Source organism: Asterias rubens, chromosome 15 (genome assembly GCF_902459465.1).
Source record: "Asterias rubens chromosome 15, eAstRub1.3, whole genome shotgun sequence".
NCBI classification, from domain to species: Eukaryota; Metazoa; Echinodermata; class Asteroidea; order Forcipulatida; family Asteriidae; genus Asterias; species Asterias rubens.
This window is the reverse complement of record NC_047076.1, coordinates 10,908,241-11,052,419: the sequence shown is the minus strand read 5'-3', so window position 1 is coordinate 11,052,419 and position 144,179 is coordinate 10,908,241. Positions and strand designations below refer to the sequence as shown.

Below are 144,179 nucleotides of genomic sequence, written 5' to 3'. Positions count from 1 at the left end.
ACACTTGTACACGGCACTCAATATTGATGTATGTTGAACCCTAGCAATAAGAAAACCACTCGCTTCGTGTCAAGTTTTTACTTAGAATCGTCGAAAACCGGCAGTACAAACCGACAAACACAACTGCTGAATAGTTGCCAACTTCCCAGACACCTTTTTGATCAAGGGAAAGGGTTTATTTTGAAGTCAAGTCGTTTAACGACACAACCGCAGCAAATATATCAGCACGCATGTACGAGCACATGTTGTAAATCTTGGGATGGGAATATTGCTTTTAGTGCAAATGAAAGAAATGAGAGTTGTTTTGAGGTGAGGCATTTACTGTGTGATTTACAGCTTAATCTGATTCGAGGACCGAAAATTACAGGAAGTGATATATATTGGAAATATCTGCAAGCCGTTTCAGTTTTTATTACTCTGTATTTTGCCTGTTTTCGCTGGAGTGATTATCGGTCGTACATCTGTAGAGATGCGATTTAAGACTCTATGAAGTGTTTTTGAGCACGGATCCATTTCCTCCTTAATTAAGCGAGCTGGCAAAAGCCAAGTACGTCTTTTTCTTATCGCAATGATTATTTATTACCTTGGCCGACTTTGGGTTTAATGAAAAGCATCATTGGTTGTTCAAAACATATTTACAATGAACGCGCTAATTAATGTACCAAAACATAAACAAGTCGCGTGAATATACATTGTTATAACATTATCTTTAAAGGCAGTGGACACTATTGGCAATTGTCAAAGACAAGCCGTCACAGTTGGTGTATCTCAACGTATGCATAAATTAACAAACCTGTAAGAGTTTGAGCTCAATCGGTCATCGAAGTTGCGAGATAATCATGAAAGAAAAATAACCACTGTCACACGAAGTTGTGTGCTTTTAGATGGTTGATTTCGAGACCTCAAGTTCTAAATCTGAGGTCTCGAAATCAAATTCGTGGAAAATTACTACTTTCTCGAAAACTATGGCACTTCAGAGGGAGCCGTTTCTCACAATGTTTTATACCATCAACCTCTCCCCATTACGTGTTACCAAGTAAGTTTTTATGCCAATACTTATTTTGAGTGTCGCGGCCGAGTGGTTAAGAGCATCGAATTCAAGTTCTAGTGCTAAGTCACCGGAGTGTGGGTTCGAATCCCGGCCGTGACACTTGTGTCCTTGCGCGAGATACGTTACTATAATTGCTTCTCCTCACCCAGGGGTATAAATGGGTACCTGCGAGGGTAGAGGTTGACATTGTGAATGAAAAAGCTTTCGGAGCGCCACGGCAGCTCGGGGCTGTATACTCCCAATTGGGAGCTGGGACATATTAAAGGGATGTTATTGGCCCTATGACCAGGGCACTAATGTAAAGCGCATTGATACGGTTTATTGTGAAATGCGCTATATAAGAACTGGTTATTATTATTTTGAGTAATTACCAATAGTGTCCACTGCCTTTAAGGTGATATCTGGATCTGGATCTAGATCAATATTCTCAACATCCAAATTAGAGCCAAGAGAGAAGATAATAATGATGAAGACAATTTCAGTTTAGGGTGTGAGAGGAAAACCCCAGATAATTGTTCCTGGGAAAAACCGACACAGCCAAGTAGGGACTGGAAACCCAACCCACAAAGTACTCCCACTGGGATTCGAACCGGGGTCCCAGAGGTGGAAGGCGAGGCAAGATACTCGGTACACCAACCTGATCCGCCACACTTTGACTAAACGACCTTTGCGAGTCTAATTTCGCAGCCTTGGCCCTCTTGCGTCTTCTATAAATGAAAGTAAACTGATGATTGGTTTGTATAATTACTGCGTTTATTACATGTTTACTGTATTTTCTCTTGGGCAGCTTTAACCGTATGGATTTGAATAGGAGACTTTCCAACGCTAGGCGGAAGCAGACATACCGGGTAAATTTCCATTGTTTACGTAGTTCTGAACATGCGCATAATTCTGAGAACAATAGATTTACCCGGTAAGTCTGCTGCCCTCTATCGTCCCAGAAAGTCTCCCATTGGTTTTCTTTTAATTGTTCAGCGCCCAGGCTGGAGCATGTTTACATGGATAGGCGCTATATAAATTAACATTATTAGTATTATTTGTATTATTATTATGTGCGCATGGGAGACTTTGAGCATCCATTATCAAACAGTTTAATTCGGTTTTCAGGCTAGAAATTGGTGACAGGAAGTCATAATAACTAGAACCGTCGGCAGTGTAAATGATCACATAACTGCTGTATCAAATGTACTTGAAGCTCTATGAAATTGGGGCCAGAATATCGGTTCGTCTGGTATAAATTTGGTTACATTCAAACAATAAACGAAATCAAGTGCATGACCACGAGCATTGAACCACATAATTGGAGATGGGCATGTAACCTAGCAAGGAGGTATGACAACTAGTACAACAGAGCAATTCTTGGCAAGACAGTAGAGTGAAAGAGGCTAGACAGAAACCCAAAACGGCTGCCCCAAACACAGAAGTATAGGTGCAAACACATTGTGCTATAGCGATCATTAAATAAAATATTAGTAACGTCTAAAACCAACACAACCTATCTCAGCACACAAATTCGATTGCCTACTCCCAGTGAATGAATTCTATATTTTTGTTTACTGAGCAGCATTTGTATGGGAGTCCAAGAAAAGTCATTGAGATTTCACTAATTCAGCAGGTGTTACGTATCCACATATTGCGTGTTTTCGTCAAGATGTGACTATTTGATAAGAGAGCAGCATTCAACGAGCCTGTACCTAATAAGTAAATTACAATCGTTGGAGAGTTTTCATATTACAACTGGAATTAACCTTAATCATACAAATCCCTATCGGACATCCGGACACAGCAAAACATGGCATCTATATTGATATAAATGTTGTTGCTCACTTAATTGCAAAAAGTAATACACATCACGTCACCTGGAGGACTGTACTGCCCTATGGCAAAAGTAAAGTCCTTCGATTTGGACTATCTTATTTTGTTACTTTCGCTTTCGCAATCAGTTACTCCTTGGGAAAAGGACACATGATTGACAAAACCGACAGACCTGGGGCCAATTTCATAGAGCTGCTTAGTAAGCACGAAAATAGCTCGATTGAAACAAACAAATCAACAAACCTAATGAAAAGTCAGTTTTACCAATATATGTCAACTTAGAACCCCACAAAGACGTGTTCACAAAGTGACATCGCTGTAGTCAAATCAACTGGTTTGACAACAAGACGTCTTTGAACGGAATTCTAGGCAAACCAGATTAATGTTTACCGAACAAAAAGTGTACCGAATGCGTTTACAAACCCTACCATGAGTTATCAATTTCTTACTTTCTAATGAACAAACATGCTTTAATATTCAACTGATACTTCAAGGTGATTTTGTTTTCAAATGTCAATGCGGGTCAAACAGCCCACCTCTTTGCTCTATTCGCTTTCCTCTCCCAGACTGATTATTTCTTTGATTATGACAAATTCATAAACTTGGATCCTAGCTATTGTTGAAACCTAATCAGAACGGAACCCCTTTGGGGGATACGACATACCCTATGGAACCCTATCCCCAAAGTTATAACACGCTGCTGTAGTGACGTATGTCTAATATGTTGTAAGGCCAAATAGCAGCAACAAAATGTTTAGCATCCCCCCATTTGGAAAAAAAGAAAGGATACTTTTCTTTTAGATGGCCGCCAGACACATTTTTTTTAATACATTGCGTTTGTATTTTTCTTTTAACTGATTTGTTTTTGCTGAGATCTTTAAAATTGTATAAGTTTATTTCTTAAACAAAAACAATCCATAATGTTCTGGAAAAGAAAGTCCCTAAAAAAAAATTTAAAAAGCGTTTAAAAAGGAATTTGGAACCGTACCATGTTTTTATTTCTATTTGGCCAGACCAGGTTCTGACGATCTAAAACACCTTGGTGTGGGAATGCTTGCAGGATGCTCACGGGGTAAGAATGATTACCAAGCATGGACCACATCTTATCAGATTCGTATAATTTTCCATCAATATATATTCTAGTTTTCAAGTAAAAGAGTGTGGCATATTGGTAAAGGCTGTGCTAATGCTAAGGAAACACATCAGTGCCGTATGTGCGGCACCTAAATGTAGCCCGAGCCCTAAATGTAGCCTGACCTAAATGTAGCCCCAAACATGTACCTAAATAGTCCGGGCTACATTTAGGTACATGTTTGGGGCTACATTTAGGTCCGGGCTACATTTAGGTCATGTTTGGGGCTACATTTAGGTTTTCACAGGTTTGTTATTTCATGCGTATGTTGAGATACACCAAGTGAGAAGACTGGTCTTGAACAATTACCAATAGTGAGGAGGCTTTAAAGACAGTGGACACTATTGGTAATTGTCAAAGACTAGCCTTCACAGTTGGTGTATCTCAACATATGCATAAAATAACAAACCTTCGAAAATTTGAGCTCAATCGGTCATCGAACTTGCGAGATAATAATGAAAACAAAAAACACCCATGTCACACGAAGTTGTGTGCGTTTAGATGGTTGATTTCGAGACCTCAAGTTCTAAATCTGAGGTCTCGAAATCAAATTCGTGGAAAATTACTTCTTTCTCGAAAACTATGGCACTTCAGAGGGAGCCGTTTCTCACGATGTTTTATACCACTCCCCATTACTCTTCACCAAGAAAGGTTTTATGTTAATAATTATTTTTAGTAATTACCAATAGTGTAAAAGACTTCAATTTAGACCGATGTGTTTTATTGGGCATCTGCAAGCACACGAATTTGTCCAACAAGGGTGTGTTTTTATTTCAGTTTTTTTTACAAGAATAAATCTAAAATTAGTGATTATTTACACACGATTAGTAAACATATATCTTCCCCTTTATGTATGCTGATACTAATTGGTACAGAACAGAAATACAATCAAAGACAATAGAGAAAGAAGGAGAAAGAAGGATGGAGAAAAACAAACGATAAACTATGCATTAATTTTGTGCACAAAATGCACAGCTGTTTCGTCAATAACATTATTTCAAATTTCTCAACCAAATTTGAAATTGTTTGTGTACTCAAAGCAGTTTGCCCCAAACTACGAAGGTTTTCATGTTGGTAGATCAATCGTCATGCTTCATTAAGAACTCTACTCGGTACGAAGATGTTTCTTGCCAGGGTGCATCCGGTTCTCTCAGGAGATAGTAGGCCTATACCTCTAGTCAGATTATCAATTTCACCACGGTGCTAGATTGTAGAAAGCAAGGCGAGATATTTCCTAAGGTAGGTTTCTGGCGTTGTTTTCTGATCAAAATGAGAAGTGACGGCCATACATAAAATAGGTTAAAGTGAGAGTGCACTTCATAAAACCTAATTATGTTTAGAAAACACCGCATGCTTTGGTGCTATACAGGAAACTGAATGCATGTTCACCGAATGTTATGATGAAAATGACCAGGTATAAAGATCGAAACGTTAGTGTTTTTTTTATAATCACTAGTATGTTTTAACTAACTAATACGAGCTATCTGATATAACTTAAATAGAAATATGTTTCTGAAAAAAACCGTTGGTTTCAAACAAACGGTTCTTTTCAGAATCACCCGAAGTCATTAAAGGTAAAATTTCAAATCCTACTTATATACGTGTATAGCAAATTAACAAAATACAATGTTCTCACTTGGTGTATCCCAACATATGCATCAAATAATAAATCAGTAAAAACTTGGGACTCAGTTGGTCATCGAAGTTGCGAGAGAATGATCCAAGAAAAAACACCCATGTCACACAAAGTAAGTTGTGTGCTTTCAGATGCATTATAAAAGGCTTCACGCCTAAAGTCTTGTTTTGAGTGAAAATCATGCTTTTCTGAAAAGCTACATCACTTCAGAAGGAGCCGTGTCTCACAATGTTTTATACTATCAACAACTCTCCATTGCTCGTTCACCAAGAAAGTTTTTATGCTGACAATTATTTTGAGTACTTCCCAATAGTGTACAGTGTCACTTTGTATAGAGAGCATATGTGTATTATACAACCAAATGTCATAACATTGTGTACTCAGTGTCTGACATAATATAGTGACATTTGCAGCGATCTCATTAGACTTGCATCAGGCAAGGCAAGGTGTTACGTTAATATTCTATTGCTGCTATTTTTCTTCCGGGGTCAACTCTTTAATGAAATGACTTAATGTACCTCTAGGGATTTTATTTCATTCCTTAAAATCTTCAACTGTGTAATACCGAACACCTCCGCAGAGCACCGGTTATGCCGTCATTTTGTGTCTCCCTCAAAACAAGAGTGACGTTTTAAAGGCACACTGCAGGACATCTTTGGTTTGGCAAAGACCAGCATACTCACTTTGTGTATCAAAACAGAAGGCATAAAATAACACACCTGTTGAAATCCGGACTAGTTGCAAGAGAATGGTGAACGAATCGTGAAATTAGAAACACAATTGTTGCACAAATTTGTGTGCTTTCAGATAACTCACAGTAGCTTCATGCCTCCAATTTGGTTTTATCATACAGATTGGAAAACAAACCTACCTTCACAGTTGTCAGTCGTTTGTCACACTGTGTTATAATATCAACAGTTCTCCATAGCTCATTACCAAGTAAGTTTCTATGGTATTTATTTTGTATAGTAAACTTTAATAGTGTCCAGTGCCTTTATGCCAATTAGTTCACACCTCACGCGATGACGTCGTAAGACAATTTAGTGCTTCTAAATGAAGCCCATCTCACCGCTGTCGATTTTGTGTGTTGTATTACGACTATGAGACCGTTGTATCCAATACACTTGCCATATGAGGGGGGGGGGGGGGGCACAACCAAATCAACAATCACCCACGGTGGGGATGGAATACAATACATTCAATATTTGTAAGCCATTGGTTACTAATGTCAGGTTGGTAAATGGATGCAAAACGATGCAAGTATAGTATTTGTATAAAAACATAACTCTACCTACACGTGCTTTCGTCGTATAGCAACGACTACTTCATCAGATGCAAGTTCAAGCCAAGAACCAAAAGAGTATCTGCATGTGAAAACACGAATGGTGTTTATTTTATAAACCATAGTTTCGGCAGGGCACTTTAATAATTTTTGTCGGGTTGGCAAGGGGAATTCTAAAATCTACTTTACTTACAATTTACTGGTTTGGTACTTTTTGGGGGTGGGGTGCGCATTTGTTTTGATAACAACTTGGCTATTTGTTCCAATTCTTGTATACATGTTTGCAGTTTTAGTACCAGTTAAATTGACTTAATTCAATTCAATAAACAAATTATTTCCACATTTACAAATGGAGGCATCATCCTTAAAGTTGAGGCTTGCGACGAATGTGCTAACTCAAAACAAAACAGGATAAACATCACTTAAAATTGAAGACGAAAGAAATAACAACTGTTACAGTTCCACTAACCTAACAGTAACTCCTTCCATACCGATGCATACATGTTTACGATCCTTTAATTGCCTCGTTGATCTAGTTCTGTACAATAAGGCCTTTCTAGATGGCCTTTCTTTTGTTGAAATTTTACACAACAGTGACACTGCTTTCTCATTTTTCAAGTGGAAAACCTTGACTTTAACGAGTGCAATACTAACGCGTTGTTACACGGCTAGGTTGTACTTACGTCATTCAAACGCAGTTGTGATTTTAATAAAATTCCGTCTAATCATTCCTTCATTAATTTTCTTTACACACAAAATTATTGACAGCACAAAGCTGAATTATGTTGTTTTACAAGCAAACTGGTGGTTCAAAATTAAGCATAAAGGCAAATTAGCATAGCAACACCGCAGTAGGCATACATAAATACATTCTTTTAAACATGACAATAAAGAGGAACATGAATTCGACCCCTTGCAAAGGCACGACTTGTCTGCCTGTTTTGGAATTGTTCATTTATTACAAAAAAAAGTATGTTAAAGACAACCCTCCACCCCCACCACGAACAAATGGGGCCAAAGGAGACAACGGTATCCAATAATGGCCCATGCCGTTTTCCTCAGAACAAATTGCCGCGCGGTTTATTTCCTTTTCACACATGGTGATACAGTGGTTGTACCACTTAGCGAAAACACAGCAACGATATCATAACTGATTCATATGAGCCATGCATACATTTATGAATAGCATATAGATACTAGTTATAGTATGCATGCTGTTTGGCTTCTGAAAACCATAACAAACAGTCAGACACACAAAGACAAGATAACAACGTCACCATATAAAATATTGAACTCACCAGAGGACTTGTCCGTGATTTCGCCATCTTCGCTCCTCGTCTGTAGGCCTGAAGGGTGCAAAGAAACATTCCAAAGTTATCCAACGAAATTTTAAAAGGTCCTCCACTGCCTGAACATGTGGGTGCACCCCAACTTGTCAGATGTCCCTCACCAAAACCTGCGACTTAGGGCTCGCCCAGTGGGTTCTGATAGTGGGTTTCGGTCATGAGATGACCACTGTCTGGTCAAATCCTGGCCTAACCAATGTCCACCTATAGTCCAGTCCAAAAAAAGAGTCAATATTTGAACTTTGGATTTGCGGCGACTATAACGAGCACCGACCAGAACCGGGGTAAGGTCATCAATGTGCACACGTAGCTTTACTGTGATATCATTTCGGAATCTAACCACCAACTGAAGCTTTGTGTATAATATCCCACTGCATAGGTCTGCATAAAATTGCGCAAGGTGTGCGCAGTGATTGAAATGATAACAGTGCGCGAGAATACAACCACTCCACCTGGCCATAGAGTAAGACTGGCTGATGCAGCTCTCAGGCAACACTTTTTCAGATCCAACTGACAGTTGTTACCTCGTCTTTGATTAACTAACGATTGATCAGCTAGTCTTGGCTCAATACTCTCGGTGTGATAGCAGTCTATGGTGAGAGTGCGCCTTACAATGATAGTAACAGGAGTGTCTTAAACAAAGACTATCGACTAGCATACACATGTGGCTTCTATGTTCTCCCAAATGAGCAGGGGGATCGTTACAATGCGTTGACAGCGTAAGTTCACGAGATGTTACAGTCAGGACGTTACAGGCACTGTATACGTACCGTTAGGTATCACATTCAATCTATAGATCTTTAACATTACAGGTGAAGCCCCTAAAATAAACGTTATTTATGCATTCAATAGGCACAGTGACACGCTTGGTCACGCCTCGCTTTGCCATTAAAAACATTAACATTTTGGATTAAAAGTTAATGGACATCTTCGGTAGTCGTCAAAGACAGGTCTTCTCACTTGGTGTATCCAAGCACATGCAAAATAAAGTCAAATTTGTGAAAATGTTGACTCAATTGGCCGTCGAAGTTGCAAAGAGAACATCATGAACGAAACAAGAACACCCTCGTTGCTTGCACAGATATGTGTGTTTTCAGCTGCATAATAATTTTCCAGGCCTGACGTCTTTTAATAATATTTGAGTGAGCCATTATCCTATATTGCTCAAGGATTACATTACTTCAGAGGAAGCCGTTTCTCACAATGTTTTATACTAACTACAACTCTCCATTGCTTGTTGCCAAGTTACAGCTATTATGTTAACAACTATTTTGAGCAACTACTAATAGTGTCCAGTGCCTTTGGTCATAGGCACAGTGGTGACATCACTTGGCCTCTGAGCTCCACCACTATGTCAAATTAAACATTGGATTAATTCAACTGAAAAACACCCATAGTCATCTTAAAGTCATTGGACCCTTTCGGTTCAGAAAAAAAGAAAAACAAGTTCACAGATTTACAAATAACTTACAGGGTTTACAGAAGGCAATGGTGAAAGACTTCTCTCAGACTTGTTTACCGAAAAGGGTCCAATGGCTTTAAGCCGTAGCTCGTTGATATCATTTTGATCTCATAAACTTCGAAGAGCAAATATTGGTTATATTTACACAAAACAGCCGTAATGATATGTAATTTATGTACAATTCCGACATGTGCAAGGTTGACATAAGCATTGAGTTAGTGTCTTGGATTTGCATAACTTTGAGGGCCTTGTCACACGCGGTATTTTACAGGCAAGGAGTTACAGGCAAGCACTGAAGAGAATCCAATCACATTTGAATATTCACATATTTCACGATTTGGATCGTCAGACAATGCTCGAACAAAAATATACTCATGTGTTACCAAAGTGGCCTTGTAGATTGCCCTGCAGTTGGTTGCCTCCTATTACTCGTGTTGTAAGGTCCTAGCAATAGTCATTTTAGTTTTATCAATATAAACCGATGTGTGTTTAGCACTGTACATGTACACTCAGTACTTTCCCAAGTTTTGAGAAAAGAAATCACAGGCATATTACTCAGGTGTGATTCGAGCCCACGACCTTTGCTAATCTGGAGCAGTGCCATACCAAATAGACCACCGAGATCGCCCAGTAGCAGCTAGAGGCAGTTCGAATCCTATATTTACCAGCGGGAACGGAAAACATTTAATTATGTTAAACTAGCATCGGGGACACAAACAAATCACTCTGTTTTACACATAAATTATACACCGACGATGTGTATTAAATAGCACTGTAACTGATGTGTGTCAATAACAACCAATGACAAATGACCTATCTAAAATATATAACAACAGACCCCTCGCATCACTAGATATTATATACATTTCAGGCTACGCACCAAGCTAATTGATACCCCCTTTTAATTGCAAGGACACACACATCTCCAAGTGACAACCAAACACATCACGTTGCGATCAGAAACATTTTGTCTCAGTGGCAACTAAACATATGGGGCAAGGACGTATACCTAATGAACTTAACATGGACGAGGTGTGGATGGTAAAGTGGTTAAGCAACAATTAAGTCTCGTGATTTAAAGGCATTGGACACCTTTGGTCAGTGTCAAAGACCAATTTTCTCACTTGGTGTATCACAACGTATGCATAATTCAACAAATATGTGAAAATTTGTCATCGAAATTGCAAGAAAATGATGAAAGAAAAAACACCCTTGTTTCACAAATTTGTTTGCTTTCAGATGCTTAATAAAAAACTCAAGGTCTAGAGTATTTAAAAATAATATGTGAGTGTGAAAAATACCTATTTCTCAAAAACTACGATACTTCAGAGGGAGCGATTTCTCAAAATGTTATATATCCCTACGTACAGCTACGTTTTTTTATGCTAACAATTACTTTGAGTAATTGCCAAAAGTGCTTATGCCTTTATAAGGGTCAGAGTTTGATAATGACTCTAAAATAAAAGTAAAAACATACGTGGTAAGAAGTACAGTGGTAAGAAGTACACCCCCCTCCACCCCAGAATGTGTATTCCTCTTAGGGATTATTCTTCCCGCGTGGACCTATTTACTTCGGATCTTCGGCGATATCTTAAAAAGGCAACCACCTTGTGAGATGAAGTTTGTATGGGTTGGGTTTATAAGATAAAAACAATCGAAGGTTTAAAAACCAATAGCATACCGACCCTTTTATTGAATTGCTAAAATACAATCTGCTGAGATTAATAGTCATATATTCTGCTACTTTGCTATTCATGCGTGTCGTGCCTGACAGGAAATCCTTATACATTATTCGTAAGGCTAGAGTCTGTTCTTTTTGAAATAGGAACAAAATACAGGAAACGCTGCATCGATGCAAGACAGTTTAGGACAACCTTTATTTAGAAAGCGCACAACCATCCAAAGCAGTGTAAACTTTTTGTAACTGTCAAGGACTAATCTCACTTTGTAATTTGGATTTTGATACACGTGGATTTTCGGCTACAATATCAAAAAAACTGCTACCACCTTTCGAAGTGAGATTTGCAAATGTTTGAGTTATTATGTTTGTTTATTAACTACGGAATAAAACAATGAGACGGTTTCGAAAACCAAAGATACTCTCTTAATGTAAAAGAGTGAAGAAGCACTCTTTGAAGAGCCATGTGAAGGACAACTCTTTTTAGAGTGGTCTTCAATTCTTTTAGATCGAAGTTTGCATCTTTTTGAGTGATTTTTTACTCAGTTCCGGAGTGAAACCCCTCTAAAAGAACCATATGAGGGACAACTCATTTCATTTCATTTCATTTCATTTTATTTGCCAGCAAACATGAAAAAACACAAACATGTATTCAAAAATTGCACATCAAAGATTTACAAGAAAAAGCAATACAATGGTTATAAAAAGAGAACAGCAAAAAAAAAAAAAAAAAAAAAAAAAAAAAAAAAACACTAGCAAATTACTGAGAAACCTGGCCTCGACGCGGGCAGATATAAGGATTGTGTAGGAAACACCTATAGCGATAGCGACAAAAGTCACTTTCAAAGTGGCTGACCTTTTGGTTCGAGACAATAACGAGTATTAACAAGACGCACCCTCCACAGGAGGAATACGTATTACCCACCAGCCAAGCCAGGCAACTCATATAATAAAAGACAAGCAAGAAAAAACATTAATGTATTCAAAATGCTTTAAAATGCTTTTTGATTCCTCTAACAAAACCAGGAAGGCTAGTTAAAAGTTGGTCCCTAACATGGGAGGGTAAACTGTGAAGTAGACAGGAAATCTGTTAAAAACAGTAAATTTAAAAGCAATTTAAGAGTGTCAGAATGGCGAGCATTAATTGTACACCCTATATAGACACTTGGCAACATAGGCAATGGCAAAGTAATTATATATATTCTCCAAAGAGGTAAGCCCAAGCCTTTGAAGGCGTTCATTGTAAGGCAATTCGCCTCTAGGTGCAGGCAGACACTCGTAATGTAAAGAGTGGTGTTTTTCACTATTATACATTTAGAGAGTATGCTTTCCCTGTCATCGTCATAATTTAGGGGTCGCAATCGAGATTCCATGCACAACGTCACGCCAGAGGTGTTTATCCCTCATTATGTTTGGAAGGTCCACGCTGTGCGGCACCTAAATGTAGCCCGATCCCTAAATGTAGCCTGACCTAAATGTAGCCCCAAACATGTACCTATAGGTCAGGCTACATTTAGAGCTCGGGCTACATTTATGGGCCGCACACACGGCAGTCTCCAATATAACACGTCAGGGATGACCTTGACGTTCACCCATTTCTTGTCTTTCCCAATCACGTTGGTGACAATTGTTTTGAAGACTATGCAACTTTTGTGTTTATCAGGTGGGAAAATAGTGTCAGAAGAAGAAACAAAAATCCGTAGGCCGAGAACAAAGCCCAGGTTTTAATAAGTATTAATATCGATTTTGGAGACTGGGGGTACCATACTTTGTTTTATGCATGCGTTTTCCGTTGTGTTACGCCAAATTCATGGATGCAGTTATTCAAGATACGCATCGAATGAATACAGCGAAGGACAAAGCATACATTAAAAGGAACACTGTATTCAAATCGCAAAAAAAAAGAGTTGTTCATGTAGTGTGCTGTGGTAGTGTAATTATTGAAATGTGGTCACAGAATATGATTTGCTTCTTTAGTAAGACTTGAAACTTGCAACAATATATGGAAAGGTTTGCGGTAACACAATGTAATGACTATCTCGAAAGGAGTTTAGGGTGGTTCTGAAAAGAACCGTTCGTTTCAACTCGAAGTTTCGATCAGTATGCTCTGATCGTCTTCTGGAGAAAGCTGGACTCTGATGCTGCATGCTGCTTAAGTACTGTGCATGCGGATTTGCTTTTTGGAATGCTAACAGGGAACTTACGGTTAACCATTTTGGTCAGTCATACATTTTGTTTAACAGAATAGCGGACTGTGTTAGGTACTGAATATACACAAAACAAATAAATTTCAAGGGATATTCGTGTGAATCTAAAATTTCTACTTTAAAGACCCTGGACACCTTTGGTTATTGTGAAAGACCAGTCTTCTCACTTGGTGTTGCTCAGCATATGCATAAAATAACTAACCTGTGAAAATTTGAGCTCAACTGGTCATCGAAGTTGCCAGAGAATAATGGAAAAAAAAAATCCCTCAGCTGAGGTCTCGAAATCAATTCAAATATTTTAGTGTGAAATTACTTCTTTCTCGAAAACAACTTTACTTCAGACGGAGCCGTTTATCACAATGTTTTACACTATCAACCTCTCCCCATTACTAGTTACCAAGTAAGGTTTTATGCTAACAATGGTTTTGGGTAATTACCAATGTTGTCAAGTGCCTTCAAAGTGGGGTTCTGGCAGTTTCCAATACAGTATTACTGCAGCATGCACCAACATGAATTAGAAGTAGGTCAACTTCGCAGGTCACGAATGACTATTATGTCGCAAACACAACAAAACAAGCTCATCGGTAATTTATGTGAAACTGAAACGGTTAAAAACATACATTTTCTTCCTAAATAAATATCAAATCCACAGAAGGGGCTCTCAATATGTAGTTTACATTACACACTGAAAAGCGAAAATACCTTAGTATGAGGGGCGAGTTTGATGGAGTTAGGCAAACAGAAAAAGTCTCCGGTTTCTGAGACTGTGTGCTTATCACCTAGACCTCGAGTCTTAGTGTTTACTTATACTTTCTGTTATTTGCAGAGAAAGTGTTTGCTATTCAGATTTAACTGTAGCTGCAGCGATATGGGTTTAGATGGGGAAAGGATGATCGTCTTACGTTTGTTTGCATCTGTGTGGGTAATATCTCTGATTGTTGGATGTGTTAGAATAATTATCAACATTGACAATACTTAATCACAATTTCACGGAAAGTATATAAGTAAAATTGTATTTTGATTATTTACTCTGTGCATACAAATTTCTTTCACACAACATGTATCTACCTATATCGAATGATATCGTCTTCTATTAAAATCCAAAGTGTTCGATACACAGAGCTATAGTACAATACGTTCAGAATAAGAGTTAAAGAGTTCGAGACCTCATATTTAATACTTTAGGTCTCGAAATCAACCATCTAAACGCACACAACTTCGTGTGACAAGGGTGTTTTTTCTTTCATTATTATCTTGCAACTTCGATGACCGATTGAGCTCAAATTTTCACAGGTTAGTTATTTTTAGGCATATGTTAAGATACACCTACTGTGGAGGCTAGTCTTTGACAATTACCAATAGTGTCCACTGCCTTTAATCAAACTTCAGCATTAACTGCTTCTGGACAGACTGCTTCGTACCAAAAAGGCACTCATCAGCAGCTATCTATTTACATAATATCAAACGAAATCGTCTTCTAAAACAAGCCACGGTGCTCAGAAAAAGACCTAATCTAATTTTGGCATATCTCTCTTCTGGACAGACTGTTTCGTAACAGAGTAACATAGTTTTTGAGAAAGAAGTAGTTTTCCACTTGATTTTGAGACCTCAGAAATCAATTTTGAGGTCTCGAAATCAAGCATCCGAAAGCACACAACTTCGTGTGACAAGGTTTTTTTTCCTTCCAAGTTACTCATCAACAGCTATATATAACACACATATCAAATGATATCATCATCTATCACAATTCACATTACTTGATACATCTCTGTAGAGCTATTTATATTCAGAACAAGAGCTAATCAAACCTTGGCATACATCTGCAAATGGGGGATGCACTAGTATGCCATCAAAGACAATGAGCATATCCAACATTTTCTATCAAAAATCCATGTTCATTACTAGTTCATGAATGTTTCTCCCACGCATGCAGCGTTGTGAGGGGACGCATGCTACAAAATAAAGTGTGACTATAGCCCATTAACTTATTGAGCGTTGTACCAAATCTCATATTATTGTCATTAATCATTATTGAGAAAGCTCTTAATTATGGATAACCTTCCTTCAAATCTGCTGGAGCTATCAGGAGGAACCCATGTGTAACGCTAGGGAAAACGATATATAGGCTTACCATTAGTTTTGTATATGGGTAAATGTATAATGCACAGCATGGACAGCACACCTTAAAGGAATCGGACACGTTTGGTAATTGTCAGAGACCAGTTTTCTCACTAGGTGCATCCCAACATATGCATACAAATAAACCTGTGAAAACATTTCCTCAATTGGTCATTGAAGTTGCAAGAAAATAATGAAAGAAAAAACACATGTTTGCATTACTTTGTGACCTTTCAGATGCATATAAAAAGCTTCAGATGAGGTATTTAATTATTTAAGTGTGAAATTTCCTCTTTCTCAAAAACTACTTTACTTCAAAGGGAGTCGTTTCTCACTATGTGTTATCTACCATCAGCTCTCCCTTGCTCGCTTACCATTTTATGTTTTTATGCTAACAATTATTTGGAGTAATTGCCAATAGTGTCCAGTCCCTTTAAGACACATTAGAAAAATATGTGCGTCCCCCATAGGAGTTATACTGTGATTCGGTGCAGAATCAAATGCTCTAATTTCATTCGTGCGGGGACGATTTAATGATACTGATTACATTCCGGTAATGGGAGACATGAATGGGAAATGTAAAGTCTGTAGAAAATAATGTAGAACCTTCAAGGAATGACATGGAATAATAACCGATGAGCTACATAATGTACCCGTCAAAACGCATACAATCAACCAGAATCAAAACAATCTTTCCGCGTTTGTCCTGTTTAATTTTTTCTTGAGGGGAACTGTCAGACTAAGAAGTAGGACAAATTGTGTGAGATCGCAGAAGAATGTCATGTTGTCAGAAAAATTGTAGTGGGCTTACGATTTTGTTATAAATAATGATCAAATTTTAACATCTCTAGTTTTCAAGGCATCAATCACTACACATCATGCCTGAGCTTTGACAGAGCCCCAAGCCCCCATCCCTGTACAAAAAGAAGCTAAATAAAATACAACATACAAACCGATTACATAGCAATTGGGTGATGGCCACGCAATCGTTCTTCATCTCGTCGCATGTTCTACTTTTCAAGTGACCAACTGTGTTACGTTTCGTGAGATCTGAAAGCACTCTTGAATGAGCAATATACTTTCCCGTACATTTGGTAAACCACTCATATTGCTGCAAGAGCATATATAGATCTTTATTCCATCAGCAAACGGTAAGAACAAGAAAGTCAGGATGCCAAACAAGTACTGAAAGTAGGATTTGAAACTTTGCATGGTGGAAATACGATATAGAAAGGTTTGCGGTAACACCATGTAATGACTATCTCTAATGAGTTGGGGTGGTTCTGAAAATTACCTTTGGTTTCAACCCGACGTCTTCTGGAGAAAGCAGAAGACGATCAGAAGCTTTCTCCAGAAGACGATCAGAGCATACTGATCGAAACGTCGAGTTGAAACCAACGGTTCCTTTCAGAACAACCCCAACCCATAGTCCAATGTTCTGTTTCATTTCCTTTGTCACATAAGTGGAAATACTGAAATTAATAACTGTACTACGGAATATTTCACACTTCAACAAAAGGAAATATTAATGCGTTATACATTATTCACTTCGGGTGTATGTATTCACCCTTTTATGTATCCGTTTCCCATCGATTATTCTGGGCACCCGCTGGTCAACAAAGTGCAAATATTCTTCTTCTTTTTTTGTTTCTTTCATGATCACCATAAACAACATTACATATGGATAAGTGCAGGCTTTGTTGAAAGCATTTGCTCCGGGACGTACACCCTGCAGGTCCTTTTCCCTTTAGTTTTTGGTCAAGAAGGTTTCATTCAAATAACCGGAAACAGGTGAGTTTCTACGGTATTGATTTACTTGAATTGCGCGCCACCGTCAAGTTGGTTCAAGTTGGTTTAGATGCCAACGTGGTGATGATAGTGTGCGTGTGGGTGTTTATTCTGGCCAGAACTGTACCAATACAAGTGAAGATTCAGCGTATGTGTGACTGTGTCCACTTCACCTACTGTAAAAACTGTGGTTAAATTTAGATATAACCGCAGGCCACAAGGTAATACCGATTGGGGCATAGTGAATTAGACTCTTACATTGAAGCAGGCTGAATGTACAGATAAAGCCCACTTGAATCAAAGAGGTGGGGCGAGCCTCTTTGAAGTATGTGAATTCATACGCGGTCACAATGTACACTCGACAGGTACAGTAATGGGTTAGAGTATCAATGCATCACCCTATTATACAGGGTCTCTGGAGATATCGATAGCTATTTCGAGAGGTGTGAACGGGTTCCTGTCGGTATTCCAGTTAATGGCAGTCTCCAGTTTTGCCCTCTCCTGATTCGAGTTCAACCAACCCACTTTAAAGCCACTGGACACTACGGTATTTAATCAAACTAATAATTAGCATATTAACAAACAAGAATTGGTAGACGAGCAATGGAGAGCTATTTTTAGGATTACATATTGTGAGAAACGGCTCCCTCTGAAGTAGTTTTGGAGATAGATGTAATTTCTTGCTTGAATTTTGAAAACTTCGGACCTGAAGCCTTTTTAAGGTATCCAATAATTTGTGCAAGGGTGTTTTTTGTCCTTTCATTAATCCCTTGCCACTTCGATAAACATTTATTTGGGGTATAAATTTTCACAGATTTGGTTATTATATTATGGCTGACCACGGGCAATAACCAAACGTTTCATGGCCCTTTATACACACAAATTCTATTTCATCGGCAAATGGGTCATCATCTGGTTTTGCTTTTGTTTTAATGTTTTCTAATGTGTGATTTTTAAACAGCCATTAAATGATGATCTAAAATATATAGATATTACAGTTTTCTAATAGCTGGAGTCAATAGGAAATAGACATGTTTTTTTTCTACAGAACGCTTCTAGCAAAATTTTGTGAAAAACCCGGGGTCAAACAAACCTGCGCGACAAAGGAATCGTAACGTCAGTGGCGGCTATTTGGCGTGGAAAATAGCGCCCTCAGTTTGCCAAAGCTGGAGAACTGTGTTCACACCAAATTAGGGGAATATCGTCACTGGCGTCAAGAGGTCATTATAATAGATAAACCGTTTTTGACTCTCGGCTGAAAAAGCCGCACGGCCGAGTGCATTTTTACTCGAGTTGTTCGTAACTAAATGCAAATTTTGAGAATAAAATGGTTATTAACCGGTATCTACGATGTCTATTTTGCCATAAAAAGGTAATAGGTGAAATATTGAGATCATCCTTTATTGGCTCTTGAAGTGTTTGAGTGCAATCTCCTTTTTATATTACATAACTATATATTTCTCAAGATGGGTTTAGTTGTACATATCTCTATAATGACAGTTGTTATACTTTTGTAAACTACAAAGACTAAACAAAGAAAAAATTAATTAATGTGCGGATACAGGTATTTGACAAATACCAATATTGATGCAAAATGTTAATTCACTACGAGAATCTGCTCACTAATTATGGAGATATCATTGTTAAAAGACACGGCCTGTACGCAGCATACACAATGACACTCTGCACTAGTAACGAACCAAGCATCAATTAGTTATTGACCCCGAGAGGGATTAGTTTTCTCCGCAAATTATTCATCAATTGGGTGTTTGCTTTTTAATGTATTCACTTCATGATAAATATACAAGCTTTTTACACGATGTTTTACACGATTAACTGCCATAATATATCAGTAGCAGAAAATTGTCTAATTCTACACGATACACCAAAAAACGCGGCTGGGAGGAGAAAATAATAATATGGTTCCATTTTCATTGCACTGTATACTAGCAATCATTACTGTTTTTGATACAGGGAACACGACAAAGATGATGGCAACAAAATGTCTGTACCACGGCAAACATATTGTGTGATTGGGGAAACAAAAGTACTGTTTTTCTTTGACACAAACCAAACGTGGTGTCAAGGGGTTGATTTCACAACGAGAATACTCGTCCTAACTTAGGACTGGCCTTAAGTTGTTAATATCTCCTAGGACTAGTTCTTAGTTGGGACTATCTTTGTGAAATCGACCCAAGTGATGTTAAAACAATATTCTATTGAATATGTAAACCAATTTCTTTCTCGTAACAAACTCTACCGTGTATCAATTCAATGTTGGTTTGATCTAAGACAAAATTCCACGAACTTTCCCCTATCTGCCCTTTATACCAATCACAAGCACCGAACAGTAACTGGAATTTTACGAATGGGAGTCAATTTGTCAAAACAAGGTGTCACTGCAGCAGTTTGTGCAGTGAGTTTCGCTTATTCATGTGTATTACCTTTAAGTTGTATTTAATATGTACCCATTTTGCAGTGCATGACCTTTAAGCCAAGTAGCCCAGTGACAGTGCATTAAGGTCATCCTGTGTATGCTAATGGGGTCAACGTCCCCCATAGCCCCACACAGAGTACATGGGGTGTGTTATGTTACATGCAGCCCATGCAGCCCATGCTTGCCCAATCCCACAGCATTCCATTGTGCAGCCTTTTTACATTACATGTGGTTATTTTTAACATGATAGTTCCAGCTTTTCAGAAGTATTTCTCAAGTTCTCTATAATTTCATCCAGTGTAGAAAGCCCAATTCGGTAAGCATATTTTTCTCTTTATATTCTGCAACAGTTTGACTTACAGTTTACAAGGCAAAATCAGAGTTTTTAGACAAAGTTTTGCAGTCTGTTTCAACACTTTATTATGATCTTGTTCTTGACAAAGTTTACATTTGTACACTTTTCTATTGTTAAATGCCAGTTCATGTATTTCCATGTATCTTATTATTGTTTATGTTTGGCATTAAATTACAGATTGTATCTTGACCATTGCAACACAAGCTTCAGTTTGACAAGTGTCTTCATTTGCTTCAGTTATGTTGTTTGGTTATGAATACTCAATCCTTTGGACTCTAGAGACTTTAAAAGTATGACGAAACTCCTTGGTGTTTAAGTAAATGCCAAGGCAGCCACACAAGGGGATTGTCAATTCAATACCAGCCTCGTGCATTCTTTGTAATGATTCTCAAAAACCAGTACTCTCAATCATTGGTGTATCCGAGCGTATAAACAGTATAACAAAATCTGTGAAAATCTTGACTCAATTGGTCATCGAAGTTGCAGAAGAATAATGAAATAACAAATACCTTTGTTGCCCATTTTAATGTGCTTTTAGATGCCTTACAAAAAAGGCTTGAGGCATGAAGTATTTTATGTTTAAGTGATAAATAACTTTCTACTCAAAAGTATGTTACTTCAGAGGGAGCCGTTTCTCACAATGTTGTTTACTATCAACAGCTCTCCATTACTCATGACAATGGAGTAATTACAAAAAGTGTTCAGTGCCTTTATCCGTAATCAAATTCTTTCCACTTCAAACCGGGTTCGCACAACAGTCGTGGACTCTGCCAAACTTTACCGTGGACTCTGCCAAACTTTACCAGTGATGACAAAAACATGCATCCCCTTTCTGTTTTTATTGGCGAATCTGAGCCAGTCACAATGTAAAGTTGTTTGTTGTGTTTTCAATGTGAGACAGTAAGCGCAATATCTCACCACCTGGACTATATATCCACAATTAATCGCAATATTGCCGTAGAGGTATGCAAGTGGTTCGGTGACTCATTACTGTTGTATCTATCATCAAACTCCAATGAATCTTGGCCCGGTTTAAGATCGACTCTGTCTAGTGTGTATTTTTATCTGAAGGGGAGTGGAATAACTCGAGACGAGGAAAGAAAGTGGACTTAAAGGCCCTGGAAAAAAATGGTATTTACTCAACATTTATTGTTGGCAAACTCCAGTGAATCATGGCCCGGTTTTAGCTCGACTCTTTCTAGTGTGTACTTTTGACAGAGGAGTGGATTAACTGGAGATGATGGAAGAAAGTGGACCTAAAGGCTCTGTACTGGACGACATTGGTAGTTAATGTAGAATAATTGTTAGCATAACAACTTACTTGGCAACGAGCAACTTACTTGGAACGAACAACTGAGAGCTGTTGATATTTTAAAACATTGTTTTAAATTGTGAATAAACTTGTTTTTTTTTTAGAAAGAGGTTAATGTGCCACTCAAATAGTAAAATACTTCAGACCTAAAACCCCTTCATTAGGCAACTAAAAGCACCCCAAATTGCGAAACAAGGGTGCTTTATTCTATTCTCAACTTCGAAGACCAATGAGTTAACATTTTCACAGGTTTGTTATTTCATGCATATTATGTTGGGATAAACAAGTAAGAAATACTGCTCTTTAACAGCTATCAAACGTGTCCAGGGGTTGATTTCACAAAGAGTTAGGTCTCGTTTAAACTTAGGACTAGTCCTAGGAGATGTTACAAATATATGGCTAGTCCTCAATATAATACTATAGACGATGTGACCTGTGACATCATAATGTTTACAAAAGAGCCACGGAGCCTGGACTTCCTGCTGGCATGGTTTGTACACAGCTCAATGGAAGGAAACATAAAATTATATATTACAGAGATCGCACTGTCTAATTCTTATCAATTTTTGATATGATGAAAGGGGGGCACATCTCAAATCTTGACCAGCTTTTACTTTCACAACTCTTGGTTTTATGTGGAAACTATGACACAAAATGTCAACTTTCCCATAGGACCAGTGTAGTATCTTGCCTGCCAGAATCCTGATCGAATGTGCAAGGTCACACTAATTGTTAACAAGGTTCACATGGTCTATAGTCTTTTAACTCCTTGTGAAATGTTATTCAGTGCCTCTAAGATGCTAGGGCTCCCATATGTCTGTATTCAAAGGCGACATCGGTTGATACAGAGGTCTTACGACTATTGGTCGTGACGCACATCCTTGTTCGCAACACTAACCCGTAAAAGTCTCTGTTGATAAACGTGGCTCTTTCTGAAACAGCATCATTGGAAAACCATTAACATTTTTAAAGGGTCTTAGTAATTTTTTTTTAACGCAAAACACAACAGTTAACATATTGACATTAAACTTACAAGGTTAAAAGCTCCTAATTATAGAAAGCTTCCCCTAAAATAATTACTGGCTCACATGAGGTGCTGTAGTTTTTGAGATGTGAAGTAAAACAATTTCATTAACACTATTTTCTTCTCAGAGAGACGAACATTATTTTAGTAGTACAGCGGATTGACGCGATTTGGTTTGTATTTGTTTTCCTTAAAAACTTGAGAACTGATGAAGCTGAAACTTCTACAGGTAAGTAATTTTATATACGTCTTCATTCACAGTGAGTACGGATTCATGTTATGGTCATAAACTTGTTATTATGAAAGGTATCAACAGGTTTTAATTATTGACTTATTTAAGTGTAATATGATTGGTTAATTAATTTATTCGTTTTTAATTATTAGTTGTTTTTTATTTTGTATTTTTAATGTTAATACAAATTATTTCATTTCATTTAATCTATTATTATAATATATATATATATATTTTTTTTTTCCAAGTGTGCAAAGAAAAAAAAGATATTAGAAAAACAAATCATGGTAAACAATTTTCGGCTCCATTTCATTTGTTGTGCCTATATACTAACATGATGATTATTACACCTATGTTTTGTCTCGCGGAGATTAATCAATAATCATCAACAAATAAATTCAACTGTTGATCAATGTTTTGACCCATTGACCTCATTCCCTCCTCCACCCTCGGTTATGACCCAAACAAGCACTTGTCCGCACACGAACTTCTCTTACCAAACCGGAAACTTTGAAGTGGGTGAACTCACATCGCGGACACTTCGTTTTTTTTCTCTTAGTTTCTCAATCCTCATCTCTTTTTATTTTTTTTCTTCACCCAAAGCCAAAACACACAAGGTCCAGCCTTCTCGTCTTCTCTTACTGACTGAAAATGCCCGGAGGACAAAAAAATCGTCTTTCCATTCCCGTCCTGCCGGACCACGCGCATCTTCGATTCACTGGGAAACATCCGATAACCACTTTAATGAATGTGGATAGACGAAATCTGCACTGAGAAACCTCTTCAGTTTGGAGCGGTCTCTCGGCTTAAGTCTCACGAAGAGGAGATAATTATGGGCGCTCTGCCGAGCACATGTCTTGGACACCTATATTTGTGCAGATAAAGCAGCCTCTTATACGAGAGCTATTGCTTTTTTTGTAGGCACTGCAACTGCTCAGGATTACAGGTGATATGTTTTTATTAAATTTGAAGGTAACCGAAGGCTTTAACCGAGCTCTGCTCAGGCCAACATAGTAGTTCAACCCTGTACGGGCTTTCGTCTTTAAATCTATTTCCATTCGTTATTGGTGAATTACGGATAAATTGTATTTAATCAACTTTAATAAGATGTTTTGAGTCAATCTCTTTAAGATTACTTAGGGGTGATTTTCACTGAAGTAAAACTTATGGACGTTGCTAGGGTCATCTGACTTAGCAGCCAATAACTAAAGTAGACTGGTGAGGGATAAACTGATTGGGGGGGGGGGCATGGGCGCGATTTTCTTTTCAGTCCTCTCACGCAAACACAACTCGTACACAACTGGCGTTCAGGTTGTGGGGTACTGCATTGTTCAATGTTCAAGCTATTGTCCCTTTTCTAAATAACTCCATTGGGGTCATTATCGAGATTTCCTTATGGGGTCTATTACTCACATTGATGTGACCTTTTGGGGTCCATATCGTTATCGCCGTATGGGGTCCACACTCATATTGAGATTACCCTTTGGGTCATTGTTCATACTAAGATTGCCTTGTGGGGTCCTTTATTCATATTGAGATTGTCTGTTGGGGCAAATTATTCATATTGAGATTGCCTTGTGGGGTCCATTATTCATACTGAAGTTGCCTGGGGTCCATTATTCATATTAAGAGTACCTGTTGGGTTCATTATTCATATTGAGAGTGCCATAATGGAATGGTCCAGTCTTGGATATCAATGACTTCCAGTCCACTAGGGCATTGCACTTTGTACAACAACAAAAAAGGTTAAATAAAGAACACGTGCCATGACTTAGTGAACCAGCCCTCTCTGGAGGTTTGTTTTGAAACTCAAAAAAGGGGAAGAAAATATGCAAACAATTAGATGACAATGATAACTGCGTTGTCGCTACTTTTGAAAATAACATGAAATATTGTCAATAACAGTGTAGGAATCTTCTATAGGAAGGTTTATGGTGACGGTAAAAAGTCAATAGTATATTCTTCTCCCATAGATCGCTTGGAACTGACTTGCATGTAAATTGACGGTTAAAGTCGATAGTATATTCTTCTCCCATAGATCGCTTGGAACTGACTTGCATGTAAATTGACGGTTAAAGTCAATAGTATGTTCTTCTCATAGATTGCTTGGAACTGACTTGCATGTAAATTGTCTCAAGGGACACGGGATGAAAATGACAAAGTACACATACTCAGTAAGCAGCATACCCGAATGAACATCGGAATTCCGCATTCATGCTCAGCTGACCCCTGCATCAGGCTGTCCTCTCACAAGAGGTTTCACCAGATCCCAGACAGTTTATAAACACAGGCAGCGCCCATCTGTCTTCAAACCGAGTTCATGAATTTCTCCCTGATACCAAATTCTCAACCTCTTCCCCAATCATCTAATTCGATCCTTGCTCTATCATGAGAAAAAAATCCATCTCAGGAAATTGAATCTACGAAGAAATGCGTAATCCCTTGTGTTTGCCCCTTCAGTATTCCGTTCGCCTGTGTTACCAGCTTGCCCGCCCGCAAGAATTCAATTTAGGACCCGGTGAGAGTGCCGTCAAAGAAGGGGGAAGAGCGGGGGTTATGTCTTAGAGAAGAATCGTCATCGAAGAAGAAAGGAACTGTTTTTACACTGTTCGATGACCTTTCCGTTTGGAGCATCAGGGGCATTACTTTTGTGTCTGGTCCGATGTTTAGTTCTTTATCTGGAGCCTTGATAGTAGAGATCTAGAGCGACATACGGCGGGAGTTAAAGGCACTGGACACATTTGGTATTTGGAAAAGTCAGACCAGTGCATCCCATTATGCTTAAAACTTATAACGGTAAGAATTAACAATTTTTGAGCGAGTTATTTAAACTAAACTTCCAGTTACTGTGTTTGATTAACAACAAGCTTGTGTGACAACATTACAAAATTATCATAAAATATCTTATACAGAGCCAGAATCCGGCTAAAAAAGGCGATTCACTCAAACACTACTCAAAGTAGGACATTTTAAATCAATGCACAATGCACAAATCAAACTTAACTGAAGAAATACATTATTTAACAATTACCCATTCACTCGCGCATTTCATTCATAATATTATTGTTGGCTAACGAATGTTTGTATTTAGCGCAATTTACAATACCACATTAGTACCCTGGTTATTGGTCAAATAACACTCCTTTAATCTTTCTCAGCCACCAATCGATGTTGAAAAGGGGGTGGGTGTATTGCATATGTATAATTGTAGTGAAGTTTTGCCCGTCCGAAGTTTACTGTGGTCATACAGTGTTGATTCAAGTGGGATTCGCCTTAAGACAAAATGGTGTAACTTACACTCGATTTGAAATTTACCGATACTCATGTAAGCAGCGAGTAATTGTAGACACGTTGCGCCGTGTTACGAGCCGCTAGTACGGCCAACCAAGACCAACGATTGAGAAGCTTTACTGGGATCGATACGACATCGACCCCGCACGTGTTGCTTACAGTTTTTATAAATGTGGGTAGACTACAGGGAAGGGCGTAACGTATTGGTTAAGACTGCGGGATACCTGAGGTAGATGTATATAAAGTAGCCACCGTGGGACTGTAATTGTAAATTGGATGACATTAATGTTTCCCGGCCATTTTAGGAACAAAATACGTGTCCAGTTTAAATGTCGAGTTAAAGGTATGCTTATCGTTTGGTTACTGTCAATATGATGCTGGTTTATATGCAAAGTTATACAGTCACTAGAACGTTAAGAATAAGGAGTAAATCAAAAGAACTGCATTCAAGTTTGCCGATTTTGTTTGTTCAAACGATGTCCAATTTAAACTTTGAGTTAAAGCTATGATACCGTTTTCAATTTCTTCAACAGAGTGCCAACTTAAAGGGACGAAAAGAAAACAAAGTTAACGGCCTACTTTTCGACCCCAGCTGGCAGAGTCTATCTGGGAAAGCTACATGACAACCCAACAAACATGAACCGGTATTAAGTGAAACCGGTATTAAGGGTCCCTTTGGTTTGCAAGAGAATGCACAAAAAACAAACAGACTTTTTGGAAAAAGCTTTTGTTGGGGGGCACATGAACTCTCAAGTAAAAGGTGTAAGCCTACTAACTGCACTCAACAGCCACACAACAAGATACATGGATCTGCTTGAACTTTCCCAGTGTTATTAAGACAAAAATACAAATTCTTATTCAGAACCATGGCCTATTCGAGGTGTGTGAAACACTTATATGCATAGTCAACACTGGATAATGAAAACAACATCGTTGAGACGTGTTCTTTGGAAACGTAAGTCAAATTTTAATCAAATTCTAACAAGGTTGTGGTTCAAAGCTCTGATTCAGAATCATGACCTACGAGTTATATGAAATACTTCATAAAATAAAAACTGAAAAATAAAAACAGCATAATTATAGTTGAGACGTGTTCTTGGAAAACGTAAGTCAAATTTTGGTCAACATCTCAGGAGGCTGTGCTTAAAAATTCTGATTCCGAATCATGACCTACGAGTTATATGAAATACTTTATTTATACATATTCGAAACCGGAGAATGAAAACAACATGTGAGACGTGTATTTGGGAAACGTAAGTCAAGTTTGGATCAAAATTTCACGAGGTTGTGTTTGATGAAAACATGAACAGGTTGTGCTCAATCATAAAACCTGAACATCATCCTTGTAATATTTGCAATAGGCAGTGAACAAAGTTTTAGTTGTCCCGTTTAGCGAATATTATTGCCAGAAGGGATTTAAGGCCGAGAAAAACAAATTATGACGAAAGAGGTAGAAAACAGAGTGACGGTCTCGTGAATATTATGTAGGTCCTCAAACATGTTATACTAAATATGAGGACCAGATAAAACTGCAGTGTACATATTTTGCTCAACTATGACATGTGGGTTGTTGACTTCCAACTTGAAGTATTTTGGACGATATATGCCACAAATAATTTGTCCCATTTGCCGAGGGTGTGGGATAGTTTTTCAAGATAAATGCTCGGACGTTTGCAAAGTTAATGTTTTTTTTTTTTTCTTTTTCTTTTTTCTTATGGAACTAATCAGAATAATGTTGTGAATCTTCAAACAATCTATACAGCAGAAAATATTTAAGAGCCAGATAAAAAGGGGGTAGAGTGACATGTTTAGTTCAACTGTGACCTGAGGGTAAGTGGACTTCCAACTCGAAGTACTTTTGATAACCTACGCCTGGAAAAAGGTCCTAGTTTTGCCAAGGGTATGAGGCTCTTTTTTTTTTTTCAAGAGTGACGTTCGGCCGTCAAGTGCTACGATTTGAGACAAGATAAAAGGAGTACGTACCTCCAGTGTGCACATATTTTGCCCTACTGTGACCTAGGGTGGTTGATCCAGGCCCAAGTAATTTTTGCCTGTTTGCCGAGGGGTGTAGTTTTTTTTTCAAGAGGGATGTTCGGAAGTTTGCAAAGTTACACGAGTGTTTTTGTAGAGCCAAGTCAAGAGGGGTACGGTGTACATATTTTGCCCAACTGTGGCTTGGGGTGGTTGATCTAGGCCTACAGCAGTTTTGTTTCTTCACATTTGCCGATGGATGTAGGGCAGTTTTTGCAAGAGGGATGTTCGGACGTTTGCAAAGGTTATGCAAGTGTATGTATAATGGGTGTTTATCTTGGGATGTGAATAACTCGAAGAGCATTATTAGCATATTGAGACAACCCAAACTATTTAAGATGCAGTGGACAATGTTCTCGTAACGACACACAGTGAGACTTAAATGTCAAATATAGCTTTGGTCATTTTGAAAAGTTCGTTTGTTTTAATCATACCTGTTTTTGAATACTCTTCTATATATCCAAACTTCCTTTAAAGAGAACTCAAAATTACATTATGAACAGCTATTGTGCCTCTCACCAAGTACGTTATGGTCATTAATATTTAGAGTTAGTACCAAAGGTTACCCCTTTAATACGTATTTCTACAGTATTTTCAACAGTCACAGTGCTTCTTAACGGGTAAGGTTTGATGGTCATTGATCTGTAAGGGAAATAAGAGAGGTCCTCCTTATTATATGTTTATAAATATTGAGCAGTTTGGACTGTATGCTATGAGTTAATTTAATAGGAGTGCGCCCTGAACGGAATGTGGGGGGGGGGGGGGGGGGGGGAGGGCTTCTTAGATCGAAAGACATGGGATAATGTGAAGGCGCCCATACCATGGCTGGGTGCACTTGAGGTTGCTGCACAGTTTGGATTATAATGCTCTTGCTCTTGTAATCTGAGCCAATCTATAAAGCTTTTCACTCTAGGGAGGTATAAGCAGATTGATAAGGCCACGAGAGAGGATTTCATATTTGTTTGGAAGACGCAGGGGAAGGACTCGAAATAAAGTGTTGCTCTGCGGGTAACAAGTGTATTCAAAACAAAGAAATAGCAAAATCAGTATTGCATGATTTCTTTGTTAATGAATTATTAAATGCAACAATTTAAGGTACTGGACATGTTTGGTTATTCTAAAAATGCATATTATAAAACAAAACTTAACGGTATTACATAACGTGTATTGACGAAAATAAGTGGTTTAATAGCATTTTACCATCATAAGGTTCAGTATATTTCCTGCAAGGAATGTGGAGAAACGTACTGCAGTATGAAACATATTCCTTTATAGCACCATGTAATGGTTCACAAGGTGTTGTTGCCCTATGAGCTGCCGATCAGACCTGGAACAACGGGGCGAACCCGTTGTTCTTTTTTTTCACTCAACACACGGAACCTACGGCTTAACGACCCATCCGAAGGACGAAGCAACCGTGGTTAATAAGTTACTTGCTTTTTTTAAGGACACAAGTGTCACGACCTTGACCCAAACCCATACTCTGCTGATTAAAAACACAAGAGCTTAGATCTTGAAAGACACGCCATTACTCGCAACGATTCTTCTGGAACAGACAACATCATAATGGATGAGAGGTAATAGTAAACTTCGGTCATCAAAACAGAAAAAAAGAGAAACAATATTTCGCTAGTAAATGCCTCTTGTAAAGTCAGTTTATATTCTAATGTGTAAAACCCTTCCATAATCTGGCTTAACACATCAGAGACGGTGAACAACCGGCAGGCATGACTGCATACAATAAAGCACCGAATTATGAATCACCGCAAAACATGTATCTCCTCATCACAGCTCGCTGATCTCCAATAAACAAACTGGACACTAATGGTAATTACTCAAAAAAATCATTCACATAAAAACTTACTTGGTTACGAGAAATGGGGAGCTGTTTAGAGTATAACTCATTGTTAGAATTGGCTCCTTCTGAAGTTGCGTTGTTTTTGAGGAAGAGGTATTTCTCACTCAAGTAATAAGTTACTTCATCTGAATCGTTTTTATTATACATCTAAAAGCACAAGTAACGCAACAAGGGTGTCTTTTCTTTAATTATTTTCTTGCATATTCGATGACCAATTGAGCCCAAATAATCACAGGTTTGTTTCTTCATGCATATGTTGGGATACACCGAGCGAAAATACTGGTCTTTGACAATTACCAAACGTGTCCAGTGCCTTTAACTCACACCAACATCACTGCACAGAAAGCAGTGTCCATTACTTGCATGTTCTCACTCTACAGCCCCTAATCAGTGGCGCTGCAAGGGCAAATAGGAAACACGCTTTTGAATTGGTTTCAATTTAATTGATATGCAAACACTCAAACGAACTGCATACTCCTGATTTGAGAACGGAACTTCACCGTGCTTCGACAGATCTCCAATCTAAACACATTACTTCTGGAAAGGGCCTTCCAAATGTCACCCTGTGTTGAGATTGTTTTTGAGAAGATGAGCCGATCTTCTCAACATCTCCTTGTATTTGGTCTTCGTATGAGTCATTATTTAATAGGGTAGTAAAATATTTAAAATACATCTAGTTGTTTGTATTCGTAAGAGAAGTGTAACTTATAGCAATAATATCGATGAGTGGTGTTCCTATCCCAGCCTTGACGCGCAAGCTTTAACTCATCACCTGACACTACGCATGGAATCAAACTCTTTAAAGCTGCCAAGTCCCCATCAAGTCGCTTTTCATCTCATAACCAAATACGCTATCTTCGCTCCTATTGAGATCAATTTCTGCTTACCACTCATAGGATCCTTAGCATGGCATCAAAACAATGGAATAATATCCCCGCTAAGCAACTAATCCAATTTAAGAAGATCTTGAAAACCTCCCGTAAAGCTAACATATTATTTTTCTTGTTCCTATATTGTTTGCAATATGTATCGCCTTTTTTTCTGAGGAAATTAGGTTGCATGTTATGTATGGTTATTTTGTGTAAACGCTGCAACGTGTACTATAATCGTTTAGGCCGTTACTTCACGGGGACAACGGAGGCGATTGCCTCATGCCCTTTGGTCATTGTCTTGGTGCTCTTGACATGCCCCAGTAGAAATTTACATTTCCTCAAAGGGTGCCCTTGCGAAGGAGAAAGTGCATTGGTGCACGCTCTTCGAAAATGAAACAACCCTGCCTGAGAGTATGTATTGGTAGCCGCGCCTTTTTTTTACACCTCAAACTAGGATTGCGCCCACTACCCCATCACATAATCAGACTCTTTATAATCAAAATAATAATAATTTATGTTACTCAACAATTATCTGTACCCGATCTAATGTGCTGCATTTCTGATGATACTTTATACAAGTGTCTTACGCCTTGAATGAGTGTGTTTACTCTGGACAGTTTATGAGTCACATGCCCAGAAGATAAGTGCGACCGAAGCTGTTGAAGACACTTTGATGCAAACTATCGGCAACCTTTCAAAAGACCAGGATCCCCCAAGGGACGAATTAAAGGATGAGACGTGGCATTAGTTCAAAAACAACAGTGCGGATCACACATCTACACGTATCGTTGCGCATCCAAGCGGAACCGTTCATTACACTGATTTCACAGTAATGTATCCATATTATTTTAGGTCACAAAATCTTAGTTTGAAACAAGACACGATGTAAGTTCTTGTTTGTCCTTCAACGAGAAAATGTACATTATTTTTTAGAAAATACCATGTACTATTGTGTCAAATTAAAATCATCGTGATTTTAACAATATGAATTTGAAGGTTGAAGACAGACAATACTACTACATCGGGATTTGAACCAACGACCTCCGGAGGCATTTGTGGCATTACCAATCACTGATTTGTCAAATGTTAACATTATAAAGTATCAACCGCACATACATCGAGGTCTATAATAGGAATGCATTAGTCAAAGAAGGAAACTTACACACTATAAAGCTTTAACATAATGCACACATACATAACACATTTAACACCAGGATGTAATTACAAAGTGTTTTGTAGTTTGAGCAGCCCGCGCTTCTCAAGATGAAGAATATATAAACTACGAACATCTGAACAGTATTCGTTTTACCATTGGTCACGGACGTTATACTAGAGAGATGTTGAAGAGTAAAGTCAAGGTTAGCAGACACTGAGACACTTGTCAAGACGTTTCGAGTGAATCATAATGTAATGTCACTTAGGGTAGGATAAAGTGTAAAAATGTGTTCTTAATTTGGTTGTTTATACACGATCATAAACACCTGGGAGGATGGGAGGGTGGGTAATGGGTGTTTAAACGCTACACAGTGTGGATCTGAGAATAAACAGGTCCACATGAGTTAGGGACTGAAAACGCTTGGCGCAGGTGAACTTACACGCAGTGTTATTTTAAAGTGTTGGCATTTGGTTTCTTTACAGCCACTATATAAACCTCTGGTAATTGTCAAAGACCAGTATTCTCACTTGGTGTATCCGAACAAAATAAAAAAATATGCATAAAGTAATGAACATTTTTGCTAAAATATTATTGGTCATCGAATTCGCCAGAGAATATTAAAAGAAAAAAACACCCTTGTTACATTACTTTGTATGCTTTCAGATGCATTATAAAAGACCTCAGCTGAAGTATTTTATTATCTGAGTGAGAAATACACCTATATTGCAGGAACTTCACTGGCTACCCATTCGACAACGACTTCAATTCAAAATTCTACTTATTGCATTTAAATCCCAGTTTGGCTTGACTCCGTCTTATATTGCAAATCTCCTTGTACCTTATGCCCCCTCTCGCACTCTTCGTTCTTCTGCTAAGTCCCTTTTAACTATTCCTAGAACTTCCTCATCATATGGCGATCGTTCCTTTTCCGCTTGCGCTCCTAAACTTTGGAACGCTTTACCTAATAACATCAGGCGCTGTAGTTCTCTTCCATTGTTTAAACACTTGCTTAAAACTCATTTATTTAAATCTTCTTAATACACTTAGCTCGTTACATGTCTTGACAGTAGATTATTCATTGTATAATGTTGTATTATGTTCTACATTTCTTTTTTGTTGTATGTATTGTTTTTTGTTCTGCGCCTCGGAATAGGGTCTTGTACACTATAAATGCATTATTATTATTATTATTATTATTATTATTATTATTATTATTATTATTATTATTATTATTATTATTATTATTATTATTATTATTATTATTATTATTATTATTATTATTATTATTATTATTATATATTATTATTATTATATTTATTATTATTATTATTATTATTATTATTATTATTATTATTATTATATTATTATTATTATTATTATTATTATTATTATTATTATTATTATTATTATTATTATTATTATTATTATTATTATATTATTATTATTATTATTATTATTATTATTATTATTATTATTATTATTATTATTATTATTATTATTATTATTATTATTATTATTATTATTATTATTATTATTATTATTATTATTATTATTATTATTATTATTATTATTATTATTATTATTATTATTATATTATTATTATTATTATTATTATTATTATTATTATTATTATTATTATTATAAATTACCTCTTAATCAAAAACTAGCGAGCCGTTTGACAATGTGTTGTACTATCAACAGCTCTCCATTGCTGTTAATACCAATGAAGTTTTTCTTCTACCAATTACTTTGAGTAGCGTCCAGTGCCACACTGACTTCAACACAGAGCTGTGTGGGTTGAATGGGTGGGTGGGCCTCATGGCCAAATTCAACCATTGAAACAGATTTCGATTCAAATGTCATGGGAAAAATTGAAGATAACATTTTACACCCTGATTTGTTAACTATGATATAATGCGGCTGGCTCGATGCAGTTGTCAAGCACACTGTTTGCAAAGACTCAACCACCCACCATACATCTTAACCCACACAGCAAAGGTATGTCAACAAGTCCCTTGAGTAAACTACTGTATGCTTGCAGCAAAGATTATCATTCAGTAATTTGTTAAGTTAAACTATGTAAATCATTAACATTTATATCTTCTTTTTAAGTTGCATTTTATCTCGTGAGGCTAACTGTAGTTCAGAGTGTATAGATACAGAATGATTTGTAAACAAAGTAACAGCAAGACTGTTTACTCAAGCCAAACATGCTGGACAGTTTCTCAGTCATCTTCGATTTCAAGACTGTTTACAGATTTAATGAAGTGTCTCCGACAACTGAGACTTGCTGTTGATGTATGTGTTGATATGAGAATAAACTTAACAAAAGTAATTACATTATTTCAGTAAAGAAGCAAATTATCAGCGATGACTAACTGTCAAAGCCACACAGGCTGGAGAAAGTGTCTCAGACATCTTCGATTTCAAGAATGGATTGCTGTAACTTTTAATGGATTTTTGATTAATTACGGTTTTGTTTGTTTTCTTATGGATTAATTTTCATGATTTATAATTTTAATTATAATTAATTGTTATGCACTCTCAAACAGGCTGGTCATGGAGAGCACGCGCAATAATAAATTCAATCATTATTATTTATTTATTATTTATAAACATAAACGAGTAAAACGAAAAAAAAAAATGAAAAAAAAAATAAAAAAAAACTATATAACAGTTCTGATCGGATTTCCGGTTATTTTGACGAATAATATTTGGTATCCGTAACTGCAAAACTATGGTGTTAAATTGATTCTCCGGGATAAATAACACCATAGTAATGGGGATAATACCACCATGTTGATGTTGACGCATATAGATACAAGGAAGAATCAATTGTCCATTTTGTGCATCGTGTGGTGTCAATTCTAACACCTCGTATTGTGCAGTGTTTAATATAAAAGCGAAACAAACTGGTTACCACTACATTCATAGCCATTGCGTTTGCATTAGTTGATACATTGAACCGTTGTCAATGAAAAAGGGAACAAAAACAGCCAAATATTTAGATTGTCTCTATCGATTTCCTGATTTCACCCTCCCCTCCCCCTCATCAATTTGACACCATGCCAACTGACATCATGAGTCATGTTTAAATGAACAGACAGAACTACTTTAATCCACCTGCACAGTCATTAAATCTTGAAAGGTGACACCATTATCGCCAAGATGTCAGATCGAGGCGTTTATGCGGCACATCAAAACGTAATTAAAGGCACTTGGCACGTTTTTTAAGTGTAAAATACTAGTATTTTCACTTGACATATCCTAACATATGCATAAAGCAACAAGCCTGTGAATATTTGGACTCAATTGGTCATGGAAGTTGTAAGAGAATAATGAAGAACAAAATAATTCAGTGATAAATTACCTCTTTCTCAACAACCACGTTTACTTTAAAGATAGGGATCTCACAATGTGTTATGCTGTCAACGGCTCTCCGTTTCTCGTTTCCAAGTAAGATTTTTATGCTAATTAAAATTTTGATTAATTACCAGTGTCCAGTGCATTTAAAAAACCGATGTGCATGTAATGTGGTACATTATAGTTTGATTGTCAAAGTACACGGTTTGTGCTTCGTTTCATCCCCGTAAGGTCCCCCGCAACATTCAAGTGCCAAAACAGGCGTTTAAAGACACTAGGCACCGGTGGTAATTGTCAAAGACAAGTCTTCTCACTTGGTGTATCTCAACATATGCATACAATTATAATAACAAACCTGTGAACATTTGAGCTCAATTGGTCGTCGAAGTTGTAAAAAAACAATGACAGAAAAACACCCTTGCCACATGGAGTTGAATGCGTTCAGATGCTTGATTTCGAGACCTCAAATTCTAAACTTGAGGTATCGAAATCAAATTCGTGGAAAATTACTTCTTTCTCGTAAACTACGTCACTCCAGAGGGAACCGTTTCTCACACTGTCTTATACTAACAACAGCTCCCCTATACTCGTTACCAAGTAAGGTTTTATGCTAATAATTATTTTAAGTAATTACCAAAAGTGTCCACTTCCTTTAAAGAACTTTGTAAAGATGCATAGCTCTAATGTATTCAATAATCGCTACAGGATTGAGAATACAAAATATGCGGCTCTCTGAAAGCAATATTCCTTTAGAAATATAAAGGTTTATTGCTCAGTGAAGGCAGTGCTGAACCTAAGGTTCACTCCAAGGCACTAGACAATATTTGTAAAAACTCCAAATAATGTTTAGTAGAGAAACAATGAGTATTGGGGAGCTTTCGATAGTACAGAACATTATGCGAAACAGTTCCCATTGAAGTTACGTAGTAGTAGTAGTTGACAAAAAATACATCAAAAAGAATACTGGTCTTTGGCAATTACCAAACGTGTCCAATGCCTTTAAGAAACACCGTATCTACTTGTCGCAGTTGCTTATTGATACGTAGCCCGGTTTGACGAGCCCGGGGATTTATGCTTGTGTGAATGAATCAGCGTTATTTTGATGTGAGCTGCGTAGCGAGAAGCCAAGTTAAACAACATATTTTGGAGATAAAAAACAAGATACAAGATAAAAATAAATCGTCAGCGGGAATTAAAGGAAAACCTGAAGTTCAAGTTCACGCGTTGGACGTCCCTATCATAAGGATTAACCGAATGCTAGTGGTTCTTATTTGGGAACAAAATCAGTGATGTGTTAACACAATTTAACACATATCTATAGAAATGTTTGGTTCCATTTTAACTATTTAGTATAACTATAGGGCCTAGTTACACCGTAACTCATAAAACACAATTATTTTGTCTGAACTTGATTCCAAATACTGAATGATAAAATATGTTGTAAAGATACCGTACATACATTTACTTTTTCAACATTCAACATGTGGGTGTGTGTGTGTGTGTAATATTGATATCCAATAGTTCCCATCGGGGCAACGAATATTCAATCACTTATTCATCGAGTCAGTTCAGTTATGTCCAAATTGAATCAGCCAATAAGAATTACATAACCACGCAGATGAAAATATTTTCAAAATTTACGATAGAACTGCAAAGGTCTTGGTAAGGAAAGCCACCCGAGTATAGCATGCCTGTGATTTCTGTTTTCGACATAACTCGCGAAAGTGACGACCATCCCAGTGCTTATACACATCGATGTGTACTGGGTAAAAACTTAATTTGTATTTATTATTCCTGCTGAAATGTTCATTATTAAATTGTTCATAAACCCAATAAATCAGTGTTCATATTAGTGTGCGCAGCGGCGTTATCTGCTATTGCTGTCTGCTCACGCTATACGCTTGGTTGTCTCTCGATCATGTGTCCGACGATGGCCAGAGATCTTGAATATCGATTGGCTATGCCTTTCCAATCAGTCACTTATCTTCACGTCTAACTTAAAGAGGCAATGGGGTGGATTTCACGAAGAGCTGATACTAGTCTTATCTCGAGTTAGGACAAGTAACTTGTTTCAAGTTAAGACTTGCCTTAGTTTTTTTTTCATAGCACCAAATGAGTCACATGACTATCTTTGCAAAATCGACCCGGACATAAAATTGGTAATTGCCACAGACCAGTATTTTCACTTGGTGTATCACATTGAAACTACAAATCTTCTAAAGTTTTGATTCAATTGATCATCAAAGTTGCAGGAAATTAACCACCCTTGTTGCACATGTTTGTGTGCTGTCATATATGCCTATAATTAGTAATAAAAGGCTTCATAAAGTTTTTTGAAATGTTAGTGGGGATATACCTCTTTCTCAAATAAACGTGTATCACAATTATGTTTACCAGGTACGTTTCTATGCTAACACCAACAGTGTCCAGTGCCTTTAAGTCAGTGTGTAAGGCAAGCACACAGTCTCATGCACATTCCTGTCAGAAAGATAAGAACTTTTTTAAGAACTTATTATCTTTGATCTACTTGACTTTTAAAAAAGTCAAGTATATCAACGGGGTTTGTTATTCTTCTGGCTAACAAATCCAATGATCTTAGAATAAAGTTATTATCTCTATTCTTGCATGATTTAGCTGTATTAAAGGTCATTGTCAGAATAGATAGTTATTAATCAAGCATCATTGATTAGATAAAGTGATTACGATATATACACAAATGACAAAGTTCTGTAAAAACATGTCCGTCAGAAATATTCGAATAAACTGTATCCGAAATATAAACATACTGCAGCAGCTGATTCAGGTGCTTCAGTTCTCAGAACCCGACACTTATTGATACGTAGCCCGGTTTGACGAGCCCGGGGATTTATGCTTGTGTGAATGAATCAGCGTCAGACCTTGAAAATTAAAACTTTCTGCAAATCCATAATACCTTTATAAAACACCTTAACCCCATCGTAATGTTGGCTTTATTCGAGTTTACTTCTCAGAGCGGACATTAAATCTTGAATAAACAGTCACCAATTATTTACATTACAAATATTGCTTTTATATCAATTACTAACGTGGTGGGTAATCGATATCTTAGGGCGGCAGATTATTGTAATTAAAGAGAAAGCTTTAGTGTTAAAACATCTTCAAAACAACAATCCCTCCGAATGCATAAATTATGTCCGTCTAACAAATCAAAACCTGCCGTCGATTTCACAAAACTCTTCCTAACTTAATTAAGACTAAACTTTGGACTTAGGACGAGTCCCAACCCTGCACTGTATCATGCAGAACTTAAGATTAATCCTAAGTTAGGACGAGTTACTCGAGATAAGACGATTCCTAACTCTTTGTGAAATCGACCGCTGGAGTAATAATTATTGAAAAACGAATACACTGGAACAAAATAGTGTGTTTAAAATGACACCAAGGTATTGTCTTATATGGATACCGAAACAGAATAAAATGTTTATCATAGGGTGTTAAAATAACACACATATCTGCCATCACAATAGTGTTGTGTTTAACCTTTGCCATTTATTTCTAAGCAGTGTTTTTTGGGAATAAATACAGATTTAAAACGCCGTCTTGTTTTAACGATCTCCTTTTCGAGGGAACGAAATAAATTGTAAAAAAAAAAAAAAAAAAAAAAAAAACGTCCCTTTACGGTCTTCGTAGTCAGTCAACATATCCAACATATCCAACATATCCAACAATACCCACCTGTTCACACAACCAACCCAAATCGTGACAAATACTCCTGGACAGAGGGCGCCCCACTGGATGGCAGCACCTCCACCACACTTGTTGAGTTGTTGAATATTTTTCTATGTTTCAACTGTCTCTTCATTACCAATTGTTTACCAGTTGAAAAGTTGCTGGTCTGGATTCCACTGGACTTTTATGAATTTGTTAGTTGCTGATTTGTTTGAGATATTGGAGTCGACAATTTCGAATATTTTCAAATTTCTTCTGGACTCTGCTGACAGACCTTTCCAACCGTCCACAACCACATTGCTTGGATCCCTGACCTGGTCATCCAGCCTCATCAATCTTGTTGCTAATGACATACACCATCTGGAAGTGTGTCTGCTGACCTTGGAGGATGGCTGCCCTATGTCTACTCATTACCCTGCTGCTTTCCAAGGGGCTGATTTATCAGCCTGGTTATGATCCCACAGTGCCAGTGCTGGCTGGACCCACTGTAACACTACACCTTGGTGGGTCACTACAGTTAAAACACTAACGCTTTCTTGGAACTCGTATACGTTACCATGGTAACACTGTTGCAACTTTTCAATTAGAACTTCTAGTTGCTGGTGATATTAATCCAAACCCTGGCCCAGATTTGACAGAAGGACGACATTCACCTGATGTTGTTAGTACAACTTGCAACAACAATATAATAGCTTATAACCGTAATCAACTCCTGGCACTTAATAATCTCTCCCATCATGCAGCTGCTTCACCATTACCCTTCACTTTGTTGAATCGTCGCCTGAACTCGCTTCATATCAAATCATCATCATACCGTCCCAAATATCGTGGTAAGCGAGGTGGCCGTCGCAAAAAGTGGCAGATCAATGAATGTAATGATTTGAGCCAACATTTGAATCCAATCACAGTCATCTCGTCTCCCCGTCACTCTCCAAAAAAAAAGCAAGGCACCTAGATCAGCTGACATTAGTAAGTTGCGGCTTATACCAAGGCAAGATGCATCCAAGAAAAAGTTATTAATTTGAAGTTGTAAATGGGTTACTACATCGAGCCAAGTAAACGCCTGTCTTGCCCAGTAGTGTATCAGATGCGGTCTTGGCTGATAGTTTTTCTCGCTATTTCAGTAACAAAATTCTTAATATTCGTAGTATTTTCCCTGTATCAACTAGCTCTACTATGTCGCAAACTAACCATTTCCCTGTGTGTGCTCAGGTATCAAATATTTCCCAGTTTGCATCCGCTACTGTTTGAGGTCAAGAAGTTGATAAGAAGTTCTCCTTCTTTATCATGTGAACTGGACCCCATACCTACTGATCTTTTGTAAAAGTGTATTGATGTTGCAGCACCTCTTATTACTACTATTGTGAACAAGTCTTTTGAGCAGGGTAGTTTCCCAGACAGTCTTAAGACAGCTTACATTCGTCCCCTTATCAAGAAGCCAGGTTTAGATGTTGAGACTTTGTCTAACTACCGACCGGTGTCTAATTTGAAGTTTATTGGCAAGACCATCGAGCGCATTGTTGCATCCAGATTGAATACTGTTATCTCTGACTCTGGCCTTGCTGATAAATTTTAGTCAGCATACAGGTGCAAGCATAGCACTGAATCGGCACTCTTGCGAGTGCAAAATCACATTCTATGTGCTATGGATAACGGCTATGTGACTGCCCTGATTCTGCTTGATTTGAGTGCGGCTTTTGACACTGTGGATCACACTATTTTGCTCAAGAGACTTCGTGATATTATTGGTTTACAAGGTAATGCCCTTAAATGGTGCCAATCCTATTTGCAAAACAGACCACAACATGTTCGCATTGGCAATTCCACATCGGATCCAGTTGTTCATGATTTTTCGGTCCCTCAGGGGTCGGTTCTTGGACCGCTGTGGTTTACAGTTTACACCTACCCAGTTCATAGCAGCATCATGAAACACAATCTAAATTATCATGTATATGCTGATGACACTCAGTTATATTTCTCTTTTAAACCATCACAAATTTCTGCTGATGAGAGCATTAATCGTATTGAAACATGTGTTTCTGAAATTCGTGTTTGGATGCAGGACAACTTCCTTAAGCTAAATGAACACAAGACAGAATTTCTTATTCTCGGTTCACGGCAACAACTTTCTAAAATGACTATTCCCCACATTAATATTGGTGACTCCGAAGTCACCGCTGTTGCAAAAGCTCGCAATCTTGGTGTTATATTCGACTCTTCCATGACACTTAGTTCACATATTTCTAGTATTTCACGCTCTACAACATTTCATATCCGTAATATAGGCAAAGTCAGGAAATATTTGACACAAAATGCAACTGAGCAGATAGTCCACTCTGTTGTAGTTTCTAGACTGGATATGTGCAATTCACTTCTATATGGCCGTCCTTGTACTCAAATTTAACGTATTCAAAACTATGCTGCTCGTGTTATTACCTTAACTAAAAAGTCCTGCCATATAACGCCGATTTTAAAAGAATTACACTGGTTACCAGTTAGGATTAAGTATAAACTTTTGCTTTTCGTGTATAAATCGCTCACCAGTAATGCCCATGCATATATTGATGATCTTCTCAGCTCATACAATCCTCCTCGAAAACTCCGGTCTTATAATTCTAGCCTCCTTCTTGAGCCCATTTTCAAACATTCATGGGGAGACCGATCTTTTTTACATGCTGCCCCTAGTCTATGGAACAAACTGCCTGCACTAGTAAAATCATCCGTTTCTTTGACCCAATTTAAAAAACAACTGAAAACACATCTCTTCAAACAGGCATTTGATTCAATGGTTTAATTATTGTTATTTGTGTTACCTTTTAGGTGTTTCTTGAATATTGCATTTGTATTATTGTATTATATACCACATGTTCTAGATTTCTCTCAACCTAGGTTTACATTTTAACTTGTGTTGTTGTTATTGTATATTAATTAATGCTATTGTTTGTATTTTAGCGCCATGAGCACTTCTGTGGATTTGTGCGCTTTATAAGTTTTCATTATTATTATTATTCAACCAAGCACTGGCCTTAAGGTAACGCCTTGGGCTTCTCCGTATAGCACTTTACCCGGCTTTATTTTATAAAGAACACCACAATCCCCGCTCTTAAAATGCTTCATGTCTGTTTCATCCGAAGCTCGAAATATGATTAAAGGAGAGTTGGCATGACAATATTACACTAGTCTTTGCCATGACATACAAAATCAATTTACGTAAAAAGAAAAGGGTGAAAACCTAGTGTGTTGTCACTTCTTGCAGAAGCGTTTGCATTGTATTCAACATTGCTGTTCAGATTGTATACGTTTGAATAATTCATCTCGTTATATCCCATAAACCCGCGTTTGTTATTTTTCTTGTATACATTTACGTGAACAAAACCTCTCTTTAAATTTGTATAATATTCTTTAGCTAGTATTTTGGTTATAAGTTTGGATTTTGCCTGTAACGATAGGCCTACCCGTTTGTGTGCGAGTAACCAAAACGAGTCCGCAGTATGACGTCACAGTGATGTTTTTCTTCTGAGGCGCAAAAGTGTTCTTCGTGGAACTCTCTTGCAAACCCTAACTCTGATCAACAAAATTGCTGATTGAGGTCCACCCTTGTTTATGTAATCTGTGTGCTCTGTGTAACCTTCCTACAACATAATAATAATAATAATAATAATGCTTATTCCGTCCAAGTGTATCTTTAACCACCCCGAACCATGCTTGTCCTACCCAATATTTCCTCTAGCTTTGCAGGGGGGAAACGCAAACACATTCCCTAGCTCTGTGTGCTATATAACATACAAACAACACTGTCCAGGGACCTACACAAAACAGCCCACCTCCTTTGATTAAAAAAAGACAGGACTGGGAACCACAGACGTGACAAAAACGAACCTTTAATCATATCTGATTTAAAGGGCATCGTGACGTCAGGGCTGGTGAAGTCTTCACGCACATAACGCACATGTTGCACAGCCCGCAGTCATGGATTTATACGAATACACTAATTGACAACATATACAAAATGTCCACAGTGTTTTCGAGTAAAACCAAACAAATATTCTCTATCTCTGATACAAATTTCCATCTATTAAAACATTGCGGTATACCGCTGCAAAAATATAGGAGTTGCTACCGGACAATATCCGTATTAGCTAAAGTTTTCACATGTGACTCTTATTGTTTCTGTATCTTTCTTAATCATTGCTCATAAATCATCGAGATTCTACATCGATGTACAGACACAACACGTTAAAGACCCTTTCACACTACATCTATCAGCAAGGGTCCCTTGCTTAAACTGTAGCATGGTTGTAAAATTTTACAAAATGTACCTCATGTGAAAGGACTAAATGTTGTTCTACTGTTCAAGTTCTCCTGCAAAGTCTCGTCAACAGTTGTTACATTTTACAACCATGCTAAAATTAACCAAGGGACCCCAGTCAAAGTTCCGTCATGTGAACAACACTTTAGACAACTTCGACTTGCCGTTTGCGTACAGAATTGTTTTCTTTCATCCAGGGATATAGAGTGTCATCACAACTCTATCACTGATTGCACTGGGTTCAATTTCAAATTAAGGAAATTAGAAATACCGTAAACAGTGACGGCGTACGCAGTTTGATCTTAATTGGCTGCTAGTCACAAATCACGTCAGTCTGACTTGGAGTAATAGCCCAAGCGACAGTCGAAGGCTATCAATATTTCAGCGTCGAAACCCATTTAAGAGTTTTCGCGTGATCACTTCTTTGCCTTCCTCAATTTGCAATCGAGTACATTATAGTCCGTTGCTCATCCGTGTACGTTTTTAATTGTTGATGCAAAACGAAAAAGGCAAAACGAAAATACAGACCTGACCGAAACTGGGCCCTTCCAGCGCGACTGTATAATAATCACGGCTAGTGATGACTTTAAAACTGCAAGTTCGTATTCGTTTAAAGTTGCCCGTGATTAAGTAAACTACAACGTTACCAACAAAGAGACAATGATGAAAACAACATCAACGACAACGAGACAATGCAACAACAACAATAACGACGACGACGACGACGACGACGACAACAACAACAACGACAACAACAACAACAGCAGCAACAGCAGCTCGAGAAACATCAAAATCAACAACATCAACAGCAGCAGCAGTTACAACAACAAAGACAACAACACCAACAACAAACAGCAAGAACAAAAAAAACAAAACAACAACAACAACACCAACAACAACAGCAAGAACAACAACAACAGCAAGAAAACAACAACAGCAGCAACAACAGCAACAACAACAACTACGTCATAATCTTCAAGAAATTACACATACACACAACTGTTTAGATCTGAAATCTAACGGGATCCCTTTATCTTTTACGAGACAATTTTAATCAAAACATACTATGTAAAGGGTTGGTTTCGATAAGTCTCGCATTGAACCTGACGAGGCAAGTCATTTACTTATCTAAACATTAAGGATCCGACACTATATTATGAAGTATAAATTATGTTTCCCCAATGACACTTTCCAAATAATGCCTACGAGAGAAGGGGGTATTGTTCTAAAACCATCGTGTACTATCAAATGTACGTGTGTTGGATGTGTTCTGACTCTGCGGAAAAACGGAATAAATGAATAAACAATCAAATGAAACCGAGGCAGTTTAAGCGTTCCTTCCGGGAGACTTCACGTGATATAAAGTGACGTTGCAACATGAATGAATAAAACAAACGCGCCAGGTGTTCGAGTCCCAATGAAACAAAGTATCAAGTGGAAATAAATAATTAAAAGAAAAGTCTAAGTTTGGCTGTTATAGCTTATAGTCCGCCATTGCCTTGTGGTGTTCCTCCAAAAAACTTTCACTTTACATAACTTAAAGGGTATGATGTACTTTTTCCTAACAAAAAACAAAATGTCCACAGATTTACATTAAACTTACACAGTTTCAAGATTATGATAGTATGAGGCCTCCCGTGAAGTTTTACTTACTGAGGTGCTGTAGTTTTTGAGAAATTAGTAAAAGTAATAATTTTCTTCTCAGTTTTAGCATGTAAAAACGTATTAACCAGTTTTGGTATAATATCATAACTGGTTAAGGGGATTTTACATGCTAAAACAATTTTGGTCTCATGAGACCAAAATTATTTCGTGACTTGTTTTACTCATTTATCAAAAACTACACAACCTTAGTTAGTAATATTTGAAGGGAAGCTTTCCACTATAATTATTATCAAACCCTGAAAGTTTAATGTAAATCTGTGGACATTATGAAAAAGTACCCGAATCCTTAACGTGTCCATACTTAAATCCAACTTGTCTATCCTTGTTTTATGAAACTTTGTCTTTAAAAAATTATTGTTTACAATAACGTAATGATCGTAATAAAACGTAATTATCATTAACATAATTTTTGAGGGAAAATTGTTGGCACAATTAGAAACTATTAAACAACTACACAGAGTTCCTTATACCAGTAATGCATAACAACTGGAAGTTAAGCAAAATTTAAATGAGCACATAATATTTCATCCATTGGAAACCTGTGGCATCATATTTCGGCTGGTGTCCTTTTGAACGTTGTTCATGTAGTTCAAGTCCTTTGCAAAGGTAAATTACAATAATTATGTTCACCCTTTTTAGCTAATTCAGATCTAGTCTCTATTTATTGTAAAAGTAAATTAAGAGACGAGTCGAGGAAGACGACGAAGAAGATGAATGAGGAAATAAGAGGGAAACAAATAATAAGAAAAAGAAATGGACGAAGAAGACATACGAGGAAATTAAAACGACAACGAGGAGTGCATCCTCCTTCAGCCTGAACATACCGGGGCAGGGAGACGGGATTGAAATATCAGGACGGGCAGGGTCGATAGCCTTTCCCTTATCGTATCAAAGGCTGTACTTGGAGTAGTTTTTAATGAGAAATCTGAGATTGGAAATCCGGAAATATTGAAACTCCCTTTAATAAATCTCAATGGTTGTTAAATTCGTGCATGAATAGTTTATATTAAATGTATTATTTTTATTTCTATAAATTGATATTATTCAATTTCATTTTTTTTTATATTTACATTGGTACTATTTTAAACCATTCAATCCATGGCTGATCGCGAAGCTTTTGAGGGTCGTGCTTTGGAATTTATTTCGTCTTTAAAACGAATCCCTAAATTTCATGTACAAGAAAGAGACCTTGAACATGTAATATTATAATGAAGTTATCGAATAGTTTCAGTAGGAATGTCCATTAAAATTTTTCCAAATGCGCATCTTTACTATAAGAATGAAGTTGTCATTGAGCAAAACCAATGCATGTGTTACCAATAATTTGTGCGATGACATGGTTACAGCCGCGAAAACGCTGCATTCACGATAAACAGGGGCCTGTTCAAGAATGTTTTTACAAACGGTTTCCTCTTTAAAAAAAAATCCAGTAAAAATTTCCAGTATGCGTGTTCTCTGCATTATTATCATTAATATTTCCGATCAGTGTGTATCCGTGTTGTTTACCATTAAAACAACCGTATCAAACACTCCTAATAGCAACAACGCATAAGTGGTTAAGAAATTGGTAATTAATTTTAATTAAGACATGCGGCTAGCTATGGAACTACAATTTAATCACACTGTTTGATAACAACGTGCACATCTCCCCCGAGTATAGAGTCAGCAAACGGGAAAAGATAACAATTTCGATTCTCTACTGTACACCAAAAGTAAGTGATTAGTATCGAACACTACTGGTCTGACAGATTTCAGCAAGCGAAGGCTGGTGACCTTAGACTTGTTATAGTCTTTTCCCTCACGACATTTAATAATTAATACGAGAATTCCCCCGAAGAGTATTGAATCTTATGCCACGCGTCTTCGTGTGAAGCAGAGCGTATCTGGGTAGCCTGAGTATTTATCGTTGAGCCCACGTCAATGATCACCTTTGAACTTCGCGTCATTTCACATGCCCTTTACGGGTCTGGAGATTTGCAGTTAAATCCGATTTACACACAAAAAAAACAATGTCATTTCATCGCGGGTAAGGCAGGGGACCAGTCTGAGAACTACGTAAACAATGTAAATATACCCGCTAGTCTGCTGCCAACAAAGTCTCCCATTCCAGGGCCCAAATTCATAAAGCTTATTCACAAAAATCTTGCTAAGTAAAAAAAAAGTACTGCTTAACATAAACAGGTTACCAACCAAACTGAACACCAAACTACAGTGCCCCACTCAATGTTTGCTAAGCAAAGAAATTTGCCAAGCATTTTGTTGTTGTTGCTAAAATAGCTTTATGAAATCGGGCCCTGACAAACCAATAGAAACGGAACGCAACATTAATTCACAACTTAACACGACTCAGACCACTCTCATCGTAATAAAAATTTTGTTACACCTTTAACAAGCTGACAGAACACACTTTATGTAACGATCAGAGCACATTATTACAATAATCATACATCTTTCAGCTGTTACACGGTTCGGATTCATTACAGCACGATATCCGATAAACTTCACAGAGCGATTGAAAAGTGTCGAGTATCGAAATTTTCATCATGTGTCCAGATCAAAGAACGGCTCACACATCTTCCTGTATTGTACTCACTGAGGATACCCCGTATCGCAAGAGGATACTCGGATACCCTACCCAGGGTATCATGACGTCATTGAAAATGTCTTAAAATATTAGGTCAAACTACTTTCGGGTTAAAACAGACTCGCGTGTGGTCGTCCTTACGGATCAAGTCGGTCTTAACCACACTGAGTTTAAAGTGTGCATTGTTATGAAACTCCAAGTTACAATGTACAATATTTCTCCAGAAGACGATCAGAGCATACTGATCGAAACGTCGAGTTGAAACCAACGGTTCTTTTCAGAACCACACAACTCGTTAGAGATAGTCATTGCATGGTGTTACCGCAAACCTTTTCATATCAAATTGTTAGGAAAGTACATTTTTGCAATGAAATTTATGAAAGTATAAAATGAATGTAACATCAACAAAGAAAAACTAAGAATAAGACATACCCTACGTTTCTGGTTCAAAAAAATGACGAGGGATAAGTGAGAGTAGAGAATTGCGCATCAAGGCTGGTGCGCTTGTATCAGAATTTCATCCACAGATTTCCATCCACGGCATATACGCATTTCAAATATATTTAGTAAGTGACAACCTTTATTGACATCCGTTTGCAATTTCTGCTTAATTAAAACAGGCTTCATCATCAATCGTTTAAACTGAACTGCCTATCTCACTAATTGTATCCGACGTTTTAATGCTGACAATACTCTTTAATCTATTTTGTTTTTGGAGGTTTTGTATTTTAGTTAACTCTTTACCATAAAAATATATAAGAACAGTGTAGTGTGCAAAGCATTAGGGGCAAACATAGCTTAGGCTTCCGAGAGCTGTTTCAACAAGTTATATTATTTTTGAAAATACAATAATCAGTTTAAAAATTCTCGCTACACTCTACCGATGCATCCATCTAAGAAAATGTTGAAGGTTATGGTTCATTCCGAGCCAATTACTGTTGAAGATGCTAAGCACCATCAGACACATTCACATTCCCAAATAAATAATCAAATTGTCGAGGAAATTAAAGTTTCATATAAACAAAGTGCGCTCTTAGTATCCACTTAATGTTATTTACCCAGCGTCTCGGCAAGTGCATTGCAAATCTGGCAAGCGGTATTAGGGCAGTAGTCTAATTGGGTATTATAAGATTTCCTGATCCAATTTCAATCTTCACAAAAGGTTGTTACTTTCTAATATTGGTAAACTCCCGGGTAAAATGACCCATTTAATTTCTGGGTCCGTGTAGCCAGGAAATTGTGTAAAAACTTCCCCCTTACACGGGTCAAACTGACTTTGTTCCGTGTCCAATGGAGGCTTGCCTATTTCATTTCTGTGTCCGGCAGACCCAGAATTTGTGTCAAAATAATACCACAAAAGGGGTCAAACTGAACCAGTTTGGGGTCAAAGGGGGCTTCACCCACTGGGAGACTTTCTGGAACGATAGGTGGCAGTAGACTTACCAGGCAAATCCATTGTTCTCGTAATTATGCGCATGTTAAGAACTACGATAAGTCTGCTGCCACCTAGCGTTGGAAAGTCTCCCATTCATGAATGTGAGTGAGACCAGGAATGAGACCAGGAATCTTTTAATATCACCCAGAAATTGGTCAAACTGACGAACAGCTCAAGCCAAAAACCAAATGTTTGACCAGCGTCAGGCTGACCCATGAACGGGTCAGGGCCAAAGACCCGGAACACTCCGGTTCAATACTGGCCTGATTGTTGCCCCTCTTCAAGAGTGTACCTACAATAATACTGATATAACATGATAATTAGCAATTTTACGGTATTTGTTCTTGTTTTATATTAACTTGATACCTTTGATAAAAGTGTATTGGTAAATGTGAATACTTGGTCAAACCTTCACACAGGTTGATATAGTTTGTGATACATTATACAAAGAAATGCAATGTCATACCCTTTAGATACCCCTTGATACCTTTGATTGAAGTCAAAAGAAATGTATTGGTAAATTGTAAACACTAACTTGATCAAACCTTCACACATATGTGTGATAGTCTGTGATTAAGACCAACTACAGATATTCAGGAATAATGTCAGATGTTTGGATGTGTGTTTGGGCTGTGTTCATCTCGTTGCACGTTAACCAACCAGCGTGTATTGACAACAACATTTCATGTTGTGTTTGCTCCTTCCTGCAGCATCTCTTTATTTTCATTCTCAACTCCATCCTTGTTGACATGTCTACTGGTAGTCATACGGTTATAAATTGTTACCTGGGGAAAGGGGCGGTTTGATGATGCCAATTCGTAAAAAAAAAAATGTGCCTGAATAAGAATTGCCAGGTGATTAGAGACAGTGACAAATGAATTGTAGTCGACTAAATATGACACATCATTTCATCGAAGTGCATGCCCCCTTTTAAATATTACAAAGATGTACGTACATTTTGTGTTTTATACATCATCAAGGGTTTAACCGGGAGGCATTTGGAAATACATTACTTCGTTTAACTGTGCTCTGTACTGTGATCTAATCGGTTCTGACTCGAACCTTTTGAACTAAATCTAAAACGAAAGGCTTCCAAAGTGATGTTGACAACGTGCGGATGTCTATAAGGTGGTTGGTGTGACCGCCCACAGGCAACAGTGGTCGTTTGACCAGCCGTGGTGGCCGATACAGCAGTGCCCAATTTCATAGAGCTGCTTAAGCACAAAATAGCTTAGCACTATAACAAATATGCTTACCATAATGAGGTTACCAGCCAAATTATCAAGTTGTATTTTTGTAAAATCGTGACTGGTGTCCTGCTTAACTGGCTCAAAATGTGACATACATTGCCCTAGATGGCACCGTTTTACTGTTTGAAAACGTCACCAACAAAAACACCAAAAGGGCAGTGATCTAGTTTTCTCAATTCTTGAGATGGCAGTATAGCAACACACAGATGATGACTTCATATCATTTTTACGAGTATAAGAGCGCGGTTCTTAGAAATGAAGAGGTTTTTAACATGTTTTACAAACAGGATTAATCTTAACTGCAAGTTGTTGTTTCTTTTTTTTTTGCAGCTGAAAAAAATTCAATAATTAAAAATATGTATTGAATAAAAAAAAACAAGAACAAAAATTTACGACGTATACCTCTATTTCTGATGCTATCTTTTCATGCGTAGCAATTTGCCAAAACACCTTGTTTTCTTTTCCGCAAACACATCTCCAAAAAGCCCGTTAGTTGTTAACAGAAAAAAAAATCGCTTTGTTGAATTCAATATCTGGTTTGGCCATACCGATTTCCCCAAAGATTATAAGAACGCTGTCGAAAAGGCTTTTTACAATGCCGACTGACACGTTCAAATATTCATCAAGTTTTCTTTGTGCCTAAAGTACTATTTCAGTACCGGTTTTTCGAGAATTTAGTGAAAATTCGAAAACACTTTGAGCTGGATGAAGATTTTCTTCTTCATTTCCCTCGAGGGATCTCGAGCCCTGTGATACTTATTACACCGTTATGAGCAGCTTGTGTGGAACATCATCTCCATACATTATGCAAGCTAACTCTAACACAGTGCTCGACGTACCTTGGTCTACCTAAACCCTTCGGCAAAACCGAGCAGTAATGGACAGTGACAATAGACCAGCAGGAAAGTATCGTATTGTTCATTTCAGTTTGACATCGAAGGGATCACTGTCCGATGGGGATCTCAGTTTCGAGGCAGTCCAGAAGATGAAACTTTTTTCTGGGAGAGTTGAGTTGCCGCCGGCGGTCTCAAGTTGGAGAAAATGGTAAGACATCGAAACAAGCACCACATAGAGGGCGCTGTGGTGTGAAGATTGATCTTAATCGGTGAGTACGACCGTGGGGTACTGCACGTGATTCATTTAGAATTTTAGAGTCTATACATGTTTGCTTCTTTCCTTCAAAACTTCAAGATCAGCAGCTTTATTCGGAAAACTTGACACAATTCATAAGTACATCGTGAGTCCACTCGTGCAACATTTATTGTATGATTGGTGTTGAACTAGACCTGATTAATAATGTTCTTACATGCACACGCCCTTGGGAGGATTTCCTTTAGTTCAACTTGGACCCCACAGACGAATTCTTCAGAAAATGGAATACTAGAACAATTAGAAGTAGGACCCACAAATCCTACCCCGTAAGTCTGAGTTCCAGACTGGACATATAAATACAGTTTAATTTTATTTCATTTCATCTAAATTATTATGTATGTGAAGCCAAGAGCTCTCCAGGAAAAACGAACTTTGTGTAACAAACACTGACCCAATGAAAAGAAGAAAATAAAGTGTGGTGAAACATACAGCATCAACCTAAACGCTCATTGCGAAATAGTTTTTAAATCAGGGACAGGATTGACAAAATGTGTGAGAATCCAACTGCAAATGAGCACTCTAGGCTAGATGGTTTCGTTTAATGTTTTTGTTACACTCGTGGTCAATGGCAAAATTACAGTCAAAATTACAATTTTTACTTAGGATGGGAGGCCACCGGTCGGAGTTTTGTATGTAAGCTCATCTTGAAGATGTATGAGAGTATAGGATAATTACACTGAAGCGATACAGTAAGCCCCCATGGGATTCCTTAACGACTTTCATTATCACCTGATACAATCTACGATAGCTCACATACGTCCTTAGAAAAGGTGAGAAGAACATTTAAAGGAGAGCGATTACAGATGCATTTGAGTGGCTTATAATCTCCCCACAGTGCAATCGGTTTTGGCTGATGAGATCGGTAACCTTTATACGGGGTTGGGGCGCCAATGTTCTGGGTTGTAACTGGGGCGTGTTGATATGCCCGCTAAGGTCGACAATTGGCATGACTAGTTGGACTTTTGACCAAGTCTAAAAGTATGGAAGCGTAATGCCGCCACATGAATAAAACAAAAAAATCCTATATTATGTACGTACACGATTAGTCAACATGTTCGTGTACGTACATGATCACTGATCAAGTACGTACACAATGAGTCCAATATAGTGGCGGGGTTAAATGTACTCGTCAAGAATGGTTCTTAGATAAGTTGAACAGAAGACCAAAAACACCCCTGGGTCTCTCCCTGTATGGTTCCGATGTTGACCTGATGCATATGCTCAAGCTCAAACACAATTTTGAAAACTCACCCGGCGGTCAGAATTGACCCCGGTTACGGTTCCGGTTCGAATGAGGCTGACTCCTTATGGGGTCAACAATATATATTGTTATACCTCTGTGCAAATTGTGAAGTTTGATTGGTCGAGAACCAATCATGTGACGCGCAACAAAAACGCATGTTTACATGGCTCGCGACGCGCCGGGTAACATGAAAAGTGATGTACACCGGGTGTTCATCACCTTGATCGTTCCCAGCGTTGGTCGATTTCGCGCTGTGTACGAAACAACCGCGGGTTCGAGGAAGTTGTTTCTCGTTCGTCTGCTTATTAAACAATGAATAGTCCGGCGTAATAATGTTTGAAGATGACAACAAAACTTCGAGAAGAGGAATAACAATTATACAAAGGTATAACAAAACAATTGTTGCACGTTGTGACTGGGGTCCATGGGTTTTGTACACCCTCGAGGGAAAATGGCACCCTCGGCTTCGCCTCGGGTTCCATTTTCCCCCTCGGCTTCGCCTCGGGTTCCATTTTTCCCCTCGGGTGTACAAAACGCCATGGACCCCGTCACATCGTGCAACAATTTGTATACTGAATCCGTGTATATCAAACATTAGGAGCTCTTTTCATGTCTGGTTCCCATGTTGAGCCAATGTGAATTCTCACGCTCAAACACACATATAAAAATTCATTAAACAACTATCACAAGTAACCATTCCTGTACATGGTCATGGGCAAGTGTGTACCTATTATAAGGCACACTAATTTACGTTTTGAATTTCGCTATTTACCTTTTAATCAAAAGGCATTAATCAGTTTTTAAAAAACTATGGATATTCGGCTACTTTATTTGGGGGATCGTTCAGAGCTGGTTGAAATTGTCCGAGTATTATTGGAAGCCAATTAATTCCTGTTAAACTATTACAGGAATCGAGCTATGCACTATTCGTCGGTCCACATTATGAACATTCTAAAAATAGCAGACGTGGCAGACATGAGATAGAGTATAGACTGAACGCTTGAGTTGTTCAATTTTTTTTTCTCTTGTTTTCTGTTTATAACACACAGTTTTTTTTTGCCAACATTATTATCATTTTCTCAGATGTTTGAAACAAATTAGTTTATTATTAAACATTACACATTATTATTAATTAAAACTGATCAACGTTTAAAGGAATACAATTCAGCGTAGGCAGTCGGACACAGTGCTTTACTTTCATGGCCACCTCTAGGACCCCGGTTCAAATCACGCCGAGGGCACTTAATGAATCCTTATTTGGTTTTCAGTCCCAACAAAATAAATTAAAAATAATAATAATGAAGGCAGTGGACACTATTGGTAATTACTCAAAATAATGATTATCATAAAACCTTACTTGGTAACGAGTAATAGGGAGAGGTTGATAGTATAAAACATTGTGAGAAACAGCTGCCTCTGAAGTGACGTAGTTTTCGAGAAAGAAGTAATTTTTCACGAATTTGATTTCAAGACCTCAGATTTAGAATTTGAGGTCTCGAAATCAAGCATCTGAAGTGTGACCATGGTGCGACAAGGGTGTTTTTTTCTTTCATTAATACTTCGGAACTTCGACTACCGATTGAGGTAAAATTTTCACAGGTTTGTTATTTTAAGCATGTTGAGCATGTTCAACTGTTAAGACTATAGTCTTTGACAATATTACCAATAGTATTGTGCAGTGTCTTTAATAGAGGGAATAAAGGTAAAGTTCTCACAATAAATATAAAAATGACATCAAAACGCAACGAGACTCTGAAGTACATGATGTTTTAGCTTCAACGCATTCTCTAGCATAATTGATTGTGAAGGACACAATGAATTCGTGTGGGAAACATCTACAGCGCCACCAAGCGTTTGAGCCAAGCCTCACAGTCAGATGAAGATGAAAAGTACAGCGGAACATTGCGTAGGTAAAGTGCCTGATTAAACAACACTACTCGGATGGGTTTTGCTCTTTCTGTAATCTGGTCACCGTGGATTGGATTTTTTAATCGCTACCTGGCGGTGTGGGTTTTTTCCTGGAATAATTCTCTTGGGTTTTCCTCCCACATCTAAAACTGAAACTTCCCTTTGTGTCTTCTTCCTAATGGGTTCTTGGCTAGTACAGTGATTACGTTCGCTTCTCTGAGTCATTGCCTTAACAACCATAATACATGAACGGGAAGTACAGAAACACCTTTGGTTCATCTCAATTTGATTGCGTTGTGTCTGAGCATGGTATGAGTAAAGACCTGCATGCCAAAATGGAACGGCGTACTCAAAGTGTAGTGGCCGAGCGGTTAAGAGCACCGAATTCAAACTCTGTTTTTTTCTTCTTCTGATCAGCAGAGAGTGTGGGTTCGAATCCCCAGCCGTGACACTTGCGTCCTTAAGCAAGATACTTTAACCATTGCTTCGTCCTTCGGATGGGACGTAAAGCCCGGCCTGTATAAGTGTTGTACATGCACTTTTAGGAATGGATACGCATCATACAAACACATCTTACGAAGCCATTTATTGCATTACTTAAGCTGTCTCTGAATCTGAATCATGTTTTACTAGACGTAGCTGCATATGAACCTTGTCTTAGATGCAAGCTGCATGATTTCCAAGACGCATGCTCCTTGAATGAATGCACTCTTCCCCCAAACCAATCATGTGTCTGTTCCTTCGAGCTTTACATTATCTTCCCTATGGACACCTTGCGTCCGTCTTTTATCCTCATCACGTCTGAGATTCTATAATTGGATGTTATACAACCAACAAAATGAAGGAATATTCTAGCCAATAATTCAACAACATTGTTGCTAACGACACCTTTACCTCGCAGCCTCAGATTAAAATCGTTTCGTTCGATAAAGTTGCAATTAATTGGACGAGTAAACGTAACGTACGGGACTATAACTGGAGTAATTTGAACGGGGGAAACGGGGTGCACTATTTTAATGTGTTTGTTAAATTTATTGGGCACTTCTGGCCAAGCAATGTACTCAACATTTGCAGCTTTTCGTAATCAAGCCCCTTTTAAAGTTTTCTAGTATGCTTTTTTATATTTCGTACTAAATGTTATTCTGTAATGGTATTTTATTTTAAAATATGGGCTCAATATTGGTCATTGGTCATTTGTGTACTTTCAGCTGCTTGAGAAATTTACCTCTTTCTCAAAAACTACGTTCCTTTAGAGGGAGCCGTTTCTCACTATTAAAATATCATCAATGCTCGTTACCAGAAACATTGTTATGCTATTAATTGTTATAATTACCAAACGTGTCGATTGCATTTAAGCAGTTGCCAAACAACAGGAAATGATGATTACATTTAAACATGCAAAATCATTAATATTCAGTGCGCCTTTATAAATGTTGTGTAACTAAATTAAGAATTTGTCAGATCTATAAACCGATCATGTATGCACAAGCAATCATTAAACATTCGCATGCGCGACATGTGCGGGCTTCAAGGCTCCCGCTATTCCCTTTAGCACCCCCAGAGACACACTGAAACAGGAACAGGGTTAAACTTTCCATTAACAACTGGGTCAAGGCGATTCAAACGAATTATAATCCGTTAATGTGTCTGGTTGGTTGCGTAGGCAAATTGAATGGATCCCAATTTGGAAAAAACCTTAATGGAGAAATTGATAGAAATGTGTAAATGCATCTCGAGCTTGAAATTGAGTTACAATTTTATCGAGTGTTATTGCACACTTTTAGTTGAATAAATTATAGAATATATGAAGCAGTTGCATGACTTTGAAAGCAATTTTAAGGTGCTAAATCTGATTTGGGCCGACTTGACCCCAAAATTAAGTTATTTTTATCATCTTAGGAAATAAAAATGTGGAAACTTTCTTCTTAATCTTTTTTTTGTTTTCATTTGCGAGCAGTAAATCACATCTGATTCAAGGTCTGGCGTTTCCAAAATTCATTTTATCTTTAATATCAGCTCCGGGGTATACAGTCCGGGCAACTGTAGCGCTCCATTTGCGATTTCATACACAATATCACCCATCGCCTGCACCTATGTATACACCTGCATAACAACAAATAATGATAATCCCTTTTGTTGACACAGATATCAAAGCTATATATGAAGCTATTATAATACGTCACCAAAGGTTCATTTCGCTCTTAAATAAAACCATTCCAAAAGTCATACTTGTGGGGGAAGGGGGAGGGGGAGGGGGTAGGAACACATTGCCTGTATTGAGGACCGCAAATTCTTTAATTCAATTCAAAACGGAACTTCGTCAAACACTTAGTCAGTAATGTGCCCGTCAAATTCCCACAGCTCATCAATTCAATTTAAACCTAAGTATGCTGATGTACAGAGTTAACCAACTTGATTGCCGTACTATGGAGAAGTTTGTGAACTTCTCTAAGATCCCTAGGAACAATATTTTGTATTACTCAAAATAATTTTTAGCATAAATACTTACTTGGTAACGACCAATATAGAACTGTTGATAGTATAAACCATCGTGAGAAATGGCTCCCTCTGAAGAAACGTAGTTTTTTTTGAGGAAGAAGTAATTTCTCACTCAAATTGAATTGAAATGCATGCATGTGAAAGTACACAAAGTAATGACTCAAGGGTGTTTTTCTGTCATTTAATAATGACTCTCACAAAGGTTAACAAGATACCCCTAACCAATATAAACAAGTGTGGCTTGCAGTATCTTCTTTTTCTAACTAAAAAATAGCCAATCAAATTGTTACAGCTGAACAGCTGTCGTGATGCGGACCTTTTTTTTTTTTGGGGGGGGGAATCTTTGCTTGTTAAAATCACGTGCTAGGGTTAGCAATTCGTCCAGAAGCGTAAACTTTTCCGTTCGCCCTTTTTATTTTGTGTACAAAAAGGGCGAGTATATTTCGTACGGTTTAATATTGCATTCCAATCAATACAACCAACCCATGTTTTTGTTCATGTAATTATGTCACACGAGGGCGCCCTTGACATTAACCAGCTTTGCCTTGGGGAGAATAATTGCTAGTAAACTATTGTAATCACTAATAACCTACGTGCTCTCCCAAGATCGAATGGATCCACAATTGTTTGGTTGTGTCTACCACCCAGCAGATAATAATCTACTATCCTCGACCCTGACTTTGGCAATCTAAACCAAGCTTACTTTATTTGAAATGTATACAAGCCTTGACTTGCACTTGTCCATTTGTTCCAAGAGTTGCTTTAATTAAAACGTAATGAGTTTCAGGAAAACTGGAATCGATTAATAAACTCAGAACACATTTGCATACAGCTCCTCCTCAATCAATCATAATCATTTTGTTTGTGGTTGCTTTGAGGAAGTTTTACTGACTGGTTTTTGTCAACGTTATTATGCTGATAATTATAGGCAACATTCTTAAGACACTTATAGAACAACGGAACAACCGAATGGGTACAAAACACAAATTACAACGACGACAGTGACAGCAGCAGCAGCAGCAGCAGCAGCAGCAGCAGCAGCTTGTGGGGGAAGGGGGAGGGGGAGGGGGTAGCAACACATTGCCCGTATTGAGGACCGCAAATTCTTTAATTCAATTCAAAACGGAACTTCGTCAAACACTTAGTCAGTAATGTGCCCGTCACATTCCCACAGCTCATCAATTCAATTTAAACCTAAGTATGCTGATGTACAGAGTTAACCAACTTGATTGCCATACTATGGAGAAGTTTGTGAACTTCTCTAAGATCCCTAGGAACAATATTTTGTATTACACAAAATATTTGTTAGCATAAATACTTACTTGGTAACGACCAATATAGAACTGTTGATAGTATAAACCATCGTGAGAAATGGCTCCCTCTGAAGAAACGTAGTTTTTTTGAGGAAGAAGTAATTTCTCACTCAAATTGAAATAATTTAGCTGAAGCTTTATTTTATATGCATGCATGTGAAAGTACACAAAGTAATGACTGAAGGGTGTTTTTCTGTCATTTAATAATGACTCGCACAATTCAAAGGTTTACAAGCTACCCCTAACCAATATAAACAAGTGTGGCTTGCAGTATCTTCTTTTTCTAACTAAAAAATAGCCAATCAAATTGTTACAGCTGAACAGCTGTCGTGATGCGGACCTTTTTTTTTTTTTGGGGGGGGGGGGGGGAATCTTTGCTTGTTAAAATCACGTGCTAGGGTTAGCAATTCGTCCAGAAGCGTAAACTTTTCCGTTCGCCCTTTTTATTTTTTGTACAAAAAGGGCGAGTATATTTCGTACGGTTTAATATTGCATTCCAATCAATACAACCAACCCATGTTTTTGTTCATGTAATTATGTCACACGAGGGCGCCCTTGACATTAACCAGCTTTGCCTTGGGGAGAATAATTGCTAGTAAACTATTGTAATCACTAATAACCTACGTGCTCTCCCAAGATCGAATGGATCCACAATTGTTTGGTTGTGTCTACCACCCAGCAGATAATAATCTACTATCCTCGACCCTGACTTTGGCAATCTAAACCAAGCTTACTTTATTTGAAATGTATACAAGCCTTGACTTGCACTTGTCCATTTGTTCCAAGAGTTGCTTTAATTAAAACGTAATGAGTTTCAGGAAAACTGGAATCGATTAATAAACTCAGAACACATTTGCATACAGCTCCTCCTCAATCAATCATAATCATTTTGTTTGTGGTTGCTTTGAGGAAGTTTTACTGACTGGTTTTTGTCAACGTTATTATGCTGATAATTATAGGCAACATTCTTAAGACACTTATAGAACAACGGAACAACCGAATGGGTACAAAACACAAATTACAACGACGACAGTGACAGCAGCAGCAGCAGCAGCAGCAGCAGCTTGTGGGGGAAGGGGGAGGGGGAGGGGGTAGCAACACATTGCCTGTATTGAGGACCGCAAATTCTTTAATTCAATTCAAAACGGAACTTCGTCAAACACTTAGTCAGTAATGTGCCCGTCACATTCCCACAGCTCATCAATTCAATTTAAACCTAAGTATGCTGATGTACAGAGTTAACCAACTTGATTGCCGTACTATGGAGAAGTTTGTGAACTTCTCTAAAATCCCTAGGAACAATATTTTGTATTACTCAAAATATTTGTTAGCATAAATACTTACTTGGTAACGACCAATATAGAACTGTTGATAGTATAAACCATCGTGAGAAATGGCTCCCTCTGAAGAAACGTAGTTTTTTTGAGGAAGAAGTAATTTCTCACTCAAATTGAAATAATTTAGCTGAAGCTTTATTTTATATGCATGCATGTGAAAGTACACAAAGTAATGACTCAAGGGTGTTTTTCTGTCATTTAATAATGACTCTCACAAAGGTTAACAAGATACCCCTAACCAATATAAACAAGTGTGGCTTGCAGTATCTTCTTTTTCTAACTAAAAAATAGCCAATCAAATTGTTACAGCTAAACAGCTGTCGTGATGCGGACCTTTTTTTTTTGGGGGGGGGGAATTTTTGCTTGTTAAAATCATGTGCTAGGGGTAGCAATTCGTCCAGAAGCGTAAACTTTTCCGTTCGCCCTTTTTATTTTTTGTACAAAAAGGGCGAGTATATTTCGTACGGTTTAATATTGCATTCCAATCAATACAACCAACCCATGTTTTCGTTCATGTAATTATGTCACACGAGGGCGCCCTTGACATTAACCAGCTTTGCCTTGGGGAGAAACTCATGTGCGGGGGCGGCCGGCCTCAGTAATTGCTAGTAAAATATTGTAATCACTAATAACCTACGTGCTCTCCCAAGATCGAATGGATCCACAATTATTTGGTTGTGTCTACCACCCAGCAGATAATAATCGACTATCCTCGACCCTGACTTTGGCAATCTAAACCAAGCTTACTTTAATTGACATGTATACAAGCCTTGACTTGCACTTGTCCATTTGTTCCAATAGTTGCTTTAATTAAAACGTAATGAGTTTCAGGAAAACAGCAGCAGCAGCAGCAGCAGCAGCAGCAGCAGCAGCAGCAGCAGCAGCAGCAGCAGCAGCAGCAGCAGCAGCAGCAGCAGCAGCAGCAGCAGCAGCAGCAGCAGCAGCAGCAGCAGCAGCAGCAGCAGCAGCAGCAGCAGCAGCAGCAAACAAAACAACAAGGGGTGACGAGATCAATTCTACCCAAGGATTTAAGAAATATTTCGTTCAGTTGAAACAATATTTCAAGCTAAGGAAATAGTTTTTTTTTTCCGGGGATACTCGCGGCAATCATTGTGACTCGTTTACAAGAGAGGTCACATTATTCAAACCAACACAAGACAATAATATGTTTGTTTTCTTAGACCGGAATACAAAGGAAGCCATAGAAAAACTGTATTTAAATATAAATCCAACCAAATAGATAAGCTTCTTAAACACCCCAATCGAGACAGGAGTGATCCAAACTACGGGTTTTATAGTCAGGATTAGTGCTGCATGCTCCAAGGATACAAACATAAGGTGGGCAGACCTTAGCAAGTATAAAGCAGACGAGTCATAGCTTTCCTTTAAAGGCATGGACACCTTTACTAAATGTCAACGCGAGAGGTCTCGAAATCAACATCAAATATTTTACTGAGAAATTAATTCCTTCTGAAAAAAAACTACGTTATTTCAGAGAGAGCCGTTTCTCACATTGTTGTTTTATACTATCAACAAACAACTCTCCATTTGACATTAAAAAAGTATAAACTTAAAAGTTTTCATGACACAAATTATTTTGAGTAATTACCAATAGTGCCAGTGCCTTTAAGTGAGGGATTATGATGGACACCCAGTTTTTCTTCTTTTGTACAATTGGGTTCGATTATACAAAGCAAACAACACAATTCTCTAGTTAGTTGGGTTTCAGTATTGCCATTGTTGTGTGCATGGTGACATAGCATTTTGATTAGCAGTTTAATAATCGCCCTGAAGGTCTTGCCTTTAGCTCTGGGCCAATTACATAGAGCTGCTTAAGCAAAAAAAAAAATGGTTAAGCTCGAAAATAGCTTGCTTATTTAACACATGTTACTGGCCAAAATGTCATGCCATATACATTGCTTGTGACTGGTATTGAGCTATTGTTTACCTAGCATAACAATTAGGTGGAGTCTTAGCTGGTATTCTGACTTTACTAAGCATTGATTGTTTTGCTTAAGCAGAATTTTGTGTTTAAGCAGCTCTATGAAATTGGGCGCTGGTGCTTGAAAGCTATGAAAAGAAAATAATAGTTACCAAAATAAACTTGTCGCCGTTCAAAAAAGAAAAGTTGCAGGTTATGGAGCATAATAATAATACATAATTTTATACTTAATACATTATAACTTAAACAACAGAATCAAGAAAAACTCTAGGTTTTATTTAGAACGTGAGAACGAGTTCAGTGTAATGGGGGCTTACGGGAAACTGTACCTTAAGTTACGGTTCCGGTGCGGCGGTTTCAGACTTCCGCCGTGTTCAGTTTTCCGGGTGACGTAGCCGGAAATTTCGACACGTTGCTCAAACGGTTTTAGCTTTCCGGCGTGTTCAGTTTTCCGGGTGACCTGTCAGATACCGCCGCGAGTACCCTGGCGAGTACTGTAGTTCTCTCAGCAGTGACCCCCAAATTGTTTATATTACGATTCTTTTCTGTGTAGTCACATAGTCTCTTGCCCCATCTTTACATGTATTCATGGGTACAACTTTAGGCAGGTCACACTCTGCTTGCATAAAAAACAACTCATACGATCCACGCGTTTGCCGCTAGTTGTACTCGACTCGTGGACGCCGCCATGACAGCTACCGGAGGGTAATGGATGACTCAATACGGCACTAAAAACGGACTACTTTCGCTTGCTGTGCGCAGGCATCGCATGACGTAATGCTACCGTATTTGGTCATTCGGAAAACTGAACACAGCGGAAAAATGAAACCGCCACACCGGGTAAAAGTAGATTGCTTCCTTTGTTCGGTTTAAATCACAAGCACCCTAGAGTTCGTCCTTGCCGTTTCTGGTGGAGCACGAAGATGATGTATACATGCAAAACTGTCTCGTCCACCTACATACAAGTCCACGCCATATCGTCTGTCTATTTCCAACATTACTTTGAAGGTTGTGTTTTGTTACAAGGCGTTTTCACTGTCCATGCCGTTCTTAAATTTCCACTGGCCCTGATCTGTTTGTTGATTGTATCCATACTTTAGACGATCAGATTTAAGCTGATAGAAAGCTGACACTTAACTTCTTATAAATCACTTCTAATATAATTACCACTGTAGAAAGAGAACGGGAAAGAATTTGTTAAGACAATTTTTGTCCTAAACATTATGTTCAAACCGAAACAAGAAGAACAAAATAATGTCCACCATTCACGTGTTTACATTTGCAAACTATGATTTAGAAAGAAGAATTCTCACAACGAATCAAACTTTCGGAGTCGTACGCCTACGACTAATAAACATTCGTTGTTTGTTAACCCAGTGAAGAAAGTGCATGTTGTACATGTGCTTTGCACAGGGTGTTAAAGACAGTGTGCATTATTGGTAATTGTCAAAGAGCAGTCTGCTTACTAGGTGTATCTCAACATAAGCATAAAATAACAAACCTGTGAAAATTTGAGCTCGATCGGTCGTCGGAGTTGCAAGATAACTATGAAAGATAAAACACCCTTGTTAAACGAAGTTGTGTGCTTTCAGATGCTTGATTTCGAGACCTCAAATTCTAAATTTTAGGTCTCGAAATCTAATTCGTGGATAATTACTTCTTTCTCCAAAACTAGGAGACTCAGAGGGAACTGTTTCTCACAATATTTTATACCATCAACCTCTCCCCATTACTCGTTTCCAAGTAAGGTTTTATGCCAATAATTAATTTGCGTAAAAAAGTGTCCACTGCCTTTAAAATGGGTGTTTGCCACATTCCAATAAACACGCCTTGAGAGTGTTAAAATAACAACGTAAAATGTTTTTGTTTTCGGTTTCAATAACTGTGATATTACAAACGTTGATCTTTAGACCAATGTTGTCGTATGTAGCAACCAAGATTCAAACTGGCACTATGGTTCACTGAAACAACGTTTACACAGTCAACTTCCTTGTATTTTTGTTTGCGAAAGCTTGCTCTTGGCTTTATTAACATAAGTTTCAGAAAGTGTTGCAATTTAACAATCTGTGTTTGAAAACTAGCGGGGCAGAACAAGCAGGGAAAAAAAGGACTGTTGCTGCTTTTCAATAAGTTGTATTGAAACTCGCTTGGTAAAATATTCATTTTAAAGACTTGTATGTGTCGTTCCTCGAAGTCAACCCGACAGCGGGTAACACAATCAATAGTAAAGTAAATGTTTCCTTGAATTTGGGGAAAGAAAGTTTATTTCCCAATCCATACAGTAGGAAACATAGCCTAATTGGACCACACTACCAATCACAATTTAAGCAGTACACGTTATGTCAATATTAAATAAAACACACTTCACCCGTTTTACGAAGGTAAACATACGTTTCTTGTAAGTTTGTGTGCGGAACCTCCCAGACTATGAACAACCATGGAGGTAGAATGTTACCCACATGGAACAACCGAGTTCAGGAATGCAAAGTTTGTGGACCCCACACGACACTGGGGCTCCCCTCGAACATGCCGTATGATATGTGGTAGACTTGACTCAAGTACTGTATGCTATACGGGTTGTTTCATAGTAAGTTGACCTGATATGCTTAGGGACCTCTCACACGAGAATGGGACTTGAATCAAGTCTAGATCTGTGGTGACCACACAAACGAACTAACGAGCGAAGTTATCTTTGATTTGTTACTTGTTTGTTTTCTTGTTTGGGAAGCCCATGGGCTATGGTACTTTTAAAGGCCCTAACACTTTCGGTGATTGTCAAAGACCAGTATTCTTACTTGGTGTATCCCAACAAAACATAAACTAACCTATGCAAATTTTAACTCAATTGATCATTAGGCTGAAGTTGCAATTAGAGAATAGTGAACACAATAGTTGTACAATATGTAGGCTTTCAGTTGCACACAGTATTTTTATAAGGCTGAGAGTACTGAAGTCCCTGAATTTGAGTGAGAAATCACCTCTTTGTTAAAAGCTACGGGAGCTGTTTTTCATAAAATGTTATACTACTAACAGTTCTTCTATATGCTTGTTACTAAGTAACCTTCTATGCTAACAATTATTTTCAGTAATTACCAATAGTGTCCAGTGCCTCGAATACGATATTTGATTACATAACTGTAAACTACTTTGCTCTACAAATACATTTGATCTGATCAGGTAAAAGGCTGGCCTTCACAAGTATATGAATTATACATTTATTTAGACCTGTGGGCTATATTATCAAGGCCGACCAGCATATTTGTAATAACTTGTTTAATTGGACCAAGAACATAGCGTACGACATTTTAACTGCTACTTAACTGTGTGTCTCCGTCTTTTTTTTTTGTTCTTTCTTTTTTAATCGAGTTTCAAGAATCCCTGAGCTTGGCTATTTTTGGAAGAGTTAAAATAGCATCAAGTCTGTACAGAGTACAATGAAATACAACATGCGACGCAAATGCACGGCAGATTCTTCAAGGTTTCAGTGAATCGATGTCTACGAAATGACCAACATTATGTGCAATAATTGATACCGGCTCATATATGTCATGAAATAGGAAGAGTTTTGTGTTATAGCACTGGTTTGGTTTACCAAAGTGACTCTGAGTGAATAATTTAATATCATTGATATTAATTAATACTGATTAAATATAGAAATGAAATGCATTAATCAGTAATTTTTTGATGAACACATGTTTTGAAGTTTGTGGTGTACAGACAAGATCTAGATTATAAGTGGTAGAGAGTTTGTGATGCATTCCGCAGCTGAAGGGAAAGACCTGTGTCACCCCATGAATGTTGAGACTTGTTGAGGAGAAGCATGGAAATTCCTAGAATTTAGGTAAAGTCGGAGATAAAATTGCATTGAGGTTGTTTTTCAACTTATTTTGGTCAGACAGATCCATTAGACCCACTGGGACCTGTAAACCAGGTCACTGTAACTCCCCATCCCAGATTTTGAGAGTGCAGCCACAAGTTGCCGATTACTGCGTCTGTTATGACATACTGTACGTGACATTATGATATATTAATACTATAAATCATTGCTAGTCATAAGCCGTGAAAACAACATGTGAAATTTCACAGTCTGTTAGATCTGTTCTATTTTCATGTTCACGAGGTGTGAACAAAAATGTATTTATATGCAGACATAACAGGATCAATAAAACGTCTTTAGGCTAGTCGCGTCGGTTAGGCTTGTTTATTTGTTTGTTTTGATGCGGGCATTTTTCTTTATTTAGAAAGCGTTTTTGTTGCTGTTCTCATAGTTTACTTATTCATCAATATTTATAAAAGACACTAGCAGTAAAACAAAAAATTGAGTTGTGGTCTTAAATTTACAATTTGGCAGTTTATACAATAACAAGGTTTAGAAACGTTAAAAAGCAGAGTGCATTTAAATGCACAAAGGAAACAATACCCGCCCCCTCCCCCAAATAACAGGCCAAAAGACCCAGAATCGCACCAAAAAAACGCGAATCACACGACAGATCGGGAAAGCATTGCATATGAACAACAATAGAACAAACAAGGAAAAAAGGTCAACAACAAAAACTAGAAAAAAATGATGATATTATGATTACCACCGTTATTCACAAGCGTATATTATTATCAAAGACAGTATCATCACGGTGTATTCCAACACTGGAAATTCGGGCTCAATTGGTATGTTGAAGTTGCACAAAAACAATGTATGGAGAAAAAAAACACCCTTGATGTATCTAAATGTGCCTTTTTCATATCAATGTCTCCTGACGATGACTAGAGCAAGCTAGTCGAAACGTTGAGACCAATTTCAGAACTGACTCCGCGGCAGTACAGTTAATTACGATCCTATAAGCTAAAGTAGTAGTCCAGTCTAATTTCTATACCATCCGCCCTGGTAATAGTTAATAAGCAGGACAGTTCTTTTCAGAACTGAGAAGTCTCCCAAACCTCCCATTATCTACTCCACGGCAGTAGAATAAAGCAAGACAGTTCCCTAAGAACAACTCTACCTGGCAAGTAGATACACACATGGTGTTACCGCAAACTAAATATACATTGATACCTCACCATGCAATGCCTCAAATCCTATATAATGTTTTGTTGCTGCAAACAAAAAATCTTTCTCTAAAACTAATAATACACGCGGGACCTTTTTCTATGATGTTTTATAACATCAGCAGCAGCTCCAGCACTCTTTGTGAAGTAAGTTATAATGTTCAATAAAAGTACACACTGACTTTAAAGGCAGTGGACACTATTGGTAATTACTCAAAATAATAATCAGCAAAAAACCTAACTTGGTAACGAGTAATGGGGAGAGGTTGATAGAATAAAACATTGTGAGAAACAGCTCCCTCTGAAGTGACATAGTTTTCGAGAAAGAAGTAATTTTCCACGAATTTGATTTCGAGACCTCAAGTTTAGAATTTGAGGTCTCGAAATCAAGCATCTAAAAGCACACAACTTCGTGTGACAAGGGTGTTATTTTCATTCATAGTTATCTCGCAACGCCGACGACCAATCGAGCTCAAATTTTCACCGGTTTGTTATTGTATGCATATGTTGATATACACCAAGTGAGAAGACTGGTCTTTGACAATTACCAAAAGTGTCCACTGTCTTTAAAACAGATGGCATATTAATTAAGTTATGGTGATTTTGAGGTATAAAACAAACAATACAAACAAATTACCGGCAGCTTATCTGTTTATGATTGTCTGGCTCCAAGTTGATACCAACAGTTCTGCTTGACTCAACAAAGTTATTTAATTGTATTTAAATATTTATTTAATTGTATTTCAATGTTACTTTACTTCATCAAGCAAACAGCAGGTGTATTTTACACGGTATACTTGCTTCTGGTTCACGGTCTAATGAAAGTGCCTCAAAAAGCAGATACATAATGCAACATTTGTAGTGTCAAAAACTAAGAGGGGCGAATTAAAACCTTCATAAGCATTTTTCAGTCAGTCAAAGTTGTCCAAATTATACACAATAATTAACTAAATACAGAGATAAACTCAATGAAATTTGAGGTAAACAATAGCATACTGAAGTGAAGCAATTTCTGAGGAAATGTCAAACAACCCCTAACCTAAATAGGATTTGAGGCATTGCATGGTGAGGTATCAATGTATATTTGGTTTGCGGTAACACCATGTGTGTACCTACTTGCCAGATAGAGTTGTTCTTATAGTGAACTGTCTTGCTTTATTCTACTGCCGCGGTTAAGATAATCGGAGGTTCGGGAGACTTCTCAGTTCTGAAAAGAACTGTCCTGCTTTTTAACTATTACCAGGGCGGATGGTATAGAAATTAGACTGGACTACTACTTTAGGAGGAGGGTGGTAGGATAGTATGCCAAATGCTGCTGATGAAATAACCGATATCTTGTGGCACAGTGTCGTGTCTGGTATACAAGGCGTATAAGGGACAAATCTACCCACGCGTGCACCATTTGAATAATAAAGCATGACTGGGATTCGAACACATGCTCCGATGACTTAACCACAACTAACTTTAAACCAATATAACCCCACTCAGCCATGCCACTCTCCAACAAATGGTTTAACAATGGTGTAAATCTACGGGAATTATAATTCAAATTCCTTAATTAAAAACTACCCATCTCTTGTCGGTTGTAATTTCTCTACGTTGGTTTGTCGTTATTTGGCATTATCAAACACCTCAGTTAACTGCATTCCACGCCAAGCAGACAAAATACTATCTGTTAAGCGGGCCATGAAAAACATGGCACATTATATAACACCCAAGCAGATCCTTGCCATTTGATTGGAGGATTGTCCGTCATGTGATAGCAAATAAAAGTACCATTGCACGCTGAGTCACTCACCGTGATTTTTCGTTCCATCCGAAAAGTACCATTGCACGCTGGCACGCTGCCAGCGTGCAATGGTACTTTTCGGATGGAACGAAAAAGCTGAGTAAAAACATCACTGCGTGCGCGTGTCTTTGGTAACGCAGCAGGTGTTACTGCAAGAAGGCATAGTAAAATTACTAGCATTCGGCTTCTACAGTTGAAATTGTTTGTTTTGAAAGTTGTTTCTTTCAATCAAAATGACAAAGTTCTACTTGGATGTTATATAAAACAAATAATGAATGTTTTTCATTCGTGCAATGGTGCGAATATGTTCATTCGTTGAAAGCTGGAATGTTCCATTCAACTCGGCTCCGCCTCGTTGAATAGAACATTCCATCTTTCAACTCATGAACATAATTCGCACCATTGCACTCATAAACATTCATTATGTGTATACTAATACACTATTACTCTGTGTACACACTATACACCCAACACGGGGACTCGCTGTTGCATAATGGACTCTAAGCAGTTATCTAAGCATCCCCACCACCTTTGAGGTGGGGGGGGGGGGGTGGGGGGTTGGAAGGAGGATGGCAAGTAACAAGAACTTATTACTCAAGGCCAATAGCTTTACTGAATACATTTATGCCTGACTCAAAAAGAGGATAAACACAAGACCTTATAGCATAGTGTTCTCTTCAGACACTCCATTCAAAAAGTTAAACAAAATCCTTGGGCGCAACAAAATGCTTGGGCGCAAGCCAAGTTCACTGTTGATCACCAACACAAAACAAATGCTGGTGGTATAAAAGGATTGTTTTCTAAGTGGGGTTTTTGTTGATACACAAACGCATTACTCTATTACCATAATTGGCAGACGGTCCGTCGTAAAAGTACAGTTTTATTTTTGATTGTCAAAATGAACCCCAGACTAATGCATTAAATTTCAATATAAAACAGGTAGGCAGGGGTTCATAACAATAGGCCTATACTTGAACTTGTAGGTTCGATACACTAAAAAGTACAGCGTCAATGCATTACTGGCACTGGTGGTAGGCCCTACTTTCTTAATATTTCCACCCCAAAGCAACAATTATACGCAATTTTCAACGTTTTGTCTTTTAAAGACACTGGACACTATTGGTAATTGTCAAAGACTAGTCTTCACAGTTCGTTTATCTCAACATTAATTTATGCATAAAATAACAAACCTGTGCAAATGTGAGCCCAATCGGTCGTCGAAGCTGCGAGATAATAACAATAAAAGAAAAATAAAAAAAAACTTGGTCGCACAATGGTCACACGAAGTTGTGTGTTTTTAGATGCTTGATTTCGAGACCTCTAATTCTAAATCCGAGGTCTCGTAATCAAATTCGTGGAAAATTACTTCTTTCTCGAAAGCTGCGTCACTTCAGAGGGAGCTGTTTCTCACAATGTTTTAGACTATCAACCTCTCCCCATTACTCGTAATAAAGAAAGGTTTTACGCTAAAAAGTATTTTGAGTAATTTACAAAGTGTCCGTTGCCTTTAATACATTGGTCATGCAAACATAGTTTGGTAACAGATTAATACAAGTGTGTTCGTTGTGAAATTCCTACCATTGTCTGTGATTGCTATGTATAATAGCAATATTTTGTGGACATGTTTCATGTGGACACTTGTGCGGCATAATGTAGCCCGAGCCCTAAATGTAGCCTGACCTAAATGTAGCCCCAAATATGTACCTAGATGAAGCCCGGACCTAAATGTAGCCCCAAATATGTACCTAAATGTAGCCCGGACCGCACAGACACTTGATGTTGTATGCATTTTGTTGGTTTGGGGGAGTAAACGAAGAGCTGTAATCTCCAAAGCAACATGAACAAATAAGTGAATTAACTTTTACCTGAAAATCACGATGTAAAATGCAACAGGTGTTGTATACACTATGGCGAGAGTATAAGTTCGAGGTCTGAATAATGTTGTTCAATACAATTAACAGATGTTTAAGCTAGTTCACTTGTCCTCTACAAACAAGCTTTATGTTTCTATATTGGGAAAACCCAAATCGAATCGAATGTGTGGTCACTTCGCCCGAGTTCAAAAGTTAAATACTATTTACAGATATTATATTTGCATCTTTTTTTAAAAGCAAGTTGTGGTGTTACCCCCCCCCCCCCAAAAAAAAAAAAGAGAAAAAAAAGACAAACATTTATTGTGGTTCACATAATGTCATGCCGCATAATGTGGTACACGCTTGTTTGCAATACGTTGACAGTAGAACATATTGACAACGTTGACAATAGAACGTACTGGCAACGTTGACAATAGAACGTATTTAAAAAAAAAAAAAAAAAAAAAAAAAACACACACAATAGTGAAGGCATATTTTTGTTATGTTATAGGTGTATAGCTCTGTTTCACACAAGTAAAAACAATTTCAAGAAAAGCACATATGTCTCGACCTCCCCGCCCCATAGAAAAAAAAAAAGAAGAAACCAAAGAAAGTACAAAAAAATGAAGTTGGTCGCCGTACTCTCTATCCATAAAACATTACATTACTTGAATCACGGGTTAAGGCTGACACAAGTTATCGCAATCGAGCAATTAAGTTATGACCACATAATTTCAATTAATTTTACAGTTTGTTTGTTTTCTCGAATCATGGGAGCTCATATATATCACTCTGACAGTGACAGCTAAGGTAATTTCAGCAGAAATTTGTCGTTATTTGGAATCACTAAAACCACTAGACCAAACTGGTCAACCACTTGATTATTATTTACGATGGCATTTGGATGAAGCAAATTCCTTCCTCCATGGTAGGAGCATATAATAGAGCAAGCAACAAATATAAAGCAAGCATACCATACCATTCACCATATAAAACAAAACACGTGCACATACCTGCATTACAATAGATGGCGTTATGTAATGATTCTTCAAGTCGAACCCTGCTCGATGGACCAAGTAGAGAAAAACGAACTCCAACAGATGGTCAGTCCTTCTTATCGTCCCACCGGAGAATAGGTGAAATGTTCCCCACTAAATCGACGAGTGCACGGGTGAAAATGCCGTTTGACTGTGTGTGTAGTGTCAGAACATGGATGTAGAAATGGGACCTGAAGTTAAAGAACTTGATGTTCAGAACTGGCTGAAATGACGCTCACCCCCACATCAATATTACCGTATGCGTAGCCTGGTAGGACAGGCTGGGGCTGAGACAGCCAATGCAAAATCCATAACACAATAGTTTCTCACTATGATCCAAGGTCACATAACATCCACAATGTATATCCAGCACTCACATTTATGACAATTTTATCAGCACAGTTGGGGGTTCATACACACCACTTGTTACCGAAGGTCGAGCTTGTCCAGAGGAATGTCTGTAGGGACTGGCTAGGCAGTTGACTGACCAGCGGTGGTAGTTCGTCCAGTGTCCCGGGAATTCGTTAGCCTTTCAATACATGTTGCAAGTAACCACAAAGTGACCCATGTCATGGTCTCATAGTATTGTTGCTGGGCCTGTATTCCAATGTCACGAGGTCTTGCGTGTCCTACAAGGCCATCATAATAGATTTGCAGCTTACCAATTTCTCTCTGTGTTTATTTCCTTCACTATTATCGATACAGCAGATGTTCCGTGCAGACGAGTCACACAAAATCAGCACATGTTCATTCATAAAAGCTGCATCACACACATTATCAATAACGCCCTCTGTTGATTTAACTCACGGATAATGTAAACGAGTCAGGCCATCGTAAACACAAGACTGAGTACGGTTTTCGTGGGTGAAAAGTATTGATAAAATAACCAACAAATAATTTAAAGTCTCCAGGTCTATCGGAACTGAATAATTGCTGACAACGGTACTTCGAAAACATTGTTAATGTCTACACCACAAGACGTCACCACGAAAGAGTTTCATCGTTTAAACACAACATGGCCCAATTTCATAGAGCTGCTAAGCACAACAAACTATTGCTTAGCGCGAAATTCATTTCGTATCAAAAACAGGATTACCAACTAAAATTAGTTGCATATTTCTTGTTATTCAGCTGTTGTTCGCTTACTGAAAATCACTTGGAAATTTGGTTTATAATTCTGTTTTTATCAAGGCAGAAATGTCATGCTAAGCAAATAGTTGTGCTTTAAGTAGCTCTACGAAATTGGGCGCAGGTGGCGGTGGATGGTATACTGAAACATTTGTGTTTTTGTATACAATAAAAAGGAACGAAAAACAAGGTATTTCCACCAAACATAATAATTATATTAAAGGAACACGTTGCCTGGGATCGGTCGAGTTAGTCTTTGAAAAGCGTTCTGTAACCATTTTGTTATCAAATCGATATGGTTAGAAGGATGTTGTAAAAGTAGAATGTAATGATCCACACAAGTATCACTCAAAATGTTTACACCCATAAATGGCCGACCGTGTTAGTTCGCGACGTAGAAGGAAAACCGTGCAAATTAGAGTGATACTTGTGTGGATCATTATATTCTACTTTTACAACATCTTTCTAACCATATGCATTTCATAATAAACGGTTTCAAACACTTTTTTATAGACCAACTCGTCCGATCCAAGGCAACGTGTTCCTTTAAAAACATAAACAAAAACACGTTGAGCAAGTCAATGATCCGAGTGCAGCAGTACACTTTGTAAACGGATTATACGTAACGGAAACTAATCCACCAATCTGATCGGGATTATCAATGTATCTATAATTTAACACCCAAGGGTCCTATCTCTAAAGCACATAATGGATTACTTCTTATAAAGCATCCGTTTGCGTTAACAGTGCATTAATATCAAATTATTTATTGATGTAGCTTTACATAATTTCTGTATATGGTTTTCATAGTATGGTGTTCCATATGTGCCACCTTTATTCCGATTTTTATTTACCGTCGCATTTTTTTTTTCCGTCGCATTTTTTTTTTTTCCGTCGCATTTTTTGTTTTCGTCGCATTTTTTTTTTCCGTCGCATTTTTTTTTTCCGTCGCATTTTTTTTTTCCGTCGCATTTTTTTTTTCCGTCGCATTTTTTTTGTATTTTTTGTTCCACGTGACTCCCACGTGATGAACTTTGAGCTTTCTAGAAAATGTATACGTTGAGATTTCTCGTTTTGCGTTATACAAGGGGGTCTATAGACCCCTTGCATAACGCGAACCGCTACACGGACGCTGAGCTCACGCGCACGTTTTTACGCACAAAGAACAGCTATAGTCCAATCATTTGCCTCCTTTGACCCCAGTGAGGGCGCTTTTTGAGCGTGTGACGTCACATGCAAGGGGTCTATTGATTTCTATAGTCCCCAAGCACAACGCGGAACGCACCTCCGAACAATGCGCGTCATTTTGGGAGTCAAATCTTTTGTGCATAATTTGATATTTGTGCACAATTTTGACTCCCAAAATGGCGGACAGGATAGGCGCGTTTGAGTGCGCTGCGCGTTGTGCAATGGGTCTATACGGAAATGTTTTAGCGAGTGCACTTGTGTGTGGAAGGAATGCAATCGCTATTGGCCCCCATGGAGAAATGAAAACTGGGGGCTACCCTGGTTGAATAAGACGAAATAAATTTATAGGTAAACATACAAATGACGCAAAAAACCCACCCTTGGTCTGGTTTATATTAAGTATTTTATTGTTTTACCACCTACACTCATTTTGAATTTGTGAGTGTCTTAAAGTCCTATTCCTCTGTTTGGGTTTATTTTTGTTTTCTAATTAATTTTTGTAAACATGCAATAGTGGTGCATAAACTGTCTCCCCTTAGGCCTTGGGTGCAGCCATGTCATGTTTGAATAATTTATTTTCATTTAATTCTTTCAGAACAAAATCACCGAGGTGTACCGCTATATAAATACCATGATTCGATCAAACAAAGTCAGTTCAGCCCAACGCATTTCTGCTGTGTTCTTACGTTTTCAGTTGGTCAACCCCCCCCCCCCCCCCCCCCCCCACCACCACTCAATCAAAATTTCACATAAATCTCTACGGGACTGTACTATTAGAGGTATGCCTCTTGTATGAATGTTCATTTGTATGCAGTGAATTATTTCTTGCCTCTTAGACCAAAAGTTTCGTTTTCAAACATAGGGTAGACCCGGGGTGGGTGCTTACAGCAAGGGTTTTACATAACTGTATAGGCCTATGCTTTATACTTGGCTCACTTTTATCTTCAAGTGATACTACGATTCAAAAACTTACCTTTCACTGACGAAGTATTTTACCCCTGGTGACTGGTTACTGTCGTATTGTCTGGCCTTGCGCTGGCTGATGAAGTAATGAAGCTGCAGATCCCTATAACCGGTAAAAATGGACGCTTGAATAAACTAAACGTCGGGGGAACTCACTTAAAAAATGCGACGGAAAAAAAAATGCGACGGGAAAAAAAATGCGACGGAAAAAAAAAATGCGACGGGAAAAAAAATGCGACGGAAAAAAAAAAATGCGACGGAAAAAAAAATGCGCCGGAAAAAAAAAATGCGACGGAAAAAAAAAATGCGACGGAAAAAAAAATGCGACGAAAAAAAAAAATGCGGCGGGAAAAAAAAAAAATGCGACGGAAAAAAAAAAATGCGACGGAAAAAAAAAATGCGACGGTAAATAAAAATCGGAATAAAGGTGGCACATATGGAACACCATAGCACAGAGTAGAACTAAAATTTTATAATTTAATTCTGCATTTTGCATTTCTTCAAAACCCTGGGCTATCGCTGACGTTTTTTGTTGTCCTTTTGTTTTTATTATTGGTATCTGACCGAGGTCAAAGATCAAACTACACGCCAAATCCGCCGGTTGGTTTTGAAGCCGGTGTCAGATGCAATCGTGTCCGCCATGCAATACTGTCCGCTCCGGACACTTTTGCATATGCAGTCGTGTCCGGGCTATGCAAAAACCGTCCGGCGGACATGTACATGACAGTATATGTATGTGCGCGCGTAAGCGAGCGTGCATGCATTGAACCTACGTATATGTAGCATGAATATTCCTGTGTTTTATGATTGCAGCGAATACCCATCGGCCGAACATTATTTTCCCATGTCATTCATGACATGCACTTAGCTTGTTAACAAATGGCGACCGCGTTCCATTGACCAAGAGCGTTTAATTTACTGCAAGGACGGTTTTGCACGGGGGCGGACACAACTGCATATGCAAATGCGTCCCGGTGGACACATTTGCATCATGCAGCAGCGTCCGGGCAGACATGATTGCATATGCTAAACCGTCCGGTGAACATTATTGCATAGAGGACATAATTTCATGCGACCCCGGTCTCTGGCGTTATTCACGAGCCTCGAAGAATGACGTCAGACGTTCAGGCTAACAGGGGACCACATAAATCACCTTCATTATGTAGTCGCGAGCGGGCGCTACACTAAGAGGATAGACGTTGTTTTACTTCAGGACAATCGTCATCACTATCCCTTTTTGCTCACTTTGAGGTACGAGTTGCGTTCATTGCAAATGACTTTTTTCAATCGCATCATTTTCTTCAAGGTTCTTTTTTGTTCAATATTGTCGACAATGAAACAAAGACTGTCAGTGAAGCTCCAAGCCTGAGTAACAAGGAATCTTGTAACGTGAACCAGAAGTACCCGGGTTAACCCTTCACTTTCCCAAAATAAGGACACGCGGCTTATTGGCACATCCGAAGTACAGCGTAATGTCAAAGTGTGTTGCTCTAGCTAGAGTAATTTTAACACGATTTGAAGGATTTGTAAACTGACAGGGACGCTCAAAACATTGATAACTTCAGCATACTTTACTTAGACTTAATTTTATTCAATCATTTAATTCTGAAATAAGAGAGAAAACAATAACACCATCAGACTCTTACATGTAGTCTACATAATATTGTAACGTGCAACTTGTTCCGTTTGTTCCGAATAGTATTCACAATGGTAACTGCTCCGTGTTCCGACGCTCCTATGTTCAGACAACCATAACAAACTCACTGGTGATACACCAGGAATGTCGGAACAGAGAAGTGTTGAAACATATGGGTCAAACTTCACAACACTGGGTAAACCAATGACGAGTATTATATCAAAATGTATCAATGACAATATCATAATGGACGTTTTGTTGATTAAAAAATATTGGTGAGCCCAGCCCATTCTCAGGTCAATTACAATTGTGTCATTAGTGTAAATACTGCTATTCACATGACAGTAATATAACTGGGGTCACTTGCTTAGAGCATGGTTCTAATTATTAGTGTAGTCATGTTTGACAAGATTTTGTATGAAAACATCGAGAGTAGAACAATATTGTTGTCCTTTCACACAAGGTATTCATTTTTGTAAAATTGTACAACCATGCTACACCTTAGCAAGGGACCCTTGCTAAATTGCTCTCGTGTGAAAGGGGCTTATGACTTTGACGCAAGCGGCCACATGTGGCTAGTATAATTGAGGGGATATGGCACAACACTATAACCGATCAGTTTTATAACAAGATACAACGGTAGAGATTGATCATTATTATGTTAAGTGTATGGCTTGGTTTTTACTCAGACATTTAGTTTTAATTTATACACAATACCACTTTAATTTGAGTTCTTTATTGTATCAGTCAATGCGTCGGTTACGAGTGTCGACTTAAAGGCACTGGACACGTTTTGTAATAAATCACTTTGTGTATCCCACTATAACCACAAACTAACAAATCTGTAGTCGATCAATTGGGCTCAATTCAATGGTCATCGACGTTGCAGAAAAATAATGAAAGGAAAAACACCCTTGTCGCACACTGTATGTGCTTTCACCTTGTATGTGCTTTAAGGTACCCGAGTAAGGCTGAAGTGTTTCTCATATTCAATATTTTGTTGAGAAGGGAGCAGTTTGTCAGAGGGAACAGTTTCTCAACACATAATATTATACCGCCATTGCTCGTTACTAAGTTGTTATGCCAGAATATATTAAACGTTTCCAGGCCTTCAAGTTTCTCTGCCTTTGTCGACAATTAGGTTCACGGATAAATAGATCAATAACATTTCTGTCAAACTTACAAGACACGTAACCTCGTCTTAGGAATAGGCACTAACTCGATTATAGGATAATACTTATATACATTTACTATGTACAATAAACTACAATATTGTATGAATACGAAAATGTAAGTGATGTTTGAAAAAAAAGAAACAAATAGTATGAATGCATGCCACATTAAAACAAAATTATGTTTACCAGTTTAAGCACATTGAGTCCGCCCCTACGCTTTTTTTTCTTCTTTTTTTTTCTTTTTTTTCCCCACAAAAATCGTTTATCATTGAGAGTTGTCGGCTCTCGCTCAAACGTACGGCTGAGAACGCAGCTTTGTGTGGGCGCCCTCTGTTGACAATTAAAGACAGTTTTCGGGCTTTTAAGCCACTTCGGAATGTCAGTGGCGCATGTCTGTTACTGCTGACAACGGACTATGTCTATCTCCCGTAACCTTTTGACAATACCCGCTGCACTATGTTCACAAACCTTCCTTAACGAAGAGTTTGTTTGTCTCACTAAACGAAAGGCTAATGTAACTCCGTGCTGTGTCCACTGTCGTCAAGTTGCCATGTTGCATGTACTGTCCGGGGAACGAGAGCACACATGTTTGTAAATGCCGTAGACCGAGGACACCCCTTTGTTCTCCCATTGTTGGGACTTAGTGAGGACTGTCCCCGTTATGTCATTTTACCGGTTCCCTTTTGTTATAGTCCTCGGGTTGAATGCGTAGACATGTACTACATTACGGGCAGGTTTGCTAATGAAAAACACCAAAAATAGAAATGATAGGATGTTTTAACATGAACTATAAAAGAAAATGGACAATAGACAACACCTGGGAAACACCCAAAATGTCGCTCTACTAAAAGTGTATGTACTTTGAGCGATATGGTAAGCATTTCCTGATGTGTTGCATTTTGTGTGGAGCAATCGGTAACAATATCCAACCTGTAGTCTTATCACATGACAGTCATTTTGTAATTTGTGTAGACTCCATTCAAACGTAGAACAAGCTGACAATAATAATTATTTACAATAGTTAATATGTCCACCTGCCGGATATACTTCAGCTATAACTCCTTGAACCACGACTACAAAATTCCACGCACGGATAAAGTTTACTTCAGACTCTACACCAACAAATAATAGTTAGCTTTTCCATGGAATGTAGTCTTTTCGGCAAGTTTTACACGAACTTGAACGATGCTTAATCTATTTACATAAGCTTGGGGTGTCCACCAAGGCATAATCATCTGTGAGACTCCCCGTTTGCTTAGTTTTTATATATATCCTTGAGGATTCAGTTGACACTTTTGTGATGGTTCTTCATCGAGAGTCTGTCAAACTGGAGTACCCTCCGGAGCTTTAGGGAATGCTATGGTCCCGTTTGGTTTGGTAGCCCAGGGTTTCTTACGGATACACGGGATCAATGGACTCCTCTGTGGGTCCTGCTTACTACTGTAGCCCCCTTCCAACGACTCATCACCCTCAACGTGCCCCCGCGCAATCGGTTCCTCCACCTTTCTTGTAGGTGAGCGAGCAAGACCTTCATTGTTTTTACCCAGGTCGCAACACGCTGGTCTCTTCAGGTTTTCTTGGACCGGATCTTCGGCAAAAGTTACCCTGGTTCGTCCTCCTGTAAAGGGCGATGTTTTCGGCCGAGCAAGGCGTGGTGACAAGCTATTATTGTTGTTATGATTCCCATTCGAGAGGCCATTGTTGTCCACGGTTCTGTAAGGTAAATCCTGGTCCTTCTCAGTGGCAATTTGAGACTCCTTGCGAATCACTCGATCGAGCTCTTCGCCGGGTGACTGATCAGGGGAGCTGTTAGGCGACTGGGCCCCGCATGCGTTCACTGCTAGCAGTGGCAGCTCGTTACAGTCGGTGTCTGTCGATCCGTTGGTCACATTGCAAGATGCATCGGCCTCTTTTTCTTCCAAATTGACCTGTTGCATGTCACCACTGTCAGCACCGTTTGACCCCAGCGACGAGTAGAGCGTCTGTGGTGACGCATGCGTCTCAGAGGCCGGGGTCAGAGGTTGTATCTCGTCGAGTCGAATAAAAGGCGGTACCTTGGATCCGTTAGAATATACATCAGGCGAGCGGTTACAAGCGGGGAGTTTAAAGGCCGATACATTAGTGTCGTCATCGGCCATCGTGTTACAGTTGACGCTTCGACGTCCAACGAAAATGTTTCCGATGCTGTTTCGCTGATTCGATCCTCGCCTGGAGACGATCCGCGTGGGTAGTGTATTCTCTTCTCGCCATCGTCGTATTTTCCTTTTGATCACGTTTTGTACCTTCAGGAAAACAGAGAGAGAACAAACCATTGGTTCAATAGTAACAACAATACTGAGGGTAGTTTGACTGTAAGAACAATTCGTTACAGAAAGTGTTGGCACATCACTATTAAAAGCGTGTATTAGGCTATACTGTCTCTCTAAATGCAAAAGAGTGCAAAATATTAACTTACTCTTTAAAGAGCCATGTGAGAGAAAACTCTTTTTCGAGTGGTCTGGCACTCTTTCAGATTGTAGTTTGCATCTTTTTTGAGTGATTTTCACTCTGTCCTGGAGTGAAACCCCGCTAAAAGAGCGAAACAACCACCACTCTTTTTAAAGAGCCATTTGAGGGACAACTCGAAATGTAAAGAGTGGTTTTTGTCCCTCTTTTACATTTAGAGAGTATTTCTCTTTTCAAGCAGAACTATTTCAAGACGTGCCTAACAATTCTTTTTAAAAATTTGACTGTAATTCAGTTTTAAGATTATGAAGGAAGTCTATGGGAGACTTTTGCTTTTTTGTTCGTCCCTTGAAATGTCATAATTACGGTGATCGATTAGTTTTTCACAAAGCTTTTCATAAATTCCATCTTTAGACCAAGAACAAAAAAAAACACTAAAGGATGATGAACTTTCCCTTAAGGTCTTTGTACGTAACGATCAAGTTTAAATTGCTGGTCTTACCTAAAGGGGTTAGGGTGGCACATCTAATAAAAGTTGACATGACCACAAGTGGACCTATTCCATGTCGACTTGACCACAAGTCGACTCAATTAATGTCGACTCGACAATATACTATGTCGACATGACCACAACTGGGCTTACTAGTGTCGACCGTGGTGATATAATTTCTCTGAATAAGTGTATATGCCATTTTGAGGTATGGCTGACACAATACTATAACACTATAAGTTTGTTCAAACCTGATCATATCCACACAAACCAAACAGTGCAAAAGTGTCCACAATTTTCCATAAAGGTTAATAGAATATCCGCACTCAAGAAACACCTTTACCCGAGTTGCATGTATTTCAGACTTTTATAGTTTTATGGTGTTCATGCACTTTCTTTGCCTGTAAGGTTTTGAATACTAATTTGCTTATATTTTATAATAGTGTACCTTTCTTAAACTGTTTACTACATGTATGTATATTTTCTTGATGGGACAATTTTAATGTTATGCGCCCTCGAACAGGCTGGTCCTGGAAAGAGCGCAACACCAAATCAATAGTTTATTACTATTATATAAAACTTACTTCTTGATTGAGGAAAACGTATATAATGGCCACAAGGAAACCTTGTATAGAGCTGAGTATTGTGTTCAGGTACTGGTACACGTAGAATGACGGTGGCCGCTGGGGAACCTGTACACTAATTGGTCCAAGTAAGAATAGGAGATAGGTCACACCGAGTAGAGGCAAGAGGAATAACGTTCCCTTCACTCCTTTTCTGTAGGATAAAACAATTAATATTATTTTAGTGGTTTTTAAAAAAAGCGCTAGAATCTGTCACTCAATAAGGCTCATGACACTTAAACATTCAGCATTTTTGTCAAGCAGTGTATGCAGAGCTACGTTTTGAAGTATGTGATATTTTATTTTATATGGTTAACAAAGTGCCGTGGCACAACATGCAGCCAATCAAACCAGGAAGGGGAGAACCCCTTCTCCTAACGGTAGTTATTATTCTGTGTTATTTTAGGTGCATTACACAACACACGGACCCACGGCTTTACGTCCAATCCGTAGGACACAACAATGATGGTTCAGGTTCCTTGCATGAGACCAGGACTCGAACCTACATTGCGCTTGTCAGAAACACCAGAGCTTGAGTCCGGGATGCCAAGAAAACAAAGGAAGCCTAAAAGAATTAACCGAGGAAACCAGTGTCCAAGGGTGCTTTCTATGTCAAACAGAGACACTGGGGTGAACCCATACTCTTCCACAAAAGTATTCTGAGTTTTGTTACGTGCACTGCTCCCTGTAGACGAGACCTACGGCTAAAATGTCCCATCCGAAGGACAAAGCATTTATGGTACAATATCTTGCCCAAAGCACACAAGTGCCAAGGCCAGAGTCAAATTCACACTCTGCTGGTCAGAAACACCCCAGCTTGAGTTCGGTTCTCGTAGCCGCTCGGCGAAGAGGCTTGCCACAAAAAGTACGAATTCTCACATCATATGATTGGCCTGCATTGTTCATAACGACACATCCCCGTGGGGGATTCGTTCCGACTCGAAATTATTACTGCGAGTCAATGGTACCTACCTGTACTGCTGCGTTTCTAGAGAATGTGAGGCTCGTAGCTTGGTGAATAAAATGCACATGATGTGAACCAAGAAGTAGAGATTGACTAAAATCACGCAGATTATGGGAGCAACTATCAGGTATACTTCGGGAGCGTCATCAACCCAACAACTGCATGGACACAAAAAGGATAAGTTTACATTAACGGGTCTTGGAACTTGTTTTTAGGACACAAATCACAATGTCTACAGAGTTACATCAAACTCACACAGTTTAAAAATAAAGATGGTTAAAAGCTCCACTTATTACTTGCTGAGGTGTGTTGTAGTTTTTGATAAAATTTGTAAAACAAGCCGCGAAAATAATTTCGTCTCTAAAGACGAATATTATTTAAGCATGTGAAAAGTATTTTGGTGACACTGTTTTACTTTTATCAAGAGCTACAGCACCTCAGCTAGTAATATTTTAGGGTAGGCTTTCTAGTAAAACTATTTTCAAACGATCCAAGTTTAATTTGTGGACATTGTGTTTTGTGTTACAAAAAAGACCCATCAGACACCTCAAACCTTCCACAAGATGAGCTTATTTTTAAAGTATTACCATTTTGTTGAATACAATAGTTATTCAGTGAAAACCCGACACTGACACCCTGGTTACATAGACATTGATAAAAGTCTTTTTAAAATACATGTCCTTGTTGTGATCGAGCTAAAAGAGCAGCTTTACAATAAGCTTTAAACTTACTTAATTAATTAATAAATAAATAAATACATCTTATAAAGCGGTGGTATCTAGAAGAGAAAAAAAACTATTTACTGCACTGTATGATCAAGGGGAAATTATGGGTGAGAGGCAAGCCGTTCCACAGGCGGGAGGGAAACTTCTATCCCCATAAGCTTTCGACCTTGTGGAACGGCAAGCAAAAGGCATCACAATAAATAAATATTCATGGCGCATACTTACTCCTTTGAATTGAATAGTTTCAATATTACAAATGTGATGACAAACGGCAGTGGACCACCTGTTAATGGCATAAATGAGAAACAATAAAAAAATAATTAATTAATAACAAAGATTTTAGGCCTGTTTTGTATGATGCTTTTGTATTAATAAAAACATGGTTTTCAAGCTTAAAGTGCAGACACAGTTTCTTCATAAGCTCATCCATCAAGGATTCGGCACAAGTTTAGGGCCTGACCCCGCAAATCATGCTACATGTTTCAATGACACTCATTGCGATTAGCCTGGATGGGATTCGAACCCAATTTCTGCGGGAGCATTAGTTATGTTAAAGAGGTAACGAGGGTTCGTCCAAAGTGATGCTGATTTGTCAAGGGTTGGCTAAACCAATGCAGACTACATAACCAACTGTTCAAGTTTACAGTATTTGTCTAACCTTTGTTTGTTTAATCCCAGTCAATAAAGTATGTTCAGGCAAAATCAATTGCTATTTTATAACTATGATGTAGAGATCACATAAATTTTGTTTTATATAATAAATAATAGGATTTAAGGAAACTATTTCAAGTTTGAAAGTTTCATATAAAGTCCCTGAAAGCTGCGCATGTTCAGTGCCAGCACAACCTACAGTGATGTGTTTGTAGTGGGCTGGAAAAAGAACAAGGGGGGGGGGGGCAAATTGGTGGACTGTATAGACCTTTTCGATACACACTTAACTGAAGGGCAAGTTAACATCGTTGATTGATCGTGAAAATCGAATTAACCTTTACGACTGAATTTAAAACGTAATTGAATAAAAGTAAACCTCACAGTCGTTGGTTCCTGTTTAGATTATTGAATCACATAAAACATTAGTTAACACGGGAATGAAAAACAGGATCCCGAATCCTAGGTGGGCGATTTATTGGAGGCAACAATGACATCACATAGAGGCTGTGTGTTGACATGACCTATTTATAGGCACTTCAGACATTGAGCCAAATAGCAAGTTTCCACCCGTTTGAAAACAAATTATAAAGGCACTGGACCACTTTGGTTATTGTCAAAGACCAGTTTCCCACCTGGTGTCTCCCAACATAATTATGCATATAATAACAATTCTTTAAACATTTTGAGTCATAATTGGTCATCGAAGTTGCAAGAGAACAATGAAAGAAAAAACACCAATGTTGCACATTTTCTGTGTGCTTTCAGATGCATAGTATAAAGCTTCAGCTGAAGTATTGTTATTATTTTAGTGAGAAATAACCTCTTTCTCAAACGCTGTGTTCCTTCAGAAGGAGCCGTTTCAAACAATGTTTTATACCATCAACACCTCTACATCGCTTGTTACGAAATAAGTAACTGGTATGCTAACAATTATTTTGAGTACCAATAGTGTCCACTGCCTTTAAACGGGGTTGTTTCGTCAGGGATTTATGAACCTTCACAAAGTCACGCCAAGCGCAGAACACCCATAGGCCTGATTTAATCACGGTGAGAGTGCCCCTTTAAAGGCACTGGACACTATTGGTAATAGTTATTCAAACTAATTGTTAGCATAAAACCTTACTTGGTAGCGAGTAATGGGGAGAGGTTGATTGTATAAAGCATTGTGAAAAACAGCTCCCTCTGAAGTAAAGTAGTTTTCGAGAGAGAAAAACAATTCTCAAACAAATATTTAAATTTGATTTTGAGACCACAGAATAAGATTTTGCGAAATCAAGCATCTGGAAGCACACAACTTGTGCACCAATGGCGTTTTTTCTTTCATTATTTTCTCGCAACTTCTACGACCAATTGAGCTCAAAAATTCACAGGTTTGTTATGTTATGCATATGTTGAGATACAGCAAGTGAGAAGACAGGTCTTTGCCAATTACCAATAGTGTCCAGTGTCTTTAAGATGAATTAAAACTCACCCCAACCGAAGATGCAGTACAACCAAAACCGATTTTTACGCACGGTCAATGCTCTGACGACAAGCGTGTAGAGATAAACGCCCTCAACGAACATCCAGAAGAAGTTGGTCATCATGATGTACATCATCATAGTGAAAGAAAGTCTACAAAGCCACTGTAAGAAAACAATAATAATAAAGACACGTTTTTATATTATTATCAATATATTTTTATATCAATGTTTTTCTTCTTTATGTGTATGTAGTTGCTCGGCACCAGCTCTGGGAAATGAGTGTTTTACTGCGAGGTTTCCCCAGGGTAAAGAAGACAAAAAGTAATACATAAATATAGCGCAAAATTACAATGAAGTCTCAAAGCGCTTTTGGAATGTGAAATAGTGAAACCAGGACTATTGAATTTAATCAACAATAACAGAAAATACAGTAAGAACAACAACATGCAAACAATGAAAAGTACAAGTTATTTAACAACAAGTTAAGTATAGTTAAAGTGAATAGTAATAATGATAATATTGCTTGTTTGTTTGTGTGTTTGTTTGTTTGTTTGTTTGTTTTTTTGCTGTTTTGTTTGTTTGTTTGTTTGGTGTTTGTTTTATTTATATTTGTACAACAACAAAACTACAGATTACAAAATAAATACATTTTATTCATACTAAATTAGTAGGGGGCCTACAAATGGGGACTGCAACCAGGGGAGCTAACCCTCTTGTATTGGAGCAACTAAACTGCTGCATGACGCTGCACTGTCATGGCTACGGAAATAAGTACGGAATTAAGTTAAATTTATATGTGTTTAAGAAATCTGCTTAAAAAGATAAAGGTGCCGAAAGTTATTAGGAGATAAACAAGTTTCAAAGACGGGGGGTTACGAGGAGTAAAAATGTTTTCAGACATTTCATGACAATATTATGAGTTGTGATGGGGATCGAGTTCCAGGGTTTGGGGCCACATGTAGAAAAGGATTCGTCCCTGAGAGATTTTGAACCAATAGGAATACTGTAGTATTCAATTTGTTTTTTTAACAATACTTGTGTTAGCACTGCTCGGTACTTTCACGAGTCGTGTGAAAAAAAATATATCACTGATCTAATACGCGGGTGGGATTCGAACCCACGGCCCTTGCAATTCTAGAGCACTGTCTTAACATCTAAACTACATTTACCGAGATTGCCCGGTAGCTAGAGGCAGTAGGAACAGACAAAAGAAGTTGGTCATCTGAGGATCGGAGTCCCTCTCTTGGTTGATACAAAGTGAGTAAATCAGAGAAGTGAGGATGAGAAAGACCATTCAAGCACTTGCAAACCATGATGCGACGTTTGAAAGATAGACACGTCTTGATTGGTAACAAGTGAAGGTTGAAAGATATACACTTCTTGATGGGTAACAAGTGAGGTTTGGAAATTAAAGAAGTAGCATCAAAAGGGGAGGTGACATAGAAATTGAGTCTCGCTTTGCTATTTTTGACCCGTAAAACTTGAAGACGTCATAACCCCAAATTTAAACAGATTCGAAGTCAAAAATAGCAACGGATAGCTTAAGTAGATTGTATACTAATTGCTAACTAACGAGTTTCAAAGTTTGGCAAATGTTTATAGCATAAAATACGTCATTATGAGAAACAAGGCCACTGCAAATAATAAGAAGAAAAGACGGAAAACTTTAAAGAACATTGACATTATGAAAGAAGTAATTATTTGTAAATGGTCAGGTCGTGAATAGAGTATGAGTCACGAATTCGTTGTTGATGTCTCGTAAATAAATCAGCATTCATACATTGAGGTTGTTTAAAGGCACTGGATGTCCTTTGTATTTTGTCAAAGACCAGTATTATCACCTGGTGTAACCCAACATAGGCATAAATAACAAACCTGTGGAAATTGGGACTCAACTGGTCGTCGAAGTTGCGAGATCATAATAAAAGAAAAAACATCCTGGAGCATAATGTGTTTTGCTTTCGGACGCCGAAACTTCAAGTCTCTATTTGAGTGAGAAATGACTTCTTTCTCAAAAACTATGCTACTTCATAGGGACATGTTTCTCACAATGTTTTATATGTGATGACGTTCACCCCGGCCCACATTTATGTTTAGTTCACGCCCACTGGTCATGGTGATTATGAACACCTGGCTTTTCCATAAAGGTTAACATGCCCCCATGGTGGATGTTATGTAATAGTTAAGTATTTAAGGCACACCCAACGTCGACTCGTGGTCTGTATCCTTCAGGTGCGCCACCGAGACGACGGTGCATTATTCGTATATTATTTATAAAGTATATTTTCTAGTATTTCATTTGAGTTGTGTTTAAATAAAACACCCTATTGTGGGTCTACGTTTTCAAGAAGAAGAACGTTTAAGTTGTGTTTAATTGATAAGTTCGATCCCTTGGGCGGGATGGCTGAGGAGGCCAAACCGTCCATAACATATATTATCAACATCTCTCTATTGCTCGTTACCAAGTGCTAACACTTATTTTGATCAAGTAGCAATAGTGTCTGGTGCCTTTAAGTTAGGGCTGGTTCGTTCGGTCGAGGGACACTTATTCTTTTCTCCAGGGACATTGTAAAAAATATCGAGACGTACAAGACCTTATGCGCGAGTAAACGATGCAGGTATTTTCGACAGTATGTTTCAAGGTTTATAGAAAAGTTATTCATGAGAAACCGTTGTTTGCTCATCTATAAATATGGGGACGGTTAGTTACGAATGTGATTCTTCCACATCACTTGTAGGCACTATCGTCAGTATATTTCAAGGTTTTTAGAAAAGCCATTCATGGGAGCTGTTGTATGGTCTTCTACTATATGTATTTTAGTATGTGGTTTTCCAGATCACTTGTGGGCACTTACGTCAGTACATATCAATGCTTTTTTAGAAGGGTTATTCATTAAAACTGTGGTTCGGTCTTCTTTTGAACAAGTATTTCCGTTTATGGGTTTCCAGATCATTTTTTTCCCCGTCGTAACCACAGCAATGAATAAATCAGTTGTGGTACTGGGTTGATCTGTTACAACCGCTAGTGTCTCGATTCGAAATACAACTCCAGGACCTTCTTAATATAGTACCTCGAAAGTGTAGCACTTGCTGTACACAATAAAAGTGCATTGCCTAACCCTTGCATTGCTCAGAACCCCACATCGACCAATGATCAACAACAAATTGAAGCTAAATTTAGGAAGAATAACCCGCAAATAAGATTGATGGTAAGAGTGCATCGACATGAGAATGATCGATCCAAGCACACAACAACCTAGTACAAGTTTAGGTGCACTTTTCAGTACGTGCCGAATGTCGGGGTGGAAGAAAACTTGTCACTTTTCTGTTCGCGAGTTTCAAACTTAAAAGTATTGAATCGTTTTTAAAAATTGTGCATCGGTTGAAACATCATGAAGCACCAGCCAAAGACGCAGGGATGTATTTGTTTATTTATCTTTACACCGCAACAACTTGGGTGTTAAAATTGACACCATTTGAGTCTTGATTTTCACAGATTTGTATTTTATGCATTTGTTGGGTGGGATACACAAAGTAAAAATGATGGCATTTGACGTGTCCATTAATGAAAGCTTTCGTGCATCAGCAAATCAATGTTTCTGGTAATTCTGTCTCTCTTAATTGACAACCTCAGTCATGCTGCTGCTTCGTATAAAGGAAAACAAAATAAGTAAGAAAAAACAAGAATAAACAAACACCTCAGCAGTGTTTCAGTGACCGGCACAAAATAGCAATTTGGTGCGCTGCTTTTGTTCAATACCAATCGCGGTGATGGAACGCACTGGCACGGAAAATCTTCCGTATCGTTTGCTCCGGAAACTTTCATTAAAAACTCGGGGTTGTTTCGCTGACAACTGTTGGCCATTTATTTTAATATCTTTAAAGGAACACGTTGCCTTGGATCGGACGAGTTGGTCTATAAAGAGCGTTTGTAACCGTTTGTTATTTAAAAGTAGAACACAATAATCCACCCAAATATACCTTGAAATTGCGTGGTTTTCCTTTTGCTTTGCGAACTAACACGGTCGGCCATTTATAACATTTTGACTCCCATAAATGGCCGACCGTGTTAGTCGACGAGGTAAAAGGAAAACCGTGCAATTTCGAGGCATATTTGTGTGGATCATTGTATTCTACCTTTAAAACATCTTTCCAATCATAAGCATTTTATAACAAATGGTTACAAACGCTTTTCAAATACCAACTCGACCGATCCAAGGCAACGTGTTCCTTTAAAGATACTAATGTTCTAAACCAAAACAATGCGCCCGATGAAAACACCTTTGGTCCAACGTATTATAACCAATACGGCTGGATAAAATAATAATTTGTTGGTTTTGGTCTGAAAGCTTACTGACTATGGGGGGTTGTATAGATGATGTGACCACTGACGTCACACGAAAACCATAACATGATTCGCGCGCATACCGCCGGGCAAAACCTTTGTGTTTTGGCAGCCAGCTAGAGAGTGTATGCAATCTTACTATGACTACGCAACTCAGTGCCCGGCGAAACATGACGTATATCGTGTTTGTGTCAACAGAGGGCGGTTTGAATGTAAACATAGGTCACATCGTCTATATGATACCTTTTCCATATGGATTTGTGCTTCTGAAATAAAATTTTACAGTCGAGAAAATTGCAATTGAAAACATCTAAAACGCAATAGCTGGTTTCTGGTTGATAATTAACGTTGTTTGTCACTTATGTTGATTTGGGTTTAAAGGTCATGTTGGTCACGTTCTTGGGGACTCATCAATTTGTAATTATGACTTCAAGTGCAGCGAGAAGAAAGGTGTCAATGGTTCAATAATTTCCACAGTTTTTTATTTGATTTGGTTGATCACACAAAACATGATCGATGTGTTCGACTATTGTCAGTGCAATAAATCCTGAACAATGACGTCATTGTTTCGTTTTACAATGTAAAATCGCTCGAAGGCTTCAAACGATTGGAGCAATGGAAACTGCACTTGTTTTCAAAACTCTAGTTCCTCAACTTTAAAAGTATTTCAGACGAACATTATTCTTTGGTGCAAATGTTTTATTAACGTGAACTTAAAGACTAAAGGATGATATTACAAATCTTGCATTGAGATAGCCACTTAGCCAAAACAGTTGACGCAGGTTGCATCGTCATCGATAAAGAGCTTTACTTTGACATGTCAAAGCATCATCAAATTCATGAGATTTGCTTCTACTCTTAGTTTATCCTTGCATTTTGTGGATCACTTTGTGTATGTGATCGCAATTATTTATCTCTTTAAATTTACGAAACTTGATTGATGTTTAAATTGTGCACTTAATCGCCACAAGCTTTTTAAATAATGCGCAGATTTAAAAAAAGATTAAAACTTGCATTAACGCTGTGGAGCAGCTTTACGTGTCTTTGATTGGATCGGAATGGAATTGCTTTGATACGGTGATGCGTTCTTTGAGTTATTGGGTTTTTTTTGGCACTGGCTCAAGGTAAGCCTACATTTTATGGTAAATTAAATGACCGCAAACTTCTGACAAACAAGATGATTGATCTTTAAAGAATCGAAGAATCGCAGTAAAGCCCGGATAATTTTCCCTGCGAATGCAAAGGGAATTCTGACGTCACAAGAATGTTTTCGCAGAAAATGTCTCTCAGGAGATGAGCACATTTTCAACTGTTGCGATTTATTCAATACGAGTTTGTGACGTCAACCCCGTATGGCAGTCGCATTTGGGATAAGTAATTTACCATGCTTGATCCTTATTTGTTTACCGTTTCTAAGAAAGAAAATACTTTTTTTTAACAAGAACATGGGAAACCAAAAAACAGTATAAACAAATAAAGGACATGTATTACAAGTTAAGGTATTTCAAAAGCAATTCTTTGCTTTATCCTCAGCTGTGCATTCTTGTTATCCAGCATTACGGATTCGACCAATGAGGTTCATTTACAGGCTTAACAGTACCATCACTTAAACGGTCAATAAATGTTTTTGCAAGCAAGTTTTGGCGTGTATTTGACTGATGTTGTTGTCCCGATGCTGTTGATATTGCTGTTTGCTGTTATTGTTCTTCTTGCATACTGAATGGGGTTAGTGGCAACATTATTTGGAGAGGTTCGCGGTAACACCATGTGAACAATTTCTATTTTGAACAGTATTGGTTCTACAAGGACAATGTGTTTACGACACAACGTTTCGATGAGTATGTCCTGAACGTCTTCAGGAGAACGATCAGAGCATGCTCAAGTCTAAGAGAACTTATTATTTGCATTGGGGATAAAGATTATTAATTTTTGTTTTTACCCATACACCGATGTGTGTTAGCACTGTATACTCAGTACTTTCCAGAGTCCTGTGAAAAAAATATCACAGGCATGTTACTCAGGTGGGGTTCGAACCCACGACCCTAGCAATTCTAGAGCAGTGTCTTACCAACTAGACTACCGAGGTTGCCCGGTAGCTAGAGGCATTGTTCTTTTCAGAATCAATACTGCTGAAAAAAGATATTACTCACATGATGTTACAGGAAACCTCTCTTGGTTACACTTTCACCATGCAATATTTCAAATCCAACGTAAAACATTACTTACATGTAGCCCGGGTTTCTCTGAATATGTGTTGGTTGCTGCTGTCGTAGTAAAGAAGCAAATGTACAGCAATAAAAACGAGCTAACGAGGTTCCAGTGGATGTAATTACGGACGCATCTCAGAGACCTGTCAATGGGGAGATAAGGGATCCAATAACAACACTAATTAATTATATACCTCATAGACCCTATCGACAGCAATCGGGGCCCACTTTCATACAGCTTCTAAGTACACACATGTACTTAGCATGAAATTGCTTCCTTGATAAAACAGGATTACCAACCAATTTCAACGTTATTTTCAAGATAAGCAAACAACAACTGAAGATCAGTCTCAAGCAATATTATGAAGAAAAAAAATGAAATTTGGTTGGTAATCGTGTTTTTATCAAGAAAGAAATGTCATGCTTAGTAAATTGGTGTGCTTAGCAGCTCAATGAAATTGGGCCCCGTACGCAAGATGGGTGTGGATTGAGGTGCATGCTAGCTTATGTAGCGATCAGTTTGATCACTAGCTAGACCAGCATGCACTTTATTCAACAACAGTTATCCGTTGCGCAATGGGTATTTGCGAAAAGTGGATTTAACCGTAGTTTGAGTAGGGTATCATCGCCTTAGATAAACATGAGTTTGTTCCTTTGCCTGAATATTAGAGGTAACACTTCGAGGCTCGTGAATTACACCCGATATCTGCTGTTTGGTTGTTGACCCTGGTTCGAATCACCAGGGGGCCATGTGGATTAGGTTTGTAGTCGTTACCAGATCGAATGCATAGGTTTACCCTGGAATATTTATCATTGTTTTTTCGCCAACATCAAAAACCGAAACTTGTTACCATCTCTCTCGGCTTTTTTTCTGAGAGTCTTTTGTTTCGCCACCAGAATAAATGTCAATTGTAAAGCTTGAGTGAAAATGAAGACATATGATTTACTGACCTAAAGAACAGGAAGATGCAAAAAGCTCCCAGCAGGGCGCCCATGGACAGACTGTAGCCAATGTACACCATGATCTTCAGTACAGCATCGTGGCCAGTCATTTCCTAATACAGGTAAAAATAGTTGTAAAAACAAATAGTAAAATGATTAATATGAAACAAAACAATAACACAACTTATCCAAGCTTTTAAATGGTTTTAAACGGGAGATTGGGTGTATCTTTGCAATGAAATCATATGAATGTTCTCTGCAGAGAGTATGTCTGGTTTGGGAAAAGATTGTTATTGTCTCGACGTTTCGACCAGTATTCTCAAGTCTTAGACGAGAACACCTCCCAATGTTTTGTGGGGGTCATATTTATTATTTTGTATTATTCACTTTATAAAGATTTCCCATGTCTTAAGATTTCCCCGTGGGGTCCGAGTTGAACAAAGAATTCCTTGTGTGGGGTACAATGCTCAATTGTGTAAAACACCCCACAAGGGCACTCCCGTAAGCTCACACAAAAACATTACATAAGTTTTTATCAAAACAAAAAGACAATTAACAGAATGGTGATAAATAAAACAAAATCAATTATTCAATAAATTATTGTATATTTATAGATTGTGCCATTAACTATGACTTATTGCTGCGAATTTGGTGACGTTTGAATAAAGGGAGTCGTGAATACTCCACATAAAAAAAGAAATCAATAAACTTACTAATAAATAGACCTTCATCACGGTGTGGCCATCTTGATTTTACTCCATTCCAACTCATTGTCACCAAACTGAGACTGGACGAAATAATAGTCTGGTGTAAGGCGCAATGAATGTTAGCATCCATTACTTATATTGGAAACAGGGAACATGACCAAGATGGTGACAGCGTGATAAAGGTTTTATACGGGGATACATTAAAGGGTCTATGTAAATTTTGTAGGACAAAAAACACAATGTCTACAGATTTACACTAAACTTACATGTTTGAAGATAATGGTAGTAGAAAGCTTCCCTGAAAATATTACGTGCTGAGGTGCTGTAGTTTTGGGAAAATTAGTAAAACAATGTCATGAAAATAATTTTCGTCTCATGAGACGAATTTTGTTTTAATGATTTAGAAACGTATTTTCATGACATTGATTTTTACTCATTTCTCAAAAACTACAGCACCTTAGTAAATAAGATTTGAAGGGAAGCTTTCCACTATCATTATCTTCAAACCCTGTAGGTTTGATGTAAATCTATAGACATTTTGAAAAAATACCCACATCCTTTAAGATACATACCGGTAGATTGCGTGGTGAGCACAGTGAGTAGTTTGACTTATTCCCATTGGCCCATGTGCCGTCCAAGTTGCAGTATCTAGTCACGTTGTCTATGGTACAGAAACAAATAGATAAAACCAAAGCACACGTTAAGCGTCAGAGGCTGTAAATGGGAGAGATGGATTTTTAAACCGAAGATGAGTCAATGATCATAAGTGTTTACCCAAAGATAATCAAAGATCGCAAACAATCGAAAGCTTTTTATAATGTGAATTATCCGTTTAAGAGGGTCGTGGTCTTTCTATGTGAAAGGAGTAATCATTCATAATGCCTGGATAAGACTGTTTTGGAGGATGGTCTTTAGATTAATATTTCATTTTTATTTTGTATAACTATATATTTTTTTTACGGCAAAGGGTAAACATCGAAGGATGATGGGGGCGCGATAATGGGGACGGTGCCGGCTCTAGCTTCAGCAATGGCGCCTTCGACTACAGGATTATCAAATAAAAATTGTGATAACGACACGTCGATGGCTTGTTAAGTGCTATGGTGACGTGATCTGCTCGATTGCTTAAAGAGTAGTCCATGCGAAAACAAGTGCCGAAGGAGAGGGGTCGGGCTTGGAGCCGTCCTGGCATGAGAGTGACCATCAGCGCCACAGACGTTTGTGCGTGGATTCTCTAAACAAACACTGGGGAGATTTTGTACTTGTTCAGGCTTGATGCATTGCTCGACCTCCGATGTGATTAAAAAATAACAAACGTGTTGGACGTTCTGAGCTGCGATTTTCTGTTAAGTACCGGGGGAAAGTAAACTTTGTTCTAAAGTGCAGTTGCTCATTTGAAGTGATGATGCGCACTTTGAAAAAGTAGTTTCGATCTTAGTGAACTTTTGCTGCTGCATCGTATGCTTTTTAAAAACATGAACTATAGGATAGCTAGGTGCCGTAACTAGGGCAAAGTTTTAGGGGGCACACGGTTAGGGTGTACTATTGTTTTCAAGGGGGGTTCAAGTGACCACTTCTGGCAAAGTTTCTGATTGCCTTTTTCTAATCAATAAGGTCATTATTATCAATCAGTAAGCTAGGCCCTAATTTCGCTCGTCCCCATCAGCGCCTTGTTTCAACCAGAGCACTGGGATGAGCAAACGTATCATGCACGCTCATTGGTTCAATAATGCGCAGTCCCATCATGCATCACACTCACACTGCGCCATATTTCTATGCACTGCATACATGACGTACTTCCTGACCAAGAATATAGGCTGATAAGCTCGTCCCAGCGGTCCTGGATGAACTGGCCACTTGGGCCAGCGAAGGCCCTAACCTCACATATTTCCGCCGTTGGCGGCGTGCGTGTGCAGCCGTTGATGGGGTGCTTTGCTAAACCTACAAGTTGCTTAAAGCGGCTACACTGAGCTCCCATGTAACGTGAGTGATTCCATGACGTGTTTTTTTTTTTTTGCAAATCTTTCTGAAAGTGAAGGTTAGAGTAGAAATGAAATGTTCTTCTAGCTTCAGAACTATACGTAAGGCACGTAATACTGAGCTCGCCACTTGTTGGCATTCGGCATTGGGGCGCAGCTTGATCGTAATAGTAGAAGGGAAAGTTGTATAAGTGTTGTATCATCAAATTGCACAATGTATAGACGATGTGACCTATGTTTACATTCAAACCGCCCTCTGTTGACAAAACACTACATAAGTCATGTTTCGCCGGGCACTAAATTGCGTAGTCAAAGTAAGATTGCGTACACTTTCTAGCTGGCTGCCAAAACGCAAAGGTTTTGTCCGGCGGTATGCGCGCGAATCATGTTATGGTTTTCGTGTGACGTCAGAGGTCACATCGTCTATAGGTAAATGCCGCAAGTTATCCATCTGCCCCCTTATCAAACAGACGGTCATTGCTCCAACTATCAGTGAAACCACCGGGTTGTAACACGAGAGGAAGGGTCTAGAGTTGCAGGTTGGCGACCTTACTGGATCAAACCTAACCCAATCGTAGTGCTACACGGTAATGTTTTTTTTAAAGGTGAATTTTGAAGGTGTAATATTGTAGCGGGATTTATAACAACGATTGGAAATCGACTATTCTGTGATCAAACCTAACCAAATAGTTTTGCTAAACGGTAAATTACCATTATTTAACTTTTTTGAAGGGGAATTTTGGAGGCGGAATTGTATAAGGCAAGATTCTGTACAACGACTGAAATCGACCTTACCGGATCAAACCTAACCCGATAGTTGTGCTGCACGGAAAAATCACTATCACTCAACTTAAGGCGAATTTGGGAGGTGGAATAGTGGGCAGGGTTTCTTACAACGACTGGGAATCGACTTTTCTGTGATCAAACCTAACCAAATAGTTGTGTTACACGGTAAAATCTCTTACATTCAACTTCTTCTTTTTCAAGGCGAATTTTGGAACTAAAATAGTAGGCAGGGTTTCTTTCTGGAAATCGACTTTACCCTCGGAAGGACCACAATTTACACAAAGTTAGGAACTTAACACTCGGGCATGGCCATTCCATGGCCACAATTAATGAAGTAAAAAATTTAATAAACAACCTCGTAAAATTTACGGTCGACCAGGAACGTTAACAATATTACCTTCAAAATCAATTATGAAAATCAACTATCAAATAGATTTTTCGAGTCCTTATTTCAGCTCAGTATTTGCTCCCCCTTCAGATATCCGCACTGCTATTCGTATGTCTTTGTTTTCGACTCTCCATTTTTGTTCCTGGATTCGCTTTTTTCATCGATTTAGAAGAAACAACTATACCCCATTGGAAAGCACTACGACAGCACCAATTTTGATGTTCAGGAAATCAAGTATTCCCCAAAGGAAGAATTACCCAACACGCATTTAATGTTCTCAAGGCACATGTAACAGGCATGGATGAATATTGCCCGCACTTTCGCAACCTAAATAAAACACACATTAAAACCTTCAAGGACATTCAACACCTTTATGTTTTGACTTTTCCTGCAGACATACGCGGCATTAACGGCCGGTGGTTTGTGATCGTGTCCCCAGAGGGACGTGATGGGCACGGACTGAAATCCAGCTACATAAAACTCAATAAACTCCAAGGGCAAGGCGGGAAGAAATAGGTTTCTTCTTTATGACTTGAAGTTTCAAATGATTGTCTTTTAACGAGGGCTCAAAGTCGGCAACAGAGTAGGCACGGATTAGTGTGTAACCTTGACTAAACTACGTCGTTCTACATCAAGGAGATAACTTAAACAATATTGGAACACGCGCTGCCGTTGTCTATAATTATGAAAACATCTTCGGTATAATTCCTTTTCGTCAACCCTGTCACAATTTCCTTGCGCAGATTAATAGGTCACGTTCTTGTAAAAGCTTGTCGCAGTCAAACGGAATTAATTTGAAAATCAAGCCTCGTCACGGTGGCTCTTAAACATCAAGACCTTGGGCACACTTTTTTATAAAGCTGTTGGGCACACAATACTGCTTGACAAACATGTTTTTGCTAAGTTAAGTCTGAGTGTTGCACCAGTCATAACATTAACTTAAAGGAAATTTGGGGCGGTAACCCATTTCATTAAGGAAGGCTTTTATGTGCTTAGCAATTTTTTTTTTGTGCTTACAGGCTTGATGGAATTGAGAGCGTGACGTTTGAGTCTCATGTCTGAACGGAGTACAATCACGGCCAGATTGCAAAGGCGAACAATAACGTAACTGATAATATTGTGTCATGGCGTAAGACACATAACCATAATTGCTTCTCTGCACCCGAATATTGTAGACAGACGACAGTTTTCTAGAAGACAATATGAAAACAGAAATGCACAACATACCTGATGTATCATAAGAAACACCATTGAGCTCCTCTGGGCATGGTCTGCTATTCAACCCAACTGGGCTGGGCGGCCAGCACATGATGGTGTCAAAGTAACTATCGCAGTACACAGCTGTGAATAGTAACACAACACAATCAATCAGTTAATCTACACTTGACCCTATTGGTAACTCTTCAACATAATTGTTAGCATACAAACCTTTTCTCTGTAACGAGCAATGGAAAGCTGTTGATAGTTTAAAGGCAGCGGACACTATTGGTAGTTACTCAAAATAATTATTATCCTACAACCTTACTTGGTGACGAGTAGTGGGGAGAGGTTGATAGTTTAAAACATTGTGAGAAACGGCTCCCTCTAAAGTGACATAGTTTTCGAAAAAAAAGTAATTTTCCACGAATTTGATTTCGAGACCTCAGATTTAGAATTGAGGTATCGAAATCAACCATCTAAACGCACACAACTCCGTGTGACAAGGGTGTTTTTTTTTCATTATTATCTCACAACTTCAACGACCAATTGAGCTCAAATTTTCACAGGTTTGTGATTTAATGCATATTTGAGATACAACAAGTGAGAGGACTGGTCTTTGACAATTACCAATAGTGTCCAGTGTCTTTTTAAAACAATGTGAGAAATGGCTCTCTCTGAGGTAACGTAGTTTTTGAGAAAGAGCTCACTCGAATAAAGCCATTTTGTGGGCTTCTGTGAAAGCACACAAATGTAGGTTTCTGTGAAAGCACACACAAGTGTGTAACAGTGTTATTTTGTTCCTTCTTTATTCTATTGCAACTTCGACGACTAGTTTAGTCATTAGACAATCAAGTAGGGGTAAGCCTACACCAAGTAAGGTTTGTTATAAAGCAAGTGCACAGTCCAACGTCCACTACATATTTAGGGTGGGCGGGGTTTGTAGGATTTTAGGAAAATCATGGAGCAGCAACAACACTCAGTGATTTATCACATAGGTTCATTTTCATTGAGCCCATGAAAATATTGCTTAACAAAATTGACTGCTAATAATAAATACTTATAACAAAGTTGACTGCTAATAATACATATTAATAACGACAATTTATACTTAGCATCCGAGAAACATGCACTCAGCGAAAAGGAAAAAAAAGAAAAAAAAAAAAAATCCACTTTCTAGTTCATCCTCGGTGCCACTCTATAACACTCAGACATTCGTAACTTATGATTGTATCCTTAGTGAAGAGTTTGCGGTAACATCATGTAACGACTATCTCTAAATGAGTTGGGGTGGTTCTGAAAAGAACCGTTGGCTTAACTCGACGTTTCGATCAGTATGCTCTGATCGTCTTAACTCGACGTTTCGATCAGTATGCTCTGATCGTCTTAGACGATCAGAGCATACGATCAGAGCATACTGATCGAAACGTCGAGTTAAGCCAACGGTTCTTTTCAGAACCACCCCAACTCATTTAGAGATAGTCATTACATGGTGTGACCGCATACTCTTCTATATCTTATTTCCATCATGCAAAGTTTCAAATCCTACTTGTATCCTTATTGGGCAACTTTGTCAGGTTGACTTTTACTGCCATGTAAAAGCAAAGTACTGAATATCTGCAGACAGTTTAGACCTTCAGAGTCCCCAAAGGGTTGTCAAACAACAAACTGTATTTCGTTCACGTAAAGTTGTCTGATATTGCGGCTTAAAGAAAGTGCAACAGATGGTTATTAACCCTGCGTTGAAAGTGAATTTACTACAATTAATAGTCCATGCGGACACAAACAAAAGGTAAAGCACCCATTTACTAGGAAAGTTGATATTATCATGATCAAAATATATTGACAACGATCTTTTTTATGGCAACATCATCAAAAACATAGTCTCCTGGGAATTAATCATTTTGTCCCTTCGCTTCATTGCACTTCCCCCCATGCGTTGCTTTTGTCTTTGTTGGCAAAATAAGTACATCGTCTTTTAGAATAAAAAGGAAATGTATACCTGCTAAGTCGATTATAACCAGGCAATTAAAAAAAAAAAAGGGAAAAATAGAGAAAGAAGGTATTTGAGAATTGAATAAAGAATTAAATCTACCAAAATGACAGTCGGACTTATACAAACATAAAGGATGGGTAACAACCATGAATTTGTGGTCAGATGTATGATTTTCAATAGGCCCATAAGTGCCATACTGAAAATAACTGTTCACTTGGTAGATATAGTCAATACAATACCCAAACTGGTAAGCGTTAAAATGATCTAGGTACTTTTTTGTAAGACACAAAACGCAATGACCACAAAGGAAAAGTTCTAGCTCACAAGTTAACCTCTTTTTTTCTGGTTTCGAACATTGCGATTTCAGGATTAATATTTGGAAAGCATGCTACACTTTTATGACCATCCTGGAGAGAAGTTAGGTACCGATCACAACTTAAAGATCAGCTTAAAGGCAGTGGACACTGTTGGTGATAACTCAAAATAATTTATTACCATAAAACCTTACTTGGTAACGAGTATTTGGGAGCTGTTGATGGTATACAACATTGTGAGAAACGGCTCCCTCTGCTGTAGCGTAGTTTTCGAGAAAGAGGTAATTTTCCATAAATTTTATTTTGAGACCTCGGGTTTCGATTTGAGGTCTCGAAATCAAGCATCTTTTAGCACACAACTTCGTGTGACGAGGGTGTTTTTTCTTTCATTATTATCTCGCAACTTCGACGACCAATTGAGCTCAAATGTTCACAGGTTTGTTATTTTATGCATTTGTTGATATCCACCACGTGGAAAGACTGGTCTTTGACAATTACCAATAGTGTCCAGTGTTTTTAAGCAAAAAAGAAGAAGGTACACATAACATAATTTAACTTGGTTTACCAGCCAATTCTCCATGTGACATGCAAATTTTCGTTGCTGTGTTATTGCTCACTTAAGCTAAGCCAAACATTGAAGTAATATTTTTTGCTGAAGCAGCTCTATAAAATTAGGACAAGTTTTGTTCTTGTTTTACTTACCACTAGCTGGAGAACAATAATCCACAAGATACTCGTCCACACTTTTCCTGAGATTACAGGTGTCTTCGTCCGAGATCTCCGTCAACTTGTGGTAATCCATATATTCCCGATTAAACTGCTGCTGGAGTCCGTCCATGATAGAGGCGTTACAGTACTGCTGTGGTTCCGGGGGTAGGGCGGGGGACGCCGAAGCGTTGGTACGGGCTATAAAAGTGAACGACATATTGGTATCTTCTGTTGATGTTATGGGCGGTAAAAAGTCTGTTGTATTGGTTGGTATCGCAGTAGTTGTGTTGTTGGCCTGACCGTACGTGCACGAGAAACTTGCCAACAGCAAAATCAGTACCTACACATCGGGAAAGAAAACAAAAACAAAGTAAGTGATACAATAGCTTTAGAGGATAGAATCAGCTGTTGCAAACAACTTACCAGTAACCAAAATGTGCAATGGTATAAATGCAAATAATAGTTAAAAACTGTCTGACGTTTCAACCCTAGCAGACACTTGTCGAAAGCTAAAGAACTGCTAAGGTCGAAACGTCAGGCCATTATCTATTTTATGCATGTACTTCCTACAACCTAATATCGAATCTGGATCAATACAATAACCACAACGTCAATGGTGGATAACACAAGTGAATCGCAAACCTTCAAAACTCGCTCTCCTGCAAACCAGGATCAAGCTCGAAGCTCGGAATATGGTATCCCGGACTTGACTGTACAATTGCTAGTGACGGGCACGATTTGTCAAGTTGATGTCAATCGTGTGCGAGAGTGACTTTGATCAAGAGCCCAATTGCCATTTGCATAACTCCCAGTGTATCGTAAGCCAATCAAGTCTTGTGTTGATCACCGTCGAGTCATCGTGCGCTCACTGACAAAATTAAAATGCTACACAAACAAAAGGCTCGCGTATCATTTTTAAGGTGCATCGTTTTGTAAACGCATTCACTAAACTTTCCCTATGGGCGATTCTACGGTAGCCTCGAAGAAACACCGCATATCGCAAAATGTTTACAACACCGGATCGCATATGTATGCGGCAAGTTTCCGATATGCGATGTCCCTTAGCAGCCACCCTCAGATTCCTATCTCACTCCAATCATTCCCTAGACAGGGTTACTCCAGTCCACAGTGTGTCGTAGCAGGTGGACGACTGCTGTGTTTGTTTCCTACGCGCGTTGCGGCCCAGGGCTGTTCTCCGGCCCACTGTCCGATGAAGTGACTGTAGTTGACGGTGCGTATGGAGATGCGAATCTAAAGTATTTACAGTGGAGTGGGGGCGGCTCAAATCAAAACCAACTTTAAACCAATTTAATTCTAACACTAAGTTTGTTTTAACCCATATATACCGATGTGTGTGGTTAGCACTGTCTGCTCCGTACTTTCCCGAGTTCTGTGAAAGAATCACAGGCTATTACTCGGGTGGGATTCGAACCCACGACCTTTGCAATTCTAGGCCAGTGTCTTACCAACTAAACCACCGAGATTACCTGGTTGCTAGAGCCAATCTCGCTAACACACATCGGTGTATATGGGTAAAACCACAATATTAATATTTGTTTATCCCGATGCACATTCTCATCCATCTAAAAGAGGAACAGCTGTATGTCACTCAATTTCTCTAAAAACTTTGGGATTTAAAATATTTCGATACGGTAGGTAAGTTTAATCAAAGTTGAGCCTCATAAGATATGGAGACTGATATGAATCCGGGTCGAGCCAATGCCATTGATGACCCGATGAAGTTAATAGAAATAGTTGTGTAACACGATCTTCCTGCCTGATCGATTGCAAATATCATCCGTTATCAAAATACACCGTGCTGACCATTTGTGTTTCTGTATGATTTCCCATTGGACCATTTTCTCTATGGGGTAAATATGGCTGCTAAATTAATGTTTTGAATCAAAGAAAAATTGTCACATGCAATAGTGTGTGACTTGTCATTATAATTCAATCAAGAAACTAATTAAACTAAATTATTTATTTATTTATTTCAAGACCTTTATACAGGATACAAATATCGGCACACATGTTGTTTTACATTTCGGAAAAACATTACTGACAAGTATACTTACATCTTTAATTCAATAAGCTATATTCATCTAAGTGTTTATTTTATTGTTATGTTTTCTTTTTCTGTACATTGGTTAAACAAATTATATTTGATGATGAAATGTCCTAATGCCCGTGCGTCCCTCGATTTCTATGACTAAACCCAGTGGATTTAAGAAGTGCGATATGATCGCAGTAGTATACTGTTAGTTCAACGATCTGTGCCCAAGTCTACTTAGCATGATCGAAAAACCATTCAGTAGTTCTCTGGAGGATCTTAGTGTTACCTAAGTTATCACTTTTCCTAATTATTTACTTTCCCAAAATGTTTCTGCTATAAATGACGATCGTATAAAAAAAAATCATCCAGCTAGTTTTTTACGTCTACAGTAGATAGCAGATGTTGCTGATGAAGGCTGCAGGTAACGAATGCGCTCCGGTGAGTTTGTTTATTTTATCCTAGGGGTATGACACTGAAAGGGCTGCAGTCGCTTGGATATGATACGGTTTCACAATAAGTGTCTCAATCACTTCGTGTTTTTTTTTTTTTATGTGTATCTTTTATTTTTTGACGTACACTCCCTATCTAAGGATTTGATTTATGGACCCCCCCCCCCTATTGTGGCTTTAATTATATTTGTCATATGAAATGCTGTTGTTGTGCATAATGCTGATTACATTATTTTACATTAAACTCGTGAATATTAAAATGAGCGAATGCAAACTACCGACACCAATAAAAACAGGTTGTTTTCAAAACTAATCAACAAAAGTAACTAATAATTCACATTAAACCCAACAACACACATTTATGAACTAATAATAACTTGCCACATAACCGTTGCGGCATTGACTTTAATATTTTAAGACTCCGTCCTACAAAAATAAGACAAATCAATTTCGATCATACCGAAAGGCACTATGTTTTTGGAGGAAGGAACTTCAAACACTACCATGAGAAAAATCGATAAAACTGCCAGCGCAAATGTAACAAATTCCACTAAACACACAATTGGTGTTGAAACTTCAACCGCACTGAGTACCGCTATCTTATAAAACAAACTACCTAGGTGTGTACATAGCTCGAACACCAAATATTTCATCCAGCCGAGTACAAACATTCTTCGAAGAAATATCAAAATAAAATCACACACGCAGAAACTCAATTTCAAAACAAATACTATTTTAGTTTTGACCGAGGTTGTTGAATTGGTTCTCAGCGCTAGGTCGGTCTCCTGAGACATCCGATGTCAAAGGTTCGATGTTTCACCCAAGTGGAAGGCTCCTTTAAGTTTTTAACATTAATTCTTAATATTGACTGTTTTTGTCGGTTTAAGTGCTACCATTTGCCAAGAAAGAATAAGAGGATAATAATTCGAAATAAGCTCACTATAAAAAAAAAAAAAAAAAAAAAAAAAAAAAAAAAGCTTCATCACCTTCATTAATAATAAAAGCGGGAAGACATCAATTGACTGACGATTTTGTCGGAACGAATCAAAAACTGACTTCATTGATCCTCTAAAAGCATGCTTGACAAAGAACATTCAAACAATTAACCACATTTCATTCGAAGGTAACTGCGCTTATTCAAAAGCTTCTGATTTTCAAATGCAAGATACTAAAAGGTAAGTGGCATTTGACGCAGTTCATTTTTGTGATCGATTAATTTTCAGAATGATATAATAGCTAACACAAATGTGGAAACACTTGGAAGTTTTTAACCTTACGATAAGTTAGTGTGTTTGGTGCGCGTCAACTGCAACTGTTGTCCAAGTATAAAAGACAGAAAGGTAAATGACGTCACACTTAAAAATGGCCGAAAGGTTCTAAATATGGGAGTGTATCAGATTTGCTGATGGAAATTAGCGGGGAATGCTGCAATTGGTCATGCGGGTTAACTTTAACCACCAATTAATACAGCATCCTGAAATAAAACATTCGAATAAATGTAACGATTATTTTAGCCGATTAAAAACTTTGCAATCCTGGTGACATTTTCAAGAAATGTCCGAATCAAAAAGGGTCACATTCAACTATGGTTCTTAGCTCCGAGCCCTTCGGGAACAAACCTTCTTCCTTTTTGTCTAACCCTGGGACTGCTCAGAAATCGTGACAATCATAACTAAACATACTTCTAGTTTCTAGGGAGCCCTCGATTCCGGCGAAGGGGTCTCTGTACGAGGGCTACGACATTTCTACTGAATAAATAGTCCCTCCACTTCGGGCGCCAGAGGTTTACATTTCTTGCATAAGAAAAACAAAAGAGGAATGCAGATTTTTGAGGCCTTCTAACACATCAGCGTTTTCAGTATTACGTTTCAAAAACCCCAACTCACAGTTAATTTCAAATGCTACAAACCCCATTACGCAAGCACAGCAATTAACAGCAACAAAATCATATCAATGCATTGACTTCATTTAAGATGTTGTAACAATAATTATTTTCAAAAACAGTGCTGTGACATACCTTTCATGTTCATAATTATTCATCATTTTGTTCATTAATGACTTAGTTTATCAAATTCCACGAAGTTGATTATGTAAAGTATAATTTATAAGTGCAAAGTGGGGCTGCTGTACAAAAACACTTAAACTGACGCAACAATCTTGACGGGTAAATGGCGGGGGTGGAGCGGGGAGGTGGAGGATACGAAGATGGCGTTTTAAATTTACTTCACTATAGACCCATATTTAAAATGGCAAGTAAATACGAACTGCCCGCGCGTCCCTCGATTTCCAGCCCCCGGTGAACCTATTATACACACTTCGACTTCACTCTTCAAAGAAAAGGAATGGGGGACAAACGATATTACTCAACAAGTTTTGTAATACATTGCCGATACGTTTGTTTCAAGTCGATGAACTGCTATTAACTGCTGCATTTCGGTTTGACCAGAGCTGCAGTTGCATTGGACGAATGAAAAAGTTTCGATACTCCTGGGGTGACAGTTCTTTCTGCGCTGCGCATCTGGAACTTTCTACCACTTATCTTGTCTTTGTACCATAACATTCAAATATCTTCTAAAACGTTATCTTATGTCACAGGTTTTCAAAGAAATAAATTTGTGTGCCTGTTTTTTAAACCTTTTTTTTTACTGCGCCTTAAACACGGTTGGATATGTGCGCGCATGTGCATACTGTTATTATTTGTATCTTTTGCATTAAAGCTATACCATATCACGGTGTGGCCAGTTTGATTTTACTCCATTTCAGCTCATTGTAACCAAACTGAGGCTGGACGAAATAATAGTCTGGTGCCATGTTGCACAATAAATAATAGCATTCATTATTGTTATTGGAAACAGGGAACACGACCAAGATGGTCACAGCGTGATGGTCTATGGTGTGAACGCTAACAATGTTAGCGTTCAAACATGCCTAACAGTTTCAGGTCCATGAAGGAAATAATGATATATTCACGTACATTGTTAGCTGCAGAGTCCGATGGGTTTTGTGCCGACTAGGCCTAATATTACAGAAACACATTTCGCTCTACAAGTTTAGCTTAGCTGGGATCTTGTTCTGCCTTTGTCGCCGACACAAGTCCAATAGATACAACGTGACTATGATACTGATTGGGAAACGGATGCTGCCTGCTCCCTTTTTGTATGAGCAATGCAACCCGAAAGCAAACAGAAATGCCAGTAGAGTGGGTGAGTATGGAGGCTGTGGAGATATTGCTTTTTTTGTCTTGGTGGACTCCATATTTGCGCAAGCGATTCAAACGCAAACAGAGGGTTGATGGAGTGCTATTCTATATGGCGGGCGGGCTAGTCCCCAGCACCAACAGTAGCTGACAGATTTGCAGTACTACTGTGTGTTACAAGAGCAAACGGTAGCTAGAGTTGTCAAATAAATAAGAAGAGATGGGTTGGAGGATGGTTTCTGTTTGCTCGTAAGCACAGCGAAGCCCTTCCCAATTAGGTTGTTGATATGGGTCCTATGTTTCTACGTACCGCGGCTCCGAAACAACACAACTTATTACATTTTGTTTGAAATTCCGATGGGGATATATTTATTTATTATAAGTCTCATAAGTGTTGAACTGGCACTATGCTAAAAGCATTTTTCACGGTCTACATGTACCTATAGGCATCAAGTTAATTTGTTAGGAACACTGTCTTTAAGAGATGTTAAATTTGCATCGGGGTAAAGAATCTTGATATTTTGGTTTTTACCCATACACCGATGTGTGTTAGCACTGTGTACTCAGTACTTTCCCGAGTCCTGTGAAAAACAAATATCAAAGGCATGTTACTCTGGTGGGATTCGAACCCACGACCCTTGCAATTCTAGAGCAGTGTCTTACCAGGATATAGGATGACTTACTGTCTTTGTTAATTGCTTCGCGATTTTAAAACAGACCAAGGTTTCGTTGTGTTCGTGTTGTAGTTCTGTATATGCCTCCCTTGGATGTGCAATTATTTCATCAGTGTTTGTAGTAGGACAATTTAGAGCCGTTCTGTGAACACTTACAGAGTAAAACAGACATAGTTGAATATCCGCTCAGCCAATAGGTCGAATTACATTTTGATTACACTGACAAGTTCATTTCTAAAACGAGCACTTCGCCAGCAGGTAACGGCGGCACTATGCTTTGTGTTTAGTCAGGATATAGTATGACTTGCCATTCACAGAAACATAATGCATGTTACTTGTCGGGCAATATCTCATACTACTCGTGTGGTGAGGAGAGAACAGAAAACGAGCCAGCGAGTCAACCGATGTAGTTCTGGAGTATCTGCTTGTGGTTCGGGTTGCTGTTAATTTGCATAGTGTTTCCTCGTATTGCAGTCGAGTGCCCACTCCGCCTCCTACGGCGACGCTATATCTTGAATCTACCCTCGCAGGTACCCCGCTTGACAAACTGGTTCCGGGGGTATCTACGATATACGTAATAAACATGATCTCGTCCTCGGATGTGATCATCAACGGACTAATAAACATCACCCCAAACGAGGCATGGAGACTTCATGGAGCGTATTGCAAGTTGGTTATTCGAACGGTTCCCCGAAGGCACGTTTTGGGTTTACCTGGCTTTGATCAATACGTCACGGGGGCCAGTCTATGTGGAATCTTATTATATAAGTAGAACACACTGTGTGCAATTACTCATGGGATCATTTAGTTCATGATTTACCGAGTTTAAGGAGACATTACAATAAGCGAACAACTTAACAAACAAAAGGACCGATTGTTTTCTATACCACATGTTCTAGATTTCTCTCAACTTAGGTTTACATTTAAAATGCTGTTGTTGTTATTGTTTATCATTTAATGCTATTGTTTGTATTTTGGCGCCATGAGCACTTCTGTGGATTTGTGCGCTGTATAAGTTTTCATTATTATTATTATTATTATGGTATAAATGCACAAACAAGTTAATGTCCTGACGTTTGATCATCAATAATAACATAAAAACATAAAATATAAACACAAAAACGATATCACAGAATTTTTTAACTTTTTACTTATTCCCAAATAACTTATTTTTTATGTCATTGTTTTGGGGTGATGAATTGTTGTTTGTATGTATTAATTTTAGTTTAAACTAATTTCCATTTTAAAGGCCTAACATACTTCTACAAACAAGCACACCAATACTATGTATGTCGACTGATGATGAAAATGAGAACGAGTCAAAGCATCAACAGAAATTACTGCTGTTGACTCGGCAACAGCGTGAGTAAACGGACGGCAAAATGAATGCCCTTGATTGTGCAAGTGGTATAAATTCATTACGAGGCGAGAGTAATTTTAGTAGTGATAGAAGGGACAACACTTGACCATGGCAATTGCTGAGAAAGATGTGTATAACCTCGTTCTCATTGTAGTTAAAGGGAAACCTTCCATACTGATCCAAAAAACTCCCTTGTTTTTCGAGACAACCTTTAAGTTTCGCTTTCGTTGAAAAATGCACCCTGCCAGAACATCAGTTCACAGTGATTACATAATGGTGAAGAAGCCAGCTAAACCCCAAGTTGACATAATATATTTATTCGATACAAAATGAGCTTCCGCAAGAAATATTTATCAATTTGGCTTTGCCGGAAATATTGGTTCGACATCTTAAGCTCTGTATCTTTTTCAATTTTCACTGGTATTGTTTTATACAAAATGCAGACTTAATAATTGGATTACAAAATGATGTATGCCCACTTTATTTTGTCCAGTTTAAGTTCGCAATACCTTTTTCTTGTGGACAAGCTCTAAGGTACACGAGCAACTGGTGAATCATAATCACATCAAACACAACAGTTATGTGCTTTCACATTATTTGTTGAGCTTTTAATTTATTTCTAAACAACTTTGTTTTATGTTTTACTGTTTAGGGTGATGTATTGTTGCATGTTTATGAACTTGTAATGACTGTTTTTTTGTTGAACAAAATTAATAAGCTGCTGTTACCTGTTTACCCCAACAAATACGACGGTACAAATGCACAGCGTTAGCCTATGGACACTATTGGTAATTGTCAAAGACTAGTCTTCTCACTTGGTGTATCTCAACAAATGCATAAAATAACAAACCTGTGAAAATATGAGCACGATTGGTCGTCGGAGTTTCGAGATAACTATGAAAGAAAAAAAACACCCTTGTCACACGAAGTTGTGTGGTTTCAGATGCTTGATTTCGAGACCTCAAATTCTAAACTTGAGGTCTAGAAATCAAAATCGTCGAAAATTACTTCTTTCTCTAAAACTACGTCACTTCAGAGGGAGCTGTTTCTCACAATGTTTTATACTATCAACCTCTCGCCATTACTCGTTACCAAGTGAGGTTTTATGCTGGTAATTATTTTGAGTAATTACCAATAGTGTCCACTGCCTTTAACCTTTCCAATAAAATACCTTTTTTCTGTTTCGCGGTCTTCTCAACTGTCACAACCATATTTTAGTTATTATTTATTAATTAGAGGGGTGTAGGGTAAGCGACTCAAATGTCATCCTGAGTTACATAATACCAGAGGCAACAAATATCAAGCAGGATATACCCTTTGACTTGACCGAGTTTCTAGGGGTCGCATCCCTGCATCAACACTGTCTTCCCCCTAGTCAAGGATGCTGGTGTTTACTCACCATTAGCCTTGGCGCAACTCAATGAGATTGGCAAACAATCTATACTCGTGCATAAGAGCACTGGATTAAATGGTTTGAAGTTTCCTTTAGTTCTTGTCAGTCTTCTCAAGGATAAATGAATCGATGAGAAACTAAATTCTAAAATGGATTTGTTCTAGTTGTTTTTAATTTATTGTTTGTTTAATATTTAATAGATGACAATTTGGGACTTCAATGAATCCATAACCCAGTTAACCTGGGAACGATTTACAGACGGAAAATGTGGTTAAGATTTGAATGGGTTTCGTTGAACTTTTGTGTGTGTGTGACTGCGGCAGTCGAATTAACACACACAGGTGGTTTTTTTCAGGGGTCGATTTCACAAAGAGTTAGGACTAGTCCTAACTTAGGACTAGTCCTAAGAGATATCAAACACGTATGGCTAGTCCTAAGTTAGGACTAGTAAGTCGTCCTAAGACGAGATAAGACTAGTCCTAACTCTTTGAGAAATCCACCCCTGGACTCCCCAACTGCCTAAATTCCCTTTTTCTGCTCACACATTAGATATTATTTGTGTGCGAGATTAGTATTGATAAAAGGCTATACAAATTGTGCTTTATTTAAGAACAAAGTGCAACCAAAACTATAAAAAAAAATAAAAAAACACAAAACAAAACACAGGCAAACGTTGACTACATGTGTATGTGTTTAGAAAAAAGTTTACATTTTGACCACAAATATTGTACACAGTTTATTTTATAACTAAAACAAAATTTAATTGCGTTGTTTAGAAAGTTCATATTTTCCACATTTCGATTATTTCGAACACTTGAATGACATATTTGAACACTACGCCTAGTCTTCGCCCGGGAGGCGCACATCGTGTCAAACTTAATGAGTTTTGGATCTCTTAGCAGAATGACTCTCATAAAAAACCCATATACCTATAGAGGGACGTGATTCCCTACTCAATAAATACGTCTTGAGGAGGAGTCTATTTTATTGCATGGACCGAAATCTGCTGAAATGGATACGTTTGTAGAGTGCCCTGCCACTCGGAAGAGTTAAGATAAATTAAATGAAGTCAGACTTGGACAAGAAGAGGGCATTTCCTCGATCTGTAATTTACAGCAATCCTCAATAAATGCTCTCGAACAGGTCTCGCCAACTCAGAGAATTGAGTCTTCAAGTGCTTTCTTAAAGTGACATCACCCCCATTTCTTATATTCACATCGCCCAAATTTCTTGAGTCACATCGCCCCCATTTCTTAAGTCACATCGCCACCCCCCCCCCCCCCCCCCCATTTCTGGCGAGAGACTGAACGGCCGTTAAATGCAACCGGGGAAGGGGAACTCGTAAACTTTCTCTTAGCTCCCAACTCGTGATTGGGAATGATTTTACAAGGTATTGCAGAACCTAAACTGGGTGTTTAAATTGAAACCATGGATGCCATCACATATGTACCAAACAACGCTAATAATTTTGGCAACCTAATTTCTGAAAAGAAAGCACAAAATTTATACATCGGTGTTATTTTAACACCCTGATATACTTTTTTGAGTCTCTCTGGTATTTATTTGTGTCAACTCCACTGGTGTCAACTTCCCGATTCTCGCAGTGTTGTCAGCTTAAAACACGTACAAGACTATTTCTCCTCGCATAAGTATTTTCCCCTGCTTTCCTTAAACATATTACGCACATTGGCTAGACGACTACTCAAATTTAGTCACGTGGGCTTTCCGAAAATTAAAGTGGTGTGCCATTGTTTATTACTTCTTGTCACTTCAATGGTTACGCTACTAAATACATGTACCTCCCCAAACCATTATATTGTATTTTTAACGGGATCGTTTGTTGTGTCTGTACATTTTGTACATCTTACTTATACGCTCACCATACCACTAAGATTTTACCTAGCTATGGTTTACAGGCATCTGCCTCCAGAAAAGTCAATATAACATTTGAATCATGCAAGTATGTTCAGACTCACCAGTTTAATAGAAAAGTAAACCTTTGTGTCTATAGTCATTGCCTGTTCTCCTGTTCTCTGAAATTATTAACATTTTCACGAAATCATGACCTTATTATAGATAAGTAGGACACCATTTTACACCCCCATGCCTCCCGTTAACTCGATCTGTCTGAGGTGTTTTACCATTGAAGCCCCGACACAGCAACTACCATGTTTAGCACTTTGCAAATGGACCTTGCGTCAGAACCTGTCATCCTGACTTAGCGGAATGAACACAATTCCTTATCTATCTAGACACATTGGTTATTATCATAAAATATCTTAAAATATTTTAAATGGTAGAAAAGATTTTCCAACTAAAGAGTCTGTCCTTAGTCGACAGGCAACAGTAGCGACTGAATGAAGACCGTATTGACACTGTAGGATACATGCTGTTCTTGGTTGGCTACCGTGACTGATAAACTTATAAATCACTTCAGTGTCGCTATGGATCGGTGTGAACCCGGTACACGCAGAGGAACAATCAAACAAGGCTGCCTCACAAAACAGGAACACATGAACCACCTAAAAATAACTTACCATCCAGGAACATACTCATTGGATCGTCCAAGAAGGCTTACAATCCTGAAACACAAACGTGGGGAACCATCCAAAAGGCTTGCAAACCAGGCACACTTACATGGAACCATCTAAGAGGGATCACACTCCAAAGCTGTGTCCACAGCACGGATACACCGTGCTGCATACACTCTGTGGGCATTCCTTTGCTCTGTACACTTAACACATATTCATAAATTCCAACACTGTACACAACACTGGAATGTCTACCCTTTCAAAATAAGGACTTTAAAACAATGGATCCACGTATTCTAAAGGTTTCGCCTTCGTATATAAAACCAACGGGGACGTCAACAAACAACGTCAAAACAATTAGAGGACAAAGAACAGTCCTCTATTTACCGGATATCATAACAAACATGTGTATGAACGCATGTAAGCCCACAGAGTGTAGACTGCACCGTGTGGACCAACTCTATACTCAGGTCCACACTTCGTGCACTTAACACACGCCTCGCACAAGCACTAAGACATCAAATCACAACTGATGGACAGTCAACCCTAATCGAAACGCCCTCAAACGTTACGCCTGAAAACCACTCTCTGTACATGTCTTCTGGCACCGTGCCAAATATTGCATTTGCTGAAAATATTCACCATCAGGGCTTCGAATATACTGCATTTAAATCACCATTTTAATAACATTTCCCCGCACGTAATACGTGTAAACAGAGAGATGGCGAAAATGCCTGATCGAGGTGACTCTATACTTGAAAAGTGGAATGTTTTAACTGTTGATTTTTGTTAAACTCACTACCCGAGGTGAAAATATTAAAAACGAGAACGACCAAGTTTAAACTTATATAAATGTGACCAAGCAAACTGTGTTTTATTGTCCAGGCAGAAACTGTGTTATCCGTGTGACGGTCTTACATGTGATGTTTTATGTAGATTTTTGTCGAATGTAGGGGGCGGGTTTAAGTCCTGTTTTAAACTGCGTTGAAGTTTCATGTGTTTGTAATTGTACTTGGCAGAGCGATCAAGCGCACTGGACTAAGTGTGTGTTCTTATCAGCTGAATGTGGGTTCTAGTCCAGATCTTGACACATTTTGTTCTGAAGCAAGACACTTATACATTATGTATTCGTCCTTCGGATGGGACACGAGACGTAGGTCCCGTGTGTTGTGCAATACACGTATACGTACCAATTACACGTTTTAGTGGGGGTTTGCCCTGGAGTTTCTGGTATGGTCTGACTGCAAAAGGCCACTCACATTCCTTAAAGATGTCGAATTAAGGTCGCTTTGTCTCAATAAAATCATTTTAACAATCTCCAACCAATTTTTTAACTCGGTACTATTGTATGATAGACATGGCGCACTATAAGTGCACTAAATTATTGTGATTTATCTAAATCATTGTTGCACTGATAGATGCACCACTTTGCAATGGAGGACGTTAAAGGTAATACAGTTCTCGCAGTGTATATAAATGCACCTTGAAATGCAAACTGGGTATCAAACTCCCAATAACAACCGCTTAATAAGTACAACCTCGCCCTTACTCGAGCAAATTTATGAAGCTAAATTCTGAGGAGGTATGCATACAGTGCTGCCTCGGTTCCGTATATTGTGTATGGAATATAAATGACGTATTAAAATCGCCAGCCGATTCCAAGGGAATCCTAATATAGCGGGTTGGACAGTCTGTGAGCGTGGGTAAAAATGCTGTGCAACAATTTGTTGGCGAGTGGTTATTAGAACGTTTTAGTATGTTAATATTCATAGCCCCCCCCCCATTGTCTATCGGATGTTTCAAAAACATTCATATGAACACATTACTTTACAGTTAGTTTAATCCTCTTGAAGTATTTCGATTTAAAATAAAATATGTAACTTCTTTTTCTTTGACTGTAGGCATATTTTAAAGTATTGTTTTTTCATTTTATTATTCGCATTTTTTGAGTCATATGACCATAATGCAGAACAGCCTCTGAGCTGATATTTGTATCCTGTATTACGATTTTGAAAAGCAATTAAAACAATTACATTCATACGGACACACATCGTCGTTTGCCTGGTAAATTGACAATGCAAAAAGTTACTAGAGAAAGAGCAAAAAGCAATAATGTGCCAAATTGAATTTCAAGAACACTAGTGCGAATGAAAGTTTTATAGGTTTTGTTACGTTCATAATGCATTATAGAAAGTTTAAATTCTGCTGGGGCATAGGAAACATATCTTCGGGGTAATTCTAGCAATAAAAATGTACAATTGAGGCCATATTGTATTGTCATTTGATTACCTTGTCATATTATCGCTCACGGCTCTCTGTTAATGGAAAACGTACTTCATGGAGACAAACGAGTTGCTTTATTAATATATATTTTGTCATTATTTTCCCTTCCATGAAATTAATTAGTCATCATTTAATTTATCGTTCATTGCTGAATGAGCATTGGTATGGGTTATGCCTAATTGGCGCCACCATTCTGTGACAATTCAGTGCGAAAAGTAATTTATGAGAAAACGTCAAATTTCCATATTTGTTATAGTTTGTTTTCATTCCTTTTTCTATATAAAAGTTAAATAGTTAGCAGTTAATTTATCGTTCATTGCTGAATGAGCGATGCTCTGGGTTATGCCTTTGGCATCACAATAATGTATTCAGAACGAAATTTACTTTGAGAGAACACGACGAGTTGTGTGGTTAATTTTCATTAACTTTCCCCCAATAGAGTGAAATGGTTACCACTTAATTTATTTGTCATTGCCGAAGGAACAATAATCGTGAGTTATAGCTTTGACATTGCTATAACGTTTGAAAGTGCATGAGATTTACTTCTCAAGTTAACGCCATGATGATGGGGACTAAAAACTCCCACAATAAAAAAACTACAGCACCTCAGCAAATAATATTTTAAGTGAAGCTTTCTGTCGTCGTGCCGTGCAGTTTAAAGGCAGTGGACACTAATGGTAATTGTCAAAGACTAGCCTTCACAGTTGGTGTATCTCAACATATGCATAAAACAACAAACCTGTGAAAATTTGAGCTCAATTGGTTATCGAGCTTGCGAGATAATAATGCAAGAAAAAAAACCACCCTTGTCACACGAAGTTGTGTGCGTTTAGATGGTTGATATCGAGACCTCAAGTTCTAAATCAAATTCGTGGAAAATTACTTCTTTCTCGAAAACGATGGCACTTCAGAGGGAGCCGTTTCTCACAATGTTTTATACCATCAACCTCTCCCCATTGCTCATCACCAAGAAAGGTGTTATGCTAATGATTATTTTGAGTAATTACCAATAGTGTCCACTGCCTTTAAGCCATGATGATAGGGACTAAAAACTCCCACAATCAAAGACTACAGCACCTCAGCAAATAATATTGTAAGTGAAGCTTTCTGTCGTCGTACCGTGCAGTTTAATGTCAATCTATCATCGTTTGTTTAGTGTGGCGCACAAAAAGTAACCAAACTCTTCGCAATACTCGGATCATGTTCATGAATAAAAAATTGCATTATTATTTTATACCTGCCCCAGTGATCTTGCGTTTACCAAAATGTCTCCTTTACCTTTAGTGAGGCCATTATTACTCTCACAGTGGCCTGACCTCGTGGTTAACTGACTGCCAAGTCCATCCTGCCATTATGTCATGATCTACCACTTTACACACAATGCCAACTTGATTAACATAATTTCACGAGAGCTAAATAATTGGCTGTTCCAAGTCGATGTTTAGATGAACTGCGATGTTTAGATTGTCGAAAAAAAGAAATCTGCCTTGAAAAGGTGTCTAGTAGATATAGGATCTTGTTACATACATGTATAAAAAAAAGTGCGTTATGGTTTGTTTTAATCCTCTTTTTTTTTTCTTTTTCTTTTTTTCCAATCTGTAAAATTGCAACTCAACTAACACTTAGTCGTACAGCATGTCACCAATATTGTTTTAAGAACTATGTTTTGGCGTCACGTAAACAAACTTGTTTCCTAAAGTGAATGTTCACTTCAAACGGTTTGGAAATGAAAGTAAAAATGGTATAAGTTTGCAGACACCGACATCACATAGTTCAATCCATTTTTAATAAGGACTACGAAAATCCACAACAAAACCAAACAAGAAATAGCACGCCTAAATGGGTTTTAACATTGTGCCCTGGGCATGTTGTCACTGAAGCATAACGCGACTGGTTGTGCTTTGGTCGGTATCATAAAGTGCAAGAAAGTACATGGCACATTCTGTACCAAGTGTTACTGCGCATTGTTTAGGCTTAAAGGAACTATTGGTAGTTACTCAAACTCATTATTAGCATATCAAGTTTATTTATTTATTTATTTTAAATCTTCAGACGTAAACAATGATTACTAGATGGACAGGGGCTGTCAAGGTTAAAACAAAAGTATAAAAGCTGTCTTCATAAGATGTGTAAAACGAAATGGTAATGAGCAATGACGAGCTGTTGATGGTATATGAAACATTGCGAGAAACGGCTCCCTCGGATGTGACGTAGTTTTTGAGATAGAGGTAACACTTATTATCCCGTGTGGGATATTAAAGTTATTATCTTATCTTATCTTATCTTATCTTATCTTATCTTATCTTATCTTATCTTATCTTACCTCATCCAAATATTAGAGTATTTAAAGACTTCAGGCCGATGAAGCCTTGTTTTAGGCATCCAAAAGCATGCAAATGTGTGCAACAGTTGTGTTTATCTGTTATTTCTTTCTTGCAACATCGATGACCAATTCAGTTCAAATTTTCACATTTTTGTTATGTTTTGCATCAAGCTGGGATACACCAGTTGAAAATACAGGCCTTTGACAACTACCAAACGTGACCAATGCCTTTAACACGTTTGATCGAAAAAGGTGCTGGTTTCCCGCGTGCGAATTTATTAATTCTTTCAAATGGACGAGGAAAGTGTGCTCATACCAAAAGAACAACAAACAACACACAGAGTGACAGGAGTAAGTCTTGCCAAAACTTAGACAATAACATCAGATCATATACATCTTGAAAAATATAAAGGACACTTATCAAAAAGACATGACCCAAGAAAATAATTGAATGACAACCTATAAATGGAAACTGAAGAAGAGGAAAACAGGACAGAAGATGGAGAGACAAAATCAAAACATGAACGAACACGACAACTTAGACAAGACTAGCGAGAAGGAAATAATTGGAATTGCACGAGGAGGGCTTCATACAAAACTAACTAAGAGATGATAACAGAAATACCTTCCTTGTAATCAAACTCAAGATTAACACTTCTTTTTGCATTACCAAAGAGCAACATTAATTATCTCAACATAGACATGCCCATTTATTTTCAGCATCGACTTGATGAATATTCGTATCAAACAAACACTATCAGCCGGTTCCACCCCCTCAACCAAGTCAAGCATCCACACACCAGGCTTAGAGTGGTCCCAACAGAGTGCTGCATTTCTCACAAAACAAACACGATTTGCTTTACGTAGCACGATTCCAATTTGTCGTTGTTAATGCGTTTGTTCAGTGCGCTGGAAAACGCGAGTAAACTACAAGCCAGGGGAAGAACCTCGTTTATAGCGCCCATCTAAGATATTGCAAGATATGAACCCTCTTGAGCCCCCTTCACACAAGAGCAATTTAGCAAGGATCCCTTGCTAAATAATAATTGTATCCTTGCTAAATTGTAGCATGGTTGTGAAGAACCTCGTACATAGCGTCCATCTGAGATAGTGTGATACGAAGCGGTGTCCCGATGTATATCTAATTCGTATTCACACGAGATACATTTATCAAGGGTCCCTTGCTAAACTGTAGCATGGTTCTAAACTTTTGCAAAATGTACCTCGTGTGAACAGCCAACAATACTGTTTCCTGTTAAAGTCCTCCTGCAAAATCTTGTCTAACATTGCTACATGTTACAATGCTAAAAATAAGCAATGGACCACAGTTTAATTGTTTTCAGTCAATGTTGGAAAGGGGGTCCCCTATGCCCTTGGCTCCTCCAAGGCGCTTCGAGGCGTTTCGTAAAATCGATGTTATTCCCCTCTTTCTTTCTACACTTGTGTTAATGGGGCCGTCGGTTATCAACCTTGGTTCGACTAGGTATGCAGTCGTCAGACAACGCAGGGGAGTGAAGTTAGTTTGCAGAACTGTTTTGTTGTTCTCCCCTCTGTTTCGGAAACTATTCCTAGAGCAAGAACGAGGCACAGACCAGATTGGTTTGTTTCTTGTACCAAGTCCCACGTGTTACGTGGGCGCAAACGTTGTTTGTAAAAGAGCCAGTTGTTATTCACGTTTCGTTTCGAAGTAACTATTCTCACCTAGGTCCCTGGTCTAACCTGTTTCCATGTTTTGAGTATAAACATACTGAAACTTCTCCAACCTATTTCCTCTGTTGGTCGACCTACCTTTACCTCTTTGAAAACACATTCGCGACGCGAACAGTTTCAAATGGTACCTCGAAACGCATAAAAAAACAATGTGAAGAAACAGTCACATTGATTCTGCTTCTGATCGTGAATTTAATACATTACCCATATAATAATTAAAGGTACGGGCGTGACTAAGTGAACACTCAAGCAAATACTGACCATAAAAACTAACTTGTTAAGGAACACTGCAGCTGTTAATATTACCCATTTCAGGAGGATGCCGTTCAAAGTCATGTGGTTTAGATAATAATGTTCTCCCTAAAAACAAACGATCAAATTCATGCATGAATCGTATTTTAGAATTCTGAGAGTTGGAGATGTTTGCCGTTCTTAGTGTCATAGGACAAAGTGACCAGTTTATCGAAATTTTATTATAGGTTCAACTCTTGACATTGACTCCTGCCTTAAAGGGAAGGTACACGTTTGGTATTTATACAAAACAAATTATCAATTAAAAAAATGACTTGGTAATAAGCATTGGGGAGCTGTTGGTAGTATTCAACATTGTGGGAAACGACTACCTCTGAAGTAACGTAGTTTTTGAGAAAGAGGTAATTTCTAACTAAAATAATAAAAGACTTCCAGCTAGAAGTCTTTTATTCCTATCTGAAAGCACACAAATTCATCCAACAAGGGTATTTTTTCTTTCATCATTTTCTCGTAACTCCGATGACCAATTGAGCTCACATTTTCACAGACTCGTTATTTTTTGCTTATGATGGTATACACCAAGTGATGACACTGGTCTTTGACAATTACCAAACGTGTACCTTTCCTTTAATTAGAAATGGATAACAACATGATAACATTACCGGGGGCTAATTAGGGGACGTTCAATATTCCTTAGTGTATAAATTAAAACAACGTTAGTGCCAGACAAGGTTTCAATTTGTCTCTATTTTTAGGACGTTTGTTGCTGTAAAACATCTTGACCTTCCTTTTTCAATTACGAGTTGTACTGTAACGCGAGCATGATTGGGAGATAGTTGACATTATTATATGATCACATTCAAAAGTCAGTTGTTGAATTCATCTGTTCACATCTATCTATTAACTACATAAGGCAACGAAGGTTATTGCCTCAAAATTGTAAAAACCAAGAAATATTTGTCTCTGTTTTCAACATTTCAGTTTTGGACTTTCAAGATGTCTTAATCGTAATACTTTAAATCGATAATCATCCATTCGTAAGAAGACGAGTCATCTCTAAAAATCAAATGATCAATCGAGCCCAAGGATGTTTAATTTGATTGATTGTGTGATTGTCTTCCAGTCCAAGACTATACAAACATTTCTTTGACTTTATGAATGTTCCTTAACCATTACAAGCCTTGAGGCGACTCTAGATCAGCAGACGCGGCATTTTGATTGTAGCTGGTTGTATCCAGGTCAATGACGAATCTTTCGAGATAACCTCAATCTCTGCATTATGATGACTTGATCAAGCATCTTCATACTAGCACGCAGGCCTACTAATAATAACATGGTACATTTGTGTAGTTATTTATATATACAAATATGTGAAGTCTGCGGTCTATGGAAATTTGTTGGACAATTATTTTAAATTGTCTTTGACATCTGTTTTTGATTGTATTATTATCAACGGTTTTTTAAAGAGATACTTGTCGCGGGAGGCAGTAATCTTAAATAGTGTTTGACATCGTATAGTAACATTACATTACGTCTTAGAATTAACCCTCAGAGCTTGTTATCAATGCATATCAACTCCCAAATTGTAAACCAACAATACGTGTAGGCCTACCAATGAACCTCTTTGAGAAATTATGAATCCCTATACCAATTCAGGCGCGCACCGGGCGCGCAAGTGTTGAGCACCGCGGCCATTGCTGAGGTAACATGTGCCTAGTTTTGTGCACAGAGACATAAGGAAATAATGTTTATTTTCTCTTTTTCTGGAAATTTAATGTCTTTCTCGCCAATCTATGCGATTTCTCTGACATGGCTGCACTATATGACAATTTACTACATTCTTGATATTTTTCTTTTTATTTAAGCACAAAGGAAAATACTGAAATTCTGACAAAATCTCATTTTAGTGACTATTTTATGCAGTTTCCGCGTCTTTCCCCCTTATTCTAAGACAAGCACCGTTTTTAAGATAATTCGGTTTCTATTTAGCTGCAAATTTTGTAGTCAGTGATCTTCATTAGTATATCATGATGTCCTGTTAAGGAAAATGTGATAGTCGTTGAGGAAAACATTTCATGTTCATAAAGAGTTAAAAGAAACATGATTTCCCCATGTCTTTGTGCACAAAACTAAGCACATGTACACCTCAGCAATGGCGCACGGTGCTCAACACTGCGCGCCTGAATTGGTGTATAGATGGTATTGTCAAAGTATAGCGTCATCTACGAAATGCCTGCTATTAGCCTTCATTCCCATTGTGAAAGTGTGTTTGGAGTGGTACACTCCATGTCATGTTTCTAATCATATTGAGAGATCAACAAACTACTGTCCATGGATAAGTTGTATGCATCACATCACACAGAAATAACGATATTGCAAAAACATGCAGGCCCCAGTTCGGCTTCATGCATTTCATGCAACTGAAATTATGACATTGCTAAAAACATGGACAATGCCTATTATGTATGAAATTGGAGCTCGAGTTTCAAAATGACACATCCTCCATTGCATGGCGATATTTCCGCACGTCAGCACTGAAAACTCAAGGTCAACCTTTTCACAATTAAACACAAAAGTAATTCCTTTGTTACAAAAAATGGCGTCACTTAAAGGCAGTGGACACTATTGGTAATTACTCAAAATAATTATTAGCACGAAACCTTACTTGGTATGGCAGTAACGAGTAATGGGGAGAGGTTGATGGTATAAAACATTGTGAGAAACGGCTCCCTCTGAAGTGCCATAGTTTTCGAGAAAGAAGTAATTTTCCACGAATTTGATTTCGAGACCTCAGATTTAGAACTGGAGGTCTCGAAATCAACCATCTAAACGCATACAACTTGTACAACAAGGGCGTTTTTTCTTTCATTATTCTCTCGCAAATTCGACGACCAGTTGAGCTCAAATTTTCACAGGTTTGTTATTTTATGCATATGTTGAGACACACCAACTGTGAAGGCTAGTCTTTGACAATTATCAATAGCGTCCACTGCCTTTAACAAATATGTCACGAGGAACGCTTTCAATGAGGTATGCTTTGTATAATATGACTGGTTATAAACAAGAAGGCACTGCATGGTGAATCATTGTAAGTAAAGAATATACTGATTGGTTTGTCTGTGTTCAAAGCCTTGGCCTTATGAGAACATGTTTCCCCTTTCCAGCTCCAAAACCAGAATTCTCAGAAAACCTTAAAGGCACTTCACAACTTTGGTATTTGTCAATCAAAGACCATTATTTTCACTTTGTGTACCTATACATATGCATCAAATAACAATTCTTGAACATTTGAGCTCAATTGGTCATCGAAGTTGCAATGGAATACAGAAAGAAAACACACTTGTTGCACACTTAATTGGCGTGCTATGCGATGCTCAATAAATGCTACGGGCGTGAAGTATCTAAGTGTTTAAAGCCATTGGACACTTTCGGTAACTAAAATAAAAAAACCTGTGAAAATATAGGCTCAATCGGTCATCGGAGTCGGGAGAAAATAACGGGAAAACACACCCTTGTTTCCGCACGTTTCGCCGTGTCATGACATGTGTTTACTACAAATCCGTAATTCTCGATGTCGAGAATTGATAATGGTTTTAATGTTTTCTCAAAAAGGTAAGGCATTTCATGGAATAATATTCAAGAGAAGTCTTTTACCATTACATTCTGTAAACCTGTAAGTTATTTGTAAATCTGTGAACTTTTATTTATTTTTCTGTTCCGAAAGTGTATAATGGCTTTAAGTGGTCTTTACCCTTTTCTCAAAAACTAAACGAGGGAGCCGTTTCTCACAATGTGCTTTACAAACGACAGCTCCTCATTGCTCGTTACCATGTCAGTTTTTCATACAATATGTTTTAATTTATAGTTTTACCAAAAGTATCATGTGCCTTTATATAAGGTGTTTTTATCTGCCAAAGATTTGTATGCAACTAGCTGCCCCAAACCTTTGGAAATATCTTCCGCAAGAATGTCCTCTTGCCCGAAATTTTGCTGAAAATCCATTCCTCACTTAAAGGCAGTGGACACTATTGGTAATTACTCAAAATAATTATTATCATAAAACCTTTCTCGATTACGAGTAATAGGGAGAGGTTGATAGTATAAAACTTTGTGAGAAACAGCTCCCTCTGAAGTGACATAGTTTTCAAGAAAGAAGTAATTTTCCACGATTTTTCATTTCGAGACCTCAAGTTTAGAATTTGTGGTCTCGAAATCAACATCTGAAAGCACATAACTTTGTGTGACCTGGGTGTTTTTTTCTTTCATTAATATCTCGCAATTTCGACAACCGATTGAGCTCAAATTTTCACAGGGTTGTTATTTTATGCGTATTATGTTGAAAAACACCAAGTGAGAAGACGGGTCTTTGACAATTACCAATAGTGTCCACTGTCTTTAAAGACACTGAACGCCTAGTGTGATCGATCATTATTACTATAAGTTGATTTGAATCAGCAGGACTTGAACTTGAACTAATATCCTTGTAAAAACAAGAAGATAAAAAAATACTTAAAAAAGCAAAAAGAAAAAAAGAAAGTCAGACATCTCAACAGCGCGACATCAGGTGAACCAAATAATCAGACTTGGTGAACAATTAAGTTACCATGGTACGTCGTTATGGCAACTACAATTCGATTAAACAGGGGGAAATGAACCAAAAACGAAGGACAAAGAAGGAAGAAATTACGAGAGGAAGGGTAACAAACTTTTCCCAACAACATGGAGCCACCATTTTTAATTTTAACAACTCTTTTTGGTTCAAAAATACATTTTTACTAACAGGGCAACAACTACGCATAAAACATGTCAGATTGGTTTACTTCTTATTATTTGATAGCACTGACACCAATGATGTAATAATAAGGAAAATCCAGACCGTGCTAGTCGTCAAGACAACCAAATTAACACCCACGTTTTGCAGTATAGGCCACTAAATAATAATAATAATAATAATAATAACCCGTTTTTATATAGCGCTTTTCACACCCGGAGGGCGTCCCAAAGCGCTTCACATTATTACCCCTGGTCACTGGGCCTTAAATCACTCCTTAAACCATCTCAGCTCCCTGGTGGGAGTATACAGCCTTGTGCAACATTAATATGCGCTACTCGGCTAAATCATTCACAAGAACCATCTCTGCCCTCACAGGTACCCATTTACCCCTGGGTGGAGAGAAGCAATTCTAGTTAAGTGTCTTGCTCAGGGACACAAGTGTCACGACCGGGATTCGAACCCACACTCTGCTGAACAGAAACACCAGAGCTTGAGTTCGGTGTTCTTATCCACTCGGCCACGACACCCTACACCCCTTAAACCGAACCACCTTTTTTTAAGGTACACATAAGTTGAAGTAGGCGATTGCGCATGTCTGGTTTTACTCTTTCTAACTGCACAGACTGCAGACTGTATAGCAGAAAAGGACCTATAAATAGATTCGAGTGTATAGGAACGCGTGAGGCTGACATTGCTCCATTGCAAGAACGTAAAACCAACTTCAAATCCATTCAAATGAACACGGACATAAGGTTCACCGAATCCCGTGTAAATGTTTTCAAAACGAAGCCGTTAATAAACCCAGATTGTCATCAAAAAAACACCCGGGACACAGCATGCTAACAAACCTCTTCTAAAGAAAAGCGCCCCAAGCCTTTTGCAAAGTAAAAGTTATTTTTGGAAATCTTTTGTTAGTCTGTTCCCATTGATACCCCTTAACATTATAGCAAACGTGACCAAAACCAAAGGGTACTGTTGTGGTTTGGGGAAGAGGTTTTACAACGTTCTAGTATAGATTTTATTGTCAATATTAATCATGTTTATAATCAATCATTGTTGACCCCCATAAATGGCCGACCATGTTTGTCGACGAGGTAAAACGAAAATCACGCAATTTCGAGGCATATTTGTGTATATCATTGTATTCGACTTTTACAACATCTTTCTAACCATACCGATTTTATAACAAACGGTTCATAGCGCTTTTCAAAGACCAACTCGACCGATCCCAGGCAACGTGTTCCTTTAAGGGCGAGGTATATTTTGGGGAAATGTCAAAGACCAGTATCCTCTAAAAAAAAAAAAAGAAAAAAAAAAGGCTCTAATTGTGTATCCCAACATACGCTAACATAACAAACCTGTGACAATTTGGGCTGAATTGGTCATCGAAGATGCAAGAAAATAATGAAAGAAAAACAACCACGGTTTGTGTGAACAGAATCGTGTGTTTTCAGATGCCTTAGAATAGCTTCTGTTTTGTCAGATTTATGTTTTGGGTGAAGAACTCGGTTCATTCAAATCACATTGCTTCAAAGAGGATTGTTTCTAACATTGTTTTATAGTATCAACAGCTCTCCAGTACTCATTGCCAATAAGTTAATAAAGCCACTGTTTATAGTAGTTACTTAAGGGGTGCCCTCTCTTTCTATTGGGTTATGAACCAACTGATTCGCGGGAGAACGGCAACCAAAATGCCCACGGATATGGTTCGGAGTCAACGCCGACTGATCATTTTTATTAACGGCACTGGACACGTTTGCTAATTGTCGTAAACCAGATTGTTCACTTGGTGTATCCAAACACACACATACATTCACAAATCTCTGAAAATATAGACTCAATTGGTTATTGAAGTTGCATTATACAAAAATGAAAGAAAAATACCCTTGTTGCAGAATGTGTGTACTTTAAGATGCCATAGTAAATGGCTTCATGCATGAAGTCTTTTCTTTAGTGAGAAGTTACCTCTTTCTCAAAAACTACGTTACTTCAGAGGGAGCCGTTTCTCACAACGTTTTACACTAACAACATCTCTCCATTGCTCGTTACTAAGTAAGTTTGTGTACTACCAATCAGTTTGAGTAAGAAATAATAGTGTCAAGTCCCTTTAAAGGCTTTGGGTATCGAGATAAATGATTAATGAAAGTGGGTGGAGCACCTTGCGGCCGGTAAGCTAATAGTCACGACCCTCTGCTAGTCCCCTTAGGTATTCGGGTAAAAGGTAGGCCTACCCGGTTTCCAAACTCCACTACTTAATTTTCACCTTGTAAAAGACAGAATGTTTCCTTAAACAATGTGTTTGTTTTAGTTGGTCGTTGCTGCTGCTGTTGTTGTTATATTGTTTTGTTGTGGTTGTTATAATTTATTTAAATTTGTTGTTTTATTTTGACTTGAGAAAAGAGATTATCTTTTTCCAATCACAATGCTTAAAATAGTTGTGAGGCGTTACTCTTGGAAATGTTTGTTTACGGTGTATTGTACCGCTTTAAGATTGTTTGTGTTATTTCCAAAGTTGTTTTAACTGTTTTATTTAACTGTTAATAAATATAAAAAGTTCTTTTTATGTATTGTTTAGTGTCATATGATATCTGTAAACTCCCAACGGAATTACGCGCGGTAGTTATTAAATTGAATTGCGAAACTAATTATGGCGTTTCAGGGTCTAAACTTCTTGTCATTCTTCTTTGGACTTGGGGTGTCCCTATATTCCACAGCCACAAGACTGTAGTGATAACTGATCCGCGAATGATGTACCCAACAGTGACAGAAGTGTAGACTAATTTGCCAGGAAACGATGTCACTTTGTATTAAATCGATGAATCTGAAGAGCCTAGGATTTAATTTCCCGTGTTAATTTCAAGAAGTGAGGCAAATCGTTGGGGAGATGTATTTCAGAGGACAAATTAATAACAGAGTCCCTTCGAAGCATTTATCAAGTTAGCATAAGTAGTCAGCAGTTAATGGTGTTGTTGTGATTGTAGAATCATACAAGTTGATACTTACACCTAAAATAGGTAGAAATCATAAATAAACTAAATAAAGCAATTGTTTTTGCGAAGTAACACTGCCTTTTGACCCCACAAAATGGCGTGCTGCTTCACGACGTTTAAGGATCATGTACTTTTAAAACATCTTTTCAACCATTTTGCACGTAATTACAGACAGTTTTAAACGTCATTGACCAACTCAACCGATCCAAGGCAACCTGTCCTTTTAAGTGTGAACTGAAAGGGGACAGACAATGGAGCGTCAACAATTCACAAAAAAAACTATGTTAGCTTTAACCATGTCTGGGAGCGATATTGTTTGGGGTTGCTCTGTAGAAAATCATGGGCGGGGCAACCGTTATGCATTAACAGTTTGGGGGTGTAGCGAGTTTCAAAATAATGTCAGCCAGAGAACTCTGGTTTAACTAAGGGTGCTACTGGGGGATATTTGAAATGTTGTTTGACCAAAGTGTTTCATTTCCAACAACACAGGGAAAACTTTCCGCATCCTGCACCAGTGTTTCATTCGTACGAAATTAATTAGTAAACAATATTTACTGTAAATGAGATATTCCCTTTTTTTTAAGGAGTGAGAATTTAAAGTGGTGGCATGATACGGAAACTATTCCCCAAAACAGGGCCAGCAAAACACAAAATAAACAAAACCAATAACGTGGTTTAAAAAAATAATCACATGAAATACAAACAAATTTAAACAAATAAACACACACACCCACACAGCGGGCACATTTTGCAAACTTGCCCATTACTTCAAAAATGTATAACTAAACTAAAATAATAAAAAAAAAAAGGCTAATAAATAGCACTATGAAGCCTTGGTATGTTTGTTATGCGAATATTTATGGTAAAATTCTTATCGAGTTAGACTGTTTTGGTGGCTGGGTAACTTTGTTCATGGGCAGTCCAGTCAACAATAATAAGTAGTTATGTTGCAACAGTCGTAATTACAACCACGATAGAAGGTAAAACTTACCAGCCATTTCGTCATCATCATGAACTTGAGAAATCTGAGCTAAACGTTGCTCCAAATAAGAAACATATATATCCTCCAAAGATAGTTCAACAGCCAGAAACAAGACAGGATTGTAGGAAAATCTGACTTTGGGGTGGTTTATTTTAACATGGTCCACAGAATGGTACAGCAATGGCGCCCAGAAACACACTCACATTGCCTTTCGCACTTTGTTCTCAAACCCAAATTTCCTCTCATACACTGTTAGGGTCAGCGTACCATAGACGCTCACCGAAGCGTATATTGACAACGTCAAAAATAGAACTGTTTTCAAAAGGTTTGGTAGTTCTGCGGTTCATAGACTGCTCTATAGATAACTCAACTAGCGGAACATGGTCCACATATCTGTCAACAATTGTTGCTATATACCCACTCACTGGGACAACAAAAAAACAATGCTATTTTTTTTTTGGGGGGGGGGGGCTGGACAAATCTTTTCATCAAAATAAAAGTGAAAGAAGGAAATGGCCCTGACGTAGTAACAGAGGTTTTAGAGTCGCATTGGTGAAGGTTCATCAATGTCACAAGAATAAATTCCACACAAATGATATTGAGTAGAAGTTGATGACAAGCACAACACAATTAAAACATAAGTAATTAACTGTATTTGTTAGTCATTATTTTGGTATAATAAATTGGTATCAGTTAAAAAAAAAAAAAAAAAATAGTAAAAAAAAAAAAAAAAAAATCAATTTGCTACCATTTATACATTTTTTAGTGACCATTATACTGTATGTGTGGTCACCCCACACCCACTCCCTAAAAGGAAATGTGAAAACAAGTTATATATCAAACTTTCTAATTGGCATGGCACATCAATAGCATCAAATGCATCACTTCGATTGTCAATTCGGACATCCCGGCAAATAAACTACAATGAACTCAGTCTAATATGAAGAAATATAATTATCAAATTGATATGTTACAAACTATATTTGATTAACTATACGTTCTCATCTTTCACTCAATATATATTCCATTACTTCAACTCAGGCTGTTCGCCAAAAACAAAAACGAAAGGTATATTTGAGCTTTCAAATTCTGGACTGTGAAGCACTTGGTTGATGATTTTGCATCACTTGGAGCAGTGACTCGATAGAGGTCAAACAGAAGTGAAATTCGTGCATCTTTTAATGAAAAACCAACATTTGCTCCGAACCACCTACATCAATAGCAGTGCGTGTCCATACTTGGATGTTATGTACGCTCCCCTTTTTCTTCCCACTTCTTTGATGAAACTCTGCTAGCTCGAAACGTCATTTTTTTTGTTATATGTTGTGTTCGAAGTCCTTTATTAGTTTACATCATACTAATTATCGAGAAAAAGCAACACGGGTAAACACATTAAAAGTGCCTTAAAGTAGGCCATAATGGTGTAACTATCTTTAAAGGCAGTGGACACTATTTGGTAATTGTCAAAGACTAGCCTTTACAGTTGGTGTATCTCAACATATGTTGCATAAAATGACAAACCTGTGCAAATTTGAGCTCAATCGGTCATCAAACTTGCGAGATAATAATGAAAGAAAAACAAAACACCCTTGAGTTGTGTGCGTTTAGATGGTTGATTTCGAGACCTCAAGTTCTAAATCTGAGGTCTCGAAATCAAATTCGTGGGAATTTACTTCTTTCTCGAAAGCTATGGCACTTCAGAGGGAACCGTTTCTCACAATGTTTTATACCATCAACCTCTCCCTATTACTCGTCACCAAGAAATGTTTTGTGCTAATAACTATGTTGAGTAATTACCATAGTGCCCACTGCCTTCAAAAACGCTTCAATGTCATATTTCGGTAACATAAAGTATACTAATCATTTGCATTGTCTTTTGTTACATTTTACCCAGAGAATTAGGACAAGAAGAATACGTTAATTGTTCAGCTTTAGCAACCAGTAGTTCTATACGATGATGTTATTGAGGACTTTGGAACCAGTAAACCTATTCAGTTGTATTTTAAGGCTTTGTATTTTGACCCTTCTTGGGAAATAATAACGCCCGTTATCATGCTCGTGTTTGAACACGGTCATCTCACTCACCTTCAGTTAGTAGGTTACGTGAACTTGTCAGAATAAAGGCAACATGTTGGTTTACATATAGGCTCTTGTTGTGGCGAAGACGAACATAGTTCCCACATTTCCTGATGTGGATTATTGCTGACTTGGTGATGTGTACAATACATTGATCATTGATCCTATTAATAAGGGGTTCTTGAGCAGGGACACAACCCCCCCCCCCCCCCCCCCGGCCCACCCCACCCAAGCCTGGTGATTTGCCTCTCAGCCTAATGATTTGTTTTTATATATGTTTTCCCCTTTGTTTTGTTGTAAACGGGTGGTTTCGTAATTGTGCCCCCCCCCCCCCACCTTTAGCTACAGTGAGGTTGTATGACTTCCGAACAAGGGTATTGACAGATGATAAGAAGACTGGCAACATAGGACTAGATACACTCTAAAAACTCCCGGGTGAGAATTACCCGGATTCGGGTCCAAGGGGCCACAACCATTTCTGGGTCTGTTTGACCCGGAATCCGTGTCAATATGACCCGGAGTCCGTGTCACTGTGACCAGAAATTTGGTTAAAAGTTGGAATTTTGACTCGTATTAAGGGACACCTTGACACGGATTCCGGGTCAAACTGACCCAAAAATGGGTCTTGCCCCCTTGGACCCAAATCTGGGTCAATTCTGACCCGGGAGTTTTTAGAGTGAGCTCAGGTGTTAGAGTTCCGTCAAATTAATCAGTAGGTGGTTCAAATCATTCTCTAGTCAAGAAAATTTGTTTTTGTTTTAAGTTTGTTGTCAAGTATCATTAATTAATCACAAAAGAAACGCACTGTGCACACTCTGATATTTTATTTGTTTGATAATAAGGCGAAAGGCAGACTTTAACCACTCCTAAGAGCTGCTTTCCTAAAATTGTAACATAGATCATATGTTTACTTTTAATCAAACTATATGTTTGGCTATGAAGTACAATCTGTATGTATTTTTGTATATAGTTGTAAAGAGCGTCTTTGTTCAACCTCAAATTCTCAGATGGATGACTATCTGATAACTTCACTGCAACTCACTGACCAATCAAAAGTTCCATGTATGTTACTTTCTTCACCAACACAAATTATAAAAATGTTTAACTTAGTTCAACTCTTTGTTTGTTTCCATTTTATCCAGAACATCGACTGGTGACCTTTTGAGTCTTCACATTGAAAACAGGTACATTATGAGTGACTGGCAAAACATGATGAACAAATTAGAGCCATGCAAGGAAGAAATACGTATCGACTGCAATCGTATGTTTGCGCATTCATTCAATAAGCAAGGATTTTTCTCCCGTGGTGGACGCCGTTTTCACCTTAAATGATAATTTCCCACAACGCAGAATATTAGCTTTCGTGATCGATTATATAATGAAATCAGTATAATATGAAAAGAGTAACTTGGTTTAAAGAAGGTTGCCATGAACAAAACATCAGCAACATTTGGAAAATGGGTTGTTCTAAGTTTGTGGGGGTTCAACAACCCGACGTTTCGATTTGTTTTGCACTATCTTGTGGTATTTCTATTCTACACGGTCTGAAGATAATGATGGTAAAAAACATTGCTCTGTGATTCAAAAACTCATAAAGCTGACAAATATACTCTGGCAAATTTAGTTAAATACACCTTCATGTAAAACGGGAAACAAAAGCCTTTAAACTTACATGAACTTATTGCCTCAGCGTGGTAGTTTTCACGCTAAACCATCTGCCGGACGAGACAACTTTAATATCCACAAACTAATAATACGGGGTGAATTTCACGCGTGCACTGCGTCCGCGCAACCAGATTAAGGGACCACTCGGCCAAAAACCGCTCGTGTAAAAGGAAAACGTAATAATCCTCGACACGCAATTTGCCCTCTTCCTGTCCCCGAACCACTGTCTCTACTGATCTAGTGACTAGGCTGCAACGGCGACTTGTCACCCATCCATAACCAATCTTTCCCCTGAGGTTTCCTTCCGTTTTAACTGTTTCAGACCGACAGGGATTTTTTTCCCTGACGTCTTAGTTTGATGAGGCGGGTGTTACTTACTTCAAAACGCAGCACACTGTGATTATTAGTGTGAATTTTCCATATCAATCTAAAAATTTGTAAGAGAAACTGTGTTAAATGAAAAGTGTAGCTCTCGACTCATCTAAATCGAAATCTCTCGTGGGTTTGATGAGGTTTTTAATCATGTTCTCTTAACGCAGTCTTGATACCTCACGCGTTATCACATCTGCGGGGGTGCGGAATTTGTGTGATTTAGGTTTGCAATTTTACAAGGACAAGTAGTGGGTATTATAGTATTAACAGTTTCAATAAACTTAAGTCGATGTGAAATGGGGGTCAGACTGAGTTCAAATGTAGTGTTTGGTGAAATGAAAACGAATGAGAGGTTTTCTAACGTTTGAACTGACAACATGCAATCAAGAAATTATTATTGTTTACCAACTTTTTCATTTAAATTTGTCTTAATCATGAATTAGCCGTTTTTATGTTATTTGAGTTCAACGACATTAAATTTATTTTCACAAGCTATTATGGGTTTATATCCCTTCTTAAATTAAGCAAAATGTCGTGAATCCTCACCAGTATAAACATATTTCCCCCTCCCCCACAATGTTTGACGTGGAACAATATACCACATATTTCTTCAAACACTGCGGACTCAATGTGTCCAACATACCATTTCGTCCAACCCATTTTGTCCGAAGAACCATTGTGTCTGACGAATTATTAGACAGAAGTGTCTGTATATTTGTGTTATTTGTTATTGTATAATACCTTCATTGCACCAATTAAAAAAAAAAAAAACATTTGTACAATGATCATAACGTTGAAAATAATGACAAATGTTTTGCTTAGCGACTGATGCGAATTGTCTAACACGTCGTGTCCATTCTGTCAATACCAATCTTGAGGAAAATGTTTAAACGCCAATCCTTCTAAATAATTCATTTTGTGGTACACCACTTCTATAGACGACGTTGTATTGTTGTATAAAGGCCCGGAATATATAAATAGTTATAATTAATCGTTTTACCTCAAACAGTGCATTTGCAATTTTAAGTTGTTTACCGGGTATAATTGAAATTTGAAGCTGGCAAGAAGTTCGGTTAATAATGGATGCGAAATTGAACAGGAACAGTACAAAATGGAAACTGTATCTACAAACCCTTTAACGGCACTGGACACTTTTGATAATTACTCCAAATAGTTGTTAGCATAACAACTTATTGGCAATGAGCAATGGGGAGATAAAATTGACCGTTCTCTGCATAATTGATTCTTTTCCCGTTTTGTAAAACATACTTCGGAACGCTAGATGGAAGCAGATAACGAGGGCAATTTGTTTGATTGCCGTTGCACTGAGCATGCGCACATAATCGATAATAATTTTTTACCGGGGGAGTCCGCTGCCCCCTAGTGTCTGATCTTCATTACTTAGACAGTTCGAGTTTAATGGTAATAGTCTTTAGCACCAACGACCTCCAATACCAAAACTTGTCAAGTAGGAATACAAAGACAATTGTGCAACACGGCAATAATAAGGGCAAATGCAACACTCGAGAACATTATAAGTTACAGAGATGCGATGCAGGATACTCGAAGATTGTACAAAATGTTGAAGATCATCTTCGAATCGACCAAATGCAAAACCACCATGAAGGAAAAGCCACCAAACCTCGATGCATTCCTTAGAACGGAGTACCCTCATCGTTGAATGCATTTGAGATACTTGGAGCATGGAGGAAGAAAATAATTTCTTCCTCCATGCTTGGAGTATTCCATCGTAAGCAATCTGACTTGGTTTAAGGCACTGTGGACACATGATTTGCAATTACTCAAAAGAATTGTAAGCATGCAAATTAACTGTTTACTGCTCTCTAGTGGGCTTCATCAAGTAATTGTCATGGTCATGAACGTGTGTAGTAATTATTAAAAGTAGGCCTACACTCTTCCTATAAGATGATCTCAAAGGGGACATTAGGAGTCAATGGAGTTATCATTCGTATCGTATGCAACTCAACACCACAAGCCTATAGTTCACAGATGACAGGTATCTGCAGTCACGTTTCTGTATAGAATGGTGACCAGCCACTGCACAGCAGAGTTATCGGTTACATCGTCTCAGTGTATTACGCCCTCTCCTTGCAAGCTGCAAGAACGCAGTGGGCAGAAGTTTGTTTTATTCACACGGCCATTACCATGTAATGGGACAGTCTACCAGTCTCTATTGCGATATCACTAGGGTGTGGATATGTGTATTGAAATACCGTGTGCATCAACACAATCTTACTTAAACTAGTAGAAATAGCAAACATTATCACGGTACACTCATGTGAACTCAAACCGTTCCATAAAAACTGATTTTATCATGATATCCATTTCCATCTACATTATGTAAATTTGAAGGGGGGGGAATGTTTGTTTTCAAATCATTGTCTTCTGCATTGTTAAATTTACTGTTTATGAGTGAAATACCTGTTATTTTGAACTGAGTTTAATTGAATGCCCTTTTTATGTTACATTATATGCGACTGTCTTCAAACAGGTGTATATCTTCTTTGGAATGCGGTCATATATGCATTTGGTATCCGCTATCATCTCACTATTTAAAACGTCCATGCACTCAACGATCCCAATGAATTTCTCAACAAGTATAATTTGAATTTATGTTTTACTTGAAAGTGTGCTGAAAGGCAATGGACACTTTGGGTATAATTATAATAACTACTCAAAATATATAAGCGCATAAAAGCTTTCTTGGAAATGAGCAGAGGAGAAGAGCTGTTGATAGTAAAACAAAAAAAGACAATGTGCGAAACGGCTCACTCTGAAGTAACATAGTTTTGTGAGAAAGAAGTAATATCTCACTAAGGGATTTGAATCTGAAAAACACCTTCGGCCGAAAGCCATTTGCAGGCATCTGAAAGCACACACAGTTGTGCAACAAGGGATTTTTGTCTTGCATCTTCGATGACCAATTGAGCCCTCGTGATAATAATGGTTGTTGACACTAACCAAAGGACCTTTAATAATCTGCATTTAATTGACAAAAACACTCTATGACCCTAGCTTTACAAACAACCACTGGGAACAAACTTACAAAATAAAGGGGGGTAGTGCTTTCTGCTCTACCGGCCAGGCTTCGGATTGATCATACCCAAGCCTACATCCGTATGGGAAACCCTGTGTCAGCCCTAGCTAAAGGTGGCAACGGCCTCTGGAAAAAAAAACTGTAGCCCACACCTTGAAGTGGCCTTCAGGCCTTGTGTGTCTGGCGACTTGCGTAAAGAAAAAAAAGGAAGAAAAAAAGGGGAAAAAAACATACCTCAAGTCTGAGTGATTTCATATTCATTCAGAAGATTCTTTATATACTAGTTAATATCGCCAGACAAACATTTTCCAGAGTCTTTTTCAACTATCAACATTTTTTACGATGTTTACAATGGATGGTAGTGTTTGATACAGTCTATGTATCATCAATCTGTCGATGTCTGCTTGTATTTATTCGCACAGACCCGTAAACATCTTCCAATTATGATTGTGTAAACTAAGGCGTGAACTAATGCTTGTTGCTGCAAAAGAACACTGATTGATGACAGTGTCTTTGCAATGCAAATGATCATCAGTTCGTTGCACAATTGATTACGATAACAGTCAATTACATATTACACTAATTAGCAGTTCACTATTTGTGTGTTTTAAGTCTTAGGTGCAAGTCTTAAAAAGCAGGACAGTTCTTTTCAGAAAATGAGAAGTCTTTCAAACTATCCAATAATTCTACTCCGCGGTAGTAGAATATTAGCAAAACAGTTCTGTAAAAGACAAACTCTACCTGGCAAGTATAGATACACACATGGCGTTACCGCAAACCAAATTGATACTTCACCATGCAATGCCTCACATCATTATAAGAGTGCTGTTGTTGCCTCGGTTTGACCAGGTACGTTTGTCCAGGCGAAAAAAAACACGTGGGCGGAATAGCAACACGTCGGTTATAATTTTTTAAATTTAGTTCCCCGCTATGCAATTAAAATCATTCCTCATAAAGTAGAATCACTAACTTGCTTGTCAGGGCCCGGACGGCGTTGAAATAGAACCCTAGATACAGTCACGTTTTGGGGCTGTCATGTTTTGGGGCTGTCACGGAACGTGATAATCTCCGAGCTGACAAGAGGGTGGTCCGGGAGGGGATGGGACGGTAGGGGGAGCATGGTTAAGCCACTGTCGACGTAATTAGTCGTGGCTTAGGGCCTGACATGCGGTTCTTAACTTGAAATATACTTATTGACGGGATACTTGTCTATGATCCTACTTGTCTTCGCCCTTCATGAGTTACGAAAACATAAATCAAGCGGTGGGTAAACAAAATCACGACGAGAAAGAAAGTGTCTATGTTCATATTTCCCAGACTGTTCAACAAGTGAACCGCCATCAAAGCACAGTAACGATCGGTGCTTAGCCCTTAGCAAGATTGTACAAAATGTGGGTCTGAGTGGCAATCAAGAAGAAAAAATCCTTTTTATTTTACCTGAAAAAGTATTGTTATACAATGAATAACCTTTGAAAATTGCATTTCAAAAGGTGTAGCATTTTTGAGATAACATCGCCGAAATTATTTAGTTGTTATGTCCACACAGGAGGAAAGTAATAACCAGTGGCTCAAATACAGTCTGTGAAACGTGTTATGTATGAAACGTTTCCCAGTCAGCTTGTTTTTTTTTAAATCCCATTCTCTAAAATAATATTCCTTTAGAAGGGAATCCTTGCTGAAAATGTAATTATCAACGGTTAGTTCGTATGGTCATCATGGTCATTATTTTGTTTGATCATTTACCAAAGGAAAACACTGCCTTTGAATATATTGATTAATATGCGGACTGCAATTTGCTGTGCCATAATGATGTCCATTTACAGGTAAAAGAAAACACAATTCGCATACACAATGAGCCTGACATCTCCCGCATCTATAGTTACTGGATCACAGCATGGTCGTTAACGTAAGGGAAATAAATTATCTCGACTAGAATATGTTGAAAATGAACTAGTATTTATATTATATGTGTGTGTCACCAGCTGTTGTGTTTATTTGGTTTAAATGTGTTTACCTAATTTATTCATGCATTCATTAATTTATTTGAAGAGGCAAGAAGCATATTTTTATTAGTATTTCTGATAATGAAACCGCACTGTGTTCAAAATCGTTTGACACTCTCACACGTATGGATGGATATAGAAGGACATTATAGGCTGGAAACAAAGTATAATGGTCACATGACTGTGATTGAGTCGAGAAATGTCCAGCACTATGATATGTAACAATGATATACTCGAGCATTGAGTAACTCCTTTATTTTAGGAACTGACCTTTATGAAACTATCACAGCAACAGTTATCAGCTATGAGCTAAAGTAGTCTAAGCCGATTTTCTACCTTCCGCCCAGGTAGTAAATCATGAAGCAGGACAGTTCTTTACAAAGAAACAAACTCTACCTAGCAAATAGATATACAAATTAATGGTGTTGCCGCAAACCAAATATATATTGATACCTCACCATGCAATGCCTCAAATCATTTATAACAGTTATCAGCGAACTAGTTATACACCGCTTATATCTAACGCCATGGAACTGTATTATAGCATAATATTCATCAGGTCAGATGATATGAATATACCTTTTAAAACACCTAATAGCTCTCGGTAGCCCTTAGCCACCTGTGACCATGACAACTGATCCCTTGAGTGACATCAGTCATGAATTTTGATTGGTTTCAGCAAACAAACATCGACCATAGTGTTATTGTTATTTTAAAATGAAACGTGAATTTCTCGGGATTGCTTATTTAAGACCTTGTCCAATAATCTTGAAAGGTTATTATGCGCATTTTATCCCATTATAAGGAATCGGCTAGAGTGGCAACATTTGACATCGATCATTTCAGTTTTTTTGTTCTCCTCAGGTAAGCCTATTGGGATTTCACCCATTCACACAGAAGAAAAAAATATATAACAATTAATTGTTAACCTATGTCACCTTGCCAGTTAATTTCTGCCCACGTGTCGACAAACCCTCACTTGTATAGTGTTGCAACAAGTTAATCAACCTGTATTGCCTCTGCGCATAGTGCACCCCCCCCCCTTACCCGTCTCGACCCACCGCACCCCTCCCATTACTTCAGTGATATTGGTTTATAATCGTCCCATTGAAATCAGGCAGAACAAGGTGAAATGTAGCCAAACGTTACACACACATTACTGACAATCTTACTTTGCTGATTTGTTTTGACACATTTTACCGTTCTATCTTTTTAGGTAGTTATGCTCATTAATGTTCAAACTTTCCAAGAAGCAACCTGGGGGGGGGGGAGGGGGGGTAACATCCAGGACCCACTGGGCGCGACCGGAAGGCAGATTGTATTACGGGTCAATAACTGTGTTTGGGGCACAGTTCTTGTTCAAAATTTCTGAACAGACACGTTACGTACACAATGTTTGAGGAATTTTGTACACGTTTTAGCGTTGTCTCTTACTAGGAAACTATGCTCATTTATAATTATGACATTTTAAAGTCCGTAATGTTTAAAACATGAAGGCTAATAATTGCAAAAAGAAAAAGAAAGAAAATAATACTACAAAATGAACATGAAAGCAGCATATGTTATTTATTGATGTATATATTTGTTTGCACCTGAGGGGAGTATTTGATGAGTTGACAGCGAAATGACGCTTCTGTCCCTCATCGGTAACCGACGACCGTCCCAGCCTGACCCGTCATCCGAGCTCAAGGGGGCACGAGTACCACTTGGTGACTTTATTGCTTTCTCCAATCTCAGTGCGTTCCTCGAGTGTACTTTTATAATATAGAAATGTTCTCGCCTTTTGTATGTTTTAAGTCCTGCCTTGACAGGCCTCTCTGCGTTTCTTGATTGACAAGCGGGAATAACCATATCATCAAGTTAACCCGACGTGACTCCATTGCGTGGTCTCCGGTTTCATACCACGTGATTCAGAGGTCATTAATCAAGTCAACAAAAGCAGCGCGGAATTTCTGAAAATGTTGTGTATCCACCCCTTCGTTTTATTAGTGTTGTTTATTCCATTACAACAAATTAAGCATAAATAACATATTAATGTTAATTAATTAGCCTTACGGGGCTGAAGCGAGTTTGATTTTTACAACATTAAGACAGGTTAAAATACACATATTAAAAATGTACACAAAAAAAGACAAGACGGTTACTTCGGGTGTGGGCTGCATCAACTTTTTTTGCAGGGGTCGTTGTCAACCTACTACCCCTTTACAGTCCATACAGATGTTGACATCAAGCAAAATGAAGATGATTGGAAAGGTAATAAACTAAACGGTCATTTCGCCCTTAGCATTTTGAAGTAGCCAATACGTATTTCGGTACCTCAGCCCCACGCCGTGTTTACCGTTCATTGCATTGCATTGACAAAATGAATGATGATGATATTGAGTGAAAAGCAAATTGACGTGTGTTGTTGAGATGGCACTACATGACATCATAATGACATACATGATCGTGGTTGGTGATGCAATAACAATAGTACACAATAGTACACAATACCAAGTATTAATCAAAAATAGATGTTTGCTCAAAATATGTATGCAGCAATAACCAACAAACAATAAAAAAAAAATAATAATGATAATAATAATGATTACACTGCGAAAAAAAAAACATTACTGCAAGTGTATTATGATATCATTGGTATTTACTCAAAATAATTATTAGCATAAAAACTTACTTTATTAAGAGTGATTGTCATAGGTTGATAGTATACACCATTTTGAGACACGGCTCCCTCCGAAGTGACGTAGTTTTCGAGAAAGAAGTATATTTTCCACGAATTTGATTTCGAGACCTCAGATTTAGAATTTTAGGTCTTGAAATTAAGCATCTGAAAGCACAAAACTTCGTGTGACAAGGGTGTTTTTTCTTCATTACTATCTCACAACTTTGGCGACCAATTGAGCTCATATTTTCACCGATTTGTTATTTTATGCATATGTTGAGATACACCAAGTGAGAAGACTGGTCTTTGACAATTACCAATAGTGTCCACTGTGTTAAAGTATACACTACAATCAATAGGCTCCAAACGCCCACGAGAGCAAGTAAATTTTACAACAACAGTCGGGAAACCGATATCAAACAGACATTTCAAACAAACACAATATTATCGTGGTTACTAATAATAAATGAAAGATAAATATCAAAATGCTCAAAACTCCAAAAAGACACAAAGCAATCTAAAAAAATAAAATAGGTATACCAAGTATCTTTTTTCTAGACTCTTGAAGTCAACAGATGCGGAACAGAATAACTCTTATGTCCGAGTGGTGTTAAGTATCAATTTTTAATTTCAAAACGGATTAATCACAACTAAAAAGATGTCCCATTTCTTACGTGTGCATCTTCTCATGAATTATGCATCTTCTCATGAATTGTTCATGGCCTCTTGATACGGGCTAATACATCATTGCGAGGCTTCTGCAATGTCGATCCCTTTCGTGAATTATTGAGACAAGTACCTGAGGCTTTGACCGTATTAGGTACGGGAGATTACCCAGTCGTTTCACCTGTATCGCGCAATTTCAAATACCATGTGATACATCCTTAAAGGTAACCACGCTCGTGTTCTGTCTTTGCGAACAGTTATACTCATTAAAGGCACCGGAGACCTTTGGTAATTATCCAAAACCAGTGCACTCACTTAGTATATCCCAACATAATGTATCCAATAACCAGTCTGTGAAAATTTGAACCGAAAAGTTGCAAGAGGAAGACAAAACACCGTTGTACAGTTGCACAGCTCCCGCAAAGTTTGGAAAATGAAATACTGTTAAACAATTCATGACTTTGTATCAGCAATATTTTCGCCCTCGAACAAAACTACCTTTAACCGTCGCGTGAGTATAACGTGAGGTAAGTATTGGCATGGTGTTCATGTATGCTTCATTACTTGTGAAATCGTCCGTAGGGTTGGATCAACTAAAACCCAGTATCTCCATGAAATCAAAGTGTGAGGCTGTCGGGGGGTTTTCTCATTTTATGCTATCAATTTGATAGTTGTTATGGCTGTAAAAGCAGAGAGCAAAGAAGGCATTGATACAACGTTTGAAAAAAGTTCTGTTTTTATAAACACAATATGACGCATATTGTGTGGGTGCAAAACGAGTGAAAATAATATTTAAAGATGCTATGTCAGATTTTTGGCCGATTTGACACAAACATTTTGATTTAAAATTCATTAGGTATTTTGATGGGGGTCGAGAAAGTTACAAGCTTTCATTTGAGCCATGAAAAAGTCCGCCAATTATTAGTAGCAGTGAAATAAAGTGCTCAAAATTAGTATTTGTCGGATCCCGACAATATATCACGTGACCAATTCTTATGTGTTTTATAAGAAACGTTTTCAATTTTTGTCATGGTTCCTGACCATTAAAAGTAAAAGTTAAATTTTTTTCGTTAGAGCGGGTGATAATCTTCGAAACACCATTCACTCAAAAAATTTTTTTTTTTACATTTGGGGTCAAAAATCTGACATAGCATCTTTAATTTATGATGAGGCTAGTTGAATTAATAGCGATTTATTGTTCTAACAGAATGATGTTTTTTTACGGGCTGTAAAAACATAGAGAAAGGAAGGAATCTGAAAGATTGCGTCATCTGATTAAGGTAATAGTCATCGTTTGATAAACACATTGACGCATCAAGTATGGGGTATAAACGAGTACATGTTTAATGTATGATGAGGTTGGTGGACTGACAACGAGTCTATGTGCATCTCCATTGGAACACGTGTTTCATACCACAGTTTCAACTAGTTTGAAATCAAAGGTGTATTACGGGTTTGAAACAACTATTCTACTAAACTCCCAAGGCGTCCTTGCTTTGAAATGTGCCAGCATCATTCCCAATTGATATTAATATTAATAAAATGAGAAATAAATCCATATTTCTCTGAAGCTTCGATTGCTGCCAAATTGGAAATATGAACTAATTGTATTTAAGTTAGGTTACATTTAAAGGCAGTGGACACTAATGGTAATTACTCAAAATAATTATTAGCGTAAAACCTTACTTGGTAACGAGTATGGGGAGAGGTTGGTAGTATAAGACATTGTGAGAAACGGCTCCCTCTAAAGTGGAGTAGTTTTCGAGAAAGAAGTAATTTTCCACGAATTTGATTTCGAGACCTCAAGTTTAGAATTTGAGGTCCCGAAATCAACCATCTAAACGCACACAACTTCGTGTGACAAGGGTGTTTTTGTCTTTCATAGTTATCTCGGAACGCCGACGACCAGTCGAGCTCAAATTTTCACAGGTTTGTTATTTTATGCATATGTTGAGAAACACCAAGTGAGAAGACTAGTCTTTGACAATTACCAATAGTGTCCACTGGCTTTAATTCACAAGGGTTTTCGTATATTTCACCTCTTACTAATAGAATACCGAAACACAAACTCGCTGACAGATTCACACTTTGACTTGTGGCGCTGCGCATCTTCTTCCGGTCATTGTACACAACAAAAGAAGATCTAAGTATGCGTGTAATTATGCATTCACCTCCTATGCAAAAGTGCGATATACAATAAGAATAAGTTCGATTGACAACACTCAGTGTAATGTCCTTTCCAACCAGTTAAGTACACTACTGCAATGTTGTAAATTTACAGAGGCTGAGTGTCACTCTGTGGTCTGTCTAGGAATACATCATCTAGAAAGTTAATTCAGCAACATTAGGTTAACTTAAGTGAGAGGGCACATCACGTTGATGATTTTTTTCCTTTTTCGTTTGCCTTACCCTTGACGGCCCCTACCAACAAATATTTATGTCCGGAGATTTAAAATAAATACATGAATAAATAAATGACTACTAATATCCAACAATTAACATATTATAAAACCGCAGAAGTAAAGTTGAACTAAACTGCATTCATGAACAATAATTACTCTTTGTAATTAGCCATCTCTATTATAAGATTGTAGAAGTGAACTTATCATTGGTGTTACTGCTATTACTAGAATTTCACCCAAGTCGGGCCCTAACTACGGGAATTTGAATATGAGAAAGCGATCCACAGTCCCTTTAGAAACGTCTGACACTCTGATGTACTTAGCTGATTCAGCCTTGACTCCTAGTGCATGTTATCTTGTAGTTTGAGCGTGCTAATGTACCAAGTAACGACCCTTGAGGAACCACGCGACCACTCGACTAAATATAACATGCTCCAGGTGATAACACACAACCATTCCTTTATAAAACATTACATTCACCATGACATCGCTGGAAATTTTCTACGTGGGCACGATGTTTTGAGGGACTGGTTTAAGTCTTATATACTGAACCCTTTCAAGAAATGCCACATTTGATAAAGTGATAGGTAATTTAATGACACGACAGTAATGGAAATATTACCTTAAAAGTATACCAAGTATAGCTTTCAATAGTACATGTACGTCGGTTATGGGATTGAGGCAAAAGGAAAGTTTAAAGACAAAGTCATTCAAGATATCATGGGAGTCGTAAGACTGTCTTAAATGAAATATATGTCACCTTTTGGGAAGGTAAGTGGTCCTACCTAAAAACAACGTAAGTGATCGGTTTGAGAGCGTACATCAAGTCTCGAGGTATAGGAGAGGTTAAAGGTGAATTGAACCATTATTATTACTTCACTTCTTCATTGTGCTATTTCTCAACAAAGATATAAGACGTTCAAGCAATGTGCAAATGGTTTTCAAACCAGTTATGAATACTTGTGAGTAAACAGCATAATTAAAGTCACTGGACACTAATCAGGATAATTGTTAGCATAAACTATTTGGTAACGAGCAATTGAGAGCCTTTTTATTGTGAGAAACTGCTTCCTAAGAAGTGTACCATAATTTTTGAGAAGGAGGTATTTCTCACTCCAATATTAAATACTTCAGGCCTGAAGCTCTTTATTCGGCATCAGCCATTGTTATTGTGTAACTATGGTGACCAATTGAGTCCAATTAGTTTTTTAACAAATGTGTTATTGTATGCAGGGTTCGGGATATACCAAGTTAAAATGCTGCTTTTAAACCTCAAAGCTCGCTGGTTATCAAATCCATTCCCAGCTCCTGAAATTCGTGTTAGCTGAATGGTAAAGTACGTTAAGACTATACAAAATAATACACGGTAACCGTTGTTTATTTCAATTGCTGCAACCGAAAACACCCCCCTGTAATTTCACTTAATCCTTTGCTTCTCGTTTTGCTATAAATGCATGTTTTTTTTATGATCTCTGACGTAAGTCTGGTTTGAATCGAACAAATGCCATCTCCCATTTATACTCACTTTATAACAGACATCATAGTATTTATTATGTTTACATTTGTCTGTTACTTAATAATTAAAATGTCCACGATATGTGTTCAGTGAGTTGTTTTGATAATTGTTTAAGAAACTGTTTCCAATCTTTAAGAAAAGCAATAATGTATATGTACATTTACTTGTCGCTTTATTATTACCGATTGTTAACGTCAACGGTCATTTAGTGCTCTTTCTGTTTAGCATATTGTCCTTTACATGAAGTGTGGGTGGG

General features: G+C 38.1%; 1 protein-coding gene across 2 annotated transcripts; it reads right to left on the bottom strand.

Annotated features, from left to right (window-relative positions):
• Nucleotides 1-76,361: 76,361 nt before the first annotated feature.
• Nucleotides 76,362-127,707, bottom strand: LOC117300004 (vasoactive intestinal polypeptide receptor 1-like). Of its 2 annotated transcripts, none has more exons than XM_033783646.1 (11): nucleotides 127,513-127,707; nucleotides 100,528-100,873; nucleotides 97,546-97,659; nucleotides 93,738-93,826; nucleotides 92,468-92,571; nucleotides 91,536-91,659; nucleotides 84,973-85,126; nucleotides 83,076-83,133; nucleotides 82,134-82,283; nucleotides 81,123-81,315; nucleotides 76,362-79,885 (listed from the first exon to the last, which is right to left on the bottom strand). In XM_033783646.1, the coding sequence occupies exons 1-11, from the start codon at nucleotides 127,531-127,533 to the stop codon at nucleotides 78,926-78,928; spliced, it is 2,313 nt and encodes a 770-aa protein (XP_033639537.1). In that variant the 5' UTR covers nucleotides 127,534-127,707; the 3' UTR covers nucleotides 76,362-78,925. The 2 variants fall into 2 exon arrangements, with proteins under 2 accessions (XP_033639537.1, XP_033639538.1); XM_033783647.1 differs by lacking the exon at nucleotides 127,513-127,707 and adding an exon at nucleotides 101,176-101,244.
• Between the last annotated feature and the right edge of the window lie 16,472 nt (nucleotides 127,708-144,179).

Coding starts and splice junctions, on each gene's coding strand:
- LOC117300004 (XM_033783646.1), bottom strand. CDS start 127,533: ATGATGATGACGAAATGGCTG. Junction 100,874..127,512: donor TGATGATGACGAAATGGCTG/GTAAGTTTTACC, acceptor CCCGATGTGTAG/GTACTGATTTTGCTGTTGGC. Junction 82,284..83,075: donor AAACTATTCAATTCAAAGGA/GTAAGTATGCGC, acceptor GTGTCCATGCAG/TTGTTGGGTTGATGACGCTC.